We start from the raw sequence: 113,324 nt of genomic DNA, 5'->3' as shown, positions 1-113,324 counted from the left end.
CGCGTCCACTGCCGCTCCTGTACCCTTTGCACCCATGCAACAGAGTCAAATGTACACGCCAGATGCTCCTGGAAGTCTTCCAGCTCCGCCTCAGGCTCAGGTGGCGCCTCCGCCGGCGGCTGCGGTGAAAAATTCAACGCCTCCTCCTGGATGGAATGATCCTCCGGCCGTCAAATCCAATAGAGCTCCTCAGGTGAGTTTTATTTCACAGCTTTTTTTCTTCTTCTTGTGTTTGTCCTTTTGCCAGGGAAGTGAATGCGATGACAAAAAAAATCAGAGGTGTGAGCCGATGAGGGGACAAGGGATTAATTAAGGACCAGTGCCTAATCTTTGTCTTTTGAGTTTGATTTCGTGGAAGAATTCAAATTTTCTCAAGCAATTCGTCAATTTTTGATTTTCTAAATGTTATGCGAAAACATTTGTGTTTCTAAAGAACTTTTTGCTGAAAAAAAAATGAATATAAAAAATTTTGAAAAGGAAAAGTCATTTCACAAAGTTCGAAATTCGTGATTTTTTATCTCAAATATTTTCTTTTGCTGGATATCTGGAGTCTTGAGAAAATTAACCAAGAATCTTACATCCTTCTATTATGATGTCGTGCACAAACAGATAGATTTCAATTAATATAAATAGTCAAGAAAAAACCTTTTTTCCCCGGGTCAAATATGATCCTAAAGACGTGAAAGAGTTAACTCTTTCGCGTCATTAGGGTCATATATGACCCGGGGAAAAACAATTTTTTTTTGACTATTTACTACATTAATTGAAATCTATCGGTTTGTGCACGACATCATAATAGAAGGATGTAAGATTCTTGGTTAATTTTCTCAAGACTCCAGATATCCAGCAAAAGAAAATATTTGAGATCACAAATCACGAATTTCGAACTTTGTGAAATGACTTTTCTTTTTCAAAATGTTTTATATTAATTTATTTTTTCAGCAAAAAGTTATTTAGAAACACAAAATAGAATATCCAAAGATTGTAAATTGCATATTTTGATATTATAAACTACTCTCAATTTTCCAGAAAAGCGTGTAGAATTTTCCGGGTCATATACGACCCTATTGTCCCCAAGGGTAACAGTGTTTTCGTCCCAAACCTGCAGCGAAATGTAGTTGGGACATTGTTTTTCTTTGTGAAATGCAGGTGGGACATCTTGCTCCTGGACATTTCATCTTAAATCTGATGAATTATAACATATTTTGCAATATTTTAGAGTATTCTGCAAGCGTCCCATATAGTGCAATTGTATTGTGTGTGAATAAATATGTGGATAAGTTTATTTTTGCCAAATACCACTCAAAATATTGTGCCAGTGACTGTTCAAGGGATTACCAGGAAGATTCCTTGAACACCAGGAGTACAGTGTTCATCAAAACAATCCAGTTTGCCATGGTTTTGGCCAAATTAATAACTTTATGCAAAAAAAAAACTCTTAGAAAGCCCGTGATAAAGATTTTGAAAATGGTATGTACACTTCCCTTGAGGACAACAGGGTCATATATGACCCGGGGTTTTTCCGAGTTTTCACGCAATGGAAATTTTTTTTCCTCTGAACTATTATATTTGATCATAAGGCATTAGGAAAAACTCAATTTTACATGAATTCATCTACTAAATAAAAGTGTGACGCGAAAGAGTTAAGGTAACTAAGGTTAAGAGCCAATCTCTCGCCCACATCCTCCTTCTTCTCGCTTAGCGGGTCCTTTTGCACGACATAAAAGTAGCGTACAGGAGGAAAACTTTCTCTTCTTCACTAAAATCACACATTTTCGCTCAAACGACTGAAATTCTTCAAAAACAAAAACACTCATTTGACAACCCGTCTGCCATCGTGACATTAAGCCAAACATGAGCAAGAATTCGTCGTATTTGAACAAACGTCAAATGATATTTTTTCCCAATTCGAAACGACTGTTTTTACACTGTAATTCGTTCGGGACAAATAAATACACAAGTTTGCAGAAAAAAATGTATAAATATGATAAAATTTAACTATTTGTTCATTATTCTTAAGTTTTTTAATCAAAAACTTCACGAGTAGTGCGTGAAATAGTGAAAATGAGAAATAAAGAACAATTTTTCCCTCCCGGACACAAAGCATGTCATTGTGAGGTTATGTTTCGTTGTTTACATTCAAGAAATTGTTTTGTTGTAAAAATATCAGCTAAAATAGCCGTTTTCAGAATTATTAGTGATATTTATTAAAATATTTGTGGTAAAAAGTTATCACAGGGCAAGATTTAGTTAAAAACGACTGAAATCAAGTGCCCTGTGATGTGTGTAAAAGTGTTTTGATGATGATTTCTGGGCAGAGTTTTTGAACAAAAATCACCAGAATACATCAATAAAGTACGTCCGCGAAACAAACAAAAAGAGTATTAAGTGAAAGTATACTATTTGAAAGCTCCTGGACATATTGTTGGTTAATTTTGAGTGCTCATCCGAGTGCAAATACAGTCCGGAGAGCTTCAAATTTGATACTGAAATGAGCTTCCGGAAGGAGTTTTTATAAAGAGCCAGAGACGGAGGAAATTTCAGATAGGCCACAGAAGATGTTCCCATTAAATTAACAAGACAGGAAAGAAGTAACGATGACTCTGGTTTAGTCGCGTTAGTACCACAGGAGTCGAAATCATCGTCGCCGTTGAAGACGTCCGGAAGGAGGAAATTCAGCACAGAAGTGTCTGAATTCGTGGAAATTATTCTGCAGGGATATTCCGGTGAGAAGGAGGCGACTGATTGTCTTCAATTTTTGGAGGATTTTGGAAAATTTGTACCCTCCACTCTTAATTACGTAAGCGTCATGAAACGTGGTGTATTTCTTGTTGGACTTCTCACTCGAAGAGACTTCTCATGGATGTACATCTCGTAGAACAGAACCTCCAAGATAAAAGTTTGACGAATGTCTTATGGATTTGATTAGATCAGGTATGTTTTGCATGAAGGTTATGCTTCCTAGTGCATAAAATTACTAATCAATGAATATGAATATTTTCAATCCTCAGCATTAATTCTGGCTAAGATGGTAAACAGTATCTTTGAGGTCATACTATAGTTTGCCTCCCCGGTTGGGCTGCTGCCTTATCTAATGGCCTGTACAGACAAATGAAGGATCGCAGTAAGTATTTTCCTAATTTAATTTAACTCTTTCGTCTCTTTTGGGAATCTGAGTACCCAAAGCAGCATATGAACGTTCTGTGAAAAACAATGTTTTTTAATTATTCAGAACTGGTAAAAATCCTATTATTGTGGATGATTACAAACTATAAGGATGTCCAAATGTAAGATATTTTTTGTAGGACCTCAATTAATTCCTGAGCATAGATATTTTTGATTAAAAAATTCTGCAAGCCAATTTCACCAATTGATTCAAAATTAAATTTTTGACCCATCACAGATAAGTCGGGAGGCCATGAAGGGGGAGGGGGTTAACTTTTTTTTATATTCATTGAAAAATTAAAAAAAAAACAATCGAAATTGCGAGTTCCAAAAATTTTGTTTTTTTTTACAGTTCGTACGTAAGTACTATGGAGTAATATATTCCCTGAAAAGTTGAACTTCCAATTTTAAGTTTAATTGGTTTTATGTAATTTTAAAAATGTTTAAATAATGCCCAGCGCACAATAACATTTGTTTTGTAAACATGTTTTCGAAACTGCATATAAGAGTGAGCGAGATAACTAGATCTAGATCTCGCTCACTCTCATTGAAATGTCAAAAACATGTTTACAAAACAAAAGTTATTGTGCGTTGAGCATTATGCCCAACGCACAATAAATTTTCTTTAGTAAACATGTTTTTGACATTTCAATGAGAGTGAGTGAGATCTAAATCTAGTCATCTCGCTCATTCTCATAGACAATTTTGAAAACATATTTACAAACAAAAGTTATTGTGCGTTGGGCATTAATGTATAATAAATGTTTGTAAATAAATCTTATTTATTTAAAAAAAAACAAGTTAAACACAAAAGTGGAAGCCCTTCTTTTTATGGAATGTAGTACTCAATGTTCTGATCAACAGTAAAAGAAAACAAAAATTTTGAGAGTGGCTTTTCGAGAAAAAAAAAGTTTTTGATTTTTCAAAAAAACAAATCCTAAATATGAAAAAAATTGAACATATATCTAAAATCAAGGATAAGTGTGCCAAATTTCGGCATAGTTGCATGCAAACGCCAAAGTCTCAAGTTTGAAATATAATATCTTTAATAGAAATTGATTTTTTTTTCATTCCTTCTACTTAAGGAGTGTTGCTTGGAACCTTGTAGACAGTTTATCGTCTTTATTTACTTTAAAATTATTCTTAATACATTTTAAAAAGAATAAAAATGTAGACATAGCTTTGGTGCCCTATTTCGGCCACCTTCATTCTCATAGTTCCTTGCCCTTCGGAAATTCTTCCAATATCTTTTTCATGCCATCTTGTTTGTCGAAGCTTACTTTTTCTGTTATTCTTTTGCATTGTATAATCTCTTGAGTATGTAAAAACTAAAAATTCATGGAAATACAAGGAACAAAAAATGTGGCCGAAATTGCAAGCTGTCCGGAATTTGGCACACTTACCCAAGTAATGCAAAAGTGGAACCTCACTTTTTCAGGGAATGTAGTACTCAATGTTACTAGTCAATAATAAACAAATCAAAAATTTTGAGAACGGGATTTTTGGGAAAAAATAATTTTTAATTTCTTAAAAAAAAGATTCAGGAAACCGCCACAAAAAATGGAGCAGATAAGTCAAAATCGAGTATATTATTTTAAGAGTAAAATTATCTTTCAAATAAAAAAAGAATAGAAGATATCACAGCCCGTTCCCGAGATAGTGCATTTTAAAATATTTACCAAAAATCGCAAATGAGGAATGAAAGCTCAAGACGTCATCTTTGACGGCATGTATCTCCGGTCAGGATTTTTTTGGATAAAAAAACTTATTATTTTATTATCAGTTTATTATTTTATAACGTATTTCAACATATGTAAAATTCAAAAACTTCTGACACCATGAAGGGACCCTTATGGTCATCTTGAGATGGATAGGCCCCAATATAGATTATACAACGCAGAAGCATTAAAAAATAATTATGAATTAAGTTATTAAAAAGCTTCAATATATTTTTTTTTACTTTTTGAAAATAATTATGAAGTTCATAAACTTGTATTTACATACCTAATAGCGTTTGGCACTTTAAAATGCCAAAAGATATATCTTGGGATAAGTAGAAAACCCGCTAACATTTATCATAAAAAATTATTTAAATTGGGTGTAAGACCCTCACGCAGCTCACGCAGCTTCAGCAAAAACGGTTAAAATTTAAAATTGTGTTTAAACCTGTTGATAAATTTGTGCATAATAAAACGGTTAAAATAGTGCTGAAATCACGCGCTGCTCAATTAGCAAAAGGTTGAGACGGAGCTTAAAAATCGAAAACCTGTATAATAAAACGGTCAAAGCTCTGATTAAAAAACACGCAAAGTTCAACCACAAAACGGTCAAGATTGCGCTGAAAACACGCACAGAACAATCATAAAACGGTTAATGAGCTTAAAATTACGCGCCGCTCAATCATAAAACGTTTAATGCGCTTAAAATAACGCACAGCATAATCATAAAACGGTTAATGCGCTTAAATTCCGGAGCAGTTCAATCATAAAACGGATAATGCGCTTAAATTCACGCATGGCTTAATCATAAAACGGTTTAAGAGCTTAAAATCACGAACAGCTCAATCATAAAACGGCAAATACAGTAGAGTCTCGCTATAGGCCATCGCTCTATAGTCCACAATTTATCGACCGTTGATTTCAAAACACTGATTTTAAGTTAGGTTATGTTTTTTAGTATGCGACATGCATAATAATTTTAATATTTTTGGCAAACTTTATTAAGTAGTTGTGATAATTGTGATCCACAATGAAGAGAGCAAGGACAAGTACCACAATCGCAAAGAAAGTGGAAGCCATCGAGCAATTTCAATACTAAAAATCGTTGATAATTTTAAAAAATTACACGGACTATAGTGCGACCCAAGTGTCAAATTTGAAACCAAATATGGACTATAGCGAGACTTTACTGTACGCTTAAAATCAGGCACGTATTAATCATAAAAGGCTTAATGCACTTAAAATCACACACAACTCAATTATAAAGCGGTTAAAATTTCGCTGAAAAAAGCGCTATGCGTGATTTTGAGCGCAATAACCGTTTTATGATTGAGCTGTTCGTGATTTTAAGCTCATGAACCGTTTTATGATTAAGCCATGCGTGAATTTAAGCGCATTATCCGTTTTATGTTTGAACTGCTCCGGAATTTAAGCGCATTAATCGTTTTATGATTGTGCTGTGCGTGATTTTAAGCGCATTAAGCGTTTTATGATTGAGCTGCGCGTAATTTTAAGCTCATTTACTGTTTTGTGATTGAGCTGTTCGTGATTTTAAGCACAATAATCGTTTTATGATTAAGCTGAGCGTGATTTTAAGCGCAATCTTGACCGTTTTATGTTTCAGCTGTGCGTGACTTTAAGCGCATTAACCGTTTTATTTATTTTTTTCTTGGGAGTACTGTCTTAGAATGTTTTATTCTTGAGGTTTGTGAGTTAAAGAGAATCCTTCCTGCTTTATGATGAAGTTGTGCGGGTTTTATGCACATACGTAACCATTTAATGCTTAGAACAAAGGTGTGCAAGAACCGTTTGAAACCGAATAAACGTCAAAATAAGTTTGTTCAAGTAGCGTTTTGACCATTGACGTACATGTTTTATTTGACGTTTTTTCGGTTTCAAACCGTTCTTGCACTCCTCTGGCTTAGAATATGCGGTTTATTTTTACACAATTTGAACTATATTTTATGCTGAAGCTGTGAGAATCTTACATCCAATTCGAATAATGTTCTTGATGAATTTTAGTGAGTCTTTATATCAATCCAAGATTTTTTTGACAATCAAATGACAGGCGCTATATTATGTATTAAAATATAAGTTTATAAACTATACTTATTTCAAAATAATACAAAAAATGCATTTAAACAAATTAACATTTTAATTCAAATTTATTTTAAATGGTCATGCCTTATAAAATCTGTTTTAGCATTTTCAAATTTATTTTATAAAATAAATTTAAATTGTGCATGACAATTTGAAGATTTTTGTTCGAGAATTTATTTTTTGCTATGAATACTAGAACGCTTGCTAACGCTTATTTTGAAATTGGCGTTTTGTTGGGAAAATATGACGCACAAGAAAGTGTGAAAATCTTTAAATTTGTTTTAGTGTAGGAGTCCTATATAAAGACAACTCAAAGTAGATTTTTTTGGGGAATATAAATTTCCTAACATAAGAAGATATTTTCACTCAAGATATAGCAAAACGATCTTTGGCAAAGTTAATTTACAAAAGAATTTATTATTATTATTATTATTATTATTAAATTCACAATAATGAGAGAAATTTTTTGACAAGTATATGCAAATTGAGAATTTCTCAATACCGTGTCCATGAAAAAAGTTTTTTTTATTATTATTTATTTCTTTAATTAGTATTAACGTTAATTTAGTTTTTTGAGCATTTATGAAAAAGAAAAAATGAAATAAAAATACTTTAGAAATAATAGGTGAGTTTAAAATAAATAAGAAAATTTAAATATTTTAGAAACATTAAAAAATATAGTATTAAGTATTAAAATATTGTATTGTATACAATATTATTTAAAAATTCATGAAATTCAAATTACAATTATAGTACTCGAGAGAGATCTAGTATAGCATATAAATCACGAGTTCAAGTTTTTTGAGTTCTTTTAAGGATTATGGGGTGGAATTATACTTATTTTCACCACTGTATTAAAAAAAAAACCGCTAATTTTCTCTTAGAACTTTCACACACTTTCGCACACTACTTTAAAGCTACGTGCACACCGTGAAAAAAGTTTTTCCACAGATTTCTACGGTAGTTGAAATAAGTATAATTCCACTGCATAATTCTTAAATGAACTTAACAAAAAAGTCTCAAAATGTTCCTCCATGCCAATATAAAAAATCGATATTTTGATTTTTCAGTCTTGACTTCCTTTTTTTTTGTTAAGGTCCATTTAGAATTATGGAATGGAGTTATATTTATTTCCACCACACTGTAGTATAGAAAGAAAAGATAGAGATGGAAATAAAAAAAAAGATAAATTGATTTTTTCATTATTTTCCAAGCATTTGCATTCATTATGTTTTCTTACTGCGTTGATTAATCATATTTTTTTTTTAAATTTTTTTTTTGTTTTTTTAGGTATTTCCTGTGAGTTTTTGATTTTGGGATTAAGTATAATTCCTCTGCACTCACCCCGCAATACAAAATGCATCACATATACTAGTATCCCGAATTCAAATGTTACAACGATTGGAATTTCCGCACGTCGAATAGAACAACATTCAATCAATAAAAAAATAAATAAGATTTTTCTTGATAAATGTTAGTAATTGTGTCCTGTTATGGAAAAATATTATTTTTAAAATTATACAAATTTATATGCAAATTCATTTCATAGCAAAAAAACTATTGTATTCAAGTAGAAAATTAAACAAATAGATTCGATTCCTCAGATTATTTTGAAAAAAGTTTTATTAAAATTTTTAATATATTTTTAAATTTACTAAAACATTTAATCGTTGCTTTCAACTAAAAATGGATACTATTCTACTGTGTACAAATATAATAAAACTACTAAATCTACCAATATTTTTTTTATTTAAAACCACAATTTATTATCATTTCCAAAATTCTTTTGCCAATTAAATAAAATTTTCTTTGAGAATATTATTTTACTCCTTTCTTATCAAAAAGAAGTCGCACGGAGCAGACTTTTACAATTTTCACTAAAGTTCATAAATATTTATTTAAAATTTTGAGTAATATTTCTACAATTTTTATGTATTTCACTTCACACAAAAATCCAGCATTTGAAGTTTCTCTAAAAATTAGTATTCATGTAATGACGGGAAAATCTCTTCTAGGGTAAAGTGTATAATTTGGAATTAGTGTTACAAGTTGGAAAATTCGCCGGTACAATTTGGTCATGGCTTTTTTCTTGATAAATACAGTACAAAATTTGTTTTGAAGCACAAGGAACCAAATTATAAAACAAAAGCATTAAAAATATACAAATAAAAATGAAGTACTAAATTTATCAAGACAAAAAGCCCTGTCTAAATTGTACCATTGTCCAACTTGTACCACTTTACCCTATATATCCTCCCTGGTGAAAGTTAAGACAATGACCCAGATGAGGCCATCCCAAACAGACTTTCTGCGTTTGTAGCACTGAGTGAGTGAAAACTGGCCGGTCGAAAGAGATCTCCAGCATGCTGTCGAAGCGAACATTGTACCTGCAGATGAGCCGGGATCCGCGGCTGTCCAGGAGATGGGCATAGAGGAGTTTTGAGTACCTCTCGGAGAGACATCCGTGATGGTGTTGGTGAATATTGGACTCGCCCAGGACTTGAGTAGGGATCTAGCCGCCTGTAATAGAGATGCATCTATTAACGGAGTCAACGGAGCAGTACAGGACTTTAGTATTGGGATTGTCTGTCTGCTGTCTGATTGAACGTACATAGTAAATTCTCTAAGAGTCCATCATGTTCCTGACATCGTGCACCTCATCCACCATTGGACTATTCCGAGGCATGATCCTATTGGGGGATTCTGACCCATCAAACACAACAACATTCTGAATCCGCGAGACACAACTGGTGAAGCTTTCAGGCATTTGGGCAGAGAAAATTGGAATTGGAGATGCTCATTAGGATGGCAAATGCTTCTGTGTGGATAAGGGAAGTTAACCTCACTGGACCTACAGCAAATTGCAGAGAGGGTGAGAAAACGAATTTTCTTGATTTCTTCCCGGATGTCACAAGTGCGCACAATTGCAGATCCTCCGGAAGGTGATTCTGAAGCTAGAGCTCTCCCCCTGGGCTGTGTGCTTCTCACTGTACCCATTAAGGGCAAAGTACAGTGGGTACAGATAATTCACTGTCCACATTGAGAATTTTCTGGTCCAGGATCGTGTGAATTGTTGATATTTCCACTTCCTCAATATATTCTTGATAATTTCCATCATTCGGGTACATATCATCATGGGCCGATGTTCTTCAAACAGCCGGGCAAATTTATGGAGGAAGTGACAGTCTGCCCGGACACCAGTTTCCATTCCAGCAAATACTGGGCCCTCCTTCATCTCTGTTTACTTGCCAATCATAGGAATCATTCTTGCTGCTTTCTTCATCAGATGGTTCCTCAGTTATCATTTTATGTGTTTCCTCACTCATCTTATCAATATTCTTCAGGTATAATTGGTTAAAACTGCACAAAATTGAATTTTTTCACGCAAAAATGAAAATAAACACAACACGCGCAATTGAGGTTATGTCACTTTCGCGCGCAATGACATCACATTTTTTTCAGTGTACCTCCCGCCATCTTAGAATGACATTTTGACTTTTGTTCAAATACGACGAATTCTTGCTCATGTTTGCATTAAGCAAATCAGCGATTTCTAGTGGTTCTAGAAGTTTTAATGAGCAACTTTTCACTTTAACTTTAAAATGTGAAATTTTCTAGTGTAATAACTCCGTTAAAGGGTTAAAACTTGAAATTATCCACTAACGGTGTTATCACACTAGAAAATTTCACATTGAAAAGTTGCTCATTAAAACTACTAGAACCACTTGAAATCGCTGATTTAGTCAGGACACATTGCTAGAATTGCTCAATGTCACGATAGCACACGGGTTGTCAGATGAGTGTTTTTGTTTTTGAAGCATTTCAGTCGTTTGAGTAAAAATGTGTGATTTTAGTGACGAAGAGGAAGTTATCCTCCTGTACACTGCTTTTGTGTCGTGCAAAAGGACCCGCCAAGCGAAAAGAAGGAGGGTGTGGGCGAGAGAATGGCTTTTAACGCGACCTTCACATGGTTTCGTTGAAAATCTTTATGACAACATCGCAAGTGGAGTTTTTTTTGGAGACAATGATTTTCTCCGGATGACTTCGGAGGAATTTGAAGAGCATCTTCAAATCGTAGGGCCTTATTTACAAAAGAAGGCGATTTGTGACTCAATTTGTCGCAAACGGATTGAAAACCATCAGTTCGGCTGCCTCTATTTTTGAATTCTCGACATATTTGTAGTCCCAAATGACAGATTCTTGATGTATAGCCTCAATCAATTCCGCCACCATCTCATTTGACCACGAAATCCTAGAAGTTTATGAACGAATATAAAATGTAGATCGAACACATTTTTGTTTAGCTTTTTCTTACTTATCCTCTTCACCGATCTTTTTCAATGCCTTTTGCCCTTTCTCCATCTCGTTTACGATAAATTGGCACTACTTCAATTTCATCACTAATAAACTGGTGGGAGAGTTGTGGTGCAGAAACTACCCGAATGACTGCAATAAAGTAGTACCAGATGCAAATGTAATGAGCAAATTTTGCTCATTATTTGCTCATTAGTTATCAATCGTATTTATGCTATTTTAATCTATTTAAACCAATTTTTGTGACTCGAGTCTACTTTTTTATCACTAAATGAATCGATTTCTAAAAGTTCTTGAAGAAAATTGCACAATAGGGCATATATCAGCAACAATTGATGTGAATCACATGAAAATTTTCATGTGAAATTCTCTAGTGTGATACCACGGTAATGTGAAAATTTCTAGTGTGATAACTCCGTTAAAGGGTTAAAACCTGAAATCATCCACTTTATACTCAGTGTTGCTCGCTCTGGAAGAAAGAGAAGTGAATTCTCTGCCCTCAGCCTCCATTCGATACCGCCGCGGACTTTTTCTGTCGCCATGGCTCACACCTCTCATTCAAAAATTAATCGTACAATTACACTTGCAATATTTCTTTCTGTTACCTGAACAATAAGAGTAATGTAGTTTTTCTTTCCTCTTCTGGTGGACTATCATCCAACCAATATCCTCAGTTTCTCTGTCAAATGTCGGCTCAACATGCTGGCACGCGCCAGTGGTGCAAAATAATTCAATCCCACAAGAGGGAGGCTAGTGCTAAGGTTTGCGCGTGTTTTTGGTTTTTCCTTCCATAATCTTTTCATTCTTTTTTTTAGGGCCTCTACACATTGGAAGTATTTTTTGTCAAAAATTCCATTTTTGACAGAATTTTGACGTTTCCACCTGCAGCGCTGTAGGCAATTTCCTTCAAAAAGTAATTTTTGACGAAAATTGCTCAAAATGTGTAGAGGCCTTTAGAGAAAAAAAAGAGAGTTTTCTTCAGATTTTCAATTTTCTCATCAATTTTTTACTACTTGTTCTTAGTAAAATATTTTTTTTTTGTAATATACAAAACAAAAATATCCCTCTAAGCGGCGTGTTGAGTTCCTTGGAATGTGATTCTTTGATTCTGGAGAAGTTTTATAGTTTTTTTTGTGCTTCTCAAAGGCTTTGTTCAGTTTTACTAGAAGAGTTTCGTGGTGTAGGAAAATTTGCTGGATTTTATGGGGTTTTTTTGGTTTTAGGCTCCACCACCAACATCTTCAGTTTGCAATCCTATCGTTCATCCATTGTATCCGACGGATTCGAGTCTCACTGGACAGCCACCGAATGGCTACCAGCAAACCGATGGGAGTTTTATGGGTCAGCAGAATCCTGGTCTAATGACCCCAATGTCTCAAATGCCGCCACAGCAGACATACAATTACGGAGGAGGGAATCAATTTCAGATGCAGCAGTCGCAGCAGCCGCAGCAGCAACAATTTCCCGGGCAAATGAACTTCCAGGGGCAGCATCAGCCACCAATGGGAGTTCCTCAGGCACCGACTCCGCCACAAAAGACTCCGACGCCTGAGCCACCGAAGCCCAAGGCGCCCATTCCTGAGGAACACATCTACTTGCAGACAGTATTGAATGAATTGCGTACGCAGTGTGTCAATGCTGCAGCCAATCCGGTAAGTTTTCCATCCTCTGGGGTGAAATGATAACTCTGTCTAATTGTCCCATCGCTACTGTCGAGTGTCGATTATGGACAATCGAGATGATAACTTGCATTTTTTGTCGCTAGTGTCGATAATTCTCTCCACTAATTTATCGACACCTCTGGAGCTGTCGATTTGTACTTTCGAAGTGAAAATTTTACATTTTTTAGTAAGTAAATACCTTTTTTATTCCCTTAAATCCTCTTTATTAAATTTTTTTTAGTAATAAATAATACTCCCTTCCTTCCGAAATAGGTCATACGTTTGGGAAAAATTGGGAGTACAGTAGACTCTCTCTCAATCGGGAATATGGGGCAAAATGTCATCCGGTTTAGCGATAGAATTGAGCGTCAAAGCCTTTGTAAATTCCACAAAACTCGCTCAATTATAAAGAATCATGATAAAATAGGAAGAACTATAGCGAATTTGAACGAATTAGCTTCATAATTAAACGTGAAAATTGTCAACAAAATTTGTCGCCCGATTGAAAAAGAGCCGATTGAGTGGGAGTCTACTGTAATTCTTTCGTCTCCTTTGGGACACTGGGTACCCATGGAAAAAAGATTTTTTTTGGACTATTTAGAATCGATAAAATTCCGATTCTTATGGATGATTACAAACTATAAGGCTGTCCAAATCTAGCATATTTTTTGCAGGACCCCAATTAACTCCTGAGCTTAGATATTTTTGATCAAAAATCGTGAATTTTCGATTTTCTGCTTCCTTGCAGATATTGTGACTTTTTTGATATTTCTAGACCCGAATAAGGAAAAACCTCTCGGGACCAATAAGTATGATAACTAACAATTTCAAATTACATAAGTTCGAAAAACAAATTTTTCTTAAATTTTCAAAAAACTTGTTCAAACTTTATGGGTACTCTCGTCCAGAAAAATCTAGAGGTCAAATGTAAGGTTATCCCGCCAATGCCCGCCATTTGCTTTTTGACACCAACCTTGTAAGAACCCGTCAAATAATTTCGTCAGATATCTTTAAGTTTTTTGCAGAAAATATCTACACCTCTGCCGAAAATCTGCCGAGAAATCGGTAAATATTCCTACGAATTTTATTTGGGCTTGGGACAAAATTCGTCAGAAATTTTTCCAGATTTTCTGACGAATCCTGGTGCACACTCTGACGACTTTCTGTAGATATTTTGCCGATTTTCTGTAGATTTTTTCTACATTCCAGACTTTCCAGACAAGATGTGTCAGAAGAGATGGAATATTTTTCACTGAAGTTTGCAAAATTCAATTGAGTTATTTTTTGTGATATCACGGTGTTTATATGAAATAAAGAATTCTGCGACGCCGTGTTATAAGTAGAGAATAGTGAAGTGAAAACTTTAAGCTGAATGTCACCCTAAATTTCGTGTTTTTGTATCATTTAATTGGCGATTTTTAAGAAATCAGTATTTTTGCTCGCAACTTTTTCCTTATCTAAAATGTGTACTCGGTAATGCTTGTTAAGCAGAGCATACCATTTTCTTTACAACTTCTATAGTTTCTTCATAAATTATCAATATTTTTGTGAAGAAATGGAGGTTATGCAGATTTTCTAGGGAGAAATTCTGCCGAGAATTTGCAGATTTTCTACGAATTAATTCTGCCGAAAATCTACAGATTTTCTCTGAATGTACTAGAATACACCGTTAAAATTCAAAAAACCTCCGAGTAAAATCCCCGTCAAATCATTATTCTACCTGCCGATTTTACTCTGAGGTTTTTTGAATTTTAACGGTATATTCCAGTGTATTCAGAGAAAATCTGTAGATTTTCTGCTGAAGTTCTGCTAGAAAATCTGTAGATTTTCGGCAGAATTTCTGCAGAAAATCTACAGATTTTCGGTAGAATTTCTGCCGAGAAAATAGGCATAGTGTGCATTACTTCACAAAAATATTGTTGATTTATGTAGAAACTGTAGGAGTTATAAAGAAAATGGTATGCTCTGCTTAACAAGCATTACCGATTAAACATTTTAAATAAGTAAAAAGATGCGAGCAAAAAACCAATTTCTTAAAAATCGCCAATCGAATGGTACAAAAACACGAAATTTAGGTCGATACTCTGCTTAAAGTTTTCACTTCACTTTTCTCTACTTGTAACACGGCGTCGCAGAATTCTTTATTTTATATAAACACCGTGATATCACAAAAAATAACTCTATTGAATTTCGCAAACTTCAATGAAAAATTTTTCCATCTCTTCTGACACATCTTGTCTGGAAAGTCTGGAATGTAGAAAAAATCTACAGAAAATCGGCAGAATATCTACAGAAATTCGTCAGAGATTCGTCAGAAAATCTGCCGAAATATTCTGACGAATTTTGTCCCAAGCCCAAATAAAATTCGTAAGAATATCTACAGAATTATCTGCAGATATTCTGTAGAGGTGTAGATTTTCTCTACAGAAATCTTAAAGATATCTGCAGATATTATTTGACGGGTCGGCAGGTAGAGCAATGATTTGACGGGAATATTCCAAGCGGGAGCGAAATTTTTGCCAATATGACCGATAATTTTGACATTTGGCAGCGAGGGAGATTGCTTTCGGGGAAGTTTTTCCTATTCTTCCAGATTTTGGTGAATTCTGATTGTCCAGGAAGTGTTTTTGGCTCTTGAGAAAGCTTAATGTGTCTGCAATAACATCGTGTTGAGAGAAATGTGTGTCAAAATGTTATTGTGTGAAATATTTTGAGGAATCTGTTGGCAAGCAGGAATTTGGTGTCCTTTTTAGCATTTCCTGGACATCCCACAAGATACTGGTCAATAATTCTTCTTGTTTTAGTGATCAACATTGTAAAGGAGTCATTTGACACGCAAAAATAATTCACAAAATTGATATTATTGGCTTTTGGAAAATTGAAGTTTGTCCAAGTTTGTATCCTTTGCGTTCTTTAGGGGACGAGAGTTCCCATGAGTTTTCCAATTTCCCAGAGGCGGAGAAAATTCTTTCTCTACAAAAGTATCATATTTGACCACTAAGACTTACAATAGAGTGAGTTTTACTGAAATTCGTTCGATGGATATGTTGTGGTCCGGAAAGAGTTAATATCACACTTTTCATGAAAAAAATATTTCTGAGTTCGTATTTTAATTTAAAATCAATTAGATTATGGCCTCTACACATTGAGAGCAATTTTTGTCAAAAATTGCTTTTTTGAAGGAAATTCCCTGCAGCGTAGTTGTATGGGGAAACGTCAAATTTCTGTCAAAAACGCAATTTTTGACAGAATTTTGACGTTTCCGCCTACAGCAGTGCAGACGATTTCTTTCAAAAGAGCAATTTTTGACGAAAATTACTCCCAATGTGTAGAGGCCATAACTGAAAAAACTCCGATTGCAAAATCAAAACAAGCGAGGGTGAGGTTATGTTGCACTGTCCCAAAGTGTCACAATAACGAGTCGACAATACGAGAAGAGCCGACACTCATTTCATCTCATATCATTTGGATCTAACGATACTAGAGATTCGCGATAGTGTCGAATCGATACTAGCGAGAGCCAAAGTTATCATTTCACCGCGATTTTCCCTATTGTTTCAGAAGAAAATTATAAAATGTGCCAATTTCTTCCTTCAGCAAGTCAAAAGGAAGCTGGAGGATGTAGCTCGTCGCCTTGAGAGTCTCTACGATCTGCTGCGGGAATACAAGGTAAGTCAGAGTTATTTCTTCTCCCAAAGGATTCATTCCAGAGCGTCCTTTGTGTTTTCTAGCTGACCCCAAGTACCCTAGCATCCCTCAACCAACTTGTGCAATTTGTCCAGATTGGCGACTATGCCAATGGACTAGCGCTGCATACGCAAATGTGCTCGGGAGCGGACTTTTCACAGATCGCTGTGTTCATGCCGGGCATCAAGGTGCTCCTGCAGACGGCCATGCAGCTCCAGGTGTACTTGCGATGATTAGATAGTGTTCTAATAAGCATGTGGCTTTTCGAAGGAAATATCGTTTTATTATACCTTTTCAGAGGATTGATAATTATATATAATAGAGCATTTAAAATACAATTAAATCGCCTTTTTAATTTATCCATTCGGCCTCGCCCATCAGCACTTCGTCATCAATCTCTTCAACTTGCAATTCTATCGGTACATTTGTCCCCGTAATATCCTGGAAACGTAAAAAAAAAATTATAAAGGTCTGACTCAGGATTTGAACTGTCGCTCGCAAGACTCAGAAATAAAATCCACCTTGCAACTGACCTTTTCCACGTCAAGAATCTCAACAGGAATTGCCTGTGAGCGTTCGACGTCGGAGAAAAGTTCCTCACCCTCCGTAACAGGATGAGCTTCCTTGATGTGATCCTTAACGGAAGAATTTCTAGCGTAAGTTGCTCCGCAGATGGAACATTTGTATCTCAGGCCATTTGCCGGCTTCCGATGCATCTCCATGTGCGCCTTCACAGAGTAGAGCGATGCAAAGGGACGATTGCATTCGGTGCAGCTGAATGGCTTCGTGTGGCTGTTCTTGTGTCCAGCCAGCTGAACTGATGTCTTGAATTTCTTCGGACAGTAGGGACAAGGGTAGTTGCGTTCTTCGCTGTGTGTCTTCAAGTGATGATTGTACACAGCATGAGCTTTGAATCTAATTGGAAAACAAAGAATCTAATCTGTTTTCGAGATATCCTAATAAAAAATTATATTTTTAGAGGGTAAAAATTTTAGGGTAACTTTTTTTAAAAAGGGTAAAAAGTTGCATTTTGAAGCACTCAAAAAAATGCGTGTGACAGGGAAGAAACACCCCTAATTAAAAATAAAATATTTTTTATTTTATTAATATAGAATAGGAGAGAATCGTTTTTAGATAAGAATGATATGTCATTGAATATATTGGGGTTTATTTTTTCAGTATAAATGATTTATTTTGTGGTTCATCTACTTCGATGGCAATTTCGCTGAGTGTATCAAGCCAGTCTTACCAGAAGTTTAAGGAAAATAATAGGGTAAAATTTGGAAAGCGAGACAGTTTGGAAAGTGGGACCAAGCAGTATGGAATGTGGGACACGTCCCTAAAACTTTACAATAAATCAATTAATTGTCTCAATTTTTAATCAAAAGATTATTAAAACTTGGGTAAATGTCCTAATTCAAAACCATTTCCAGATGCTTCAACTTTGACAGAAGATTCAACACTTCAAGTTCATTTTTTTTTTCTGAAGAAAATTACATAAATTTGCTCATTGACTCTTCTAGAATGTTACTGTTTAGTGAAAATTCTTTAGATGTCATTTAAAAACTTCTTAAATATAAAAAAAATACGCGAACGTAAAATGCTTCTATTGGAAACATATTAATCCAAATGGAGACAAGGGAAAGTTTCTAATTGGAGACAAACAGTGTAAGTGAAACCGCGGCAAAAGGCTTCCAAAATCTTGTTGAGTTGCTCTTGAGTGCAGGATTTGTTCTTATTCCTGAGGGGCAATTCACGAAATATCCAGACAAAATTGACTGAACGGCGAATATGGCGGAAACATATTTGGTATGGCGAAAAGTAAATAATCCTAATTTTAATGCATTTTTCAGTCAATTTTTATCGCCGAAAAGTAGGCAAAACGCAAATAGCAGTTTATTTATTAAGACGCGTATTTAAAATTGGAAAATATATTATTTAAAACGATGAAAATATAATATTTTTTAAGCGTGCATTGATTGTCAAGTATGGTGATCTTTAGAGGGTTAATTGATATTAATTTTTAATTTATTATTACTTAATTCAACTTTTAAATAGATTATTAAAAATAATTTTCTTTGGATCATTGTAGAAGTCTTAGCTTGGCGAAAATTTAGGGCCGAAATGAATCGTATGCACATTTAGCAATAAAAAAAAAATCTGAAACTTTTAATCCTTAATAATAATTCCATTAATCCCTGAACTTTCACAAAATCTATTTTTTTCAGAACGCATGGAGTAATTAAACGTTTATAAAATTTGAAAATCCTCAAATTTCTTATAATTTTCATACATGGGCATCTTTATTTAAAGAAAATAATGCAAATAAATAATTTTTACATAAGATTTTGGCAAAAAAAATATTGTACCCTCCGGTCTCGAGCTGGAGGGTAAAATTTTCTGGATACAACCCGAAATTCCAGCAGGTACAAGACCCAAAACCTTATACACCCTCCATGTTTAGCGAGGAGACGCACCTTTTTACGGAATGGCGAAATTCGCTTCACAGAAAACAGGCAGTAACCAGTCTAAATTTTGTCTGGATACTTTCGTGAATTGCCCCTCTGATCTTTCCTCCTTTCTCATCAAAAACAAAAAGAAAATCCCTCCAAAAAAAAAATCATATTTCCGGGGTTTGCTGTTGAAGCATTTGCAGACACTTCAGAAAAACCCTTTTTGTTCACGAAATAGGTAATTAGGGTAATTGACCTAAAGCGAGACAGTTTGGAAAGTTGGACAAAGCAGTGTGGAATGTGAGACACCTTCTTAAAAACTTGATAATAAATCAATTAAATATTTCAATTTTCGATAAAAAGATTATTAAACCTAATTTTATAACTATTTTAGAAGTTAAAAATGCAAAAATCGTTATAAAACAATCAAAGGATGACTTGCAAGAAGAATTTAAAAAATGTATTGCATGCGTGTTATTCATAACCTTGACACGGTAGTTGTCATTTTCTCTGTTTCTTATGGAAGTTGCTAGGAAAATATCAAAGTGTTTTGTTTGATTTTTCGGCATAATTTGTGAAATATTGTTAAGTCCGTAGTGAAAATCGAAGGTCATACATTCATTTAAAAGGTGAATAAAAAATATTTGTGAAATATTACATTTAAAAAGGATAGAAAAGTGTTTTAATTTCGCGTTGCTTTCAAAACAAGTTTTATGAAATCTTGGACAAGTTGATTTTGTGAATGAATTTGGTGGTTTTGTGCAGTGAAATCATGTTAACAAGGTCGACAAAGATCCTTAAGTATCCGGAGAAATAGTTGCAACAGCAGTCAGCAGCTGATAAGGAGAAAATCTCCTGGAAAAGGCTGCAGATTTCCAGATTCCGAAGACCACTTTTTCTGACAGAATGGATAGTAAATATCGCAAAAACTCCTGGAGAAAGACAAAGGGGAGCCTCTACAGATCTCCCAAAGCAAGTGAAAAAGGACCTGGGCGGATGGGGAATTGAAATGTGCTAAAAAGTTGCATCCGCTTTAAAACTATAACTGCTGGACAGCGCGAGGCGTCTGTGAAATTTACAGAACCTCTTTTTGGTTGGACGTCCAGGAAGTTCTTGGTAATTAGCTTTCCTCAACTATTACCCGGACATAAAGGAGAGATTAGCATAACCATCAAATGTGCAAGTATACAGAGAAAACCCTCAACATTTGATTTTCTACACATTTTGTATGATATTTTGTCATTATTATCACTATGTCCAACTTTCCAAAAGTTTTTGTCCAACTTTCCAAAATTTTGTCCATTTTTTCAAAATGTGTTATTTTTTAATTTCCGTGAATTTTCCAATTATTCGGTTGCAATATTTAATAACAACTGTTAAGATTCTGTTAAAATATTTGTCAAAGAATTCCATGATACAAAAAAATGGTAAAAAATAATTATTTATTCAGTTTAAAATGCATTTGAAATTGAATTTTTTCTTAAGTGTCTCGCTTTCCACCATTCACCCTATTTCATTTGGAAACTTCACGTACCGTTAACAAGAAAGATTATCACTTAATTTAACTTAAATTAGCCAGAAATATGACATAAATGTTAAACAAAACGAATAAACAGTCACTTTATTGTGTTTTTCATTGGAAAACATGGTCAATCGATGAAAAATACGATAGTGAAAAGGTACTTTTAATTTTTCTGAGAAATTAACAAATTAAAATTTGTGAATATGAATGTATTTTTGCTTTATTTGGAGCAAAATTAACAAAATAATGAAACTGTGGTATAGAAAATATATAAATATAATAATTTAGTACTGTATTTGTCATGAAAACAATGACGTTTCCATTTGGAGTAGCGAAAAGTTTCCATTTAGAGCAGGTTTTGAATTAGCTTAATTTACCCTAATATAAAATTGTAGTAACACATTTTTAAGGGTTCTGAAAAATTATTCAATTTGTCACTGTAATTTTGTAAGGTACTGTGTATTGCTCTCTCTATCCTCTTCCAAGAATCTCATCCAAATTAATATGCAAATAAGGAATTATTAACAAATTTTAAGGACGGTAACTGTAGGTCTTTAGTGTGGACAAGTCGGACAATTCAAAAAAAAAATGGGTGCCCGGAGACTCTGGTGCCACCTCCGGGTCGTGTGTATTTCCATCCTTGTCTAGGGGAGTGCTAACTGGCTCTCCTTTCAAATGACAAATACACGAAGTCGATATTGCAGGGTCTTTGACTATGTGATTTTGCGCTTTGAAAATATCTCGACCGAAGTATATTGGGGTAAATTTTAAATAACAATGCCATCTAGTGGAAAGCATTTTAGCGCCAAATCTTACCTTCTGCCGCAAGTAGCACAAACGTAGGGGCGCACCATTGTGTGAGTCCTCATGTGGAGTGTGAGGCAGTAGACTACCCGGAAAGACTTCCCACAGACCTCACAGACATGTGGCTTCTCCCCAGTGTGAATCCTCTCATGCTTGACCTTCTCATGTGGCCGAATGAACTTCTTGTCGCAGTACTGGCAGCTGTAGGGCCTAGGAGTATCCTTCTTCCTGGTCTGCTTCCCGTACACCGTTCTCAGTTCCTGATGGGCATTCTGATGCATCGCGAAGTGTTCTTCACTCTCGAATTTCTTGTTGCAGATGCTGCAGAGGTAGCTGGGTTCGTCACTGTGCATCTTCAAATGCATGGCCAAGAAGGCCTCATCATAGTCCTTATTGCACTTCTCACAGTGAAACGTTGTCTTCTGTTCTGGTGCCTCCTCCTTCACCCCGCGCATGTCACTCTGAATGGATTCCTCAATAGTTTTCTGATGAACTGGCTTATGCATCTTCAGATGGAGCCTCAGGGATTTATTATTTGCAAAGACTGTACCACATTCTTTGCACTTGTAATCCAATTCAAGCTCCGGGAACCAATCTTCATCCACCACAGTCTCCTTTGAAGTTCCAGCATCTTCTGTGGCAGCTTTTGAAGATGTTCCTCCACTGGAATCCCTCTCTGATTTCACCTGACATACCTCCGTCGGATGTATAATTTTTTCCACAATTTGTGGCTTTGGTGGAGGCTCTTCCTCTTCAATTCCCTCTGGCTCACTTTTAATGACTTGAGAATCCTCCTCACTCACATATTCAACCAGATCCTCCTCCGACTCCTCTTCCAACCGCTCAATTTCTTCATTTTCCTGCTCATTGGTCTCCTGATCCAATCCATCGTCCATCTCAATCACCACATTCTGACCATTATGGTACTTCCGGACATGCTCCATTACCGATGTGAAGCTCATCTGGCAACGACTGCACTCAAACATCTCCTCCGTCTCTTCCTCGGCCTGCATCACATATTCTGCAAAATTCTCCTTTAAGACCCTGTTCTGTGCCACTTCCTGGACACCTTCTTACCTGCCATGCTTTCCGGAAGATATTTTTCAAATGATGTGCTGCTAAATTCAGCCAATTTTATTCAACAAATCAAATGTCACGCCACGAACTTCACAATACTTCCAATACCCTTCAAAAAGCCAAACACTTTCTTCGAGTTTTCAGGGTTTTCCACAAAATTCTTCAAAACTTACAATTGAAACACATTCCCCTAATTCTATATTACTTTTTGGGTGGTCTTATTAGTGATCTTGTAAGATTTCAGGGTCCGAAAAAGACGGAAAAATAATTATTTTGGCTGTTTATGCAAAGAAAATGACGTAACCCGACTGAACATTCGTTGTGCTCAGCATGGAAGTCCTGGTTCTCTGTTTCTTTTAGCTGCTGCTTTTAAAACAAAGAAAAAGCATGCTTGAAACACGGTTGAAACTTGAAACATGTTCAAAGTACCAGTTTTTGTAGCAACCCGGTCAGAGCCCTCTCGACATTTCATTTTTCTCTACATTTTTGCTTAGAGGCACTGAAGACTATTGGTAAGGTTTTTCCTAAAGAGAATTGACTTATCAGTCTGATATATTTCGAAATCGTGCACTAAAAGCTATTTAAAAATACATATTTCATAATGCTCGCCGATGTAATACAAGAACTACGAGCAAATTTGTTTAACAAAATGGATTTTGAGCTTTGGAAAGTAAGAGAAAAATTGAATAATTCCCAAAATTATTCATATTTCCCAATTCAATATTTCCCATAATTCTTCTCAATAATTTGCAAAAACACTTTCAATTTGTTCTTTTAAGGCTTTTAACACACTAACAATCAAGAAAATTACATTTGCAGAACGTAAAACTCCCATATAAAATGCATATGGCAGCAACTGCCACTTGGTCCTTCCGAGTGCAGTTTTTTGTTTTTGCAATATATTTACATTAATATTTAATTTTTATTAAAAAAAATTATAACGAAAAAATAGCCAGATAAATTCTGCACGCATTCAATCGGGCCTCCAGGCGAAATGATATATTCATCAATATAAAAAATAAAATTAAAAACTAAATTGGCAGCGGCTGCCACTAGGGTCCTTCCAAGTGTTAAAAACGACCACTTGGGGTAAAAAGTAGCAAAAGCTATGTAGCAAAAAGTAACAAAAACCGAAACAATTTCTGATGTCCCAGGGTGAAAAGAAACGTCAATGCTATGTGTCGACGCTTGTTGTTTGCATTGGTCAAACGATTTGCAGTCTTTTGTGTGTTTTTTTTGTAAAATAGCTTAAAATGCGCTTTTCACGCTCAGATAGAGAAAACGGTATTTTACAAAGGTGTAGAAGAATAAATTTCTTATGAAAATATGTAATCTAGGTATTTTACTTAAATCAAATAGTATCTTATGCCTGATACTATTTGTTCTAGCTTTTTTGAGAATGATCACAAAATTACCTTTTAGAAAACGGCTCAATAAATGTATTATTTCCTTACAAAATAGCAGAAAATGATTTTCACAGAGTTGTAGAACGGTAAAGGAGAATGGTCAAATCCGGTCCCGGAATCGCCACGAACGGGACCTATGTCAATGAATAGACATTGGTAAAGGTAACAACTTTTGTTCTGGGACCAATGTTCTAAACTATGGAGGAAAAATTCTAGAGCATAAAAACTATTTCTTAGAAGGAAGAATGGTCAAAAGTATATATGGGCACCGATTCATCTTTATCCAGAGATGAGAGTAGGCGCATTTTGCAGATACTGGTATAAGATTAAAAAAATCTCGGAACCCAGGACGATACGCGCTGAGAATCCTTGTAAAAAGGCCTCTATCCTTCCGATAAATCACTATTTTGACAACAAATTACGCAAGAACGACTAAAGCGATCTTGATTATTATTAATCGTATCGAGATATTTATTACAAAGTAATCATTTTTACAATGTCATATCCCGTGTTGGAAGAATATGCGAAATTCATTGTAGACCGCCTAGGAGCGCCTTCTCATAGTGAATGCTTCTTCCATGCTCTAGGAGTTGTTGGTCGAGGCGGTGCATTTTTATTACGTTACATCACAATGAAAATGTCTTTTTCTAAACATTCAGATCTTTGCACCGGGCGGGACTCGAACTCACAACAGTGAATCGAACCCGGGAAATCGATCCGCCCAAGAGCCAACTTGGGTCCTGGGTACGCCACTGATTCCTCAGCGATCTTGATGAAATTCGGTATAGTGATGGGGTGGTATGCTTGTTAAAGGGTCTTCCATAAGCTTTGTTCCCATGTTGAATTTCAGCCTTTTACCTCCTCTCAGAAAGGAATTATAAGGTAAAATGTTCTCATTTTGTATGGAGCCTAGCATAAGGGATGATGGAAGAAGGGTTCGGTATGTATGGTTCAAAAGTTTTCTTTAAGACTTTTTCGCATGCCGCATTTCAACATTGTACCTCTTCTTAGAAAGAAGTCGTAAGATAAAATGGCCTCATTTTGTATGAGGGCTACAAGAATGGAGGGTCGGGGGAGGGGGTGGTATGCATAGATAAAAAGTTTAAGTAATACATTGACCCTATACCGAACTTCATCAAGATCGCTTTAGTCGTTCTTGAGTAATTTGTTGTCAAAATAGTGATTTATCGGAAGGATAGACGCTTTTTTACAAGGACTCCCAGCGTTTATCGTCCTGGGTCCTGGCAATTTTTTAATCTTATATCAGTACCTACAAAATACGCCTACTCTCGTTTGTGGCGATTCCGGGACCAGCGCCTATATAGTTTTGACCATTCTCCTTTCCTATAAAACTGTGCCAATTAGAAATTTTAGAGGTTCTCGGGTAGCTTGTAAAAAATAAAATATCCGTTTTGTGACTTTTTGTCCCAGTCTCCCCTATAGTCCTATTAATGCATGAACAATATAAAATAATAATTTATTAATTTCTTTAATAAAACAAACATGAAACATGCAATGTTTCATGAAACACTTGGTAAATCAAATGCTTTTAAAAGTGCTAACGCGTAGCAATCGTGTGATTGCGTGAGGTTTACCGGGGTACTTAAGTGTCACCGGGCAAAATTGTCTGCGGTGTGAGAAAATCTCAAATTTGTCCAGGAAATCCGTGTACAATGCGTCTACTAGCTACTGTAGGCCTCCTCCTCACCCTGTGTGTGACTCTTCTGCCGGAATCCGATGCCCAGAGTCGCTCCAAAGGGGTAAGATTCTCAAATTTAGGAATATTTTTAAGTGCGGACACGTCATTGATTTTCTCCGGGAATTTTTTCCAGGGCTCCACATCGCTGGGAGATAAGGTGCAGCAGCTGATGGATATGACAATGAAGAAATCCGTCCTTCGTCTCAATGGACAAACCTTCAAGGAGTTTGTAAAGACTCAACCTAGGAATTATTCAATGGTGGTGATGTTCACAGCTCTGGCTCCGTCCAGGCAGTGTGTCATCTGTCGGCATGCCCATGATGAGTTCGTCATCGTGGCTAATTCCTATCGCTTCTCACCAGGCTACAGCAGTCGGCTCTTTTTCGCCATGGTGGACTTCGATGAGGGTTCCAGTGTATTCCAAATGATGAGACTCAACACAGCTCCAGTTTTTATGCATTTCCCAGCCAAGGGGAAACCCAAGGGCAGTGACACAATGGACATCCAGAGGGTGGGCTTCTCAGCAGAGGTGATTGCCAAGTGGATACAGGAGCGTACAGATGTTCAGATTCGCGTTTTCCGGCCACCCAATTATTCCGGAACACTGGCCATGGCTATGTTGGCATCCCTCGTGGGTGGTTTCTTCTACCTCCGACGCAATAACCTTGAGTTTCTGGCCAATAAGCAAATGTGGGGCTTTATGGCCATCATCTTCTGCTTTGCCATGGTTTCTGGTCAGATGTGGAATCACATCCGGAGCCCACCTTTTGTCCACAAGACCCAAAACGGAGGGGTATCCTACATTCATGGCTCATCTCAAGGGCAACTTGTAATAGAGACCTACATCGTGATGTTCCTCAATGCCATGATTGTGGCCGGAATGATTCTCCTCACAGAAGCTGGAAACAGCACAGATGCAAGAAAGGGACGGATAATGGCTATTGCAGGACTCTTCCTTGTTGCCGTTTTCTTCTCACTCATCCTCTCAGTTTTCAGGAGCAAAGCTCAAGGGTATCCATATAGGTGAGATTTTCTCTCTGCTTTGACTTTCCGGAAAGTCTTTTACAAATTTGACTTGTTTTCCTTGCAGTTTCCTCTTCAAGTAATTTTCAGGGTGTTTTGTGATACATTTCCACCGCTGAGCACGTGACACAAGTCCACAGGGAATTTTCTTTCTGAGGAATAAAATCATTTTTCTCACCACCAATTCAGTGTCTTTTAATTTTCTCAAGGGGGAGATATTAGACGAAAAATCGTGTACACCACTTCCAGCACTTCCTAAATTTGTATGGGAAACGTCAAAGACTTCCACACTTCCGGAAGTGCCATAGGTGATTTCCAGCACTTCTTGCACTTCTAGACACTTCCAAGCACTTCCGGCATTTGAATTTAAAAGTAACGACTAAATTCTAATTTGAATTTTCTTCAACGAACGGTTAAATTATTATTTTTCGCTTTTTTAGATATCGTAATTGCATTTTAATTAAACTGAAAATAAAGCTTTATTTTAATCATTTCTCTTTTAGAAGGCTGATTTTTTAAATTAATCTAGAAAAGTTATACATGAGGAATTGATCTGCAAGCGTCAATGTTATAATAAATTTATTTATTTTTCACGTAGAACATATATTTAAAATAAAAATATTAGTATTCAGAAGAAAATATGAATCAAGAAATTCTCATAGAAACAAACAGTGTATATCATCACTTAACAATTTTTTTAATTAAACAAAACTGAGACGTCTATTTTCTAAATCTCCTTATACTTTATTCAAAGCTTTTTCTTCACCATTTGCAAAATTTTAAATTATATTTATTACTAGTTTGTTAGTTCTGACATTCCAATGCGACTCAATTGGTGAAAGAAATAAACCTAATAAATTGCATTACAATATTCGTTTCTTTAATATACTATTTAGTGTTTCAGAAAATTTTATTAAAATTCACAAACTAATATTGATATTCGTCTAATTTTTTATTTTTACTAGGTACGTGTTCATAATTTAAACGCAGTAGAACAACTACCGTCACTATACGTGCAATGCCATTCGCATTCATGGAAATCCTTATTGCTAATTTAAATGTCCAAATAACTTACTTGTTTTAGATATCTAATTCTTAATATTGAAAAAAAATGATTGCAAGAATTATCTTTAATACGCTGTTTTTCAGTAATTAATTAGCAATGAACATAAATATCCATAATTATTATTAAACAATAAAAAAGACTAGTCTGTGTATAATTTTGAACATACATATACTCGTGACATTGAACATATTTAATTTAGGATGATTCAGGTTTTGCTAAATGTTATTATACTTTTAACGTTTTTAACAAAACGTTTTTAAAAGTATATTTAACGTTAATTCGAACAAGATAGAGTATAATGAAAAAGTAAATTAGGGAATACCTACCAATTAATGGTCAAAAATTTTATACTGAAAAACTCACGGTTTTGAACTACAAATTAAGTTCTAAAAAATATCCAAAATTCTACCAAGAGTATGTACATTTTCTTTAAATTTTAATCTCTCTGTTTACATCATTGTCTAGAAAAATTTAAAAGAATTTAAAATATTCTATTTAAAAGAATGTGAAAATGACATTTTGTATATGAATCATAATATATATGTCCTTAAAAGATGCGAAAATTCAGATTATCACGCTTCTAAAAAATAGAGTTCGTTTTATGTTAAAAATATTATTTTTGTATACAAAAAATACATTAAAGTTTATAATAAAAAAATATATATATTGTCGAATTAAAATTCAAAACCAAAAGAATCATATATATAACCATATATATATTTACCTCTGGAGGTTGGTCACCAACGCTAAGACGGCGGTGGACGCAATGATAGGAAAAGACATAGAAATCACTATTTTTAAGCATTTGTATAGGAATGGACATCTTTTTAATATATTTAAAACAAACAGCTGTACATTGTAAATATTCTTTGGAGAGCGAATAAATAATAATAATAATAATAATTATTATTATTATTGCAGATTTCTGATTTATACTACTTTAGTCGTTGTGTCATAAATAGAATTTCAGAACTTGAGTCGTAAATATTATACAAAAATAATCATTTATATTTTTTTTTTAATTCTTCGTTTTTTTCTGAAAGTAGTAGGCTAAATTAATATCCTATAATTTAGTTTTAGTCATTCCCGATAGTTTTCAGTAGCTAAACCATCTCAAAGAATCGACTACTATTATACTCATTACACTCGAATATTTTTTAACTGAAAATCATAATTTGAAAATTTTTGCAAGGAATTCCATTAAGTTTCGTCCATTGCAATAGATGGCATTAGTTGAACGATATTTGAACATTTTTACAAGAATTTTGATGAGGAATTGACGATAATTGCGATCAAAAATGACATAAATTTAGTTTTCCAAGACACATTTTAATTGCGCTATGTTTACCAGCACTTTTCCTACTGTACTTAAATGAAAAAAGCAAAAATAATTTTATTTTTGAGACTTCCACTTCCGCTGTACTTCCATCTCAGTGTACACCACTTCCAAGCTAATATCTCCCCCTTGAATTTTCTTTTCCCTTTTGCGTAGGCAAAATTGAACTTTGGTTCAAGAGCCTGGCTTTACGATATGGGGATCCATCAAGGAAGTACCCAGGATTTTAGTAAGATTATTCCTTAAAAAAAATGGTTTTTTTGTTTGGATGCAAAGAACAAGAGTTTTCGCGAAAAATCTGGCAGGAAAATATTTTTTTTTTTTTTTCAATTAACTCCGGACCGCAGCATATGCTGCAAACCAATTTCACAATTTTTTAATCAAAAATATCTAAGCTCAGGAATTAATTGAGGCCCTACAAAAAATATCTTATATTTGGACATTCTCATAGTTTGTAATCATGCACAAGAATCTGATTTTTATCAGTTTTCTGAATAATTAAAAAACATTGTTTTTCACAGAACATTCATACGCTGCTTTGGGTACTCAGAGTCCCAAAAGAGACGAAAGAGTTAACCCTTTAAGGACGATTGGAACACCGGTGTCCCATAAAGAAAATAATTTTTCCTGACTACCTAAAGTTACTTTTACCTTATGTGTGTACATAATTATAAAGTAAAGGGTTGAAGGAATCTAGGATATTTCTTGGAAGTCTCCAGCTATTTGCTATATAGTAATTTTTTTAGCTCAAAAATGACGAATTTTTAAATTCTTATAATGAAAAATAATTTTAAAAATTTTTTATACTTCCAACTTTTTTTTAAGCAAAACCGTTTTGGGAAAAGAAACTATAATAGGGGAGGGTGGGGCAGTTTCACCCCTGAATTGCAAAATGGACTTTGGGACCATTTTGCAAAAAGATGATAAACAGAAGTAAAACTTTGTATATTCTGTGAATTACAGTTGTGTTTAGGGTTAATAAAAATAGTAACAATAATCCTTTAATTTCATTAGTCTATTGTGGAGAAATTCATTTCACTTGAAAGGCAGAATGTGTGAAAGTCCCCCGTTGCGGGGCAATTTCAAGATAAATACAGTAGTCTCGCTATAGTCCATATTTGGTTTCAAATTTGACACTTGGGTCGCACATATAGTCCATGTAATTTTTTAAAATTATCAACGATTTTTAGTATTGAAATTGCTCGACGGCTTCCACTTTCTTTGCGATTGTGGTACTTGTCCTCGTTCTCTTCATTATGGATCACAATTATCACAACTACTTAATAAAGTTTGCCAAAAATATTAAAATAATTATGCATGTCGCATACTAAAAAACATAACCTAACTTAAAATCAGTGTTTTGAAATCAGCGGTCGATAAATTGTGGACTATAGAGCGATGGCTTATAGCGAGACTCTACTGTATGAGGCAATGTTTGAGGAAGTTAAAACGTGTTTATAGGAAACTTGCGATACCAGAATTGATTAAAATTACTATTTTGAAGTCTTCTAAGACTCAAAAACCTAAAAATATCGAACAAGAACTTTATAACAGAATTTGAACACTAATTGATCATACAGAGAAAATAAAATATCGCCTAAGATTTCCAAGCCTATTTCTCATTAATGATCAGTTTTCTTTGAATTTTTATACGAAAGAAATGTCTTTTGTAGTGCTAAGCAAATTCTGTATATTTTTGGATCATTATATCGTCGTAGAACATGTCCTTTTTAGTATAACAGTTTTATAATAGTATTTTAAACATTCTGAAAATATATTATAACAATTAAATTCATCATTTCTAAGCACTTAAAAAACACTGAAAGATTATTTTTTAAAATTTTTTTATGAACCTTTAGGAAATACTACTTTCATAATTTCGAACTTTATCGACAAAAAGAGCTGCAAAACGTTTTCAATGATCATTTTCAGTTAATTTTGATTAGAAAAGTAAATTGTTAGACACTGGAAACTTCTCCGTGTGCTTGCATGAAACTGCCCCTCACGAACTTCCGGAACTCAAATGAAAATTGTCAGAACCGTCTTAGATTTCATTCAACGCTAAATGGCTTATAATAACCAGAAAACCACTGGTAATTTAATACAATTATGTTACTTCGATAGATAAGTGTACAGTTCAGAAATTGTTGAAAATAAAACATTACAAAAAGTTTCATTTTGATGCAGTTTTATAAAATCAATTACAGAATTCAAACGAGAAGCGTCACGAAATTAATTATTTTTATGAATATATATAGGTTTCAGTTATCTCTTCAATAAACATAAAGGTTTTATCCCATTCCTTTCAAAGAGATAAGAAGAATATACAAAAATTGAAACTGCCCCGTTGTTAAACTGCCCCACCCTCCCTTACGTATCGTTTTTTATGATCACAAATTATTTGCAAAGACGAAGACACTTCCATAAAAATATCTCCAAAATGTCTAATACATTTCAAGAATGGGCTTTTTTTATGAAAATTCCGATAAAGAAGAGAAATGTTATTTTTTATTTGTTTAAAATTAAAAACTTTACAACTTAAAGGAAAGAAAAAGATAGAAATTAGCGATAAGACCAGATAAGTTGGTAGCTGAGGTCCTTAACAACCAACCTCGAAGAGATGCTTGCAAATAGAGATGTTCTTTCTAGAACGAGTAATTTACTTTGAAAAGGAATTATGAACACTCCAGACTTTCAGCAAAGTTATTTGCATTTTATCTCAATTTAAGCTCCCAATCAAGTCACAAATTTACATTCTTATTTTTTTTTTAAATAATTGTTTTAGAAATGTATGTTTTCACAAGTCTCAGTCTTTAGTTCGGCTTCTTGAGGTGTATTTGGCTTATAAATAATGAACAATATAACAAAATTGATTTTTCTGCTGAGTTTAGGACATTTAGCAGCTGCGCGATTTATAAGTCGTAAGAGATATGTGTGTCCAGGTTGGTCAAGAACGTTCAGACTCGTATTTAGTAATTCTAAAGATTGTTCAACGTAAGAAGTTTCGAATTTTTTTTTTAAATCGAATACATTGAATTTTAAGAGAAGATTTGATTCAAATTCAAACAGATACTATGAATGCGTTAGGGGAAGACTTCAGCTCAGACATTGTCCACTTGGTTTAGAGTTCAACAAAGTAAGACAAATGTGTGACGATCCTGAACGTGCCAATTGTATTAATCCTTCAAAATGGATGAATTCCAATCCCTATTACGAAAAACCAGTAGAAATTGAATATGAAAAACCAAAAATTATCACACAGTCTAAAAAACCAACTACAACAGCAAGATCAATAAAAAAGAAAACGACAATAAAATCAACCTTGAAGGCAATTACGAAATCAACAACAAAGTCACTTGCTAAATTTATCATCATATGGAAAACGAATTCTAGAACAAAATCAACTAAGCAATATACTAGAAAATCAACCACGGTATTGCCCAAAAAAACATCAACAAAACCAACAACATCAACAGCAAAACCAACAACCACATCAAGATCAGAAGAAACAACCACATCCACAACAGAACAAACAACTCCATCAACAACAGAACAAACAACATTAACAGCAGAAGCAGGTGTTCATGCTACACCGTCACTTACAACGGAATCTACAACATCTTCAAAGTGTGGATCAATTTCCATGCCAGATGGCCTGAATCCGGCTAAACCTCATAGAAAAAAATGGGGATTTTGCCTATTCTTTGAAATTAGTTAATAATCTTGTTAATAATAAATAAAGATTTATTCATCAACTTTTTTAATAGTCGTTACGTAATTGAGTTTCAATTTCAACTTAAGTGTTTTTCTCACTTTATATTTATTTATACCATTTAATCTACATCACATAAATTTTCCAATTAATTTAACTGTTCATATTACGAATTTATTCGCACGTTTAATTATCTTGATTAGCAGTCTTGACCTAGATTTTGTAAAAAAAATTACAAATGCCATGAAGTTCGTTTTTAAAGTAATTTTACTCTTTTCTTTGAGTTTATTCGCTTCTAGTAATAAATTTAAATGTCCAAGTTGGGCAAAAATATTCAATTTTCCCGTACCAAATCCCCAAAATTGTTCAAGGTGAGTTTTGCTAATAGTGTTATCAGTGTTGTAGTGGTGGAAATTTCACTGAAACTATTCTTTATAGCTTCTATCTATGTTCTGCTGATGATGCTATATTAATGCCTTGTCCAGAAGGGTTTGTATTTAGTGAAGATCAACGGAAATGTGTTTTCGCTGAAAATGCAAATTGTTCATATTCTGCAAGATATGACAAAACAGAAAAAGAGACAACAGCTGAAATCATCACAACTATAGCGCCTAGTGTTGACGAAACAACACTCACGTCAGCACTAACAGCATTGAAACCTGAAGTTCTCAAAACTACTTATTCATCTACAGAAAAAACGGAATCAACTACGACACCCACATCCTTGGAAATTTTTGGAAATATTACGGATGTTGTGAATAAATTACAGTCTGACGGGGTGAAAGATAAGTTAGCAGTAGAGACTACAACAGCATCAATTACCGACCATATAAGAACATCACAGTCTGAAGAGATGCAAACTAGTTTGTTGGGAGAGATTGCAATTGCGACTACAACAGAAGCATCAGAAGCAACAACGGAGCCCATACTCTATGAAATTTTTGGAATGGCTGCGGAAGATGCGAACACGTCACAACCTGATAAAATCCAAACCAGTTTGAAAGGAGTGATTGCAACTACAACTACATCAGAATCAACTCTCGAAGATACGAGCTCATCACAATCTAAAGAGACACAAATAAGTACGCCAAGAATGACTGTAACTTCGACTACAACAGAATCAACAAAAGAATCTACAACTTTAGATTTTGATAATATTATGGAAGATACAAGAACATCGGATTCTAACAGGACACAAATGAATTTTCCAGAAAAATTTGTAGTTACAACAACAGAATTAACTACCGAAGATACGACAACATCACAGTCTAATGAGATGCAAAAAAATTCACCAGCATCAACATCTTTAAATTTTGATAGTATTACGGAAAATACGAGCATGTCATATTCTAACAGGACACAAACTAGTACGCCAGGAGTAATTGCAACTACGACTACAACAGATTCAACAATGGAATCTACACCTTTAAATTTTGATAGTATTGAGGACGATACGGAAACATTGGATTCTGACAGGATGCAAAGGAATTTTTCAGAAAGGTTGGCAGTTACAACAACAACGACAGAATCAACTCTCGAAGATATGAGATCATTACAATCTGAAAAGATACACATGAGTTCACCAGGAATGATTGTAACTTCGACTACAACAGAATCAACAATAGTATCGTCATCTTTAAATTCTGATAGTATTATGGAAGATATAAGAACATCGGATTCTAACAGGACACAAATGAATTTTCCAGAAAAATTTGTACTTACAACAACAACAGAATCAACTACAGAAGATACGACAACATCACAGTCTAATGAGATGCAAATAAATTCACCAGCATCAATATCCTTAAATTTTGATAGTATTACGGGAAATACGAGTATGTCATATTCTAACAGGACGCAAACTAGTACGCCAGGAGTAATTGCAACAGCTACTACAACAGAATCAACATTGGAATCTACACCTTTAAATTTTGATAGTATTACGAAAGATACGAGAACATCGGATTCTGGCAGGACGCAAATAAATTTTTCAGAAATGTTTGCAGTTACAACAACAGAATCAACTGCCAAAGGTACGGGAATAATTCAGGATGATGAGATGCAAATAAATTCACCTGGAAATATTGCGACTACGACTACAACAGAATCAACATCCTTAAATTTTGACAGTATTACGGAAAATACGACAGCATCACATTTCAACAGAACGCAAACTTCTTTGCCAGGAGTAATTTTAACTACGACTACAACAGAATCAACAATAGAATCCATCCTAATAAATTCTGATAACATTAAGGAAAATACAAGTACATTGCATTCTAATACAATGAAACCTAATTCGCAAAGGGAGATTGCAACTCAGACTACAACACAAACATCTATGGAACCTATTCATTTAGATTTTGAAAACATTACGGAAAATACGACTAAACCATATTTGAAAGGCTCTGCAGTGTTGGTTCCTAAAGAAACACAATCAATTATAAAATCCATACTGAAGAAAATTTCCAAAGGTATTAAAGAAAATAATAATTTTTTGACGACACCAGCGACTAGAACAACAATATCAACCGCATCAATTTTTGAACATTTGAGAAAACTTAAGGGTACTTTAAGATATACTAAAATTATTATAAATATGAGAAATCACTCTACAAGAAGACATAGAAGACCAAGTAATCCCTTTTGGTATCCATAAAGTGTATGTTCACATTCTCTATTCTGAGCAGTCAAAGGAGCCTGGCTAGACTAAAAGTGTACGCTCTTGTGGAATTGCATTGACTACTCCAAGTTGTTATCTCAAACTAATTATATTTTTAATTAATAAATATTCATGTGAATTTAACCGTTGAAATGTTGCTTATCATGTTCACATTTATTCATTTACCTTATTTACTAGGTGCACTGTTTAACGGTAATTACAATAAAAATCTGCTGAAAGTGTTTTTGAAACATTGTGTGAAATCATAAAGTTAAAACCAGAGAAAATTTTTCAATATTATTGTTTTTTCGTGACTTTTGACGTGTCTTTAAAACATAATCCACTCAAGAGTTGTTCGTAACCATTAGTATTCACTTGGATTTCATCGAAAGAAGTTTAGTCAAATGTTAGGAAAATTATCATGAAGTTATTGTTTTTACTAACATCTGTGAGTCCTTTTTTGTATCCTGATTATTTTGAGTGCCCCAAATATCCGAGAATTATTTCGCTTCCTAATCCAGAAGACTGTTCAACGTAGGTATGTCTTAAACTAAAATGTATTGGAAAATTAATTATATTTATATTTCACACAGGTACTACGAATGTAATAGAGGTGAACTAACACTGATGCACTGTGAAAATGGTTTGGAGTTTAACAAAGAAAGACAAATATGTGATTATCCAGAATATGCAAATTGCTATGATCCATCAAAAGAATATTTTGACAAGGAATATGAACAGGGAGAGACATATGAAGAAGTATATATCGATATAAATAAAGATCCGATAACAACAACTCCTACAACTATACCTCCAACAACAATGACACCAACTACAACATCAACAACAAGCACAACATCATCGACAACCATAACCAGAATACCAACCACAACAACAATCTCAACTACATTGCCTACAGCGACAAGCTCAACAACTGTTCCTACTACAACCACAATCCCCTCAACAACAGAAAAATCATCCACAACATCGACTACATTACCTACAACAATAACAACATCACAAGTAACAGAAACTTTCTCGACTACAACAGAATCCGCAAAACATACCACATATGAATCAATGACAGAAACGAGTTCAACAGCTAAAGAGGAAGCACAGCTAATAAATTCTGAAATAGTCACAAACCCTAATACTTTAGATCATATTGAAAGTACAACAACGCCTGATGTGACCATTCCTGATTATAAGACACCTGAAATATCAGAAACCCATAAACCTACTACATCTACGCCAACTCTAGAAAATACTGAACTCAATCAATCTGAAAAAGTAACAACAACGGAAGCTAGTAAATATAATGAAGGTGAATTACCAAAAGATTTATCTACAACTTCGGAAGCAACAGCATCTAAAAATAATGAAGTTACTACCGAGATTACAGCACAAGTTACGGACATTTCAGAAGCTGCTAAAGCCAAACCAGATACAGAATCAGAGCTTTCAGAATCTTACACAAGCTCTGTTGTATTGGAAACTACTACTGAAACTAAGCCATCCGTAGAAGATACATCTACAACAGAAGAGACGACATTTCTAAATACAGAGGGAACTACAGCAAAAGATTATCCATCAACATCAACAATTGTAGAAAGTGTATATTCGAATAAATCTGAAGAAAATGATAATTCAATAACAGAAACTCAGATTCCTGGAAGTATTTTTACTACCACAGAAACTGTAGTCAGTGTAGGGGAACTAAATACGGAAACGGAATCTGCAGATTTATATACAACCCCTACTGCAACAGAATCCACTACGGAATATAAAACATCACAGGGAACACCATCTAGTGAAATAGAGAGAGATCATATTACTTCAGAGAGAACTACATCAACTGTTGTTCCTATAACAACCCCAACAACAGGAGGTAAAAATTTGAATAAATCTGAGAGAGATGATAATCATTAATTTAATTTTGCAGGTTCAACAGCGGCAGATATAGAACAAACAGAATCTTTAATTTCAAAAACAGTTTCAACTACAACAGAAACTACAACATCTACTACGGAAAATTTGGAAATTTTTAAAGTTGAGGAAAACACCGAATCAAAACTTTTAGATGCATCTACAAGTCCTACTATAATCGAAACAATTAAGGAACCAGAGACATCAGAAATTTTATCAACTACGAACGACATTTACGATCTGAGATCTACTACAACAAAAGTAACAGAGTCTTCTAATACCACAACAAATACGGAATTAGAACCTTCAGATTCTCTTACAAGTCCTATTGAAGTAGAGACAACTGTGGAACCTCAGATATCAGACAATTCAACTACAGAATTAATAAATTCAGAAAAAACCACAACAACTGATCTTTCGTCAACATCAACAACGGGAGAAAACAATGTATCGAACACAACTAATGAAGAATTGGAAGCAATGACAGAGCTTGAAATTCCAGAAGAGGTAAAACCTACAAAACCAGCTAGAAAATCTCTCTTCAATTGGTTTAATTTCAATGGGAATCGACCCTTGAGTTCTGTAGGGTACAAAACTACAACATCGAAACCAACATCTGTTTGGAAATACGGTTCTAATGGCCAAAGGGAATCAGAACCGGAGGAAGAATATGATAAGCAAGATACTTCGTCTTGGAATGGACCATCTGGTTTATTGAATTATATTTTTGGATAAGCATATAGTGATATTTTGATGTACAAATAAAATGAGGAGAGTGTTTTTATCAAATGGTAATCCACAAAGCAGTTCATTGACACTGATGCAACATAGATAAAAATTTGATAATATAGTTTTGAATATAAACTGCTTGAGTTTGTTATAATGTTCAATGCTGGAGGAGAAATGTCTTTGTGTAGAGAGTGGGGGCAGCATAAAAAGTTTCAGTGGGGAATTCCCTCAAGAGTAAGAGATTCCTAAACAATTGAAGTGTGCATAAGTGAAAGTTCAGAAGAAAGAAAAATCAATAGACAATTCCTCAAGAGTTAAACTTTCTCTTTAGTATTTCTGAGACTGGCGACTGATCATTACTTCTTGGTTACCGTTTGGATTCAGCAGCTAATCTCAACAGAGTTCTTAGTGTGATTCTTCACTGTGATTCTCGCATTTCTATTCCCGGCAAAAGTATTACTGTTTGTAATTAAAGAGAGTTTTGAATTGGAAAGTGGGGCGTTAAGCGTCTTATTCCATCAATTTTACAAACAGTTGTGAGAATTTCACCGTGTTAGTTACATTAAGTGCACTTCATCCACGATGATTTTCTTTCTGAGTCACCTGGAAATGCTGTTCCTCAGCATGATTGCTGCTGTGACAATTGTGGGCTGTTTAATTGGCATTGTTGAGCCCTATTTGCCAGTCTTCTTGGCTCAATCTTTCCGCTATGGCAAATTCTCCCTCAAAGAAGGTCGTAACCATCTCGTTGGACGCTTAGAAGTTCCTAAATCTTCCTTCAAGCACTTCTACGTTTTTGCCTTTTTGTGGTCAACAACTGCCCTTTACCTAGTCCTACGGACTTGTGTAGCCGGAAGACCTGCCCCAGAGTCAGTGATTGACTTTCTGGATTTCTTTTGCGGAAAAAGTCGCACAGAGAAAAGTGAGTTTTCCTGCATCTTTTAGATGCAATTATGAGCTTATAAGAATTGTTTACATCGTTTACATATTCTGTGAAAGTGATCTTAATTTAAAAGTACACGTAATATAAAAATGCTCGTTCCACACCAAAACCTCCTGCTAAATTAAGGGAAATGTTAATTAAGGCGTATTTTAAAAATGATTTCACAAATTGACTCCCAATGGTAGGCAAATTTGCATAATTGTATGTACATAATCTCGTCAGGTGCATAATCGCGAAGTGCATAATGTCGGGACTAAAGCTGTCTACACATTATAAGAAATTTCTATCAAAAATGAGCTTCAAGAAGTGTTCTTCAAGAAAAATTGCCTATACATTGGTGATAATTTTTGACAAAAGATGGATTTTTGAAGAAAATTTGTCTAAAGGCCTCTACACATTGGGAGCAATTTTCGTCAAAAATTGCATTTTTGACAGAATTTTGACGTTTCTGCTTACAGCACTGCAGCCAATTTCTTTCAAAAAAGCAATTTTTGACGAAAATTGTTCTCAATGTGTAGACACCTTAATGTGTAGACAAATTTCTTCAAAAATCATATCCAATTGAAGGTAATTTCCTACAAAAATTTTTTAAAGAAATTACCCGTTATGGCCTCTACACATTGGGAGAAATTTTTGTCAAAATTTGCTTTTTTGAAGGAAATTCCCTGCAGAGTTGTAGGGGGAAACGTCAAATTTCTGTCAAAAACGCAATTTTTGACGAAAATTTCTCCCAATGTGTAGACGCCTTTACACATTGGAATAAAATTCATCAAAGTCATTCTTGACAGAATTCTTGAAGGAAACCATCACGATTCAAGATTGTTTTTCACGAAATTTTGTTATTTTCTGATGGAAAAAGTGAGAAAAACGTGAGGAAATGTTCCTTCAAAGGTGGGTTGGATTCCACCAGGAACGACATCTCCAGAAAACACTATTCCCTTGCATATTTAGAAGATTTTCTTCATAATATTCATAATTCACTAAATACTATCCCAAGGAACTTCACCAAACACTTTTCTCACTTTTTCCAGCAGTGAAACAACAAATTTTCGTGAAAAAACAATCAGAAGAGTAAGAGATTTGGAAATGATGGCAATCTGTCAAAAATTTGTGATGGAAAATTAAAAACCCAGCATGGAGGCATTTTCCTTCAAAAATTCCTTCAAAAATATGAATTTTTCTTTCAAAAATTTTTGAAATAATTCTTGATGAAATCAGCTCCGATGTGTAGACACCTTAAGACTAAAACGATTTTGCAAAAAATCGAGTTGTTCGACTTATATTCTGAGTCATCGAAGGTGTTCGATTCAGTGCACGTAATCTTTTACGAATTGAAAGCTGAGGTAGACAAGGGCAGTGGTTTGATAAAAATGACACTAGTAGGGTCGATTTGATCCTTTTCAGAAAAAAATAGTTCTCGTTTGATCCTTTGAAAAGTGCACTTGTATTTCTTGAAATAGTCTATGCATATTTATCGCTATAGATTATGTTTTATCGTAAATTTATTGTTTATATCATATTTTTTCATCTTAGCGAACAACGAAGTTGATTTTTTCAATGTTTTATTCGTTTATTTCGGAGTTAGGTAAGTGTCAAAACAGGGAAACTTTCAGAGGATCCCCAGTGACCCTCTCATTTTTAACAGTTGATCAGTAAAAATTAAATTAAAAGGCTTATTCGCTTCGAAAATGAATTCTCTTCTAATTTATGGTTTTTGAAAAACTGTTTTTTTTTCTGTGTTTTACAGACCAATAAAATTAATATTTCATACCGAAATAAAATAAAAGGAAACGATTGAAGAAAGGTTCCAATTTCACAATTTTCTTAGGTTTTAAAATATTAAACACTCATGAAAATTGAAAATGTTTTTATATTTGTTTTATTAGGTAAAAAATTACGAGCTGTACATTTCCTACCAATTCGGGAGTGCTATGAGGAAATCCCGTAAAGTACTCATTAGTTCGTAATTTTGTGATTTTTTTTCGAAAAAAAAATTTAAGCACTAAAGAAATCATGAAGCTTGTTCGTTTCCTTCATTTACAAAAAAAATCGCTACAACCTTAAGGGAATTACAAATCATAACCTTTTAATTTCTTTAATAACTAATTTGTTTTTTTTGTATTGCCTAGAAATCTCGACACTGAATTTTTATCCTAGATCCGCATATTGCTACTTTTAAAATAAACCAATAGAAAAACTTAAAAAATAATAATTTATAAATTTTCCTTGTGTGTTTTTTCTTTTGTTCTAGAACTTTTCACTCCGTCTGATTTCGATCACAAATAATATTTTATTTTATATATTTATTTAATACTTAATGAAATACTCATTGAAAATTGAGAATTGAAGAAAATTTACTTACTTTGTTGAAAAGTGTTGTAGATTGAAAACAAATAATTTTAATTGTGAGTAATTAAAAATAGAAAACAAGTGTTTCCAAAATTGCAAAGTGAATCAAAAACAACAATTGGATAATTATTGCGCCTCGTTATCGTATTTATTCAGTGTATTAATTCAGAAATAAGTTTTTTATAGGTAAATTTTAGTTTCTTGCTGACTTACTAAAAACAAATTTTGTATAAGAGTGATGGCAAAGCGTCCCAGATTTGCGGAATGCTCAAACTCATGTGATAGAGCTCTCCGTGAATTATATTTTAGCATAGTCGTTTCGTGTATAATGGTCTACTAGCGATTAAATTTAATGATAAATTACAAAATCATTTCAAAATCAAAAATTAGTAAAGTAAATGATCATTCTAAAATATTTTGACATGGGTTACAAGCATTCAGACAAACAAGAAATGTTAAATACGTGAAAGATACATAAGTCATATACGGATATTTAACTAATTTCAAGACCTTTCCAAAAAATCCAAATTTAATCAAATCGGTTCAAGAATAGGCACCTCCAAAGTAATTAAACTTTGTTCTTCAAAAATTCAAGATATCGATTTTTTAGGTCATGAGGTATGTTTCAACGAAATGTTCACCTGGACTATCTTTAAAACATATTCAAAAATAAAAGAAATCATAAAAGCCTTTTTTTAGAAATAAATTAAAATACATGGTTTGGAGGAGATATTATTTTTTTATTGGGGGTCATCGAAGACCGGAAGTTGATATCTTTTACCGTTTAAGCTCCAGTACAGTTCAAAAAAGTCGATTACATGACTATGCTCTGTCTATTTGAGTTCGAGCAGTAAAATGTAGTATTATTTATTTTATTTACTATTTATTATCAGAAACCCTTCATTGTAATACAGCAAGATTTTGAAGTTTCAGATGATTCAAATTTTGTACCACTCAATGTTTTTCAATGTTTGTCCACTATTTGGAAGCATATGGCTCGCGGATTTTCGCGAGCCGCCAATTTTCATTTTCAAGTGAAATTTTGCACATATCAAGCCTGAAAGAGGCTCTAAATGGATGTAAAGTTTTAGGCCTCTATCTCTCATAGTTTCCGAGATAATCGACTTTAAAGATTTTCAGACACTTTTATGAATTTCTCATCCAATTTTTTTTCATTTTCAAGTGAAATTTTGCACATATCAAGCCTGAAAGAGGCTCTAAATGGATGTAAAGTTTTAGGCCTCTATCTCTCATAGTTTCCGAGATAATCGACTTTAAAGATTTTCAGACACTTTTATGAATTTCTCATCCAATTTTTTTCATTTTCAAGTGAAATTTTGCACATATCAAGCCTGAAAGAGGCTCTACATGGATGTAAAGTTTTAGGCCTCTATCTCTCATAGTTTCCGAGATAATCGACTTTAAAGATTTTCAGACACTTTTATGAATTTCTCATCCAATTTTTTTCATTTTCAAGTGAAATTTTGCACATATCAAGCCTGAAAGAGGCTCTAAATGGATGTAAAGTTTTAGGCCTCTATCTCTCATAGTTTCCGAGATAATCGACTTTAAAGATTTTCAGACACTTTTATGAATTTCTCATCCAATTTTTATCATTTTCAAGTGAAATTTTGCACATATCAAGCCTGAAAGAGGCTCTACATGGATGTAAAGTTTTAGGCCTCTATCTCTCATAGTTTCCGAGATAATCGACTTTAAAGATTTTCAGACACTTTTATGAATTTCTCATCCAATTTTTTTCATTTTCAAGTGAAATTTTGCACATATCAAGCCTGAAAGAGGCTCTACATGGATGTAAAGTTTTAGGCCTCTATCTCTCATAGTTTCCGAGATAATCGACTTTAAAGATTTTCAGACACTTTTATGAATTTCTCATCCAATTTTTATCATTTTCAAGTGAAATTTTGCACATATCAAGCCTGAAAGAGGCTCTAAATGGATGTAAAGTTTAAGGCCTCTATCTCTCATAGTTTCCGAGATAATCGACTTTAAAGATTTTCAGACACTTTTATGAATTTCTCATCCAATTTTTTTCATTTTCAAGTGAAATTTTGCACATATCAAGCCTGAAAGAGGCTCTAAATGGATGTAAAGTTTTAGGCCTCTATCTCTCATAGTTTCCGAGATAATCGACTTTAAAGATTTTCAGACACTTTTATGAATTTCTCATCCAATTTTTTTCATTTTCAAGTGAAATTTTGCACATATTAAGCCTGAAAGAGGCTCTAAATGGATGTAAAGTTTTAGGCCTCTATCTCTAATAGTTTCCGAGATAATCGACTTTAAAGATTTTCAGACACTTTTATGAATTTCTCATCCAATTTTTTTCATTTTCAAGTGAAATTTTGCACATATCAAGCCTGAGAGAGGCTCTAAATAGATGTAAAGTTTGAGGCCTCTATCTCTCATAGTTTCCGAGATAATCGACTTTAAAGATTTTCAGACACTTTTATGAATTTCTCATCCAATTTTTTTCATTTTCAAGTAAAATTTTGCACATATCAAGCCTGAAAGAGGCTTTAAATGGATGTAACGTTTGAGGCCTCTATCTCTCATAGTTTCCGCGATAATCGACTTTAAAGATTTTCAAACGCTTTTATGAATTTCTCATTCAATTTTTTTCATTTTCAAGTGAAATTTTGCACATATCAAGCCTGAAAGAGGCTCTAAATGGATGTAAAGTTTTAGGCCTCTATCTCTCATAGTTTCCGAGATAATCGATTTTAAAGATTTTCAGACACTTTTATGAATTTCTCATCCAATTTTTTTCATTTTCAAGTGAAATTTTGCACATATCAAGCCTAAAAGGGGCTCTAAATTGATGTAAAGTTTGAGGCCTCTATCTCTCATAGTTTCCGAGATAATCGACTTTTAAAGATTTTCAGACACTTTTACGCATTTCTCATTCATTTTTTCTCGTTTTCAAGTGAAATTTTGCACATATCAAGCCTAAAAGGGGCTCTAAATGGATGTAAAGTTTTAGGCCTCTATCTCTCATAGTTTCCGAGATAATCGACTTTAAAGATTTTCAGACACTTTTATGAATTTCCCATCCAATTTTTATCATTTTCAAGTGAAATTTTGCACATATCAAGTCTGAAAGAGGCTCTAAATGGATGTAAAGTTTGAGGCCTCTATCTCTCATAGTTTCCGAGATAATCGACTTTAAAGATTTTCAGACACTTTCATGCATTTCTCATTAAATTTTCCTTATTAATAACGATAATATGTTACATACAGTTTAAGAATTATTAAACGAAATTTGCGATATTTATGTATAAATATCGTTCGAGTTTGCCACAATCCAAATTTGCAATGAAATTTGCATGCTTCCAAGATTTAGTTCCGATCTTAGACGACTTACTACTATTATTCGATATTTTTCTAACTTCTTCTTAATTTATTTCCAGGTACTCCCCTTGAGACACTTCTTGTCACAATTTGCATGTTTGCCCAATGCACTCGACGCTTCTGGGAAACGCACTTCCTGCAAATCTTCTCCCGCTCCAGCCGTATCAATATCGCCCACTATCTCGTGGGCTATATTCATTACTTTGGAGCCCTTGTGGCCATCCTAGGTCATGCTCAGGGCTTCGTAATAACGTCTGGAAGTGCCCTAGTAAGCAGGGAGCAGTTCACCTGGCGGATAATCATCTCTACAGCGGTATTCGCCTTTGCCTGGTGGCACCAATGGCGATCAAATGTAATTCTAGCCCGTTTAAGAACAGACTCCAATGGGAATGTTGTAACGGAGAAGCATTTAATGCCTACTGGAGGCTTCTTTGAAATCATTTCATCCCCTCACATGATGTTCGAGTGTTTGATCTACCTATCACTAATCCCAATGCTTCCCGGAAATGCCCTTTGGCTGCTGATCTGTGCGTGGGTCATTGCAAATCAAACACAAGTTGCCCATTTAACGCACATTTGGTACAAAGAAACTTTCCCAAAGTACCCAAAACAGCGCAGAGCGATCATCCCTTGGGTTTTCTAAGGGCCTTGACAGACTTGAGGATTAGTCGAGAGACGGCTTAGCGTAATTATATTCGAAATAATGGTTAAAGTGCATTTCCATCATTTTCCACTAAGTCGTCTCTCGGCTTAAGTCGTAAGTGTGTCTAGGGCATAATGCAATGCTCCTCAATTTAGAACATTTGTCCTCCTCCGAAAGGAAATGGAAGGAGATCTAAAGTTCAATGAATCACTGTAACATATTTAGGCAGTATTTCTTGTGATTTTATACGCAATTTTATTAATAATACAGGTAATAAAAGTTATTTTATGAATGAACATTAAATCTACAATATGTTTTAATGAAGATTTTTATCAAAGTCATTAATTTTATTGAAGTTGATTTGGAGTAGATAGAACCACGCAACTTCGTAGTCGATCGAGTGTCAGTTTTTTGCAGAAATTTGAACAGACCGGTCGCACAAAATAATTCTTTCCGCGATGATATTATCCCTGAGTTATCTGGAAATTATGTATCTGGGGATGTTTGGAGTCATTACACTTTATGGTTACTTAATTGGCATTGTAGAGGCTAAATTGCCAGCCTCCTTCACCCAATTCTACAGTTACGGAAAGTTTTCTCTCCTGAAAGGTCAGAAGCGCCTTGCGGCTCATCTGGAAGTGTCCAAATCTTCCTTCAGGCACTTCTACATCTTTGCTAGTTTGTGGTCAACAGTGATCCTTTACATCGTCCTACGCACTTGTGTAATTGGGAAACCTGTCCTAGAATCTATAATTCAATTTTTGGACTTCTTCTGCGGCAAAAATCGCTCGGCAAAAAGTAAGTTTCTTGTGCTTCAATTGCTCTAACTCATAGGAAAAGCAGTATTCGCAATCAATCGATTTTGTAATTTTCCTAAATAGTAAATCGAAATCGTAAAATTCAATTATGGTTCCGGCGGTTCCGGCACACCTTTTACATCAGGAAATTTTCTTGAAGGCGAAATTCGAATCCCTTTCTTTCTCACGCAGCTTGCATATGTCTGTCTCATTCTCTCGTACTCTTCTTCTTTTTTTAAACACCACTACAAATTCCATTTTGACACAATCAAATTTGGAGTGCGAAAGGATGAGATGGACATATGCAAAACGTCGGAGAAAGAAAAGGATGTGAATTTTGATTTTATGAAATTTTCCTGATCTAAAAGGCGTGCCGCGGCGATTAAAATTTTTAAATGTGACAAAATTTAAGATCAAAATTTCTATTCCTTTCTCTTTCAAATGCATGCTATATGTCTATTCCACTCTTTCGCACTCTTCTTCTTCTTTTGAAGATCACAGCAACTTCAATTTAGATTTGAATGCGAAGGAGTGGGATAACATGATGCAAATACGTGTGAAAAAGATGGAAATTTTGATTTAATGAATTTTTCCCGATTTGGAAAGGTGTGCTTGGTGATCAAAAGGATTTATATTTTATCCTTAAAGTGTCCAAAATTATGAGCCCTTCCCCTATTGGAAATATCAAATCAAAAGATTCTTCACTGAAATTATGGCATATTCCGCTAAAAGAACATGTTTATCCTAAAAATATTCATTTTTTTCTCAAAACTTTACAAAAAACTTTTTAGTTTTGTTTTACAGAGTTCTAATTGAATAGAATTATATAAATTTGAAAGCAAAAACGACCTGAGGAAAGTAAAATAAAATATGTTCAGTTAACAACATTTTATATCTCAATTATCTCAATATGTGACTAAAATTAAGGGTCCACGTGAGTCTCACAGATTAAAAAAAAACAGCATTACTTTCTTTACATATTTTTTTCGATAAAACAAAAAACAATAATTCAGCTCTTTAGCATATAAAATCACAACATTTTAAGAATTATTTTCTGAAAATTTCATTACAAATTTTTAAAAATTCAGCCATTTGGAACCTGATGTTTGGAGACGGTTTTTTGAAGAAAAAAAAGAAAAACACATATTTTTCGGTGAACAAGATTTCTCAAAGTATATTTGTCGGACGTTAAAAAAACTAAATACTTCCTATTAGCTGTTGAGTTATGCCCAACGCACAATAACTTCTATTTGTAAATATGTTTTCAAAATTCCCTATGAGAGAGAGCGAGATGACTAGATTTGGATTTCATTCACTCTCACTGAAAAGTCAAAAACATGTTTACAAAACAAAAGTTATTGTGCGTTATGCCTTATGCCCAACGCACAATAACTTTTGTTTTGAAAACATGTTTTTGACTTATCAGTGAGAGTAAATAAAACCTAGATCTAGTCATCTCTCTCACCCTCATATGCAATTTTGAAAACATATTTACAAATAAAAATTATTGTGCGTTGGGCATTAAACTCGTACTTGAACGGTAGATTTTTTTTTATTTTGATCACAACTTATTTTACAAGACAAAACGTGGTGTTAAATACGCCGAAAATTGTATTTCTTTGTATAAAATTATGCCAAAAATCCAAATTTCATTTCAACAAAAAATGTAGTGTTTAAGTATGAGTTTAAAAGGAAATATTAAGCTTTTTTTGACCTCAGGTGAATATACTCTTGAGAAATCTTGTCTACCGAAGAGTATGATTTTTCTAAAAGGGTCTCCAAAAATCATGTCCCAGCAGCTAAATTTTTTAAGATTTTTAAATGAAAATTTCAGAAAATATAGTTTAAATGTTGTACTTTTATATGCTTAAAAATTTAAATAAAAATAAAAATTTATTATGTTAAAATAATAGAGAAAATATGGTGTTTTCCAGTCTTTCTGACCCACGTGACCCCTTAATTGTTATAGTTACACTGGTAAAAATAAAAGGATCAAATTAGATTATATTCCATCCTTTTCAAAAGGATACATTATATTTGATCCTTTGAAAGGATCACTAGTATCTCTTGAAATTTTGTATGCACATTTATCCCGATATATAATACTATTATTGTAAACTAAATTAAATTATTAAATTATTGTAAGGGCGTAGTTATTTTTAACTCCGTTCCAAGTGATCTGCGTAGGTCTGCAGATGGCATCCGACGCTTTTTTCAGGCTGAATCTTAAGAGAACACTTATTGGATTTTTTTTCTTATTTAATTTTCATTTACCTTTCTTATACTATTGTAAATCGTTCTTTTATTTTTATTTTTCCTTTTTTTTGCTGCTGTTTTTTAACTTGTTTTTCTTTTTTCTTTATCACAATTGTAAGAGGAATGAACCCTATTTTTGTGATTGAATAAATATTACTATTACTATTACTAAACTTGCTACCCATATTATATTTCTCTCGTCTGAGCGAACACCAAAAACGACTTTTCATTATTTTTATTTGTTTATTGTGGAGTTAAATAAATGTCAAAACAGTCATACTTTCAAAGGATCCTCGATGATCCTTTCATATTTACCAGTGCACACTTCAAAAATAAAAACGGATAAAATTGTTATTAACCCTTTAAGGACGATTGGAACACCGGTGTTCCATAAAGAAAATAATTTTTCCTGACTACCTAAAGATATTTTTTTCTTATGTATGTACATAATTGTAAAGTAGAAGGTTGAAAGAATCTAGAATAATTTTTGCAAGCCTCTAGCTATTTGCTATGTAGTAAATATTGAAGCTCAAAAATGGCGAATTTTAAAATTCTCAAATTCATAATTGATTTTATTTATTTTTTTTATACTTTCATTTTTTTAAAGCAAAACCCTTTTGGCAATAACAAGTACAATACTCATACGTAATATTTTTCATTAAAGCGAAAAATTTTATTCATTGGTATTGTCAGAAAAATTACTTAAATTTTTGGGCTATTTTTGTCCCTATCGTTCATAGAAGCACAAAATACACCGAATCAGACTCTGTTGGACTTTCCTAGGTTAGATGTAAGACTTATCATTGAGTATGTTTCTCAGTTTCATTTTTATTGTTGATTTTCAGTCCGTAAAAAGTGTCTCGTCGTTAAAGGATTAATCGTATAGGCATATATTTTTTACAATGTAATCATGCTGCAAAATCGTATATCTCGTGTTGGAAGAATGTGCTAAGTCCATTATAGACCGCCCAGAAGCGCCTTTCCCTCGAAGTGGATGCTTCTTCCGTGCCCTCGGAATTTTTGGGCAGAGGTGGTGCATTATGTTACGTTTTATAACAGTGAAAATGTCTTTTTCTGACTGTAACCACTATGAAAGTCGAGCCAGAGATCTCACCGCCCAACACCCAACGGTCTTGCCTATTGTGCCACTGAGATCCCCACGGATAAAATAAACATTTTAAAACCGAAATTTGTTGAAAAAAATATAATTCACCCAGATGCTAAAAGTGCCACTAAAATCACGGAAGTGCGATATAGAAGGTGACAATGCGAAGGAAGAAAATTTGTGGAGTTCTAATTTTTTTTATTCTATTTTTTTATTTATTTATTATTCTTCTTATTTTTTTTTAATTTATTCGCTAAGTGAAATGTTTTTCATTGGAACATGAATTTTATCGAAGTATAGCAATTAATATACGAATTCGTGCATCATTCGAAGTCTCTTTGACTCATACGTTCTTAATCTCATCAGATTCTTGCGAGAAAAAAATAGACAGAAACTCCAACAGATATCTGTACAAAAAACCTGGATCGTAACTTTTCTTTTTAATCTTCAAGGCTATAAATACTGTATTATTAAAATTTAAATACAATATTATTAACATTTTAAACATAATTAAAAGTTTGCCTTTAGATATTTAAGATATTTTAATAATAAGGTATCATCTATTAAGACGTTCCACAACAGCAAATTGTTGTTCTTTTTTTCTTTAAAGGTATCTAATAGAACACTATTAGAGCCTCTTCAATTGAAAGCTTAGCCACACCTTGGCTAAATAAACATTGTGATATCACGTTTTGCTGTAAAATTATTTAATTTCAAATAAACTTGCAAATTAGCCGATTTGTGTATTGTTTTGAATTGTTTTTTTTCTTTCCGCTTTAAAGACTTCAAATTGCAATCTCTGCTAAATTTAAAATGATTATTTAATACACAATTAAACGACGGAGATAAGAATACTCTCAGTCAGAGCAAAACCTGAAGAATTTTACTAATAATTTCGTTTTTTTTTGTTCTACAGATACTCCACTTGAGGCACTTCTGGCCATAATCTGCATATTTGCTCAGTGTTTTCGACGGTTCTGGGAAACGCACTTCCTGCAGACTTTCTCCCGGTCCAGTTGCATGCACATCATTCACTACTTCATTTCATATTTACATTATTTTGGAGTTCCTTTAGCCACTCTGAATAATGCTCAAGGCTTCGTAACAACGACCGGAAATACCCTTGTGAGCAGGGAACAGTTCACCTGGCGGATAATCATCCCTACAGCGGTATTTGCCTTTGCCTGGTGGCATCAATTCCGATCAAATGTTATTCTAGCGCGATTGAGAAGAGATTCTAAAGGAAATGTTGTAACAGAGAAACATTCCATTCCTAGAGGAGGATTTTTCGAAGTTGTATCATCGCCTCACATGATGTTCGAGTGTTTGATCTACCTATCACTAATCCTAATGCTTCCCGGAAATACCTTATGGCTCTTGATCTGTTTGTGGGTGGTCAGTAATCAATGCCAAGTTGCTCATTGGACTCACGAATGGTACAAGGAAAACTTCCCGGAGTATCCTAAAGAACGGAAAGCTATCATCCCATGGACTTTCTAATAAAATTGCTGCATTGGAAAATGGAATTTTACTGGCACAAATCACAAATTCCGCAAAAAAAACCTTGGCATATCAACAAAATATTGCTTTGTGTTATGCCAAGCGCACAATACTTTTTGTTTGTAAACATGTTTTCTAAATTTTCTATGAGAGCGAATGAAATGTAGATCTAGGAGATCTAGTCATCTCGCTCCCTCTCATAGGAAATTTTGAAAACATATTTACAAATAAAAGTTATTGTGCGCTGGGCATAATGACCAACGCACAATAACTTTTGTTTGTAAACATGTTTTCAAGACTTCCTTTGAGAGAGAGCGAGATGACTAGATCTACATTTCATTCATTCTCATCGAAATTTCAAAAACATATTTACAAAACAAAAGTTATTGTGCGCTGGGCATAATTTTTGGACTATCTTCCTTTCCAAAGGATATTGTGTTTTATTCATGAACTATTCATTTTTTAAACAATTATATTGTTCAACACCATCATACACCAAATTCTAATGAAAAATTTGGTGTAATAAAAGTTTAATTAGATCGAAAATCATATAATTTTTAGAGAGCCAGTCAAAAAATGAATCTATTCTTCCACGGGGCGATTCACGAACCAATCCCTTAGATAATCTTAAATTATTATCTTCAAGCTTATCTTATTGATAAAGATTTTATAAAATTTCTTCTATTTTTTTTTCAATGAGAATACACATGTTCTCATATACAGACCGGTATAATAAAAAAAGTTTGTTTATGAAGGAATATTAAATGTTTCATGTCTTATTATAGGTTCGTCTCAGTCAGAGATTAAAGTTACTGAATCAGATTCAGTGTCAATAGCACCTCGCTAAGTCGTAGTCGATCAACTGAGTCAAATTTATTGTGAAAATTTCAATCATTCAAGATGGTATTCTCCCTGAGTTATCTAGAAATTATGTATCTTGGGTTTTTTGGTGCCTTTACCTTTGGTATTGTTAAGGATAAATTACCTAACTCTATCGCTCAATTCTACGGATATGGAAAAATCGCCTATCGGAAAGGAAAGTCCAAGCGCCTGTTTGGTCATCTGGAAGCATCCAAATCTTTCTTCAGGCACTTCTACATCTTTGCTAGTTTGTGGTCAACAGTGATCCTTTACATCGTCCTACGCACTTGTGTAATCGGAAAACCTGTTCCAGAGTCTGTGATTGACTTTATTGACTTCTTCTGCGGCAAAAGTCGTTCGGCAAAAAGTAAGTTTCTTGTGCTTTAATTGCTCGAATTCAGAGGAAAAGCAGTATAAGTATATGCAATCAATCGATTTTATAATTTTATTAAAAGGTTGATCGAAATCGTAAACTTCAATCAAAATTTTACCTTTTTGCCTCCGGCACAGCCTTTAGGTCGGGAAAATTTCGTGAAATCAAAATTCGTGTCTCTTATTTTCTTAAAACATTTACATGATCTATCTTACTCCCTCGGATAGAAAATTAGACTGCACTAAATTTAATTTGGTGTGATGTTCCGAAGAAGAAGAAGAGTGCGAAAGAGCTAGATGTGTGCAAAATTATTAAGAAAAGGATGTAAATTTTGACTTTATGAAATTTTCTTGATCTAAAACATGTGCCGGAGCTATTAAAAGCTGATAAAGTTTAAGATCAAAAATCCTTTTCTTTCTCAAATGCATTGCGTATGTCTATCCTAATTTTTTCACACTCTTCTTCTTCTTTTGAGCATCACGGCAAATTAAATTTAAATTTGAGTCAGAAAAGTATCGAAATTTTGATTTCATGAAGTTTACACGATTTTGGTGTGCTAAAGGATTTATACTTTTTGAAAATTCTGCTAATTTCAGGCAATCAGTACGTTTAGCTCTTAAAAATTATCGATACGCTGTCTCTCTAATGGTGTACTTTGGTATTCTTTTGTGTTGATTCCTGTCACGATTGTTTAGTGGTTTTAGAACACAACACAGAGAGGACTGGAAAAAACATTCGAGACAGGAACCAACACAAAGAATAATCGATAATGCAGAAGCACTTGAGAACACAAAAAAAATTAACATTATTATAGTGTGTAATCTTTCACACCACTATTATTGTGTTAAATTTGGAAAAAGTGTTTAATTTAAAATTGTTTAATTTAAAGTTGTTGAATTGGGAATTGTTGAATTTAAAAATTGTTGAATTTTTCTGTGTAAACTTAAAAATTGTTGAATTCTGTATATGTTGAATTTTTATTTCTTTTCGAAGATTTTGATTTTTTGCCTTTTTAGACATTTCTAATGTTTTTTCCTGTACTCGGTATCCCCCTAATGAGAAATGATTATATCTGATGCTCGGATCTTCACGATATACTTATTACGCATATAAATATTTGATGTTCTATATGACCATTGCCCAATGAAAAGCATCTCGACTGAAGCATAAGTCTTAAATGGAAATCCAACAATTTTTACACAACTTTTGTTTAAAAAATCTTTGCCTGAAATACACAAGGTTTCACACTATATTAGTGTGGAAAAATATAATCAAACTATAAGTGTTAACTTTTGATCATGTGACAAAAAATACTATAAAGTTGTGTATTCTTTTTACTTTTCTTACAATTGTAGGACTTTATTAATACTTATTGCATTATAAAATGTGTTTAGATATAATACAAGGTAATAACTCAAACAATATCTTCAGTAAGATTTCAGTGTTATTTCAATCTCAAAAGACTATTACAAAAAAGGCATATTAACTGCATATTGCAAAATTTTAAATATTTCAAAGAATATTTCTTGTTAAATTTACATTTTAGAATCAATAAGTATCTATTTTACCTTTTACATACCAGTTACATATGGAAAACTTTGCAAAAAATCCTTTTTCTAAATTCATTTCTTTTTATAATTCTTTAAAAAATTTTCATACATTTATCTACAATCCTACAATTTTAACCTCATAATTACGTGATTTTCGTCGAAATAAATCTAAAACTAGTTTTTGAACTTGTAATTGTTACTTTATGTATATCACATATGTTAAAGTTTTATACAAGTTTCCAAGTAATAAAATAATATTTAAAAATTTAAAATGTCATATAAAAATCACCATAATATCGATATTTAAGTATTAAATAATATAATAAAAGCTTGTACTGCCTAATTGCGAGGAAAGAAAACAATAACACTCGAAATTGTGAAGGATTTATTAAGTTGGCTGAATGCTCATTTTTCGTTTGAACCTGAATTTCGAGGTTAAAAAATAATCTGAGAGAAAAGTTATACATGGACGAAAATGTAGCTGAATAAATTCTCTATCAAACCCATAAAACAGATTGTGAGGGACAGTCCTGGTTTTCGAGATATTTTTGATCAAAGTTGCTAAAAAGTTCGATTTTTCCATGTTTTCTGATATATTTGAGACTACAGCGCCCCTGGTGTCAGTTGTACGAACTTCATTTGTTCAGAGGATTTATCGGGCATGTAAAGGAGACCAAATTATTCCAGGGTGAGAAATAAATCGGTACAGCAGAATCGGAGATATAGGAGCCCAAGTATCAAAAAACGGCAAAAACGGTTTTGCCTAGATTCCAGGCGCAAAATCCAAATGAAATCAAAATGATAAGTATTTTCGTAAATCATTTGACCCTAGCAATAGAAAAAATAGCATGAGAACTCAGGGACAAAATCATCGTTGCACAGTGTAATAATCCTATGATTTTTTCACCCCCGAAATTTTCCCCTTTCACTTACCGGAGGTCACTTTTCTCAACAAATCTTCGTGTTTCAGAGATTTCTGAGAAATGTCGTTACGCTGTTTGTCCGTCCGTCCGTCTGGCTGTCGCCAGCTCTAGACGTCAAACGGTTAGAGATAGCGACTTGGGACCTAAGCCAATTGGGATTGCTTGAAAACGTGTCGCTCGATTTCTTTTCACCCAGTTTTAAAAACAGCTTTTGGCTCAGACGGAAGTGTTCTGTCTTCCTCTCTTAATTCTTTCTGGTCTATTTCTAAAGCAAAATGTAACAATAATATTGTAACAAATAACATGCAGCTTGCGAAGGGACATTTCCATCTTTTAGTCCTGGAGTCTGGAACCAACGCTAAGACGGCGATGGACGTATGGGAAGAGGGGTAAAAATGCGAAATAAGATGAAAATAATTTAAAATTCTAATTGAATTAAGGTAAAGTGCCCTCGTTCGACCGGTAGATTTATTCATTCAATTTATTTATATTTGCTATAATATTTTGCATATGATCTAACAAACATTAATAGGACAATTATTCCACACTGAAAATCCGAAAAATTTAAAATAACATTCTGGAAATGTTAATTTTACCGTGCAGTATTGATCTGAAATCGGTGTAAATATTACCCTTTGTTTGGTCAATGGAGCCTTTACTGACCTTAAATTGAAAATGTGACACAAATTTGCATTAGTGATCAGCCTGCAGGTGGAAGTATCAGGAAATAATCACCTTAAATTGAAAATGTGACACAAATTTGCATTAGTGATCAGCCTGCAGGTGAAAGTATCAGGAAATAATCACCTGTAACAACAAATAGACACAATTTATTATCCTAAATGACTTCTATCCTGGCCGGAGGATCAAGCGGTTATCCTTGTGTCTTGAGTTTGCTGCTTTGGGGGAAATCCGGGAGTATGAATTTGCAGCGATCAACAACTTGCAGTATTCTGACTGCGTAGGAGAGTCTTTGCACGGGGAAAATTGTCCTTTCTTGGAGTTACCAACTCACTTCCAACTTCCCTCTTATCACTAACCACTTCACAAATGAATCAGACTAATTGTTGACTATTTATTTTATTAATTTAAATGAAAATTCACAAAAGTTCAGCAGATAAATTTTATTTGGTGCAAAATGTGGTTGACTTTTTATTTGAGAGTGAAAAAATCTTATTTTAAGAGACCCGGGAAACGGGACAAAATGACTTAACGAAACCACTCCGATGCGCACTGGTGGGGATGATACATTTGGCGCCCATCTCATTATGGCGCCAACACCCTTTTTAGGTGTATTAGGGGTTAAAGTTACCCTTTTCATGTTAATTTTACCCTTAAAAAGACGTAAAATTAACATGAAAAAATGTTGATATATTTTTACACCTAAAAAGTGTTAAAGTTATGAGGAAAAAAAGTCAATCGCACCCTCTTTTTTTTCTCAGTGCATGTATAATACGCACCACTGAGAAATTAATAGAAATTGACTAAATTGACCATCAAACATTCAAAAATTGACCCACCGCACGCGGTCGAATCGAGGAACCGTCGAGTGAGGGTACTTTACCTTATCTGCTCAGTGAAAAGTCTTTCATTGTGATATATTTTTTTTTAGGATATAGCATTTTAATATGCGAATTCATGCATAACGCTAAAAAAGGTTCACAGATGTTCCAACAGACGAATTACATAGAGAAAAAAATAAATCGTAACTTTTTTTTTGATTTTCAGAGTTCTTTTGAAACGAGTTAATAAAAAATTAAAAGTGTAATTATTCCGCGTACTTGATAGAGATAATAAGAAAAACATCCAAGTGTCTTAATAAATTTCAGCGATGAAAGTGTCTAAAAAAATTCATACTACCTATTTATTTTATGTCCTCTATACAAAAAAAAATTCGTCATTTTAAACTGACAATAACAATAATAATAAAGAATTTCCGGAATTGTAAATTACCTACTAGGTGAAAAATCTTTCATTGTGATAAAAATGTTCAAGACATAGCAATATATCAAATACTCATCATTTCTATACATCATTAAGTTCATTAAATCTCTGCGAGAAAAAAATAGACGCAACAGGATAATTTAAATTATCACGAGAATTCTTCCTTTGATCCACAGATACTCCACTTGAGATACTTTTGGCTACAAGCTGCATTTTTGTCCAGTGCTTTCGACGCTTCTGGGAAACGCACTTCCTGCAGGTCTTCTCCCGCTCTGGCCGCATTAAACTTGTAACGTATCCCATGGGCTTTCTTCACTACTTTGGAGTTCCTTTAGCCACTCTGAGTAATGCTCAAGGCTTCGTGACAACGGCCGGAAATGCCCTTGTGGGCAGGGAACAGTTCACCTGGCGGATAATCATCTCTACAGCGGTATTCGCCTTTGCCTGGTGGCATCAATTCCGATCAAATGTTATTCTAGCGCGATTGAGAAGAGATTCTAAAGGAAATGTTGTAACAGAGAAACATTCCATTCCTAGAGGAGGATTTTTCGAAGTTGTATCATCGCCTCACATGATGTTCGAGTGTTTGATCTACCTATCACTAATCCCAATGCTTCCCGGAAATACCTTATGGCTCTTGATCTGTTTGTGGGTGGTCAGTAACCAATGCCTAGTTGCTCATTGGACTCATGAATGGTACAAGGAAAATTTCCCAGAGTATCCAAAAAGTCGTAAAGCCATAAGTCCATGGATTTTCTAATAAAATTGCTACGTTGAGGAGCGGAGTTTTTTTTATTATCCGCTTTTTCCAAAATATATTTATATTATTTGTAATTTTTTAAATAAATTTTTCCATAATATTTTATGTAATAAAATTTATTATTATATTTCAAAAATCTTATAAATTTATCGAGCGGTTGTGAACGATTGAATGTTAATTTGTTATCTATCTGTTCTTCCAGAGGGTTACTCATGGAGAAATCCGTGATACACTCAGTCCCGACATTATGCATTTTGGGATTATGATCCTGACGGAATTATGCACTTACAATTATTCAAGTTTGCCTACCATTGGGAGTCAATTTCCCAGCGAGCACAGTTAGCAGAAAAATAGCTTACAGTAGAGTCTCCTAAATTCGAACGCTCGGGGGGTATTTTTGACATTTCTCACCTCCCAAATTCGAACGATTTTTTCAAAACTAACGAAATTTATGTGAGATTAAATTATACTTTGAATCAAATTCCCGTACTTTCACACAAGTCTTAGCGGTGGTAACATACTTTCTTTTCATTTTATAAAATCATAATGTATGTAAACATTCAGGAATAAGCACATAAATATGATTTTCATTCATTCAGCATACGATTTTTATTATACATAACCTCACAATTGGCATTTTGAATCCAAACGTCGTTCGAATTTGAGAGGTTCAGATTTGAGAGACTCTACTGTATTTTCAGTATTTTTTTTGATGAATCGGTCTGCTGGCCAATCAACAGCTCTCGAACAAAAAGTGCTAAGCAAATACATGAAAATGGCACTGTTTAGCGCTCGCAGCGGATAATGGCAGAACTATACACTATCGGTAGATGGCGCTGGAAACCATTTAGCAGGTTTTCTCTTTCACTTTTTTCTTTTTCTCTCAAAATGAACTTGGAATTTCCCCTGAAATTATTTATCAACTTGGGGGATATTATAATCACAATTTTTATTACCTATATTGTTATAGGATTTATGCTGAAAGTGATAGGGTCTTACACCCCATTTCAAATAATTGTCTTGATGAATATTTGCGAGTCTTTAGATCAATCCAAAATATTTTTAACATTTTAAAATGACACGCGTTATGAGGCATTGAAGTATGGGTTTTAGGGCTTTATAATTATCTCAAAAGTATACGAAAACTACATTTAAGCGAATGAAAATGTTGATTTTAAATTGTTTTAAATGGTTCTCCGTTGTAAAATCTATTAGCATTATTAAGATATTTTACAAAACAAATCGAAATTATGAATAAAAATGTGATTTTTTCATGAAGATTTTTGGTTATGACTCTGGCTAAAGTGGCGGAAAACAGAAAATTTTATAAAAATTGACATTTTCTTGAGGAAATTTAACGCAAAATCCTCAAGAAAATCTGGAAAATCTTTTTAATATTTTTTTTAGTATTAGGACTCCCATAAAAACAACTCAAAATATCAAAATACGTTTTTTGTTGGGAAAATAAATTTACCAACATAAAAAAACATTTTCACTCAAGATATAGAAAAATAATTTTTGGCAAAGTTCATGAGGGAAATATTTTTGATAAGAATATGCAAACTGAGAATTTCTTAATATTTCTATGCGTTCGTGAAAAAAAGAAAATATATTTTTATTATTTCTCTTTTAATTATTATTTTTATTAATTTGTTTCTTTTAGGTGTTTTTTATAAAATAAAAGAAGAAAGAAAAAATATTTAGAAATACTTTAAATATTTAAAGTAATAAATATTTTAGAAATATTTAAAAAAAAAATACTTTGTAGTACATCATTTTACCTAAAAATTGGTGAAATTCGCATTAATATACAATTATTACAATTTTCAACGATTTTTTAAAATGTGGCATAAAAACTACGATCACCTTTAATTTGGAAAAATTGTAAAAAGCGAGAAAATGCAAAATATTAAATATATTGACCGCAAGCAGAAAGTGAAATTCAAAGAATTGATTTCGATCTATTTTTAGAATGAATGCAAAAAGACATCTGTCCCCATCCTTTTCACTCTTTCATAGTGCGAAGGGTGCAAAGCACAAGTATTTCCCCACGGAGTGTTTTTTCCACCCCTTTGATCGTGCTGGATCGCCTTAGAGAGGGAACTAATCGTCCAGCTCAGCGGTAGAGAAGGGAATGTACAGACTCACTAACACACACAAAAATGTTCAATTTTCTCGCTGACAAAATTCACCTCCAATTCTCTTTCTAGCACTTTTGATGTTCATTTTTCATTCTGAGGTCCTCATATATATTTTGTAAATGGATTCATAACTTTTTTTTGATAAAATTAAAAAATAATAATGCTGGCAATACGAAATACAAATTGGTAAACAATACAAAAATTAAATTCGTCGGAAAATGTTGAAGAATACATATTATTCAAAATATATTATAAATATTATTTTTTTAAAATTTTGCGAATTTAAACTTTTTTTGCTTTATTTTTTAATGTCAAATGTGGTTATTGTAAGAATCATGAAATTGTAAGAATCATGAAATGGAAAGGGTTTACATTTTAGCTTCTACTCAATCCCGGCAACCTCAAAGACAAAAACCAAATTCATTAAAGTCTCTCACTCGATTGGGGAAAAAGAATAACTTCGACTAATTGCCGCTGCGATCGCTAGTGTCACTTCAAGGTTAGCAGAACTCAGCTGAAAATATATATTTTTTTAGCTGAATTGAAATCGCTTAACATTTGGTGCTCGCTGGGTTATGAAATCATGTTTGAAATATGCCTGAATGTATACTATTTTGTGACGCGGGAAATTTGAAAACACTGCTTATTTTTCAGAATAAAACTTTAATTTCTTTTATTAACTCTTTCCGGACCACAACATATCCAGCGAACGAATTTCAGTAAAACTCACTTTATTGTAAGTCTTAGTGGTCAAATATGATACTTTTGTAGAGAAAGAATTTTTTCCTCCTCTGGGAAATTGGAAAACTGATGGGAACTCTCGTCCCCAAAAGAACGCAAAGGATACAAATTTCAATTTTCCCAAAGCCAATAATGAGCCCGATCACAAGTAGCTTTTGATTCTCCAATAGTGTCTTGGATGAAAGGTAAATGGAACTCTATTTGCACAAAAAGTCGTTGAAGTTCGAAGAATTCAAATTCAATTTCGAATTTTCATACTAAATTTTCGAACAAGGTGGGGAAAATTTATTAAATATCACACGAAAAAGCTGGCAAAAGAGTTACTCAGTGATTATGGAGTGATTAAATAATGGGACAAGAACAGTAAGCGTCTTTGTTCTGTTTTTTCCTCACAACAATGTGAAGATCGACACATTTTGACACTTGAGCACTTCGAAAGTCGAACAGGATGTTACCTCAGCCACCTTTCGGAATTATCAAGAAGTAAGAAAGTCTCTTTTTTGGATCTTCAAATAGATTTTCGAATTTTTCAAGATCTACTTCTGTACGGAAAGAATATCAATTTTGTGAATTATTTTTGCATGTCAAATGACTTCTTTACAATGTTGATAACTAAAACAAGAAGAATTATTGACCAGTATCTTGTGGGATGTCCAGGAAGTGCTAAAAAGGACACACAGCTCCTGCTTTCCAACAGATTCCTCAAAATATTTCACACATAACACTTTAAAACACATTTCTCTCAACACGATGTTATTGCAGACACATTAATCTTTCTCAAGAGCCAAAAAAACACTTCCTGGCCAATAAGAATTCACCAAAATCTGGAAAAATAGGAAAAACTTCCCTGAAAACAATGTCCCGTGCTGCCAAATGTCAAAATTATCGGCCATATTGGCAAAAATTTCGCTCCCGCTTGGAATTTTCTTACAAGGTTTGGTGTCAAAAAGCAAATGGCGGGCATTGGCGGGACAACCATACATTTGACCTCTAGATTTTTGTGGACGAGAGTACCCAAGAAGTTTGAACAAGTTTTTTGAAAATGTAAGAAAAAATTGTTTTTCGACTTTATGTAATCTGTAATTGTTTGTTATCATACTTATTGGTCCCGAGAGGTTTTTCCTTATTCGGGTCTAGAAATATGAAAAAAGTCACAATATCTGCAAGGAAGCAGAAAATCGAAAATTCACGATTTTTGACCAAAAATATCTAAGCTCAGGAGTTAATGAGCCCGATCACAAGTAGATTTTGATTCTCCAATAGTGTCTTGGATGAAAGGTAAATGGAACTCTATTTGCACAAAAAGTCGTTGAAGTTCGAAGAATTCAAATTCAATTTCGAATTTTCATACTAAATTTTCGAACAAGTTGGGGAAAATTTATCAAATATCACACTAAAAAGCTAGCAAAAGAGTTACTCAGTGAATATGGAGTGATTAAATACTGGGGCAAGAACAGTAAACGTCGTTGTTCTGTTTTTTTCCTCACAATCTTTCCGTACAGAAGTAGATCTTGAAAAATTCGAAAATCTATTTGAAAGATCCAAAAAAGAGACTTTCTTACTACTTGATAATTCCGCAAGGTGGCTGAGATACATCCTGTTCGAATTTCGAAGTGCTCAAGTGTCAAAATGTGACGGTTTTCATATTGTGTGAGGAATAAAACAGAACAACGACGCTTGCTGTTCTTGTCCCATTACTTGATCACTCCATAATCACTGAGTAACTCTTTTGCGAGCTTTTTAGTGTGATATTTGATAAATTTTTCCCACATTGTTCGAAAATTTAGTATGAAAATTCGAAATTAAATTTGAATTCTTCGAACTTCAACGAGTTTTTGTGCAAATAGAGTTCCATTTACCTTTCATCCAAGACACTATTGGAGAATCAAAATCTACTTGTGATCGGGCTCAATATGTGAAGACCGACACATTTTGACACTTGAGCACTTCGAAATTCGAACAGGATGTATCTCAGCCACCTTGCGGAATTATCAAGAAGTAAGAAAGTCTCTTTTTTGGATCTTCAAATAGATTTTCGAATTTTTCAAGATCTACTTCTGTAAAAGAATTAGACTTTCGTACAGAAGTAGATCTCGAAAATCTATTTGAAGATCCAAAATCTTTCCGTCAGAAGTAGATCTTGCATCTATTTGGATGGACTTTCTTACTCCGCAAGAGGTACATCCTGTTCGAATTTCGAAGTGCTCAAGTGTCAAAATGTGACAGTCTTCACATTGTTGTGAGGAAAAAAACAGAACAATGAATCTTACTGTGCTTGTCCCATTATTTAATCACTCGATAATCACTGAGTAACTCTTTTGCCAGCTTTTTAGTGTGATATTTGATAAATTTTCCCCACCTTGTTCGAAAATTTAGTATGAAAATTCGAAATTGAATTTGAATTCTTCGAAAATCAACGACTTTTTGTGCAAATAGAGTTCCATTTACCTTTCATCCAAGACACTATTGGAGAATCAAAGTCTACTTGTGATTAGGCTCAAAAGAGACTTTCTTACTTCTTGATAATTCCGCAAGGTGGCTGAGGTACATCCTACTCGAATTTCGAAGTGCTCAATTCTCAAAATATAACGGTATTCACATTGTTGTGAGGAAAAAAACTGAACAACGACGTTTATTGTTCTCGCCCCAGTATTTAATCACTCCATAATCACTGAGTAAAGTCTTTTGCCAGCTTTTTAGTGTGATATTTGATAAATTTTCCCCACCTTGTTCGAAAATTTAGTATGAAAATTCGAAATTGAACTTGAATTCTTCGAACTACAACGACTTTTTGTGCAAATAGTTCCATTTACCTTTTATCCAAGACACTATTTCAGGAATCAAAATCTACTTGTGATTAGGCTCGAGTGTAATTGCCTAAGAAATGTTTCACAAAAGCCGAGAAATCTGCAAATGGTTTCGCAGCCAAGGAACTTTGAAATACTTAGCTAAGATCAGAATAGAGGTCCTTCTTAATGAAAAATGATTGACCCCTTTCTGTTTTTGAACAGTTTTCTTCTGATTTGACGTGAAAGACATTTCGAAGATTCTAGGATGGAATTATAAAAAAAACAATCCTCATTATCTTAGAAGCTTTTATTGGTAAACTTTCACACAATTTCTCATTATTTTTTCAATGAGAAAATATATATATATTAAGAAGATTAAATAGATGTGAATAATGAACAATAAATAAAGTCTTTAGAGGCAAAAAAAAATTAAGTACTAGTAAATGTAGCCTCAAAAAATCACCTTTGAGATTGCAAAATGCACCAAAAGAAATGTGGGAAAAGGGGGGAAAGAAATGAAAAGTGAGTTGACTTACCTTGCGACGAAGGAAAGGATGTGTGATGAGAAAGGGGGCGGGGTTAAAATTGCACGATTAGAGTAGGCTCATGTTAGCTTTTTTGGGGTGTTGTGTCTACTTAGGAATCAGTCCTCTGGCTTTGGGATAGGCCGACGTGGACCTCTTGGCGCTGAGAGAGCGCGTCCCGGCGGCTGTTTCTGGTCTTGAGGATCTCGCACGGGATGCTGCTGATGGCTGAGAGGCCACGGGCTCAGGATTGTTCACATTGCGATTGATAATCTTATCCAGACGCGACTTCACTTGACTGGTGTAGTTGCTCTGGTCAGTGGAGATGTCCAGATCCCCCTCAGTCTGCATAGCTTCGGCCAGGACAGCCTGCAGAGAAGCCGAAACCTTGGGATTCCGATACTCAAAGGTCGTCCTTAGGGGCATATCCAGTTCATGGGACAAAATATTCTCTCCTCGATACCTCAAACTATCTCCACTTCCTCCTCCTCCACCTCGACGGATTTGCTGCAGTGCAAATTCCGAAACTGGACGCCTTCTAGTCGCCTGCGCTACAGGACGTCTCAGCTGTTGCCCATCCATCCCAATCACCGGGCATAAATTCCATTCTTCCTGCTCCTCATCGTACCTCGCCTGAGTCGTTAGCCTCGATTTCACTTCCGCCGGCACGAAATTATCAATAATCAGCAGCAGCCTCTTCAGCTCCTTAATCAACTCATTCTGGGTCATCTCGAGCTCTCGCCTGTCACGATTGTGTTCCTCACGCGTATCCACGAGTTCCTGCTTGAGAGCCACCCATTTGGCATAGCACTTTTTCAGTTTGCGCGTCTTCACGTCAACTTCCTGCTGCAGCGACGTAACCGTTTCCCGGATCTCCAGAGTTGTCTCCTCCTGCAACTCCAGTTGCTGCTGCATCTCCACTTCGCGCTTCTTCCGCTCAGCTATCTCTGACAGCTTCCGTTCGAGCTCCATCTGGCGCTCAGTGTAAGTATCCAATATATTTCGACCACCACGCACCAATTGACTTTCCAATTCCTGCAATTTGCTGGCCAGCTGCATGGTTACTTCTCGTTCCCGCTGCAAAAAAGAAACATATTGTTCCTGATTCCCTAATTCGGTAGATTAGAAAAAAATCATCAACAAAATGTGAGGTTATGCTGAACATAACCTCAATAAAAGAGAAGAAAATTCTAAAAGGTGGTTTTTGCAATCTTCTAATTAATGCAGTGGCAATCTCAATATCTTCCTATTACCCTAAAGAGCCCTTACCTAATTTACTTGTAAAAAAAAAACAAACATTTTAGAAACATTAAAGACTTTTTTATGTAAAAGTGGAATACTTTTTTGTAGGTTATGTTCAATATAACCTCCAATTCTAATCTGCAGTAGACTCTCGCAAATTCGGCTCTTTTAAGATCGGGCTACTTTTTAATGGCAAAAAACAAACGATCAGTAAAAAGTTCTAAATGGGCAGTAAAAAATTAAAAATGAGCAGTAAAATATCTAATTATGATCAGTAAAAACCTTAAATCTTTACAAAAATGGACCTAATTTACATACTTAACATTTAAAATAGTTCCATATAAAGTGTAAAGTCCTTTATTTTCCCTTTGCCAAAATTTGGACGAAAATATCACTGTTTCAAATTTTTTTTTGTTACTGATCAATTTTAACTTTTTATTGCTCATTTATTCAATGCCCTTTTTAATTCGGGCAGCGGTTACATTTGAAAAAAGTTTGTTGTCATTTTTCAAGTTTGATTATGATTATCAAATGAATCAAATATGCTCAAATTTGGCATGGTTTGTCTTAGTTTTGATGTGATTTTGCATTATTGAGGGATTTTCATGCAATTTACGTTATATATGAGTGTGTAAACGTAAACTCAATATCTGTATGCAGATGCATTTGAATAAAAAATCGTTGGATTTCAAAAAGTTTGTCGCCCGAATTTCTGTCTAATTCGGCTGACATTTCGGTCCCATATGCCCGAATTTGAGAGAGTCTACTGTGTTCTAAAGTGGTTAAAAATTACGTTTTGTATTTTATCTCGAAATCTAAGTAGGGGAAGTGTGCCAAATTTCGGCCAGCTTCTAATTTCGGCCCCTTTGAGTGTAATTTCGGCAATGGAAATAAATAAATTAAAATTATGAATGTAATCTTCGAATAGTCAATGAATTCATTTTGCTTTAAATATTTATTTGTTTTAGGATGTATTAACACAAAGACCGTTAAATTTTAGGTAAGGTAAAGTATACTTGAGTCGACCGCCTCTCGACTCGACCACCCTTGCGTTCCTTAAGTCGACCGGTGGAAATATTTATCCAATTTATTTATTTTTGCAATAATATTTAGCGAATGGTTTAACATCATTGATTTAATTATTTCATAAATAATACGAATCAGTTGGAAATTTGTAAAAATTGACCATTAAAGACTGAAAAAATAATAAAAATACGAAGCGTAAAAGAAATTTATTAAATAAAAATTCGCAATTTTCCAGTAAATAATGGCAAGTTTCTTGATATCCTTGACTTTTTTCTTAAGGAATTATTTCAATTATTACCCTTAAAGATTACTGGAAAATTTAAATTTTTAGTCTAATCGGAAGTCAAGGACTTCATTTATGTTACTGTGCATCAATTTTAATTCTATGATTACACTGTGCGAGAAAATTTAGGTTTTTGTGGGTGTTTCTGACGAGAGTGCCAAAACTTGTTAGAGGGTTATTTAGCGATCTCAAATCTGAAATCCGTTTATCCGGGTCACGTCTGGATTTTTTAAATATGCATTTTTAGTTTTTTGCTGTTTTCTAAAATTCAAAAATTTATATCTCCGGTCCTATTTATCCGGTGGTAGTCACATAAAGCTAAAATGACGCGTAATTTCATCCTCTATAACTCTTGTAAACATATCAAGAACCTAGGATGAAAATAAAGTGTACTTTTTAAAGATTTTTTGAAAAAGTGCACTCAAAATTGTGCATTTTTCTGTGTTTTTTCCATCTTCTAATAATTCTTCCACTTAGATAGAAGATTTAACATGCCAATTACTATGCCTAAAAGTGAGTAAATTTAATATTCTTTCATGTCTTTTTAGTTTGAATTTTCTATCATAATTCGTTTATTCACAATAATTTATTGAAAATAAAGTGCATTGAAATCTCTTATAATTATATTGGTATCTGTGTCTAACCTACTGAAGAGCATTCTCTTCTGCACTCTCACTTACACATTTCATATAAAAAGAAGTGAAATGAAAGAAAAGAGACGTATATAGAAATAGAGAGAGAAGATTGTTGTTTGACACTCATAACACCTATTCTTTTAGTTCCATTTACCTTTTATTCAAGACACTATTGGAGAATCAAAATCTACTTCTCTTTGGGCTCCATGTGTTTCTTCGACTTTTTATCCAAGATCGCAGAATGCCAAATCTTGAAATTTTTAAAATCTTTGTTTTGAAACTTTATCTTTATTTGCAGAATAGAACCCATATTTGTTAATTCTTAATAAATTTGGAGGAACTGTTCGACCAAAATCTTGAGAACTAAAATTCTGAAAGTGTTTTGTTTTTTTTGTTTTAACCCATTCCTTACCATTGTATTATACATCATACGCAAATTGAGTGATTTTTGATGATTTCTTTCTGGGCAATTTTTATCCGAATTGCTGTCGGGAATGGATTTTTAGTAACGTTAGTTATTCAGTTACTTGACAAAAATAGTCCGACAGAGATGAAAATACATTTTGTTGTTCTTTTCTCGCTTCGCGGTGAGACATGCAAAATTTTTGCTCAAAATGGCGGACGGAAAATTCGACATCCCGTCGAATTTGTTAAAATTGGTCTCTTTCCTCTTTCCTGATTTGAATTCTAGTTGCCAATTGGTGTTCTTGGATAGTTACTCTATCTAAAGCAATAGAGTTTGTAATGAATTAATGCACAGAATTTAAATTCAGTGACCGTTAAGACGTGTGTTTGACAGAGGCTCCCCGCGCCCCCATATGAGATAAAAAATTTGTCTTTTCAAAAAATTCATCTACTAATCTGTAGGAAACTAATCCCAAAATATGAACTTTCTATCTCAAGTATTTCTGGTACATTGACTGAATGGGTTAAAAGGTTAATAACTCAACGCACAATAACATTTATTTTGTAACATGTTTTTGACATTTCAATGAGAGTAAGTGAGATTTATATATGGTCATCTCTGTCTATCTCATGGGAAATTTTGAAAATATGTTTATAAACAAAAGTTATTGTGTGCTGGGCATAAAAGGCTCCGTAAAGGTTATTTATCGCCCGATTGCGACAAGTTTTGGTTCATTGGAAAGGTCTTGGAATGTTCGATGAAGCTGAACCGGTTCCAATCGGTGTTTAACTGCTAAATAATTTTTATCCCAAATTTAATTAAATTACGGTAAGATGGTGTAATTCGGAATGATGTCTATTTTGGAATTTTGAGATTTTCTCCCTGTTTCAGATGTTCAAAGAGAAAAGAAAAAGAGGAGAGTACTTCTTCGTTGTTTTCACCTTTTGCGCTTACCTTAGGGTAAATGTCCTAATTCAAAACCATTTCCAGACGCTTTAATTTTGACAGAAGATTCAACACATTAAGTTCATATTTTTTTTCTGAAGAGAACTACATAAATTTGCTCCTTGACTCTTCTAGAATGTTACTTTTTAGTGAAAATTCTTTAGATATAATTTGAAAACTTCTTAAATACAAGAAAAACACACAAGTGCAAAATGCTTCTATTGGAAACAAATTAATCCAAATGGAGACAAGGGAAAGTTTCCAATTGGAGACAAACAGTGTAAGTGAAATCGCGACGAAAGGCTTCCTAAACCTTGTTGAGTTGGTCTTGAATGCAGGATTTTGTTCTTATTCCTGGCCTTTTCTCCTTTCCCATCTAAAACAATAAGAAAACGTCTCCAAAAAAAAATCATATTTTCGGGGTTTCCTATTGAAGCATTTGCAGAAACTTCAGGAAAACCCTTTTTGTTCACGAAATAGGTAATTATTTCATTTAAAAACTTAACGTACCGTTAACAATAAAGATTAGCACTTAATTTAACTTAAATTAGCCAGAAATATGACATAAATGTTAAACGAAACGAATAAACAACAGTCAATTTATTGTGTTTTTCATTGGAAAACAAGGTCAATCGATAAAAAAAATCGATGGTGAAAAGGTACACTTTTAATTTTTATGAGAAATTAACAAATTGAAATTTGTGAATATGAATGAATTTTCACTTTATTTGGAGCAAAATTAACTAGGGTGAAGTAACCACTTATCGCCACTTTTAGGAAAAAGTGAAATTACATGTATCATAACTTTTGATCCCTTATTATCAGACAACTCAAATTTGACACAAAGTTACTTAGATAAATTGGCTCTAGATTCGTCACAACAATTGTTCTACAATTTAATGCGGGAGTACCTAAAAGACTGATTTTTATTAACAATGCAAAAATAACCACTTCGTCGCCACTCTTTACCACTTATCGCCAGTTCTGTAACCACTTCTCGCCACCCACTTGGAAAAGTTCAAACTCGATTATTTTGAGCAATAATATGCAAAGAATACATTCAGCATTTCTTTTTTCTCATGATCACCTTATTATTACTCACATTAAATGATTTTTCTTCACTTTTATTTGAGAAATCAAATTTATTAGACTCTTGCAGAAAGTAAACAAAGTAGATTTGACAACTGAGAATCTATGAAGTGAAGTTAGCGTCGCCTATTGAAAAGGTATGGCGACAGATGGTGAATCAATTTTAGAATATTACCACTTTCCGCCATGGCTCATTTTTTCATAAAAATAATATAAAATGAAATATTAATTGACTAAATACAAATTTTATGTATTCCACAAGTGCAATTAAATATTCAATAGACAAATTATTTACCCAAATAGGTATTTTTGGCCTGATGAAAATTTGACGACACTTAGTACATTTGGTAAGAGATGTTGGATTCGATGCACTTGCTTAAAATATTGCTCTAAAAAGTGATCAAAATCGTGAATCGAAAACGAATAAGTATTATTTTTCGATTCTATGCGTAGAAGCAGAAACAATACAAAAAAATTGCGACTCATTTATTTCAGAAATTGCGAAAACTAGCGATTTCAATGTAAGTGGCGAGAAGTGGGGCACTGGCGAGAACTGGTGATTCCACCCTAGAGCGGTAAATTTCCTATAAAACTGAGCTAATTAGAAATTTTTGATGCACTCGAGTAGCTTGTAAAAAAATAAAATATTCGTTTTGTGACTTTTTGCCCCAGTCTCCCTTACCCTTTTTCATCTTAATTTCACACTTAAAAAAGTGTAAAATTAACATTAAAAATGTTGACATATTTTTACACTTAAAAAGTTTTAAAAAGTAACTAGGAAAAAAAGTTAATCGCACCCTCTTTTTTTTCTCAGTGCAGGGAAATTTTTAAAAGTCATTTGAAAAAAACTCACCAGAATTTTCTCCTTGGATTCTTTGTCGGCCATCTGGAGCAGATCGTTGTCCTTGCTATTTTCCTCTCCACTCACGTATTCCTCCTCATCTTCATCCTCGTCCTCTTTGTTGTATTCATGGAAGCTTTTGGGCTTCTTCTGTTTGCGCTTCCTGGAGAGGCTTCTCTCGCGTTTCTGCCTCTCTTCAATCAACTGCCTCAGCCTCTCAATCTCCTCCTGATACTCCTTGAGCTTGGCATCCTGCGGATCCTCATTCTTCACTGGCTTGTTCTGGATGGTCTTGGCGCGGCTGGCATACCTGAGAGTGGTCAGTGTTTCATTGTAATTGTACTCGCTGGGACCGATATTGGCAATCATGATGGTCTTGGAATTGCCTCCCAGGGAATCCTGAAGCAATCGCGTGAGTTTTGAATCGCGATAGGGAATGTGAGGAGAGCTCTCAGCCAGGGCCGAGATGACATTGCCCAGAGATGAGAGAGCACGATTGATTTTGCTGGCTTCCTTGAGACGTTCAGCTGTTGCTCCAGTTTTCGATTGCCTCTCACTTCCTGCCAGATCGATTAGGTTGAGTTTTCCCACTTTCACGGTATTGCTATCCAGTTCACACATCTCGATCTTGATGAGGAAGATGGCATGGGAGCGAGAACTGTGCTCATTCATGTTGGTATAGCCGACAGTTCTATTTTTGTTGCCCTGATTCATCACACTGACCATGTCATCTACATTCTTGCACAGCACTGAATGCAAATTGGGTACATACACCCCAACATTCTCCCTCTCCCTCAGCTCCAGACCCCCACGATTGGAGGGCTTCAGGAGATCTCTGAGTTCCTCCATGTAAATCTCAAGATACGAAGCTGCCACGAGGAAATTCATATTCTGGGCACGATTAATGTGAGCCCAGATCTGTTCAAAAGCCCTCGGAATGATACCCTTGTCTTCCGGATCGCCCCTAACGCCCTCCATCGTGTACGTCTTCCCCGTTCCTGTTTGCCCGTACGCAAAGACACAGCAATTGAATCCCTCCAGCACAGAAGACACCAATGGCCTCACTGTCTCATCGTAGATGTTCTGCTGAGTGGCATTTGGCCCGTAGACAGCATCATACGTGAACATCTTCCGGTTCTCCTTGGACACTTCCGAAGGATTCTGAATCTCAACAACTCCCCGTGTTGGAAAGACTTCCACCACTTTCTGGTAGTTGCCAGATTCTTCCTTGTTGCTGAGCGGACGACATCGCACCACAACCTGGACACATTCATTCTTCACCCCCTGCAACAGTGGACAAAAACAGGAAATCAGTCCAATCCTCCCCATTTATTGATTTTTTTTTCCACCATAGTCGCCATTGCCCCAGACGACAAACTTTCTACCCAATTTTATCCCCAATCCTCAACGAAACTCACCGCACTTTTATGCCTGTGGTGCTTCTCCATGGTTTATCTGTGGATTTGGGGTATTTTAGCACCTCTTCCCGAGGGTTTTCACTGGGAAAATTGCATTTTCCTCTGACTAGATTTTTTTCACTGCAAACTGACACTTTCCCTGTCGTAGACTGCTGCGCCTCTTGCGGAAAAAAATTATTTGATTTTACCGCGCTTTTCATCATTTTTTCTTCTCAGTTTCAGCCAGAGTACTCTGCCGTGATTTTTCCGTAGTAGAAAGCTTCGAAAGCTATACCCGGCTGACCAGGTGGTAAATGCAAACAACTGCCACACAACTCTTGTTAACAACTCTGCGGTTGATGGTTTGCTAAGATAAACATCCCGGCGGGACCAAACTACGTATAAATTGTGTATATACGTTGGACGAATACTCAGTATCATCATGTACGTCCATATAATTTTACTCAGTACTATTTGCACCAAATGAGACCCGAAGTGTGCTTTTGTGTGAGTGTGTCCGTGTGAAGTATTATCCCTTACAGAGTAAATACGTAGTACTACATACATCATAAATATATTAATGCCCTGTATGACAGAAAATGCTGTTGGCAGGCGTGTTGCAGCTGATTTGACAACAGGAAATGGAATAAACTGTTTACAAAATATCTGTAAAGATTTTTAGTGATTTCCGTGATTTCAGTGATTATAATAATATAATAATTGTGCGACGCTGTGTTATCTATAGAAAATAGTAAAGTGACAACAATAAACGGGTTGCAAACCTAAAATGTGCGTGTTTTTATTCCATTCAGTGAGTGTTTTTAAGAATTTTTTTCTCATGCGATAATTTGTGATTATTTAATATCTTCAATAGTTATCTCTGATTAAATAAAATATATCAAATTCTCTGTGACTTCTATCATTTCGTCAGAATTTGCAAATAAAAACGGCAGGTGCAGGTAACAATTTTGTCTCTCCGCCATTTATTGTCGTTGGTACTCTTATATATACGTGTGTGTGTATGCGTGTATTGAGAGCTACTTTTCAGATACAAATACATAGTTCATACAGAGTTTTCGTACAACTTTGTACTCTTAGTGCGGAAATACGTAGTTTATACTATGTATATTACCGTACATGTATTTTTGGACGACAAGTACTCATCAAATACATTATACATGTGTAACTGTGTATCTTTCCTACACGAATAAGTCGTAAATACATTGTATGACATGTAAACTGTGTATTTTGGTCCCGCCGGGATTAGACTTTTTGTTCCAAAATGTTACAGTACAGCGTTTATGGTGGACACTATTAAAACCTGGAACTAATAGCTAAATTACCAGAGTTGTTACCATTCTGTTAACACCAGTGTGTCTTCTTTGTTAACAATAATTTTTCAAAATCGTTCTTTTTAATTGGAGACGAGCTGACAGCTCCATGATAAGAAAACCGTTTAGTTTTTGAAATTCATTTTCATCACAAAAAAAAAAACCATTTTTCAAAAGAAGTAAAAAAATTATTGGTAAGTAATTGGTGGAGTTGGGAACCACTGGTTATGATTGTCGCCTCTCTGTGCATAAACACAAAATTTCTTGAGCTTACCAAGCGAGCAGAAGTCTGTTCAAAAACACTCGCAGTAAAAAAAAAACATATACACTGACTTAACACTTTAACTCTTTCGTCTCCTTTGGGACTCTGGGTACCCATGGAAACAATAATTTTTTTAGGTAATCTAGAATCGATAAAAATCCTATTCTTGTGGGTTATTACAAACTATAAGGATGTCCAAATCTAGGATATTTTTTGCAGGATCCCAATTAACTCCTGAGCTTAGATATTTTTGGTCAAAAATCGTGAATTTTCGATTCTCTGCTTACTTACAGATATTGTGACTTTTTTAATATTTCTAGACCAGAATAAGGAGAAACCTCTCCGGGCCAATAAGTATGATAACGATGATAACTAACAATACAAATTGCATAATTTGAAAAATATTTTTTTCTTAAATTTTTTAAAAAACTTGTTCAAACTTTTTGGGTACGTTCGTCCCCAAAAATCTAGACGTCAAATGTAACGTGTTTCCCGACAATGCCCGTCATTTGCTTTTTGACACCAACCTTGTAACAAAATTACAAGCGGGAACTACTTTTTTGCCAATATGGCTGATAATTTTGACATTTGGCAGCGCGGGAGATTGCTTTCATGGAAGTTTTTTCTATTCTTCCAGATTTTGGTGAATTCTTATTGTCCAGGAAGTGTCTTTTATGCTTTTGAGAAAGCTTAATGTGTCTACAATAACATCGTGTTGAAAGAAATGTGTTTTAAAGTGTTATTGTGTGAAATATTTTGAGGTATCTGTTGGCAAGTAGGAATTTGGTGTCTTCGTGACCACTTCCTGGACATCCTACAAGATACTGGTCAATAATTCTTCTTGTTTTATTGATTAACATTGTAAAGGAGTCATTTGACACGCAAAAATAATTCACAAAATTGATATTACAGTAGAGTCTCCTAAATTCGAACACTCGGGGGGTATTTTTTGACATATCTCACCTCGCAGATTCGAACGATTTTTTCAAAACTAACGAAGTTTGTGTGAGATTAAATTGTACTTTAAATAAAATTCTCGTACTTTCTCGCAAGTTTTAGTGGTAACATACTTCCTTTTCATTTTATACAATAATAATGTATGTAAACATTCAGAAGAAACACATAAATAGAATACGAACTTTTTAGCATTACCTCACAATTGACATTTTGAATTCAAACTGCGTTCGAATTTGAGAGATTCAAATTTGAGAGACTCTACTGTATTTGCTTTTGGAAAATTGAAGTTTGTCTCCTTTTCGTTCTTTTGGAGACGAGAGTACCCATGAGTTTTCCAATTTCCAAGAGGCGGAAAAAATTCTTTGTCTACAGAAGTATCATATTTGACCACTAAGACTTACAATAAAGTGAGTTGTACTGAAATTCGTTTGCTGGATATGTTGTGGTCCAGATAGAGTTAAAACCCGAGCCAAAAAATCACGTGAAATACCAAACTGGCATAAAAGCCAGTGCAGATATTCTCAACAAAAAAATCATTTTTTCAATAGTTTTTCATTCCGTAAGACTTCTACAGCTGTTCTAGGACTCATAAATTTCCATTTCAATAAATATTTTCTCATTTTCATGTTATTTTTATATAAATTTTCTGAAAATTCAGAAAAAATGTCCAGGTGATTTTTTACAGATTTTCGTAGCAAAAAGCCAATTTCCATTGCATTTCCTTTTTCCTAACAATTTGGCAAGGATTTTAGGACTCATGTCAATATATTTTCCTGTAAAATTTTCAAATTCTCATATATAGTTTGCGCTTTTTTTTTTAAAGAAAATATTATGTGAAATTCCAACAAGAATTCTAAAAAGAAAAACAAGGCATAAAGTGAATTTTCACCTTATTTTTCTCTACAGTACCACTTAACAACAATTCAAGGTCTTATATTATTTAATTTTTAATCAATCTTTTAACATTCTGAAGTACAGTGCCCGCTTTGTAATCCGGATGATTGGGAGACAATATGACAGATGTCCGCTTCGTAATCCGAATGGATTTTTTGAATTTGTTCAACGTCTCGAAAATATAATACAAGTTTTTTTTCTAGAATTAGAATAAACGTTTTAAAAAAGTTTAAAAAGACATAATTAGAGAATTCTATGCTATTATACTTCATTTATTAAACAAAAACATCACAGGATAATTCATTTTCATTGCTGATCACACATGCATACATGACCTCAAAATTATTTTAAATGTAACCGTCGATAACTCGTCCGGATTACGCCGATCCGGATTAGAGAGCGGGCACTGTATGTTTTGTGATTTTTTCGAATCGTTACTGTTACCAACGCTGTAAACATTCTGGTACCAAAAGAGCTATTGGTTCTTATTGGTCAGTTGGGTAGTGCAGCTTTTGTTGTTATTCCCGGAGAAAAATGCCAGTGATATTTTCTTGAGACGTGTAATTGCAGTGAAAAGTGATGCAACAATGCCGTGCATGTGTTCTATGTAAGTTATCCTTAGAATTTCCCTAAATCCACTCCAGAAACCCCAAAAATAACGCCATTTGTTTTGTTTTTAAGGTTATGTACCCTGACAATGGGGATGTTTTTCACAGCAGTTGCCGGAATTGTTGTGATTTTCCTGCTGAGGACTATTCTTCGAGGAAAGAAATCTCGTAGGGCAAAGGAAGATCCCAATGCTATCTTTATTGGCCTGTTTCATCCTTACTGCAATGCTGGAGGAGGAGGAGAACGAGTGCTTTGGTGTGCTGTCCGCTGTCTCCTGAAAAAGTGAGTTCCGGGAGTTTTTATGGGGTCAGATTAGATAGATTGACGGGGTTTTTATTAGGTACTCTGATGTGAAAGTGGTTATATATACGGGAGATGTTGGAATCAGTCCCAGAGACATTTTGAAAAAGGCCAAGAATACCTTCAATGTCAGTGTCCAGGAGAAGGACGTGGAATTTGTTTATTTGCATCGAAGGAAGTGGGTGGAGGCTGTCAAGTATCCCTATTTTACGCTCTTGGGGCAGAGTTTGGGGTCAATGTGGTTGGGTCTGGAGGCAGCCTGGAAGTTCCCTCCGGATGTTTTTGTGGATACAATGGGGTACGCTTTTACTTTTCCAATCTTTCGCTTCCTGGTGGGTTCGAGGGTGTCCGGGTATGTTCACTATCCCACAATCAGCGGCGACATGCTGAGGAGAGTGAAAGCCAGGACACTGGCTCACAATAATAAGAACTACGTGGCCAGAAATCCCTTCCTCACTGGCATTAAACTCTTCTACTATCGGCTGTTTGCCAAGGTTTATGGAATTGTGGGACGCTGTGCAGACATTGTCATGGTGAATTCTTCCTGGACAGAAGGACACATCAATTCCCTTTGGCAGATTCCCCTCAAGACTCACCGGGTTTACCCTCCGTGTGACGTCAGTGACCTCAAGAAAATCCATTTCATTGGGAACGATGCCGAGCGAATTGTGATAATGTCAGTGGGACAATTTCGTCCCGAGAAGGATCATCCCCTTCAGCTGCAGGCAATGTACGAACTGAGATCTCTCCTGGTGAACGATGAGCCTCTGTGGAATCGACTGAGGCTGGTGATTGTTGGATCCTGTCGTCATGAGGAGGATATTGAGAGAATGAAAAATATGAAGGATCTCAGTAAGCATCTGTCCCTGGAAAACAGTGTTGAGTTCAGAGTGAATGTGACTTATCAGGAGCTGCTGCAGTGCTACCAAACAGCCCGGATTGGCCTCCATACGATGTGGAATGAGCATTTTGGGATCTCAGTGGTTGAATCTATGGCAGCTGGGCTGATTATGGTGGCCAATAGGTAAGTGAGTTATTCCTCTGACAATCGATATTGCAATTAAACAAAAATTTCCTAAACTCCCTTTTCTGAGGCCCTGCGTCCAAACACGTCACCTGATTAGGGGAAACTGGGGCAGAATCAGCTAGCTAATAAAATTTTTCTTGGTTTTTTTTTTTTTTTTTTGAAAGGGCTTGGAAAGTATCCAAGACTCTGCAAAATGCTCGAATTCGTGACTTAAATGCTTTAGATGCTATCCCTCAAAAGTACTTTCACATCATTTACCGATTACCGGTTCCTAACCGATTTAAACCGATTCATAAATCACTAAAAAAAGTCCCCCAAAATACTTTTAAGAGTAATAGAATTGATTTTCTGACGAAAATTACTTATCGGTTCATAACCGGTTCATTACCGATTCATTACCGGTTCACAACAGATCTGAACTGGTTTATAAATTAATCAGAATATTGCCCAAAATACACATCAGAAGCAATATAATTGAATTTTGAATAAAACTTAGTTACCGGTTATGAACCGATTTATAACCGGTTCAAATCGTTTGAAATAGGCTGAAGCTCGTCACAAATTGCAAGATTCTTCCAAAGAGCCCAAATATGATATACCATTCGGTTGAGAAATGCGCTCTCTGGAGCCTTTTTTAAACCTTTGACCCCTTTGACCTTGAAAAACCTTGATTAGCCATGATTCAACAAACATGGTTTAGGTGGAGAGGGAGATGGGGATAAATGAGGGGCATGTTTATGGTCTCAGGGTTGACTTATTGGAGGCGGGGGGCTGCCCCGAAGGTCAAAGTCTCTATTTCTAATCGTTTGGCCTCTAGACAAGGTAACGGCCGTACGGACAGATGCATATTATAGCTGGGCCTTAGATCTTTCGATCAATACCGAACTTAAGGTCCCCTGACCCTCCTGAGCCGAGCTATAAGGGTCCAAAAATTCTTAAAATAGCCATAACTCAGGTTCTAATTGTCAGAATTTAAAAAGTGAGAGCGTTTTGGAAAGCTCTCGTGAAATGCCACTTCCCTTTCTAACATCAGAAGTTCGTAAAATCACCGCTAGGGTCGCTATTATTAAAAAGGAAATTTTCTAACTTAACCCTTTAACGACGAGACACTTTTTACGGACTGAAAATCAACAATAAAATTTAAACTGAGTAATATAATCAATGATAAGTCTTACATATAACCTTGGAAAGTCCAACAGAGTCTGATTCGATGTATTTTGTGCTTCTATGAACGATAGGGACAAAAATTGCCCAAAAATTTAAGTAATTTTTCTGACAATACCAATGAATAATATTTTTCCGCTTTAATGAAAAATATTACGTATGAGTATTGTAGTTTTTATTGCCAAAAGAGTTTTGCTTAAAAAAAATTAGAAGTATAGAAAATAAATAAAATCAATTATGAATTTTGAATTATTATGCAAAAAATATTCTAGATTCCTTCAACCTTCTACTGTACAATTATGTACAGACATAAGAAAAAAATAACTTTAGGTAGTCAGGAAAAATTATTTTCTTTATGGGACACCGGTGTTCCAATCGTCCTTAAAGGGTTAAATAATTCAAAAACGGCATTGTGCATCAGGCTCAGATTTTAGTATGTTATAGCCGCAGATTATACCTATCAAACAAAAAAATACTTAAGTCGATCGATAGCCCCTGACCCGAGCTATAAGGGGTCAAAGTTCCAAAATTGACCGGCCTGTATATCCGGTACCAAATTAACATTTTGACTTGCATTTTTTGATTTGTGCGTCTCGACGAGGGCTTTCAGATGACAAAACTTCAAGTTCAAAACTTCGCCATAGGTAGCGCTGCAAAAGCGTAAAAATTCAAACTCATTTTTCTCTAAAACGCGATTGTGCAATTTGATCAAATTTTAGAGTGTTGTAATTTAGGCTATGAAGTTCACAAAAAGTGGAGTGGGTTCGCTGTGGTTACAATAGAACCGGAGATATGAGAGGTCAAATTTCACGAAATTCAAAACGTCATATCTTCGGTGCTATTTGACCGAATTTGATGAGTGAGAGCTCAAGTGAAAGATCTCACAAAGTCCCTATAGTCAACGGCCGCAGCGATTCCACTGGGTTTTCAGCTGCCTTTTCTGCCATGTCCGCTGATTTTACCGCTAAAAATCCGCGTAAGCTTCCGAGATGGAATTTGGCGCTAATTTTCTTCCTAGCGTTCCATGGACGTTTGCGGAACTCTGTATAGGACCGTCTAATAAGAAATGTCCGCGAGTTTCCATGGACTTTTCTTCGACGAATATTTCCGCGGCTTTTCCTATGGATTATTAGCGTATAATCGGCAGTCACCCTTTAAAAATTCGGAAAAATCCTCTATATTTCCACGAAATTATCCGTGGAAATTTCCATGCAACGGCCTTAGAGGCTTCCGTGGTTTAATATTATGGAATTCCACGACTTTTCCAGTGGATTTTTTAAATATATTTTTCGTCAAAATAATTCCAAAAATTGATTAAAAATTTCGTGGAACTCACATAGAGAATTTCCACTCAAAAAAAAAACCATCCACAAATAAATGGACGATCAGTGCCAATTGGCAGCTTAGAACTTGGAGAGTATTCATCTATCAGACGAACACTCAGTTGTTCTACTTTTGAGTTGAAAATATTACTACCATATCGTTCATTTGAGTATGTCTAGCTCGCAAGAATTATAGCGTTAGGGCGAAAAATAATTGCAGAATTTTCGCGTTTACTTCCATGGAGTCTTGGACGGAAAGATGTCAGAAAATATACTCGGAATATTCAAAGGAAATTTTGAATCAATTTCCAGGGAATGCTCTCAGATATGTTGCAAGAAAATTCCTCGGACTTTTTTTCTAGGAAATCCACGCGAAAAAAAGCTGATAACTCCGCAGAATTCCAAGCGGAATATTAGCGTTTATTTCCACGGAAACTCTCGCGGAAAAATAGAAGACAAATTCCAGGGAATTTTCTGTTAGTGTGAAACTTTGCGCCCGATTGGCTACAGGGGTGCTACAACTTTCTATAACATTTGAACTTCGTGGGACCAACACCAGGGGCGCCACAGTCGAAAAACCAATTTAAATATCACATAACCTCAATTATCTCGACTGTCGCTGAACCGATTTTGATGATTACTTCGACATAATTGTAGACGGCATTTGTGTCTATATTTCGTCCATATGTCATTTTCCGCTCAGACTACGCTATCCGATTTTTTTTCGTTTTAGTGTAAAAAAATTGATTTTATCCAATAATGACGCTGAAAATGTACACAGGTACTGATATGATCGCCTTTATTCAACGTTATTTAACTCTTTCGCGTCACACTTTTATTCAGCAAGTGAATTCGTGTAAAATTGAGTTTTTCCTAATGTTTTATGATCAAATATAATAGTTCTGAGAGGAAAAAAATATTCCATTGCGTGAAAACTTGGAAAAACTCCGGGTCATATATGACCCTATTGTCGGCAAGGGAAGTATACATACCATTTTCAAAATCTATATCACGGGCTTTCTAAGAGTTTTTTTGCTTGAAGTTATTAATTTGGCCAAAACCATGGCAAACTGGATTGTCTTGATGAATACTGTACTCCTGGTGTTCAAGGAATCTTCCTGGAAATCCCTTGAACAGTCACTGTCACTGTCACTTGAGTGGTATTTGGGAAAAATAAACTTATCTACATATTTATTCACACAGAATACAATAGAACAATATGGGACGCTTGCAGAATACTCCAAAATATTGCAAAATATGTTATAATTCATCAGATATAAGATGAAATGTCCACGAGCAAGATATTTTCTTTCTGCATTTCACACAGAAAAACAATGTCTTAACTGTCCCAACTGCATTGTTGGCACGAAAACACTTTCATAAACTTTTCCCTTGTCGACAATAGGGTCATATATGACCCGGGAAATTCTACGCGCTTTTCTGGAAAATTGAGAGTAGTTTATTATATCAAAATATGCATTCTACAATCTTTGGATATTCTATTTTGTGTTTCTAAAGAACTTTTTGTTGAAAAAAAAAATGAATATAAAAAAAAAAATTGAAAAAGAAAAGTCATTTCACAAAGTTCGAAATTTGTGATTTTTGATCTCAAATATTTTCTTTTCCTGAATATCTGGAGTCTTGAGAAAATTAGGCAAGAATCTTACATCCTTCTATTATGATGTCGTGCACAATCCGATAGATTTCAATTAATGTAAATAGTCAAAAGAAAAACTTTTTTCCCCGGGTCATATATGACCCTAATGACGTAATAGAGTTAATGCTAGGTTAAAATGAAAGGTTTTACAAAATTCAACAATTCTCTGACATAATCGAAGTTCGTCATTTAGACACTAGGGTCGCTAGTGTCAAAAAATTAATTCAAAAACAAATAACCTTATTTATCTCGGCTCCTGAGTAACCAATAACGTCACGTTCTGTGACAAAATTATAGAGAATATTCTGGTCTACATTTCACCCATATATCACTTTTCTGTCACTCCATCCGAATCTTTGATATTTTGATTTAAACGGTTTATAAAAAATTTATTTAAATGCACGAATTTGATTCAAGATAACTATTAATTTATATCAGATTATAAATCGAATTTGTATGCATTCCAAGTTGGCTCACGTTAAGAATCTGACCTACAATAAGCTGATCTAGGCTTATCATTTAGCTTTTAGAAATAACGAAACAAAGTTACTGATAAAATATACCTTACTTTTGCAAAATTTAATTACTTATGATAATTTTTAAATTCTTTCTGCTCATTTGTTTTTTACCTTTGAAAATTGGTCAAGAATTATTGTCAAAAATCGGCCAAGTTAGAGTTAATAAAATTCCATGAAATAGATGGGAAGTTTGTTAAATTTGCAAAAAAAAAACTAAAAATTTACAGATCCGGAGGCCCTCTCATGGACATTGTGGAAACATCCCCAGCCAGTCAAACAGGATTTCTTGCTGTGGATGCCGTGGAGTATGCACAGTGCATTGCAACAATTCTCTACAATGATCCAGAAGACAATGATACAATCAGGACGGCAGCAAGGTAAGAAAAGCCACACTACGTGCCCAGCATTTAAAATACTGTCCCCATGCATTCTTGCTGTGTGACTTTCCGGACGAAATTCCTCTAAATCACATGAGATTATCTCACAGAATGGCTCAAGGAAAGGGTTAGGAATGGGAATTGTGGTTTAGGATGAAATTACCGAAGCTTGTGCCCTTTTTTTTCTCTTTCTCTCTCTTGTTGTTCAAGTGGAGGATAAATTCTCGACAAGCACTCAACAAAATCTCAAGTTTAAGTGATGCTCTTTGGAGCACACAACACCACAAAATGCACAATTAGAGAAAATTTAATTATTATGGTGGAAATGATGAAAAGCAATATCAGATGGTTAGCTTTGGATTCGTTGAGCTGCAATCCTTTTCTTGAGTGCCGGTCAATGAGCAAGAGTTTCACGAGGATTTTCCTGAAAAAGAAGAATTTCTCGTAATGTTTTCAGTCGTTGTGAATTAATTAGCAGATTAATTTGAAAAATGCATCTTTGATAGCCTGAAATTAAAGACAGTGCTAAAGAAATGATGTTCAATTTGGGATACGAATTTATGTTCCATTTTCGTTATTAAAAATTTGAGAAATAATTCAATATCTGGAACATTGGAGTTTCCTGAATTAACCGTTAGGGCGCGTTTAATATAAAATTAAACAATTAGATTTAATTCAATTGTCTTGAAACCCTTTAATGCCAGAAAAAAATTTAGCAACCTAAAGGAGATTTGAACTCGGGATATTTTATAGGCCGAGTGCTCCTAGCACTTCATTCATTAGTGCCTAGGAAAATTTCTAAACATTTAAAATTATTTTTATCGCGCAAGGATGGAGATTTGTCAGTCCCATACTCCATGGAATTAAGTATATTGAAGCTTATTTAAAAAAAAAATCTTTTGACCTTCAGTGGATTCGAACCTGGAATATTGCATGACAGAACAAGTGCTCTATAACCTTATTTATTGTATGCTAATAATAAATTAAGCTGTAACATGAAGTTGAACTATAATGCCTAACGCACAATAAATTTTGTTTGTAAACATGTTTTTAAAAATTTCATATGAGAGAGAGCGAGATGACTATCTCGGTTTCATTCACTCTCATTGAAATGTCAAAAACATGTTTACAAAAAAAAGTTATTGTGCGTTGAGCATTATGCCTAACGCACAATAACTTTTGTTTAGTATACATCTTTTTGACATTTCAAAAAGAGTGAGTGAGATCTAGATCTAGTCATCTCGCTCACTCTCATACACATTTTGAAAATATGTTTATAAAACAAAAGTTATTGTGCGCTGGTCATTATGGCCAGCACACAATAACTTTAGTTTGTAAATGTTTTCATAGTTTCCTATGAGAGTGAACGAGATGACTAGATCTAGATCTCAGTCACTCTCATTAAAATGTCAAAAACATGTTTACAAAAAAAAGTTATTGTGCGTTGGCCATAATGCCCAACGCGCACAATAACTAAATTTTGTTTTGTAAACATGTTTTTGATATTTCAGTGAGAGTGAGCGAGATCTAAATCTAGTCACTTCGCTCACTCTCATGCAGTTCCGAAAACATGTTTACAAAACAAATGTTATTGTGCATTGGCCATAACTTGTAGCTCATTAAACAATGTTTTTGCAAATCATAGAACCACAACAAAAAAAAAGGTAAAAAACCCCGGATGAGCTATTATGGTAGCTGAGATTCTTTACAGGTGAGCTAAGGGGTGCTTTCAACTACTCTGAAAAAAATGTCTTGTTAAACGAACAAATGGATTTTGTTGAAATTTTGTCAAAAGGATGTTTTTTACCAATTTGACAAAACTTTTTTTTTGTATTTTAAGGTGTCTACACATTGAGCACAATTTTCGTCAAAAATTGCTTTTTTGAAGGAAATTGGCTGCAGTGCTGTAGGCAGAAATGTCAAAATTCTGTCAAAAATGCAATTTTTGACAAAAATTGCTCCCAATGTGTAGAGGCCTTTATATGGAAAAACACCCTTTTGACAAACTTTTAACAAGATCCAGTTGGCCGCCAATTTGCCAAAACTTTTCCATATTCTGTTATGGAAGAACATCCTTTTTACAAACTTGTCTTGTTAATTTGACAAAACATTTTTTTCAGAGTAGGGACGCCTGAAAATTTAATTGTGAATTGAATTTAGGGGGCAAAAAATTACGTTAAGCCAATTTTATTTATTTATGCCTCCGGGAATAGTTTGTTCGACGCAATTCTTTACTCATGAAATCCAACTCAAAATCAATTTTTTACGCATTCCGAATTGTAAGCACTGCGATGTTACTTGTAAAGAATCTCAGCTACTATAAACATTATCTGGGATTATTTATTTCCTATTATAAATAGTTTGATTGAGGGGGCTAACAAAAGAAAAAAAGTTCATTGAAATAGGTTAATAAACATTGGATATAGAGTCCGGTCAATTTGGATATAGTAAGGGTCGGGGTACAGGTACAGTGGGGTAAAGTGGGGTTGGGTTGGACCGGTTGACTGGTTGACACTTTTCGAATTTGATATGATTATCGTTATGAAGCAAATATGCTCAAAATGGTCTTGATTTTACTTAGTTATGCTCCGATTTTTCTATATTAAGGAGTTTTCACTGTAAATAATATTTAAAGTGCTTTAGATTTATAAACTATTATTCAAGAACTAATGGTTTCGGCACACCTTTTAGATCAGGAAAATTTTATGAAGTCGAAATTCGAATCTCTCTCTTTCTCACGTCCTTTGCATATGACTGTCTCATTCTTTCGCATACCAAATTCGATTGAGCTAAATTGAATTTGGAGTGATGTTTAAAAGAAGAAGAAGAGTGCGAGAGAATGAGATAGATATATGCAAAGCATGTGAGAAAGAAAAGGATTCGAATTTCGACTTTATGAAATTTTTCTGATCTAAATGGTGTGCCGGAGCCATAAACTTCTAAATTGGTTTGTCCCGTTTGTCCGGAATTCTGTGTTGTCCGAAATCCCCATTTTTACTTATTGTTTCCGGCTTCTTCTTCCACTGAATGTTGTAGCTGTTGGACTCATTTTCTTCTTTTTTTTTCTTTATAATGCCCAACGCACAATAACTTTTGTTTGTAAACATGTTTTTAAAATTTCCTATGTGAGTGAGCGAGATGACTAGATCGAAATTTCATTCACTCTCATTGAAATGTCAAAAATATGTTTACAAACAAAAGTTATTGTGCTCTGATCATAAGACCTTTTGCTCTTATATCCTTTGTTTATTTGATCCTAGATGATTTGGCTTCATTCTTGTAGCCTTGATGGACAGTAAAAACAGTTTTTTTTTCTAATTTTCACCGAATTCTGGAATTGAACTGAGGAAGTTCTCTGCTTTGTCCATTGAGTTAATGTCGTACTTCCTTTCCCTGCAGCACATATTTTAGATCAGAAAGATTTCATAATGCCTCCGGTACACCTTTTAGAACGGTAAAATTTCTTGAAATGAAAATTTACTTTAAAATGCTTTTTTAAAGAAAATTGCCCCTATCCTTGTAAGCAGAAACGTCAGAATTTTTTTTAAAAGGCAATTATTGACGAAAGTTGTTTCTAGTGTATAGACACCATAAGTCTATATAAGTTTTTTCCCACTCAAAATTAGATTCAATTGAATTTGGCATGATGTCCAAAAGAAGAAGAAGAGTGTGAAAGAGTAGGATAGACATATGCAAAACTTTTAAGATAAAAGGGATGTAAAGTTGGACTTTATGAAATTTTCCTGATCTAAAAGGTGTGCCGGAGTCAAATACAATCAAAATTGATATCCCTTTCTTTCTCAAACGCTTTGGATATGTCTCTTTCGCTCAGTCTCACTCAAAATTGGATTTAATTAATTTGGTGTGATATTCAGAAAAAGAAGAAGAGTATGAAAGAGGGGGTTGGACATATTATACAAAATGTTTTGAGAAAGAAAGGAATGTGAATTTTGATTTGATGAAATTTTGTTGATTTAAAAGTTGTTCTATAGCCATTCAATTTTTAGTAAAATGGTAGTGATAATCTAGATTGGGTCATTTTTGTTCTGAATGATAGAAGTCTATTGAGGTTTGTTGTTTCCTTTCTCTAGTTTACAAATTTTGATAATCTAAATATTTGGCGTTTTCTGTTTATTGTTTCCATGTGAGTTCTGTGATTCCAACAAGTTAGAATAATTTCAATATAATTATGGTAGAAAGTTGCCCCCAAAATTGTATGTATATAATGTAATTATGAATCAATTCTGGGGACATCAGATGATTTCTGGTGGTATTTCGTGACAAAACAATGTAATACAATTACTAAATCGTAGCGTTTTCCAATTTCTGGTGGGAATCGTACCACAAGCCGTGAGACAATTATCATAAAAAAAAAGGGGTGACAATGTGTCTTGGCTTTGCAGAATGCTCGAACTTGTGATTTTGATGTATTGTCCTAAAGATTATTGCGGAATTTTTTGTGTTGATGAGAAAGTTGCTTAGCAAACCAATTTTTCAAATGGGTAATTTTTTAGGTGTTCCCCAAATTGTAACCCTCTCAAACTGATTTATTGACTACCTCTATAAAATCAAATTACTTTCAGGTTTAAATTGTTTTCTAGTTCATAGCGTTGTTCAAGACCTTTCCAACGAACTTGAATTCGTCCCAATCGGGCGAAAAATAAGGTCTGTGATGCCTTTTTAGCTTTTGACCTTGAGAAAAAAATTGACATGAATAATTCAGTCTAATTTCCGTACAAATAAGACAAACTCTAAAATATTTGATGATTAAGAAAAGTGGAGAAAAATCGAAGGCTTTGTTTACGTTGTTAACTTGAAAGACTTCCTCAGAGACTTCAAGTCGGTTTCTATAACCGTTCGGTTTCTATCTGATAATGACAAGATAAATGGATAGACGGAATAACTTACTAAATCAATGAAACACATCTCTCTCAGCGGAGTTCGAGCAATAAAAAGGGTGATGTAGGGAAGAGAGAAAAGTGATCACTAATGGGCATTACAATTGCCCTTAAGGTGTCGCATTTTGGCTGTACAATCATTGAATTTATGTACATGACTGTGGCTTTTCCCTTCGTAGTAATATTGAGTTAGTGCATCGAACCAATTTGATTGTTGTATCATATCCAGGAATTGGGATGGGAAATCCGATCAGTTGCATTTGTAGCGTTAATAGATGGTGAATTGAAAGGCCTGAGGGTGGTTTAGGGCTCACAAAACACACGCTCTTGGATGACAATTTAACCCTCAAATAGATGGTTTGTTTGCTGAAATAAACGAGTAGTCGCTTCGCCACCAGGAATTGAGGATGATTGTTTGCCCAAAAATATTTTTCTTTCTGAAGCTCCATGAACAAATTCTTTTCACTTCACTAGCTAAATATTTTTGAAGATTTGTGAAAGTGGAAAATTATCATGCCAAATCCATGTTTCAAAAAAAATCTTTTTATACCACTTGTTAAACGAGGAGAAAAAGAAAATAGTACATAAAATAAATCTATTGTGCAAGAACTACAATTTTATATAAACTTTTTATGAGAGATTTGCTAGAAAATCCCACACCAAACCATGCAAAAGTCGAGGAGTTTGTGAAATTTATAAAAAAAAAATGGGTGGGAAAGCATCTCGGCTTTGGGGAATGCTATAACTCGTGACTTAATTGCTTTATCCCAAAAGTTTCACATTATTTGTCTAGATTAATATTGTTATTTACTGGTTCAATACGTACTAAAAAGCCTCATGTTCAAGGGTTTTGGGCTTTTTGATAAGTTTTTTTTTCATTGTTTTTTTTTTATATTTACCGATTTACAACCGATTTTAACCGATTTATAAATCACTGAAAAGATTGCCCAAAATAGTTTAAGTGTGATAAGAATTGATTTTCGAACAAAAATTACTTATTGGCTCACAACCAGTTCATTACCGGTTCATAACCTATTGGAACCGATTAAGAATTCTTAGAAATTCCAAGACCTTTCCAACAAGACCAAAAAAATACTATTCGGTTGAGAAATACTCTCTCTAGAGCCTTTTTTTCCTTTAACATTGAAACAAGAAATGATTAAAGGGTATTTTCATACAGTGGCAACAATTTCAGTAGGGACAGTGACGTCAAATCTCTTATAGGCGATGAAAATTACATTAATTGTACAGATATATTTTTATCATTATAACAGAAGATGAAGACACTAATATATAATTATTTAAGCCTAAAAGCTTTCTTTAAAAATTTTAATTTTTCTAAATACAAGTATTTTTCTACATATATTTCGAAATTTCGATAAAAAAAAACAATTTCAAAAAAATTAGGAATTTAAACAGGAAAACTCAAAATTTGAAAGTTGCTTACCACACAATGTGCATCGATGAGGAATTGTCAGCCAATCGGCGAACAGATAAATTTTTGGAAGTGCTATCATGATAAAATATTCGGTTAGAGGCCCTATTAAATTTTTTATTTTCCGGAGATTTGCAATTATCGTAGCTGACTCTGCAAAATTGCCAAAATTAATAAGGATTAACGCAATGCAGTATTTGCGTACACTTCAGGTATCTGGTCTGGGTATGTTCTTTGGACCAATAAGACCAAGAGTTTAAAGAAAACAACAACTCAGGATTTTGAAATTGTGCAACAAGCTAAAAATGCTTAAGCTCTAGATTCTTCTATTATCTGGAAAATTTGTCGCGGAACAACTCCTCAGAGATGTCCTCATAGAGATGGAGTCAGGCTAGGATACACTTGATGCTTTAGAAGGATAAGAAAGATGACTCTGTTGATATCTTAAAGCGGTCTTCAGACCAGAGGTTTAGCCCAGTTCCCGAAGGTCACAGAATCCTAAATGGCAAACGATTTTGTTGTTTTTTTTTCAGACACTGAGAGAAATCCGAAAAAATTAAAATAACATTCCGGAAATGTTTATTTTACTCTGCAGTATTGATCCGAAATCGATGAAAATATTATGTTTTTTAGGTGTATTAGGGGTTAAAGTTACACTTTTCATGCTAATTTTACCCTTGAAAAGGTGTAAAATTAACATTAAAAAATTTTGATATATTTTTACACCTAAAAAATGTTAAAGTTATGAGGAAAAAAAGTTAATCGCACCCCCGTTTTTTCGCAATGGAATCTATTAGATTTGTCCTTAATAATCTATTCCTACACTCTGAAAAATAATCGAATAAAATTTACTCGAATCGATGTTCAATTAACTCTTTCTCTTTGTAATTTTCTATTAACTATATTTTAGATTTGATTTGACTTCTATTTAGGTGTAATATTCGGAAGAGTTGTTTTAACCTTTTTGTCCTAAAATTTACATGACAAAAGAGTGTAAGGAACTCGTTTCAAAAGTTAAAAAAAATCTTTTTTAGAGTAAAAATAACTTTGAAATCCCAAAATGGATAGCTTTTGCGATTTTATGTTCTTTATTTTTCTTTTATCATTTTTTTATTCATATTTTCTTGACCCCAAGTCTCCTATGTTCCGAGCGAAATATCACGTATGATGCACACAAATGTCTTCATATAACACTGTTAGGCATATTTCTAGTTGATGTTCCATATGAACTTTGTCACACGAAAATCTCCTTGACTGAAGTATATTCTTAAAACGAAAACACTTAAGCATATACTTCAGTCGAGATGAAATTTTACATCGACAAAAGGGTAATAATTACATCGATATCCGACGAATTAATTCAACTCGCCCGAAGAGTTTTTTCAACTCTATTTACAAAAATTTACAACGAAAAAGAGTAAAAATTACATCGATATTCTTCAAATTAATTAAACTCGGTGATAGAGCTGCTTTAATTCTACAGTTTTTTTTCTTAGTGTAAGTTAAATTTTCCAAAATATCATGACTATGATAAGAAATTATAACAGTTAAGTCACAAGGCTAACACTTAGGTCCGTAGCCCGTATTATACTGGTTGACTACCGATTGATTCGCAAAGCAGAGTAATTTTCTGAAATAGAAAATTGGTTAAAATATTTGAAATAGAAATGGGTTACTCGAGAAAAATAAGTGAATTACGATTATTTGACTCATTGGTTACTGATGACCAGCATAGTCGAGTAAGAAATTACAAGACCATTTCAAAAAATCATAATTTAAGCAAATCGGTTGAAAAATGAGCCTTCCAGAATGGTTGCACTTTGATCTTCAAAAATTCAAAATGGCGAATTTTGCACTCTTAAGGCGTTTACACATTGGGAGCAATTTTCGTCAAAAATTGCGTTTTTGACAGAAATTTGACGTTTCCCCCTACAACGCTGCAAGGAATTTCCTTCAAAAAAGCAATTTTTGACAAAAATTTCTCCCAATGTGTAGAGGCCATTAGCTATTCGCCTGGGTTACCTCAAAAACATATCTGGTAATAATTTGAAAAAGCTTGTGCCTATTTACAAAAAAAAAATAAATAAAAAAAAACATGGTATAGGTATTCAAATTTCATTTGACAGAAAGAGACAACTATATCTGATTTGAGTTTGAAAGACTAAGAGGTGAAATTTTAATCGATTGAATTTTACTGAATTGGAAAGGTGAGTGCCATGAGAAACGAAATTTTAGAGATATTTTGCTAAGAAGTTGATGGTAAATTATTTAAGACGATAAATATTAGTCACCAAAAACGGAATACTGAAGACGATATCACCAAAAACGAATTTTTGACCAAAACGAAATTGAACGACAATGGCTCTGGCACACCTTTTAGATCAGGAAAATTTAATCTCTTATTTCAACTCTTTCTCACTCTTCTTCTTCTTTTTTTGAACATCACAACAAATTTAATTTAGTCAATCGAATTTTAAGTGCGAAAATGAGACAGATATAGAGTCTCGCTATAGGCCATCGCTCTATAGTCCACAATTTATCGACCGTTGATTTTAAATCACTGATGTTATGTTTTTTAGTACGCGACATGCAATGTTGTCTTAATTATTTTAATATTTTTGGCAAACTTTATTGAGTAGTTGTGATAATTGTGATCGATAATGAAGAGAGCAAGGACAAGTATACCACAATTGCAAAGAAAGTGGAAGCCGTCGAGCAATTTCAATACTAAAAGTCGTTGATCATTTTAAAAAATGATATGGACTATAGTGCGACCCAAGTGTCAAATCTGGAACTAAATATGGACTATAGCGAGACTCTACTGTATGAAAAATCTTTGAAAAATAAAGATATGCGAATTTCGACTTCATGAAATTTTCCTGATCTAAAAAAAATAAATATCAGTGACAAAACGATTAAAGACGAATAGTTGAGAACGGAGCGACGAAACACGAAACATAGAAGACGAACTATTGAAGGCAAAGCGTTAAAACTGATAACTCCACAAACTGTCCGTTGTGGCCCAGGTTTTCGTTACATTTTCCCCATTCACTTGCAACAGTGCGTGAATAAAAGCCACACATCATGTCGAATGGGATAAAAATGAAAGATTATCAATGAAATTTTCATGAGGCAATCAAAAATCTTGTTGAGTTTGTCAATGGAGGGTTAACGGGGTGTCGTTTTTTTTACGTTTTGCGATGGCGCTTCAGAAAATACTTGTGGGTGGCAAAGGGCATGGAGAAGAGGAAGAAAAAGGTGAAAGTGGAGATACAAAATGATTTTAATGTGCCACATAATTCCTTTTGTTGAACATTTTGGCCTCTTGCTTGACTTTCTTTTCCATTTGGCGTTTTGCTCATTTTTTTTTTTACTTTCTCCCCCTTGTTGGTCTGGTCTTTCTTCCCTCATGTCCACCTGGCTTTCCTGCCGAGACTCATTTTCTCCTCGAAATGGGTGGATTTTGCCACCCATTTGAACCCAAACTCTCCCTAATACACCTCCTGCTGAGCTGATGATAATGGGCAGTCGTTGGGGGGTTGAATTCGATGATGGGAGGCAGAACAAGAAAAAAAAATTGGAGATTGGTTGAGGTGGAAATAAGTGTAATTGATTTTTATGTATTTCACTGTGAGGGTTGGTTTTTCTCTTCATGGACTCCGCACCAGAGTCTTTTTTTTTTCACCTGTCCTGGATCATCCGCTGAATCTCATTCTGCCCCTTGGCGTACAAGTTTATGTTTGCAAACGTAGCTCCTGTATGTTGTTTCTTCTGGCTTTTCCCAACTTCATCATTAAGAATGATTCTTGTTTTTACGCATCAGTTAATGTTTCCAGGTTAGAATTTAGGGACATTTCAGGCAGTATCTTAGTTAAAGCATTGTAAGTTGATTTGTAGGAATTATGCAAATCTAAGGTCTAAATAAATTACGTTGTTAAGTACGTTAGAGGATTAGTATTTGAAGTCAAATTTGGTAATATTATTTTTAAACGGTCGACATGTTACTCTGAAAAAAAAAGTTTTGTCAAATTAACAAGACAAGTTTGTCAAAAGGATGTTCTTCCATACAGAATATAGAAAAGTTTTGTCAAATCGGCGGCCAACTGGATCTTGTTAAATGTATGTCAAAAGGGTGTTTTTCCTCATAAAATGTGAGGAAGAGCTTTGTCAAATTGGTAAGTAACATCCATTTGACAAAATTTGAACAAAATCCATTTGTTCGTTTAACAAACCTTTGTTTTTTGAGTACAAGATTATTTTAGAAATCTACCAAAAAATAAGCATGTTTTGGGTGGGTCCCGAATGATCTGATGGATGATGGTGGATGATTGAAAATCATATTTCTGTCCTACTTTCTGAATATTTACACTTATGATCGTATAAAATGAAAAGGAAGTATGTTACCACTAAGACTTATGATTTTGAGAATGTACTATGAGAAAAATAGTTTGCAAAAGGATGTCAAAAGTTGGTCGTCACTCCATGTAATTAACCAAAAAATTTAGTAACCTATTTTCCAACCGACTTTTTTGCAAAAGGAGATTAATTTTTTGCAAAAAGAGGTCAATTTTGTGGAAAAATGAGCACTTTCCAGTGGCTTCCAATGTCAGTGTCGCTGTGCCACTCAGAATTGTCAAATGGCAGATTATTTTGCAAAATGGTGATAGTTTTCGCGTGGTTCAGAGGGCTTGCTCAAGTCTCTGGAGTGTTGTGTGATAAATATTTTGTATCCAAAAGACTCCAATACTGAAATGTTTAAAGATTTGTTCGCGAGGTTGCATCCCCATTGCTAAAGTTTTTGACATGTCGGATGGTTCATTTATCAATAATCCCACCGCTAAAATTCCTTGCAAATATTAGTCCCTGATTAGGTTAAAACTGGCAATATTTTCCAAGAAACTGAATAATAATAGCAAGTCTGAAAAATTTGTTGTGAAAAATGTGTATAGTCGTAGAGAAATTAAATTAAAGTCGTAGATTTTGTGTCTATACGGCAGGCAAGAACACTAAATTTGCTTTATGATGTCTCAGTGTAGATGGCGCAACTATAGTGTTCAGTTGTAGCCAAAAATTTGCAAAAATTTGCATAAGGTGGGCAATAATTTGCAAAAATACACCCAAATGGAAATATTTACACCCAATTGCAAATTTTTCGATTAATTTACAGCTGATCTCCAAAATCAATCATTTTTTGCATCGAAATGCAAATTTTTGCAAACTATTTTTTTTTCAAAGTACGGGAATTTGATTCAAAGTACAATTTAATCTCACATAAATTTCGAAGTTTTGAAAAAATCGTTCGAATTTAGGAGGTGAGAAATGTCAAGAATACCCCCCCCCCCCGAGCGTTCGAATTTAGGAGACTCTACTGTACTTTCTTGTGGGTAAAATCAAAGCAAAGATATCATAACATTCATGTTTCATTTTAATCTTCCAAACATCGACTCTATTTCTCTCGTTCAGTAATAACCTTCAGTAATAGCCCTCTCCGGTTGAGATTTTTTCTGTACCGATTCGATTGTATTTTCTTCTTATTTACCATCTTAGCTTTCTTTACTTTTTTATTCTGAATATTAGAATTATCATCATTCAAATTCCTCAGGCGAGTAGATTCTCTAGGACACTCTTAGTTTTGAACTCATTGACGGATTCCTGTTTGATTTTATGACAACAAGCGTGGTAGTTGTTTTCCCTTATTTTTCTGAATAAGCTCTCACCTTGCCTTTTGTAGAAAACTTGTGAGATTTGTAGAGGATATTGCTCGAGAAATTTTCTAGAAAATAATTTTTAACGGGATTGGGCAAAGGCGAATATCCTCAAGAGAAGAATTTATTAGTTCCCAAGACATTGATGGTTTAATTGTCTCTGTAGTTGGAGACAACTGCTTAACTGGTAAACTTTGCACAAGAGGGAGATATTCAGTAGAAACTGGGCATTACACTTCATTTTGACAATAAATAATTGCACACCACCGAAAATCTTGTCGAAAATCAACGTCCCATTCATCCCCTTTCAGGTGTCCCAAACATCCCCGCGAGTTGTTTTGCTATTTAAAACCTTTAAGTAAAAAACAAGAGCGTACAATCTCTGAAACTTTTATAAAACTATGTTCCCAGATTGCACTGCTACCTAATGAGATAAAAAAGTTTTGATTATATATCGCTGATTTAAAATACAAAGAGGAAAACTGAGACGTCAAAATATACGATTTTTATCAATTTTTAAAAATATGTTTATAGAATTCAAACAATAAAACTGAGGATATTCATTCTTTTAGTCGAGATACATCTTAATATTGTCTATGATTGAGTAGTCGTTAAATCCCATTTATTAAAAAAATTAATTGAAAAAATCGCCTTGTCCCACCCCTGTCCCAAATCTCCCCGGTCTCCCCTATATACCATAAGACCGGATAACTTTGTCCCCTGCGAGTGACTTTAACATTCCTCTGTTTGTAAGCTTTTCTTTAATTCTAATGTGTAAAAATGGTCTTCATAGATCAGACATGGTAGATCATCGGATCGGTAAAGTCCATCTTTAAGTTTTAGAAGTAAAGAGCTTACGAACGGAAGGGTGTCAAAGTCAACCGCAGGGGTCAAAGTCACCCACAGGGGTCAAAGACACACGCATTTACAGTATATATACCAAAAAATTCCAATGTAAATGATCAAAAGGAGCATTGTGAAATGATCATCTGAAAAGAAAGATTTAGTTAACTTACATATTATTTGCGGGTGGTAAATAGTTGGCTCCTGTCATAATGTATTTGGCTAAATGATGACTAAATATTTGTCAAATGGTGGGTTTGTAATTTATTCATCGAAGAGTAAAGTGGAATTTCTATGAAATATGTATTGAGGAATTTTCACACGAAAGCAGCATATAAGCTTTATATGTATGTATAAGTGTATAAGTGTAAATATAAGTTTCACGTTCTGTAGAATGACAAATTTGTAGATGAAATTCTTCCCCAAGGCTTTTCATCAGTTTGGAAATTCTGTCAGTTCGTTATTTAGTTTTTCCATAATTATTAGAAAAGTTTTTTTTTTGGGTGCAAATGGCTTGAAGGAAGAGGCGCATAAAATATTGTATATATAGTTCTGCTCAAGGCTTTAGGGGGGGGTTGGTTAGTGTTGCTTTTCTACTTCCTGCTGAAGAATAAATTTAGTAGTTTCTAGATTTGCTTTTGCTTCTGTGCAATTTCGCGAAGAGCAACAGCTCACTCATCATGTGGTTGGGAATTTTCTCATTGGAAAATGGGTAGGAAAGTGTGATTGCCTCAAGAAGTGAAACAGACACACTTTCACTGGGATATTTTTATAAAGTCGATGGGGAGGCGTGGGGGAGTTGTAAGGGTGGGAATATGGGGGGATCGAGAGAAAATGATGATGTTTGAAAGGAAAGTTTTTCCGCCAATCTTTTTTTTCCTCTTCGGATTCTCATGTTACGTTTTCTTGTTCAAACTCACCTTATATATAGATTCTTTATCTTTGCTGTTGGTAGTTTTTACCCCTGGTTGTTTTTTCACCAGCTTTGCTTGAATCTTGATATTTCTCCTAAATATTTTATTTCCTAGAGATTTTTTTTTCAGTTTATGTGCGGTGTGATGAGAATTTCTTATTTCATTTTACCTCAAAGATGGTTTTTGAGATTCCTTTTTTAAATTAAAATCTTAAATTGGTTAAGGCAGCATTTAATGCGTTAATGGCGCCATCTAAGATTTTATGTTGACAGAAGCGCCCTTGCCAGTAATTTGGTGAAACTTAGCAGTTCCAAAAAGTTTCAGTAGGCACAACTAACTTCAAATTTAATGTGGATTTTATTGGGATAATATTGTAGCTTTAATTGCAATATCTGTGAAGTCTTCGACAGAGATTTTCCAGTTTCGAAATGGATAATATTGCACGGAGAAACTTCTGGGAAATGGGTTGAGTTTTAATATATGTTCTGGATAAAAAAAAAATAAAAGAAATAAGAAGCAGCACATTGGAAAAAGATTATAAAGTGGGAATTGGTGTATGAAGGATCTTTTTTTTTCCTCATATAAATATGAACAAGAAGAGAAAATCCAAAAACGAGAGAGATTTTCTCACAGAAAGTAAAAAAAAAGAAGAGAAATGTAGGATTTACCTCAATTTATCCCAACGTGGTATTTATTGGTGACCTCGGATGAAGGGGGTTTAAACGGGGTGTTGCAAGGGCAAAAAAGGTGCTTGAAGAGGACCAAGGGAAGAAAAAATTTAGAAATTTCTCTGCTTTCTCACAAAATTTATTTCATATTCTGACATTTTTATTTTCTTCCTCTGAATTCTATGATGGAGGTGTTTTTAAAAGGAATTTTTCACTCTCTTACAAATATTTCTTGTGTTTAAATCTTTATAACAAAAGTTCTTTGGTTTTTTAAAGTTTTTTATGCATTTTTGGACTATTTTTTATTTTTATTGATCTCAACTTTGTCATTTAATTTTTGGAAGTTATGAAAAGTTTAAGAAAGTAGGGGAAGTGCTTATAATTTTGGACAGTCTGCTTATAAGCATCGAAGTTCCAAGTTTGAAGTGCGATATTTTCTATACTAATTGACATTTCTTGTTACTCTCTTTTCAGAAGGGTTGTTTAGAAACTTAGCAAGCTATTTATCGTCTTATTTTTATTAAAATTAGTTTTAATACGTTTAAAAATGAATTGATAAGTAGAGGTGACCTTGGCTCTTATTTTGGACAACTTGTTTATTAATTTGGCCAACTTGTCTGTAAATTTGGACAGCTAATCGGCCTCAATAGGATGCCCATTGTTCTTCATTTGATGAACCAATCTTACCAAGTCCTCTTCCTGTTCATGTAAGGGAAACGTATAGAATGTCACAGAAGCCCGGAAACTTTCCATATCATTCATTAAAGTGAGTTGACTTCGATACTCCAAGTACGTGCAGATTCGCTCATTCCCTGACCTTTCCGGGAGCCTTTCAAGGCATTTCTCGCTACATCTCTTTCGTAGAGATGATGCTCTTTTGTTTCTCCAGGCATTTGTCCAACCTAGTCATCACAAAAGCTAAAACTTCACGAAATTTCGTGAGAAAAACACCTGTCCAAAATAAGAATCATCACCTCACTGGTGAATGTCTTAAAAAATTTCCCATTTTTCACACGAAAAATATAATTCACAAGGCAAATCTCACTTCAGGTCAAATGTACAAATCATCAGTAACGTGAATCAACACAATGTTCAATGAATATTCAATAATATCACTCAAAAACAGCGAACAAACTTTGTTAGTTCTTCACCAAAACTAAATAAGACTGAAGTAAGCCACGAAGTTCTGTCATATTTCTCGTAAGCAATTGCTCACACTGAATTTTCAACAAAGCAATTTCAACTCAAATCATATTCAAAATTTAACGTATTTAGTGTTAAAATCTTCCAAAAAGAACAAATATTTAGATAGAATTCATTATTCATCAAATATTGGAATAAAAATCCATCATTTTAATCAATTTATTTTTAGTGTCCAATGTTATCCTCAAAGTGTCCAAAATAAGAAACTGGACAAAATTATGAGCATTTCCCCTATATCATATTTTGTTTAAAATTCAGCACAAGCACATTTGTTGGGTTAACTTGGATATTATTTAATGACTTTCTTGTTGTAAGAGTATAAGAGTTAGCTATACATTTCAAATTGTTGATGAAAGTTGTAGAGTTTGCTCCGTTTGCTCCATTAAAGTGAGATTCCTAATAATTTTACCTATATCGTGTTCTTTCTGTGGGCTGAACCATCAAGAAAGCGTTTGTTGCATTTCTCTGATATCAAACATAATATTTGTTCTTTTCGTTGACTTTTATCGTATCTGTGTTTAATGGCTAAAAGCTCTCCTATAGAAAAAGATTATAAATTTGTGCAATTTTTCTCTTTCTTTTTTAAATTTACCAAATTAAATTCAATAATGAGTTTCATAAAATTAATAAGTAAGTTTCCCGACGTTGTTATTTATTGTTTTTCCTCACTATTTGTCAGATAGTAATTTTATAGATTGATGATTTTGGTATCGATTTTATCGACCTCATACAAACATTTTTTGTACGAATTGTACGCAATTAAAAATCTCATTTGCTGGCTAATATTCTACCCCGGTCTCCCTTACAATGTGGTTATTAACCCTCTGAGTCTACCAGTATAGCGTTTTCAGATGTAGGGTGCAAGCATCACTTATGACCACATTAAGGACATATCTGCCCATAGCAGTTGATCTTTTTGACCAATTAAAGCAAAATTTTAAGAGTAATTTCTTTCATGTAGTTTCTTTCGATATATTCAAATGAATTTCCTAGGAAAATTCCTCGAACCCCGGAAAATATGTGGTTTTCCCAACCATGTAAAATTCATAACTTGTGGCCTCTTTTACGAACTTATGGCCATTCGTGGAATAACTTATGGCCAGAATTTCAAATGATATAAAACAAGCTTAGTAATAAAATAATTTTATTAGAAAAAAAAGCATTTTAAACACTGTTATAGGTTTTTAATATTTTTCTTAACAAGTTTTTCATAGTTTTTCAAACATTTTACTCATAATAGTAGCAGACTACTAACATTGATTTTGCGCACAGTGACCAGTAATCCAACCTGTCTTTTGTGATAGAAAAGCCACGTTTGGTTGCATTAAGAACCCACCTCAGAATATCCTCCTCTGTTTGTTCTCTTTTGGGGACTATGAAAGCATCCGTGATCAAATGTTTCTCCCGGAGATTTTCCTGAGATTTTAATGCAGAGTTTGTGAGGGGATTGGGGTACAGGTGAAATGACTGGAATACTTGTCGTGATCACTCCATTCTCAATGCTTCTCAATACTTCTTGCATCCTTTGAGTTCAATAATAGGGCTTTTTTCATATTTTGCATTGTCCTAAGAGGGAAATAAGAGAAAAAGTTAGGTTATTTACAACAAAATGCAGGTTTATTGAAAAAATCAACAAGATCATACACACTATTCTTTTATAATCAATTTTATGTTATAATTTCAACACTTACCCTAAATTTTATTAAATTTTTGCTTGAAAATTCAAATTAACTGAATCAAAATAACGCAACTGTCAACACGCTAAACCAAATATCTGTGAGGGCGCCACACGTCAAATTCTGTGGCCACAAGTTAATAATCTCACCAAATGGGTCAGAACTTATGGCCTTGTCTTTATTTTACATTTTTTGCTTAAAAAATCATCAAAATCGAGTGGTGAATGAAAATATAGTTACTAAGAAAACAAGTTTTGAAAAATAGTACTAAATATTTTTGATTGAAGATATAAAATTTAGTCATTAAAAATTATGAGATCGTTAGTAAATTTCTTAACGACTTGACGTATATTTGACCGCCTCAGTGTCTATTTCTATATTTCGCATCAGTGAAATAATTCCCACAAAATAATTAAAATTCTACCGAAATATAAAAGTAAATCAGTTTAAAAGTTTCATTTTATGATAGCACATCAAATATTCCTAATTTTGTGGTTCTTCGAAATTAATTTGGGGGAAGAAATTGAAGATATCTGCGAAGTGGCCACAAGTATAGACTGACCATAAGTAATGCCGTCACCCTACTCGTACCTCATCACTATAATATTTGACAATTTTATGTTAAATCTTTCGTGAGTTTCCATAACCTTTTTTTAAATTAATGATGCAGATACATTCCGGCAGTATCTCTGGACGATTTCCCACCTTTTAACTTTTTGTAATTTGCTATTTTTGACCTAAATTATAAATGATCAAAAAAGCAAAAAAAGGTTATTTCTTATTTTTTATCATCCCTTTTATATACATATATTTACCATTTGCTACTATAGAAATGTACAAACACACCATTTGCATCTATAATGACATAAAATGAAAATGTAACTGGTATACATTAAGTTGGTTGCACGTTTTGTCCATTTTGAATTACTTTTTTAAACGAGGCAACAAACTTTTGACAAATCAAATATGATCAACTTTTGGAAAACAACTACTTTTTTTATGAAATAAAATGACCTATTTTGTTTTTTGAAAAATATAAATAAGATCTACGGATTACAGGGAACTTATTTGAAAAAAGAAAATTTTGGAAATGAAATTTTTTCTATCATTTTTTTCACTTGTTTTCTCAAACATACATTAGGCAACAAACTATTGACACCTACTGTACCATAGAATTACTTCAAATCTCAGATGAACGATGCAACATTTCAGACGGGTTAGTGTTTCAAATTTTAAGCCCAATTTTTTTTTTTAGATGCAAATTGAAATTCTGCCAACAATTTTCCAAGGAGGATTGGTTGGAACCTTAAGAAGAGTTTTTCATCTTTGTTTTCCCTCAAGTAAATAAAGAAATTCTTTTTTAGGTAATAAATATATCAGGCACCTTGTTATAGAGAAAATTAATATCGTCCACTTTGTGTGAAATATGAGAACCCATGAGAACCTCTTTCATAGAAGTGATGTTTTTTTTTTGTTTTTATGTGAGCATTGTACAGCATCTGAAAATTTAAGAAAATTTAAGTTTGTAGGATTTTCGGAAACATAACAAACTTAATCATTGACGAAATATCTATTACTTAGACCGAAGGCGTAATGGGGTAAAATGGGCTAATTCGGAATCATGTCTATTTTGGAATTTTTAGATTTTCTCTTTGTTTCAAATGGTCAAAAGGAAAAATTGAACCACGAAGAAGTACAGGACTTTACATTCGAGAGTACTTCTTCGTTGTTTTTTTCTTTTTGCCATTTCATTTGTTAGAAATTCTAAAGATTTCAAAATAGACATGATTCCAAATTACCCCATCTTACCCTAAACCTGGAAAATTTCGCTCTAACTCTACAGAATAAATTAAGACAATCTTCAATTAAATATTTAATAATTTTATTTAAATATACTGTTACGGCGCAAAACGCCTCTAGAGAATAACACGAGAAGTAGATGCCATCAGGCAACACCAATCCACCATTTTGATACACCCGCCATCATTCTTTCACACTTTTTCGCAAGTCATCGAAGAGGAAGCCATTAGGATTGCATCATCCTAAAAAAGTCATTTTTTAAGTTAATTGAAGTCAAGTTTATAGTTTATTAGTTGAATTAAATTATTTTATTGAAAAGCCAGTGTTTGAGTAACGAAGGAAGGAATTCGGTCACTTCATTCCGGATAATCAGATATTCCTCCTCTCCACACAGGTACAATCATTTAGCTGAAGGCTCAGGGAGATCAGGGATTAGGGATATTCACATCTATTTGGTATCTCTATCACACGTACTTGATATCACAGTAGTGTGGGGATTCGAGATACAAGAGGATTATCATGCTCTTTGGTATCTTATCACAGGTTAGATTCACACTCATCCATATACTGTAAGAAAATTATTTGTGCTGTATCTTAGCTAAACAAGATTGCAAACAATCAGCTTTGTTCCAGTGTCCGAAGTTTCACTGAAAATGGACGATATTTCAAAGTGTTTAAAATATTGCTGCGTTGTCATATTTGGTTTTTATTGGGGATGTTACATTTATTTAGACATTTTACTGCAAATTTCTCTAATATACGCTTATACTCTAACGAGATAAGATGATGCAGGTGTTTTTTTTTTAATATCATTTAGCGAAATCCGGCTAATACGTTAAGTACTACTTAAGAAGCACTTAACAAGTACTTAATTTTAAGTAGTTGTATAACAGCTAACTACTTACCAAATCTATGTAACATCTTAACTTGTGTTACTCCGGAAGTTTATCCTGCTTCTTAATACACTAACGCTGTTTATTTTTTGGTGAGGAACTTTTGCAAAATATGGTATGAACATGAACATAATTGAATAGTCTGGAATAATTTTTCATGATTGAAGAAAAGCAAATGTGAATATTTATGAGTAAATATTGAGTTTAAATGTACATTGTGTGGAAAGATTTTCTATTTTATGCATAAACAGGGAAAACTACTAGACATAGTTCTTCTTTTCTTTTCTATCTTTTGTGCGGTTTTTCCTTGTTTCACCCTCACTTAATGATTCTCATTTGTGGTAGCTGTTTTTCATTTAATTTGTGCTACTCTTTTTGCTGCTACTTCACCTGCTTTGTCCGCCTAAATAATGGGTCTAACAGAAAATTGTGGTATTATTTTGTCGCACGATGACGGTGAATTTGTGGAGAATTCAATTAATACGTGGCGTTTTTTTTTATTCTTGTGTGAAGGCCTCAGACATTGAACATTTATTTGACGTGTGAGAAATATATATATATATATATATATATAACAAGAAAAAGCTTCTATATATATTTTCATATATAGTGTACCTTTGCAACTGCGAAGAATACCATCAAGTTTTTCCCTCACTAATGTTTGTGTCGTGTTTGGGTTTTAATAAATTCCCTAAATTACATTTAAATTGACGACTATGACTCTGTACTTTTTCACATTTCTCTTTCACTCTGTCTGTCCTTCTCTTTTTATCCCCGTGTGAGGATATATATTTTACCATCGATGGCCCATTAGTGTGAAATGGTGGCTTTTAAATTTTCCAACAAAGCCCTCAATGTGAGAGTTTTGTATGTACATATAGTCTTTTTGTTACCATTACGCTTTTTCCCAATGAAAAATTAACGAATCTCTGTCCCTATGTGAATGGTTATTAGGGAAAAAAACGGACAGCTAAGGAAAATTCGCAGAGTGTTCGAGAATCAGCAAGTTTTCTTTTGGCAGTATTTTTAAGTGCTGATTTTTTACCGATTTAAACTGTTTGAAAAGCATTTCGAAATTGAAAAATGAAGTAAATCAAATTAAAGTTTTATTATAACTCCAATTGCTGGTTCCGCTGGTTCATTGTCGATTTAAAGTTATCGACTGATTTAAACAAATTTTGTAAAAATACATTTTTCAAGGATTGTGTAGATAGTGAAGAAGTGTTTCTGTCGTTTAGTTTCGGAGCACGGTCATGAACGGTGAGACGGCGGCGGACGCATGGTAATGGGAAATAAGTAGAATTTGAATAAATATTATTATTCGTTCTTAATTATTGTCAGCCTATATCTGGATGATTTTCTTCATTCGGGTCCATTGGTTTGGTTGGGTCTTCATGTCTCGTTGTGCTTATCGGGGTACTGTATTCATCACAACTGTATCTTTGTTGAAGAAGTTCCAAGTTACAAGTTACAGTTGAAAATTATCTTACATCTTACCAAAAAGATGTTTAGAATTGACCTACTGATGAGTGTAAAATTGGACAAAGTAGTGACAATATAAAAATAGACTAACCAAGAACCATTGACGAATACACGATACAGTGTCGTACGCTTTGGAACCTTGAGTGTTTTAATTTTGGATTAAATCACCTCACTGACGCTCACCTGAGGACAATTTTGTTATAAAATAGCGGAATAAAACCTCATAGTCGGAACCAACCAGAAATTTATAAGCCAACTGTAGCAATTACTGTTCAGCTGGGGTGGTCACTGAGGGGTGTTGTAACTGTGGCTAATCTTACCTTATGTTACGATATCGCTATAGTTCCTGCTGCCGTTTATCTCTCCTTCTTGCGCTTTTTTTTCTTATAAAAGTTTTCCGATCTCACTGATTCTGTGCAATCAACGTGCTAGAGACTAATATAATATGTGATTCATAAAAGAAATGTATATTTAAACATTGTAAGTGGCTTATACGATCAGTGATTCAGGAGTTTTCTGCCGTTTTGCCTGATGAGATCGGTAGTGAAGTCGGTCGGCAGACGCAAGATGGGAGATTGAATAAATTGAATTGAGTTCCGCTAGATGGGGTTGTGTGTGCTCGACGAGTTATTCCGAAGGCGCAATCGAACCTAAGACAGCGGGAGACACATACATTGTTTCCTGGCAAATCTTTGTATTTCTTACACATTATTTTTCACTTTCAGGACCTCCTGTTCAAAAGCATAATTTATTATTAAATTGAAATTGAAATTATTATTTAATAACCAATTTTGACCAAATTAGTTGATTAATGTACCTCTTATAGTGATTACAGAAAAGGAAGTTACTATACGGTTCGAACACGTCATACTTCGAATGCTGCTTTTTTAACCCAAAACAAAAATTCTGAACATTTAATTATTGGGAGCAGATAGTGTGCTTTAAAATAAGAAATCATGTTCAATTGTCAAGATTTTTTTTTCTAAAGAATCCAAAAAATTGCGCTTTACGAAAGCTGGCGTGTTTGGAAGCTGACAACCTTTTCGTGACATGATTGGCTTAGGAACTTCAAAATTTAAAAGGTGTACTGAAAAAGATCCCTTGATGGGAAGGAAAAAAAACTTTAGGGAGATATAGGGCACCGTTGAATTGAGACACCTTTAAAATTGGGCTTTTTCCCTTATATTAAACGAAACTGGACCTTATTTTGATATAATTCAGCTAATAAACCAATTACGAAGCTCAATTACATAGCTCAATTTCAAAGCTGCCCTAATTCAAAGTTGCCCCATTTCCCCCTAATTCAAAGTCGGTTGATTAAATAAATATCGCGCTCTTAAGAGTTCGAGCAATAAAGGCAGTGTCGCCACCACAAAAAAAAACTATAACATAATGATGTGTTTTTCAATATTCTTCATCGCAATAATATTTGCAATATTCTAAGTGGTATAACTTAGCCGTGAAAATTTATTAATTTGATGTGTATACAGAAATAATTACATAACATGGAGGATTTTCATGGGACAAAAAGTAACTTTTACAAACTTCTATTATTGTAATGTGATGTGTTCACATTTATACTAATTGGGTAAATTATGCGAGAGATGAAATGATTATGTTTTTGTTTACACATTTTTTTGCGAACAATTCGTACAATACATATAATATTATATTATTAAATGGTGCTCTTCTATGTCGATTGCAAAACTCTTATTTTTTTTTGTTTGACAATAATTTTGTGGGAAATTCAGATAATTTTAATCTAAATTGTCCGTATATTATTGTATGACTGAAACGTTAAATACAAAATGAAATGTCTTTAACGCAATAAATAATATTCAACGGGGATGATAAAGCATGGTAAATGGAAGAGTTTTTAATAATAGAACATATTCATTCAACTGTGGTAAATGTGTCACATTAATAATTACTAACATTTTACTGAAAATTATTTAAATGTCTTTAAATCTTCACATGAATTAGTGCAATAATTAATTATTTTTGATGAAATTTAAAAAAAAAATGTTCTTGAATTACCATGTCGCTTTTGTGAAAAATCGGTATTCCGGGCTGACATATTGCTACTTATTAAGCACTTAATTAAATTCTTTTTAATACATATATTTTCACGTCATTTAAGCACAAAAACAAGGCCAACAAAAATAAATTCTGGTGGATATCAGGCCTTAATTAAGTAGAAGAAACTGGGGCAAATAGTAACAAATCAAAAGTTTCAAGATTCAGTATCTTCCAAGACAAAAAAAGATAGCGGCTTATTTTTTTTCCATAGAAAGCTTCCATAGACCTTCTTCAATGTCATAAGTTTCTTAGAATTCGAATAAGGAATTTAAAAAAATAAAAAAAAATATATTGAATATTTTAGCCCTATTAGCTGAGATTCTTTAAAATCTCAGCTTTTTTTGAAATATTTTTCTTATAGCAGATATGAGTTTATACCTATTTAAGGTAAAGTGCCTTAAAGTCGACCATTTCTTCAATTCGATCAGTATGGGAAAGTACTCTCCTTTCGAACGTTCATGCCTTCGAATAATGTGAAAGTCTTCCCTAATCTATATCCTAAAATCAAATCTCAAAGGCTGAATTTTCAAGATTTTTTATTGAAAATTTCAGAAAATATAGTTTAGGTGTTGTAGTTTTATTTGCTTAAAAACTTTAATAAAAATAAAAATTTAATATGTCTAAAAAATAGAGAAACATTGTCTTTTCTGGTCTTTTTGAACCCCGTCCGTATCCATTTAAATCAAGTAAGGGTCGAATTTTTTGGTAGTGAATACGTGACAAATTGGAGTTTAATTAATTTCCCTTTAAAAAGTCAAGGAGAAAATTGATTCTGTGGATTAATGTAAACTGATGTAGGGGAAAATGCCCATGTTTCGTATAATCATAAACTCCGTAATTTCCTATCTCTCTGAATAAATGTGACTCCATCACTATGGTAAATGTCCTAATTCAAAACCATTTCCAGACGCTTTAGCTTTGACAGAAGATTCAACACATTAAATTCATTTTTTTTTCTGAAGAAAATTACATAACTTTGCTCCTTAACTCATCTAGAATGTTACTGTTTAGTGAAAATTCTTTAAATATAATTTGAAAATTTTTTAAATAGAAGAAAAATACACCAGTACAAAATGCTTCTTTTGGAAACAAATTAATCTAAATAGAGAAAAGGGAAATTTTCTAATTGGAGACAAACTGTGTTAGTGAAACCGAGACGAAAGACTTCCAAGACCTTGTTGAGTTCTCTTGAGTGTAGGATTTGTTCTTATTCCTGGTCTTTTCTCCTTTCCCGTCTGAGATAATAAGAAAATATCTAAAAAAAATCATACTTCCGGTATTTCTAATTGAATTGTAGATTGTAGACACTTCAGAAAACCCCTTTTTGTTCACGAAATAGGTAATTATTTCATTTGAAAACTACCGTTAACAATAAAGATTGACACTTAATTTCACAAAATTTTGCCAGAAATATTACATAAATGTAAAAAACGAAGAAAGAAAAACACCCTATTGTGTTTTTTATTAGAAAACATGGTTGATTGATGAAAAATTCGATGATAAAAAGGTAGACTTTTAATTTTTCTGAGAAATTTATAAATTAAAATTTGTGAATATGAATGGATTTTTGCTTTACATGGAGCAAAATTAACTAAATAATGAAACTGAGGTATAGAAAATATATAAATAAAAATTTAATACTGTATTTATCATGGAAAAAATATGTTTCTATTTGGAGTAGCGAAAAGTTTCCATTTAGAACAGGTTTTGAATTAGCTTAATTTACATTACTGGACAATTTCTTCTGGTTTTAAAAGGTGCGATGAGTCACATTAATTAAGAAACTTAGGAAAAAAAATCAGTTATTATAAAGTTTGGGATTTACAACACTGAGAAAAAACGGCGGTGCGATTAACTTTTATCCTTATAACTTTAACACTTTTTAGGCGTAAAAATATATCACCATTTTTTAGTGTTAATTTTACACCTTTTTAAGGGTAAAAATAATATGAAAAAGGGTAACTTTAACCCCTAATACACCTCAAAAGCATAATATTTACACCGATTTCGCATCAATATACAGGGTAAAATTAACATTTATGGAGTGCTATTTTAACTTTTTCGGATTTCTCTCAGTGAATGTTGTTTTGCACAAGATAATTGTTAAAAAGTAATGAGCTATCTTTTAAAATTCATTGTACTCTATGAGATGATCCTTTCTGGAAACCTATCGATTCGAGTTGTACTGTCAATTCGATAGATGTCTAACTTCTAATGCCAATATTGAACTAAAATTAAGTGTAATATCGGCGTTTTACAAATAAAAATGGAAAAATAAATATTTCAAAACGAAAGTATATAATTTTTTGATTTTCAACATACCAACATAATAGCATACTAGTAAAGATATTGGCACTAAATATTAATGGCATTGAATAAATGAGCAGTAAAAAGTTAAAATTGATCAGTAACAAAAAAATTTGTGATATTATCGTCCAAATTTTGGCAAAGGGAAAATAAAGGGCTTTTCACTCTAAATGGAACAATTTTAAATGTTAAATATGTAAATTAGGCCCATTTTTGTAAAGATTTAAGTTTTTTACTGACCATAATTAGATATTTTACTGATCATTTTTAATATTTTACTGCCCATTTAGAATTTTTTACTGATCGTTTGTTTTTTGCCAATATTAATTATTATATGAAAAACTACAATACAAATTCGTAATTCAGTGCGACGCGGAATGAGAAATGCGGTATATATCATATAAGGACAATATTGCTCTTCTTTTAGAGTTGAGGGAGTTGAGGTATCAAAAACTTTCTCATCAAATTGTAACGAGAAATAACAATTGGAAGTTCGGTGGCTGGTTGGACAAGAAGAGATGATATTAGCAAGAGTTGTTCGTGAGAAAAGTTCCTTCTTTCACTTTTATGATTCACATCATTAGAGATGCACACACACTTATGCTGAAAGTGTAAAGAAGAAAAGGACACAATAGGATCCAAGAAGTTCTGGGATTGACAATCTCTCGCATGCGGGCGATTTTATCGACTTTAGAATTACATTTTGGTTTTGTTGTCAGTTTCATCCCCAAAATCAATTGTATATGCGTACTTTTTGCAAACTATGTCTTGGATTTTATATTAAGTCAGACTGTTGACAAACTTTGTTGATTTAAAGACCAATACTTTGAGTTTATGTTTTGGGATACATAATATCACGAGTTCAAACATTCAGTGAAGCTGGAATGCTGGACCATCCCCCTTTTTCGTATATATTTGTATTACATGGAGTAATTGCAAAAAAATATTTGCATTTTGTGGATGATGTTTTACCTAATAAATTTTTCAAAATGTTGCTTATTATTCATTTGGAATATAAAGGGGAATTGTAGGTGAATTATTTAAGGTTTATTTAATGGAAATTTAAATGACAATCAAATTGAAAACTTCCACTCGATATAAAAATAAAATTGGTGGATTTTTGGGGGAAATTGCTGTGCTTTTGGAGTTGTTGATGGCAGAAATTATTAGTTGCACATGTAGTCATTTAAATTTGATATTAGCTTATGAACATAAAAGAAATTGTAAAAAAATATTTTAACTACAGGGCTAGATTCTTTCGGTTGATTGTTCCTGAAGAAGAGTTTCTCTGATTTAACACCCCTGATGTCTCTTGGCGATTTTCACACTTTTCCCCATAGTTTCTATGTTGGATGGATCTTTTTTTTTTCTTAGATATATCCACTTTATTTAGTACTTTATTCATGTGTCTCTTACAGAGCATCAGTGGATCGTTTCTCCGAAGGGGAGTTTGAAAGTGCATTTTTACGAGTGATTGCACCCCTCATTGAGTTGGAGACTACATCGAAACATGAATGAGATGTAAATATATAGCAGCAGGACAAGGAGGAGGAGGGGGTGGGAAAAGTTATTAAAAAATGCGACAATTGAATCCTCATATGCTATTTCTCTTATATTTAAATTCTCATTCTTTTCTACCATTTTCCACATTTCCCCTTCCTCATTCTCCCTCTTTTATTTGCATCGTTGAGGAAAATCTTGCAATGCTTTCCACCCTTCCCCCTAAAAATCTATAAAAGATGTTTCTAAGGAGCATCCCAATGTGTGCAAAATTCAATTTTTCCCGGGGTATATGCAATAAAAATTGGAGTTCAATTGAAAATAACAATAAGAGGGCTGTCAGGGGAGGAAATGAAAAATTTGTGAGGGTTTTTTTTTGGGAAAGAAGAAAAAAAATATTGGGATGTAATTGGAAAATTGCGATTTCAATTTGCGATTGGATAATTGAAAGGCTAAAAATGCATGAGAGAAATGGCAAGAGGAATGGAAACTGAAAAGTCAAAGTGATTTTAAACCAAGGAAATAATACACGTATAGATAATCAATTGTTTACGGTTGCATGATTTGATAAATTACGCATGAATTTGTAATGGCATAAAGTAAATGGATGCAATATTATATTGCATTTTAGTAAGATTAATTTTAAGATATAAGTTTATAACGAATAAATAAATTCAAGGCACAATAAAATCTACAGAAATTACCCCATTACTTACTTCTTTTCAGTTTGAATTCCGTCGCTTATTTTTCATGGAAATTATTGGGGGATCAAGAAAAGAATTCGATTGTATATAGAGTGGCATGGGGCTGTGTTCCTGATACGGTAAGTTTGAATTTAAATATTTGTATTATTTTTTTTAATCTTTTTGGTACCATTCCCTAGTAGAATTTGAAAAATTCGAAGATCAGTAAGGTGGCTGAAGTACATTCAGTTCGAATTTCGAAGTTCTCGAATGTCAAAATGTGTAGGTCTTCACATTGTTGTGAAAAAATACAAAGCAACGACGCTTACTATTCCTATCTCATTATTAAATGCCTTGCTTTATGAGTTTTCCTAAAGTCCAACAACGATATTTTGTGCAAGGGTTCCATTTTACGTTTTAAATGGAGAGTGAAACTCCAGTTTACTGGTCTATTTTTGAAAAGCTTGGCTGATCATCGAGAATATGCAACTCGAAAAATTTGCCGGTATAAGATTAGCCCAAATTATCATATACACTGAGGATTTAGGATCAAGAATTAGCGTTTTCAGAGCAAATTTTTATTAAATGTGAACTGTTTGATTACTGAAAGACTTCTAAAGTGCAATATCAATGAATTTTTTATACAGATAAGAACACTGACCGCTGCGAGTATGTGTTGCTTATATGAAGTATAAGAGTAAATGAAAAATTCACCAATGCACGGCACTCATCCCCTAAAGAGCGCCATGCAGCATCCACTAGGCAGAGTATACGTTAAAGCGGATTCGCAACAATATTTTCTATATCCAATATATTAATCTTACAATTGGGAAAGATTCATAATTGTCAGATGGGTAATATAAAAATAATTCATAGGCTTTTTATCCCAATTGATTGATCATTGAAATATCTTTAAAGTAACAAATCCATATATATTCATCAACATTATTTTATCCGATATTCTAGTGAATTGACTTTTTATTGGTCTTTTGGCCAAAAGCACATCTTTGATAAAAATAGGCAGTATTGTTTGAAAAAAAAAGCCTACGGGTTTTATGACTTGAGGGCGAACAGGTAATTTTAAATTTTAATATTTGACTGAAATATTGGTAATTTAGGGTAGAGTCAGTACTTTTTCGCCAGTAAGCCCTTTTTCGCCACCTAAATTAAAATCACATTTTAAGAAAATTATGAGTTCGTGGAACTAGGAAATGAGTGTTATTTCGTAACCTGTAGCCAAATGAATCAGAAAACCATATCAGATGCTCCACCGACTAGATTATTTGCAAGTTAATTAAAGAAATTGTCGACAAGGTGAACAGTCACCAAAAAAATATGGAGTTCTTAATAAACTTGTCAACGCTCAGACAAATTGTCTTGCATTATTTTATGTTTTTCAGTACAGTATTCGATATTTTTTCACTGAAAATCAATCCATTATTAACTAAGCTTTGTTCTAGTATCATTTTTTAATAATGTTTTCCAAAAAAAAATAAAGAAATACGGATGTGGTGAAATAGGGCTTACTTTTTTTGGTTGTGTAAGTACTTTTCGCCACTCATTTTTCCAAGCATTTTACAAGTAGCGCACCTCGCGGAATTTAGTTGAAACAGGCGTAATTTTCAATTGATTTTTGTCGCAAATAAAAAATGTGCAAAAAATCATTCGAAATACTCTAATAATTGTCTAATATCGGTGTTAAATAAGAAAAGTACTGTGCCGTGTACTTTTGGGAGTTTTCGAAAGCTGCTGTTTCTTAAAAATCACTTGAAAAGAAGTGGCGAAAAAGTGCTTACAAAGTGGTGAAAAAGTGTTAACAAGGTGGCGAAAAGTACTGAAACATGCATTGTTGAAGGAAATGTACTTTTTCAACCAGATACTCAAAAGTTCCCGGAAAGTCTCCTGGTTCAATAGAGAGACAATGCTTCAAAGCACTTGTACACAAAATTTCATTTTATTTCGACAAAAAGTGTAAGAATTATAGGGGTGTCAAACCTTAAGGTGGCGAAAAGTACTTACTCTACCCTAATTAGCGGTTTTGAGTTATATGTTTTCAGGGAGTGTAAATCAGTAATATAATAAAATAATATCCATATGAAGAGTAACTCAATTACCAGCAGAATAAAAAAATAATTATTTTCAGAGCACTACTGATTTAATTTATACTGGCTTTGATATACAAAAATATATTGTTGATCAATAAATTAATAGAGATACCGATCTTTTTTTTTTTAATTATTACGTTTTTTTTATGAAATGTGGATCATATGGTATGGAATAGATATATTTAAATTATTTTCATAAATTTAAACATTTGTCTGTTCATATTAATCTTATCAAATAATAATTTTAATGAATAAGAGGATTCGCGTTACATAATTTTGCTTGAAAATGACCCAGAGGTGTGACCCTAGTATCACTTGTTATGATTTATGTACTTTAATTACTTAATACTTAGAGATTGATCAAATTATAGATTAAAAATACACTTGATCCACAAAAATTTGTTTAAATTGACTTACAGTACAACATAAATTTTCACATTAAAATAATGCAATGTGATTCTCATTTTTAGTTGACATTAACTCTTTTTTTATGGAATATTTTCTGTTCTCTTTGCATAATGAGAACAATCTTAATTAATAATTGATAAAACGTCTAGAAATTATGCTCTTCAGACTTTTCTGTGTCAATTAACGATTATAACTTCAGTCCTTTAAACTTGCCGAAGGATCATTGAAGAGATCCAGAGGATGGTGCGGTAGTGAGAAATACCAAGAACAAAGTGGGATGGTTATGTAATTTAAATGAAAGTGGAAAGAATTTTGGAACTGAATGAGGTATAGGAGGGTTTAATGTCATACGACGACAAGAAACCAAGAAAAAAAAGGGCTTTAATGCGGGGTTTGATTGTGAACCTTACTACCTTAGTGGTGTCCTTTCCGTCGAGAGTAATAATAATAATAACCGAAGAGGAGATGGATAAAAATGATGGGGAATAGGAAAGAAAATTGTTTTTAATACAAATACCGACATAATTCAGAAGTGAAATTCTCAAGTGAGAACGATGAGGGTGGCTTGTGATAAAATCAAATTCAGAAAGTCATTTATTTGAATTGCGCTCTCATCCACAATTGAGAAGACTACGGGGAGGGTCGAAAAAGAAAGAAAACAGATAAGATTGGGATTTTGGGGGGGGGATGGGGTTCAAGGGAAAGGTAAAAAGTGAAATTCACATTGTCTCATGGAATTCTGGTTTGTAGATTTTGAATGGAATTGAGTACCGAGTGGGTGGAAAATCGGTTTGGAAAATGGGATGCGGGAT

General features: G+C 33.9%; 9 protein-coding genes, 1 long non-coding RNA gene and 1 other non-coding gene across 11 annotated transcripts in view; 8 read left to right on the top strand and 3 right to left on the bottom strand.

Moving 5' to 3' along the window:
* The window catches only part of LOC129803808 (protein transport protein Sec31A), a 108,428-nt gene extending 91,445 nt beyond the window's left edge, over positions 1-16,983 (top strand). Inside the window, exons 2-5 of the mRNA XM_055850612.1 lie at positions 1-193; positions 12,521-12,949; positions 16,556-16,627; positions 16,690-16,983. Coding sequence (XP_055706587.1) covers positions 35-193; positions 12,521-12,949; positions 16,556-16,627; positions 16,690-16,878 — 849 coding nt within the window. The 5' untranslated portion in view covers positions 1-34 and the 3' untranslated portion in view covers positions 16,879-16,983. The remainder of the gene's footprint in view (positions 194-12,520; positions 12,950-16,555; positions 16,628-16,689) is intronic.
* On the top strand, positions 2,116-8,367 carry LOC129803842 (uncharacterized). The gene is made up of 3 exons (XR_008751905.1): positions 2,116-2,934; positions 3,012-3,124; positions 8,274-8,367. It is a non-coding gene; the product is annotated as an uncharacterized LOC129803842 (long non-coding RNA).
* On the bottom strand, positions 16,907-22,836 carry LOC129803776 (zinc finger protein 391-like). Its single transcript, XM_055850558.1, has 4 exons — positions 22,502-22,836; positions 21,437-22,445; positions 17,179-17,560; positions 16,907-17,086 (listed from the first exon to the last, which is right to left on the bottom strand). Exons 1-4 carry the CDS (start codon positions 22,506-22,508, stop codon positions 16,997-16,999), a joined length of 1,488 nt encoding a protein of 495 aa, XP_055706533.1. The 5' UTR covers positions 22,509-22,836; the 3' UTR covers positions 16,907-16,996.
* LOC129805089 (U6atac minor spliceosomal RNA) lies at positions 21,201-21,302 on the bottom strand. The gene has a single exon (XR_008752060.1). It is a non-coding gene; the product is annotated as a U6atac minor spliceosomal RNA (small nuclear RNA).
* A 2,642-nt stretch (positions 22,837-25,478) lies between the features above and the next one.
* On the top strand, positions 25,479-26,813 carry LOC129803802 (tumor suppressor candidate 3). The gene is made up of 3 exons (XM_055850605.1): positions 25,479-25,667; positions 25,740-26,629; positions 26,697-26,813. The coding sequence occupies exons 1-3, from the start codon at positions 25,581-25,583 to the stop codon at positions 26,710-26,712; spliced, it is 993 nt and encodes a 330-aa protein (XP_055706580.1). The 5' UTR covers positions 25,479-25,580; the 3' UTR covers positions 26,713-26,813.
* A 5,363-nt stretch (positions 26,814-32,176) lies between these two features.
* Positions 32,177-38,192, top strand: LOC129805069 (mucin-2-like). The gene is made up of 6 exons (XM_055852890.1): positions 32,177-32,204; positions 32,508-32,658; positions 33,302-34,912; positions 35,887-35,943; positions 35,999-37,293; positions 37,348-38,192. The coding sequence occupies exons 1-6, from the start codon at positions 32,177-32,179 to the stop codon at positions 38,064-38,066; spliced, it is 3,861 nt and encodes a 1,286-aa protein (XP_055708865.1). The 3' UTR covers positions 38,067-38,192.
* Positions 38,193-38,642: 450 nt separating this feature from the next.
* LOC129805068 (polyprenol reductase-like) lies at positions 38,643-45,367 on the top strand. Its single transcript, XM_055852888.1, has 2 exons — positions 38,643-38,982; positions 44,784-45,367. The coding sequence occupies exons 1-2, from the start codon at positions 38,643-38,645 to the stop codon at positions 45,365-45,367; spliced, it is 924 nt and encodes a 307-aa protein (XP_055708863.1).
* A 379-nt stretch (positions 45,368-45,746) lies between these two features.
* On the top strand, positions 45,747-51,169 carry LOC129803805 (polyprenol reductase-like). Its single transcript, XM_055850609.1, has 2 exons — positions 45,747-46,165; positions 50,442-51,169. The coding sequence occupies exons 1-2, from the start codon at positions 45,826-45,828 to the stop codon at positions 51,023-51,025; spliced, it is 924 nt and encodes a 307-aa protein (XP_055706584.1). The 5' UTR covers positions 45,747-45,825; the 3' UTR covers positions 51,026-51,169.
* Positions 51,170-51,925: 756 nt separating this feature from the next.
* On the top strand, positions 51,926-57,436 carry LOC129805067 (polyprenol reductase-like). Its single transcript, XM_055852887.1, has 2 exons — positions 51,926-52,253; positions 56,853-57,436. Exons 1-2 carry the CDS (start codon positions 51,926-51,928, stop codon positions 57,434-57,436), a joined length of 912 nt encoding a protein of 303 aa, XP_055708862.1.
* Positions 57,437-63,399: 5,963 nt separating this feature from the next.
* LOC129803761 (kinesin-like protein Klp68D) lies at positions 63,400-71,674 on the bottom strand. The gene is made up of 3 exons (XM_055850543.1): positions 71,517-71,674; positions 70,111-71,382; positions 63,400-64,708 (listed from the first exon to the last, which is right to left on the bottom strand). Exons 1-3 carry the CDS (start codon positions 71,544-71,546, stop codon positions 63,740-63,742), a joined length of 2,271 nt encoding a protein of 756 aa, XP_055706518.1. The 5' UTR covers positions 71,547-71,674; the 3' UTR covers positions 63,400-63,739.
* A 3,757-nt stretch (positions 71,675-75,431) lies between these two features.
* On the top strand, positions 75,432-110,027 carry LOC129803743 (GDP-Man:Man(3)GlcNAc(2)-PP-Dol alpha-1,2-mannosyltransferase). Its single transcript, XM_055850512.1, has 5 exons — positions 75,432-75,546; positions 75,621-75,830; positions 75,889-76,872; positions 81,764-81,913; positions 109,235-110,027. The coding sequence occupies exons 1-5, from the start codon at positions 75,527-75,529 to the stop codon at positions 109,332-109,334; spliced, it is 1,464 nt and encodes a 487-aa protein (XP_055706487.1). The 5' UTR covers positions 75,432-75,526; the 3' UTR covers positions 109,335-110,027.
* Positions 110,028-113,324: the final 3,297 nt, after the last annotated feature.

This window comes from Phlebotomus papatasi, chromosome 2, assembly GCF_024763615.1.
Source record: "Phlebotomus papatasi isolate M1 chromosome 2, Ppap_2.1, whole genome shotgun sequence".
Classification (NCBI taxonomy): Eukaryota; Metazoa; Arthropoda; class Insecta; order Diptera; family Psychodidae; genus Phlebotomus; species Phlebotomus papatasi.
The sequence above is the reverse complement of the archived record's forward strand: the minus strand, read 5'-3'. Positions and strand labels throughout refer to the sequence as shown.

What these genes read in the sequence shown, in the direction of transcription:
- LOC129803802 (XM_055850605.1), top strand. Translation starts at nt 25,581, where the DNA reads ATGCGTCTACTAGCTACTGTAGGCCTCCTCCTCACCCTGTGTGTGACT. An exon ending in CCCAGAGTCGCTCCAAAGGG is followed by an intron (nt 25,668 to 25,739) that starts GTAAGATTCTCA and finishes AATTTTTTCCAG; the next exon opens with GGCTCCACATCGCTGGGAGA.
- LOC129805067 (XM_055852887.1), top strand. Translation starts at nt 51,926, where the DNA reads ATGGTATTCTCCCTGAGTTATCTAGAAATTATGTATCTTGGGTTTTTT. An exon ending in CAAAAGTCGTTCGGCAAAAA is followed by an intron (nt 52,254 to 56,852) that starts GTAAGTTTCTTG and finishes TTTGATCCACAG; the next exon opens with ATACTCCACTTGAGATACTT.
- LOC129803743 (XM_055850512.1), top strand. Translation starts at nt 75,527, where the DNA reads ATGCCGTGCATGTGTTCTAT. An exon ending in ATGCCGTGCATGTGTTCTAT is followed by an intron (nt 75,547 to 75,620) that starts GTAAGTTATCCT and finishes TTTGTTTTTAAG; the next exon opens with GTTATGTACCCTGACAATGG. An exon ending in ACAATCAGGACGGCAGCAAG is followed by an intron (nt 81,914 to 109,234) that starts GTAAGAAAAGCC and finishes TGTCTCTTACAG; the next exon opens with AGCATCAGTGGATCGTTTCT.
- LOC129803805 (XM_055850609.1), top strand. Translation starts at nt 45,826, where the DNA reads ATGATATTATCCCTGAGTTATCTGGAAATTATGTATCTGGGGATGTTT. An exon ending in CAAAAATCGCTCGGCAAAAA is followed by an intron (nt 46,166 to 50,441) that starts GTAAGTTTCTTG and finishes TTTGTTCTACAG; the next exon opens with ATACTCCACTTGAGGCACTT.
- LOC129803761 (XM_055850543.1), bottom strand. Translation starts at nt 71,546, where the DNA reads ATGGAGAAGCACCACAGGCATAAAAGTGCG. An exon ending in ACCACAGGCATAAAAGTGCG is followed by an intron (nt 71,383 to 71,516) that starts GTGAGTTTCGTT and finishes CCACTGTTGCAG; the next exon opens with GGGGTGAAGAATGAATGTGT. An exon ending in AATCCAAGGAGAAAATTCTG is followed by an intron (nt 64,709 to 70,110) that starts GTGAGTTTTTTT and finishes TCTTTTTTGCAG; the next exon opens with CGGGAACGAGAAGTAACCAT.
- LOC129803776 (XM_055850558.1), bottom strand. An exon ending in TGTGCTACTTGCGGCAGAAG is followed by an intron (nt 17,561 to 21,436) that starts GTAAGATTTGGC and finishes TTTTCCAATTAG; the next exon opens with ATTCAAAGCTCATGCTGTGT. An exon ending in AGATTCTTGACGTGGAAAAG is followed by an intron (nt 17,087 to 17,178) that starts GTCAGTTGCAAG and finishes TTACGTTTCCAG; the next exon opens with GATATTACGGGGACAAATGT.
- LOC129805068 (XM_055852888.1), top strand. Translation starts at nt 38,643, where the DNA reads ATGATTTTCTTTCTGAGTCACCTGGAAATGCTGTTCCTCAGCATGATT. An exon ending in AAAAAGTCGCACAGAGAAAA is followed by an intron (nt 38,983 to 44,783) that starts GTGAGTTTTCCT and finishes ATTTATTTCCAG; the next exon opens with GTACTCCCCTTGAGACACTT.
- LOC129805069 (XM_055852890.1), top strand. Translation starts at nt 32,177, where the DNA reads ATGTGTGACGATCCTGAACGTGCCAATT. An exon ending in GCATCACATTTCAACAGAAC is followed by an intron (nt 34,913 to 35,886) that starts GCAAACTTCTTT and finishes GATTATTTTGAG; the next exon opens with TGCCCCAAATATCCGAGAAT. An exon ending in AACAACCCCAACAACAGGAG is followed by an intron (nt 37,294 to 37,347) that starts GTAAAAATTTGA and finishes TTAATTTTGCAG; the next exon opens with GTTCAACAGCGGCAGATATA.